The 142,916-nt window shown below is 40.5% G+C and overlaps 7 protein-coding genes across 11 annotated transcripts in view; 3 read left to right on the top strand and 4 right to left on the bottom strand.

Annotated features, from left to right (window-relative positions):
* m6pr (mannose-6-phosphate receptor (cation dependent)) overlaps window positions 1-4,691 on the bottom strand; it is a 4,962-nt gene extending 271 nt beyond the window's left edge. The window contains exons 1-8 of one of the 2 annotated variants that reach the window (XM_030750844.1): window positions 4,296-4,691; window positions 2,580-2,749; window positions 2,198-2,364; window positions 1,917-2,026; window positions 1,414-1,544; window positions 1,195-1,321; window positions 970-1,097; window positions 1-829 (exon numbers count right to left, since the gene is read on the bottom strand). The exon at window positions 1-829 is cut by the window's left edge and continues 43 nt beyond it. In XM_030750844.1, the coding sequence (XP_030606704.1) occupies window positions 975-1,097; window positions 1,195-1,321; window positions 1,414-1,544; window positions 1,917-2,026; window positions 2,198-2,364; window positions 2,580-2,749; window positions 4,296-4,301 (834 nt within the window). In that variant the 5' untranslated portion in view covers window positions 4,302-4,691 and the 3' untranslated portion in view covers window positions 1-829; window positions 970-974. The remainder of the gene's footprint in view (window positions 830-969; window positions 1,098-1,194; window positions 1,322-1,413; window positions 1,545-1,916; window positions 2,027-2,197; window positions 2,365-2,579; window positions 2,750-4,295) is intronic. The other variant, XM_030750845.1, reaches the window with a different exon arrangement.
* A 22,329-nt stretch (window positions 4,692-27,020) lies between these two features.
* arhgef5 (Rho guanine nucleotide exchange factor (GEF) 5) lies at window positions 27,021-40,670 on the top strand. Its single transcript, XM_030750941.1, has 15 exons — window positions 27,021-27,560; window positions 28,080-31,162; window positions 32,549-32,594; window positions 33,332-33,381; window positions 34,173-34,498; window positions 35,283-35,443; window positions 36,158-36,310; window positions 36,418-36,547; window positions 36,641-36,715; window positions 36,846-36,935; window positions 37,146-37,288; window positions 37,467-37,610; window positions 37,705-37,775; window positions 39,614-39,718; window positions 39,831-40,670. Exons 2-15 carry the CDS (start codon window positions 28,102-28,104, stop codon window positions 39,971-39,973), a joined length of 4,698 nt encoding a protein of 1,565 aa, XP_030606801.1. The 5' UTR covers window positions 27,021-27,560; window positions 28,080-28,101; the 3' UTR covers window positions 39,974-40,670.
* A 5,051-nt stretch (window positions 40,671-45,721) lies between these two features.
* Window positions 45,722-51,982, top strand: LOC115795032 (gamma-aminobutyric acid receptor-associated protein-like 1). The gene is made up of 5 exons (XM_030750792.1): window positions 45,722-45,917; window positions 47,173-47,262; window positions 48,866-48,944; window positions 49,443-49,561; window positions 51,525-51,982. The coding sequence occupies exons 2-5, from the start codon at window positions 47,173-47,175 to the stop codon at window positions 51,588-51,590; spliced, it is 354 nt and encodes a 117-aa protein (XP_030606652.1). The 5' UTR covers window positions 45,722-45,917; the 3' UTR covers window positions 51,591-51,982.
* Window positions 51,983-52,383: 401 nt separating this feature from the next.
* Window positions 52,384-57,546, top strand: LOC115794271 (C-type lectin domain family 4 member E). 2 transcript variants are annotated; one of them, XM_030749672.1, is made up of 7 exons: window positions 52,384-52,530; window positions 52,751-52,849; window positions 55,460-55,567; window positions 55,860-55,988; window positions 56,352-56,503; window positions 56,635-56,732; window positions 57,085-57,546. In XM_030749672.1, the coding sequence occupies exons 1-7, from the start codon at window positions 52,440-52,442 to the stop codon at window positions 57,209-57,211; spliced, it is 804 nt and encodes a 267-aa protein (XP_030605532.1). In that variant the 5' UTR covers window positions 52,384-52,439; the 3' UTR covers window positions 57,212-57,546. The 2 variants fall into 2 exon arrangements, with proteins under 2 accessions (XP_030605532.1, XP_030605533.1); XM_030749673.1 differs by lacking the exons at window positions 52,384-52,530; window positions 52,751-52,849 and adding an exon at window positions 55,201-55,379.
* Window positions 57,547-57,668: 122 nt separating this feature from the next.
* On the bottom strand, window positions 57,669-71,147 carry trpv6 (transient receptor potential cation channel, subfamily V, member 6). The gene is made up of 17 exons (XM_030749293.1): window positions 70,958-71,147; window positions 64,319-64,445; window positions 64,122-64,219; window positions 63,911-64,033; window positions 63,207-63,347; window positions 62,903-63,001; window positions 62,091-62,266; window positions 61,849-61,995; window positions 61,661-61,740; window positions 61,423-61,552; window positions 60,186-60,272; window positions 60,006-60,082; window positions 59,754-59,919; window positions 59,528-59,594; window positions 59,170-59,438; window positions 58,967-59,073; window positions 57,669-58,082 (listed from the first exon to the last, which is right to left on the bottom strand). The coding sequence occupies exons 1-17, from the start codon at window positions 71,145-71,147 to the stop codon at window positions 57,848-57,850; spliced, it is 2,319 nt and encodes a 772-aa protein (XP_030605153.1). The 3' UTR covers window positions 57,669-57,847.
* Window positions 71,148-71,910: 763 nt separating this feature from the next.
* On the bottom strand, window positions 71,911-127,222 carry ephb6 (eph receptor B6). The gene is made up of 18 exons (XM_030750641.1): window positions 127,112-127,222; window positions 116,122-116,186; window positions 109,806-110,078; window positions 106,609-106,778; window positions 106,212-106,507; window positions 93,670-93,825; window positions 93,001-93,272; window positions 92,517-92,598; window positions 91,717-91,841; window positions 90,200-90,337; window positions 86,901-86,913; window positions 86,503-86,619; window positions 86,166-86,413; window positions 85,847-86,065; window positions 85,614-85,763; window positions 75,900-76,084; window positions 75,632-75,790; window positions 71,911-73,368 (listed from the first exon to the last, which is right to left on the bottom strand). The coding sequence occupies exons 1-18, from the start codon at window positions 127,167-127,169 to the stop codon at window positions 73,263-73,265; spliced, it is 2,832 nt and encodes a 943-aa protein (XP_030606501.1). The 5' UTR covers window positions 127,170-127,222; the 3' UTR covers window positions 71,911-73,262.
* A 2,298-nt stretch (window positions 127,223-129,520) lies between these two features.
* Window positions 129,521-139,739, bottom strand: LOC115794097 (solute carrier family 2, facilitated glucose transporter member 3-like). Of its 3 annotated transcripts, none has more exons than XM_030749372.1 (12): window positions 139,533-139,675; window positions 138,414-138,479; window positions 138,128-138,258; window positions 135,234-135,338; window positions 134,630-134,790; window positions 134,017-134,257; window positions 133,430-133,592; window positions 133,052-133,239; window positions 132,208-132,312; window positions 132,012-132,113; window positions 131,711-131,914; window positions 129,521-131,615 (listed from the first exon to the last, which is right to left on the bottom strand). In XM_030749372.1, the coding sequence occupies exons 3-12, from the start codon at window positions 138,149-138,151 to the stop codon at window positions 131,364-131,366; spliced, it is 1,545 nt and encodes a 514-aa protein (XP_030605232.1). In that variant the 5' UTR covers window positions 138,152-138,258; window positions 138,414-138,479; window positions 139,533-139,675; the 3' UTR covers window positions 129,521-131,363. The 3 variants fall into 3 exon arrangements, with proteins under 3 accessions (XP_030605232.1, XP_030605230.1, XP_030605231.1); XM_030749370.1 differs by lacking the exon at window positions 139,533-139,675 and adding an exon at window positions 139,690-139,739 and having other exon boundaries at window positions 131,364-131,615; XM_030749371.1 differs by lacking the exon at window positions 139,533-139,675 and adding an exon at window positions 138,678-138,734 and having other exon boundaries at window positions 131,364-131,615.
* Window positions 139,740-142,916: the final 3,177 nt, after the last annotated feature.

Here is a 142,916-nt window from a genome sequence, read left to right as displayed (position 1 = left end):
TTTAGAATCACCAGTTAACCTAACATGCATGTCTTTGGACTGTGGGAGGAAGCTGCAGAGAGAACCCACATAGGGGAATATGCAAACTCTAGACAGAAAGGCCCCGGCCAGACCCAGGACCTTCTTGCTGTGAGGTAACAGTGCTACACAAGGTAATTTATTTATTTTACCAATTGGTGTACTTGTGATGATCATAACTTCACAAGATTAACGATTTTCTGCTGCATTACTCCCGTCTTATTTGCAGCTGTAGTGTTTCATTTCCCTGCTATATTTTTACATCCTTCATAGATCTGTATCACCTGCTCCTCTGGTAATGTCTCCAGTTAGAGTAGGCGACAATCAAATCATCAGTTTTGTACAGACTGATTTTGTGTGAGCGCGCACAGAGTACGAAGCAGAAAGCCTGAGATAACAAAGAAAGTTGATAAGCTGATACATGTTATCTCTGACTGGGTTTTAGGTTTTTCCAAGCCAGCTAATGCAAAGAACACTTAACTATACTGAACTTGCTTCGTAGTACACCCCCCTGCTTGTGGAAAAAACAAACAATCAAAACCCCAGAAAATAATGAATCATTACTTAAGCAGAAAAGAATTGTAAACAATGTGGCACTGAGCTCACATACAGAAATATGACTCTTCAAATTCTCCCCTTTCTGCCAGATTTCCACTGAAGAGTCTTTATTGTGAAATAGCAATCTTGGAGGAATCACTCATTTGTCTGACATCACACAGCTGTTTGAAATGGATGGGGTAGAAAGTGTAGACAGGATTGTCAGCCCTATGTGTAACAAGAAGATCAAAGGCCTTCTGCCCTAGGCACAAGTCTGAAATAAACAGAATCAACAGGTCACGAAAAAAAAAATAAAATAAAACAAACAAGAAAACAGACTTGTGTCTACAAGCATCCTGTAAGCTGTGATAGATTAGACTGCATCACACAGTGAAGACTTTAGTCCTGACATACTAAGGTCACATAGGCAGCAAGTGGTCATCTCTCTCTTCTGGCTCCTCCTGTACACTTTCTGTAGCCACTCCCCTGTTAGCTGGCGATTCCTCTCGATTGCGTGACCGGCACACAAAGTCACATCCATCCTGTAAGGACAGAGTAAAATTTGTCATTATCTTTATTTTAAATTTCACAGGAGTCTGATCTTTCACTGACATTATCCTTTAGTTCGATTTAGCTTACCGCTGCCAGGTTTCCAAACTCCACCCAAAAAGCATAATTGGGAAATTGCTCCATCCCTTTGGCTCCAACGATCAGCCGCTGGTAGAGGAAACCACCAACAAGGTAAACAGCCAGAAGAGAGAAACCACTGAAATGAGAGATTATGATTACTGATCATCTGTAATATTATACGCTCTCACTTTTAAGGCTTTTATTTCATTAACAAATGGCTTTACATACATGATGAGTATTATGGAGCCAGTGCTAAGCTTGGACTCAATAGCTGGACACACTGCACTGGAGTCCATCTCAAACAGGTAAAAACAGTCTTCCTGCCTTTCCCTGTCCTCCAGAACAACTTCCAGTTTACCCTGGGAGAGACAGAGTGAGACAGGTGAACACAAAGTGCCTTTTTTGTAAGTTGCTATACATGGAACAGGTGTATAATATGTTTTATTTAAATATTTATGCTGTTAATACAAAATGACTCTTTCTGTGTTCTAGTGTATTAAACTTTGGCAGTGTACTGCAAACATCCCATGGGGTTTCAGGTGTCTGAGAAGCCTTGAACCACATGGAAACATTACTCAGAGCCCTCATGACTCAGATTCCAGCGTCACACACCTGAAGCAGCATGCCCCACTGCTGTAGCTGACTGTTGTTTTTTTTTTTCTAAATGCTCAGCATTTTTTCCCCCTCAAATGCAAATCTGCTCAGATAGAAGCTATGTGCATTTCATTTACCGCTTCTATATTCCTGACGCATGAGATCATAACGATGGCTTTCCTCTTTTCCTTGTTGCAGTGTGAAGTGTATGATTCACCATCTCTGTAGATCAGCATCACCCAGTCACCTGAAAGGACAGATTTCATAAGCTTTAGACCTATAATGCTCATAGTTTGCCTAAAAATGTGATGTAATTCTGAAACCTAGAAATTGGACAAAAATACAGTTACAAGATTAATGTACACACCCATACTGTCATATCTGGGCAAATAAAAGATCCCCCCCCCATATTTCTTACTTCCTCCAATGGCCTGTGTTGAAGTGTATTTGCCAATCACTGTTGGGTTCTGTGCTTGTTTCGTGTCCACTTGAATAAGCCCAGCATTTTTAACACCGCCTGCATTCCCACACAACTGGAACACATATTTGTAACTCTCGTTTGCATTCTTGGTCTCAGCTGTAAAGCTGTTGAAATGAGAACAAAGTCCAGAAAACAATTACTTATATGCAAAACAGACAGATGTCATGTACAGAAAGATGACCAAGTGAAATTCTTCCTTTAAGATAAGGTTAGATTATTTAACCTTTACTGATTACTAGGATGATAAGAGGGATTCCAAAAACATCTAATGTCCTATCAGGCACTGACTATGTTGATACACAGTTGACTTATTCCTTACTTCTTTCCTACGAGTGGTGCTAGTTGCTCCAGTACTTTCCGTTCTGAAGGACTTTCAGGTGAAAGTTTACAGGCTTTGGTGCTCTCTCCATATACCCCAGTCACACAGAGGACCAGCTGAAATGCCACAGTCCACACAAGAAAGGACCCTCCTCTCCGGCTTTTGAACACCTGGAAGAGATGTTAGATGATAAAGAGTAAAATTTTGCTTAAAAAATATAAATTAAAACAGGCAGTTCTCAAATGTGATTACTTGTTATTCATTTCATATTAGCAGGATTATATTTAACGTGAGATTATGCAAACTGTCTAATATGAAACTGTTTCATACCATTTATATTACAGTAATATAAACAGCTGCACTGTTTAAATACCTGGGGTCAAAGCAAAGGACAGTGCACAAGAGAGATGAAGAAGAGAGTACAGGCAGGGCAGACACAAGTGTCAAGGGTAATTTGTGACAGAAGGATAGTCTCATTGTAATCTCATTCTAGCAGCAAGAGTAAAAGGGAAGGTTTACAAGATGGTAGTGAGATCTGCTATGATGTACAGTTTGGAGATGGTAGCGCTGACAAAAAGACAGGATGCCAAGCTGGAGTTGGCAGCGATGAGGATGCAAAAATTTTCACTGGGACTGACCAGAATGCACAGGATTAGAATAGTTCAGGATGAGCGTTTTGGAGACAAAGTTAGAGAACTAAGAATGAGATGGTTTGAACACGTGCTGAGAAGAGATAGCAACGATATCGGACAAAGGATGTTGAATATGGGGCTGCCAGGTAGGAGGAAAAGAGGAAAGATTCATGGATGTAGTAAAGGAGGGCGTGCAGAGGTCTGACAAAAGAGGTTGCAAGGGATAGGATGAGATGGTGGTAGATGATGTGTTGTGGCAACCCCTAAAGGGAGAAGCCGAAAGAGGAAGAAGCAGCAGATGTACTGTGGTAACTATCCCTTTAAGAGCTGAAATGAGTGGTTAAGTAATCTCATAGTCATATGACAGAAAACTAGAGAGTAATGGCTATCATAAGTTTGTTTTGTTTTTTTAAATCAAACATTTACTAATTTAATTTGAATATTCATCAATTATTATATTCAGCTGAATACCTTTTGGTTTTAGACTGCTAGTTGGGCAAAACAGATCTGAAAGTTTAGTTATAGTTTCTGACATTTCATAACAAAATGAACCGGTATAGTAGTTTAATGTATAATTAAAATATACATCTGTGTCAGTTCTCATCCTTTTGACACCTTCTGTTACAGGAGGTTTTTGACTGTCAGGTATATGTTTTTCAGTGTATGAATCTCACAGAGATCTTACATTTAATGCATCCACAAACCGTTTGCTTTTCCTCTTATGCCACGATTTATCAAAGTAAGTAAAATATGGGAAAACTACAGTGGTAAAATTTTGAATCTGAAGCTCCTTCCAGCTGCTTCCTGAACAAAGAGAGTAAAATAAGGAGAAACACTTTCCTATTTATTTAAAATAGAGGGAAATTTTTTAAAGACTTAAAGCAGCACATGAACCTAAAGGAAAATGAACCTAAAGCAAATTCAGTTGAGAAAGGAGACGTTTCCAAGTATTTCCTGAACAGAAAATATGCAGATCCAAAATGTCTGCTTCTATTTGCACGAGGCAATAAGTTTTACTGAGAAGGAAACTGTTTATAATTTCCCTCTGATAAAGATCCAATTTTGGCCTGGATTGCACACCTACCTTCATGATTTCCTTCACTGTAAGTCAGCTGGGAAATCTTCTTTGCGAGCAAAGTAACAGTTTATCATACGAGCTGACAGTCTGAACAGTAACCAGGGTTAAGTTGCACTGACTGAGCTTCCTCACGCTAACGGCGCTTCCTGGTTGGCTCAATTAGCAACCAGCCGACCGTTTTGTTATGCGCATCAAACAAAGTTCGTCTGCGCGAAGTCTGTGTTTTTTGCTTGTTTTTAATTAACGGTTTCCTTTAAAAAAAACAAACAAACAAAAACTATTGCCCTGTAGAAATAACGCGCTCTCTCTTCAAATGTGCCAAATGCCATGCAAAAGAAGCTAGCAGGCTACAGACAGCAGCGGAGGAGTGCGGAAGTGAAACCAAACAGAGAGACACGCGCACGTGACCGTCCAAACGAAGCGCAGCCAATGAGCGGAGGCTGAGGCCCCGGCGTGCCGCGTCAGCTGACCGGGGACTGTTGCAGGCGAGCTTCACGGAAAGCGCGCGCGCGAGAGAGAGAGTTAAAGGTTTCTGCAGTTACAGCATCACCTTCCGGACCGTGGTATTTCCATCTAAGACAAAAAATTAAATAAAATAAATACGCAAGTAAGTAAGTAAATAAATAATGTCAGTTAAACTGATAGTCAAGCTCTTGATGGTATAATATACAATTCTGTTTGTGCTGCCTAAAAAAAATTAAAGATGTTATTCAAAATTATGCAGAAGTATTACCCACTAAACTCTGCTAATTGTAAATATATCCCTGATATAAAATACAAATGCTCTTCTTGTAACTACATGGTGGAAACATTGTTTTGGAGTGATTTCCTGTTAAACCTTTGTTCCCCGAGTACTTCAGCTTATTCCTTCCACAGTCCAAAGACATGCAGTTAGTGGGATCAGGTTAATTGGTGATTCTAAAATGCTCACAGGTCTGTGAATGGTTGTCTATCTCTGTTAGCCCTCTGACACACTGGCAGCCTGTCCAGGGGGTACCTGCCTCTCTCCCTATGGCAGCTGGGATAGGCTCCAGGCCCTGAACTGGATAAGTGGAATAAGATGGATAGATGGATGGATGAATGAACGGATAAAACGATTACCTTCATATTCAGCATTTAAATGAATAGATATTTTAAAGTTTTAAATATTTCATATTTAAAAACACTGTCACTTCTGAAAAAATGGCAATAAAACTATTGATTTATGCTAAATAGATTTTATACCCAGTTGAGCATTCCTCTTGTATAAGATCATATTTATGTATTCGTGGTACTGTGAAAAAATGTCTTTAAAGCTGATAAGCTGGGATACCCTCCACCAAAAAACGTGTGCAGCTTCCATTTATTAATGTCTGACATTTATAACAGTAGTCAAAACTGTGGATTTTGCCACAGAAAGTACACTACTGGGCAATCCATTTATTCAGTGTTTTAACAAAATGCACTTCTAAAATCTGTGTAAAAATAAATAGAAAACTTGCATTCAAATGTTCTTATTTTCATAATAAAATATAAATGGACATAAATAAAATATAAGTTTCCCCCCAAATGTCTAACATTCACTCAAATGCAGTTTGATTTTGTCTGTTTTTATCATAATGATCATTTTATCATTATGATCATTTGGTAGTGGTCACCTCTTTCGTGGACATAGTGTGCAAGTACAACTCTGCACATAATTGCGAGTAATTCTGCATCCACCCAGTAGTGACATCACCTTCTGAAGAGGGTGGAGCATTTATGGGGATATTAATACTAGCCTACTCACTACTAGTGGAAGACAGAACAAAACATCTTTCATCACTCTAGTCTTCCTCTCACGCAGGGGCGGGGCCACAGGGGTATTGGCCCCATCTGAAATCTGATTGGCCCCTGAAGTGCCCCTGTCCTGTCACTCATCTGTCCTTTGTCCGAGGATCAATTTATAGGTGGATGCAATTGTACCAGTAGCGCTACTTAGGGAGAGCAACAACAGTTAATGCTGTAATGTATGAAATGTCTGATATTGTTATTTAATGAAATGGCACATAAGTTCACTGAATTCTTACACCTCATGGTGATAAGATTTACCATAACTTTAATGTAATGGCTTTAATTTTTATTGGTCCGTACATCTACCACAAATACATGGCACCTCTATGAATACTGTGGCCCCTTACTCAGAAAAATCCTACATCCGCCACTGCTCTCATGTCATGTTTTTCCTTTCTTAATTCTCACAATGAAACTTCTTGTTGCAATGACCCTTTTTTTGACTCTGTCCAAAGGTAAGAAGAGCTCATGATTCCTTTGTCTTGTCTGACAGGGCTTGATAGTTTTTCTGTGTTATACAGTGCTCCAGCCCCACCATGTTCTGTTATTGGACTTATGTGCAAACCACAGTTTGTCCATGGCGCACCCTCACTAAACTAAATGTTTAGTGAGGGTGTGCTGGGAATGCCTGGCAGAGGGCCCCAGTCAGTCAGTCAGAATACTTTATTGATCCCAAAGGGAAATTACTACTGTTACAGCTGCAACCGTTTCATTTAAACGAGTAAACCTAAAACACAATAACATACCCTAAAGGCATAAAAGTATAAAGACTAAAGAGATATTTTGACTATATACACATCTAAATCTATACACATATGAAAATTGTGAGTGCAAAAATTTTTAAATAGGTGTCATTATATATATATGCACAGTCCTTTTTTGTACAATGTATAAGTGTATGTACAATGTATATAGTGTATGTACAATGTATATGGAAATTTAAACAATTTTATGTACAATTGAATACTGATAAATGAATGACACTGATGAACCACAATGTCACCTATTAAGGGAGGAGTTATAGAGTCTGATGGCCACAGGTAGAAATGACCTCCTGTGGCGCTCTGTGGTGCATTTTGGTGGGATGAGTCTTGAACAACATTCTAAGGGAGGCTGAGGACACTGAGAATGCTTAGACTATTTCGAGGACCTCCATAATCCCGCTGACCCAACTTCTGTAGAGGAAGCAAAGTCTGCAGATGAGGCAGATGACTCGCCCATCACTGGGGGTGAAGTCATTGAGGTAGTTATAGAGCTCCTTGGAGGCAGGGCCCCTGGGGTTGCCTGAGTTCCTGAAGACTGAATGTTGTAGAGCTATCTTGGTTGACATGTCTCTGCAACTTCACATGGACATCTGGGATGGTGCCTCTGGATTGGGAGACTGGAGTGGTGGTTCCTATCTTCAAGAAGGAGGACTGGAGGGTGTGCTCAAACTACAGTGGGATCACACTCATCAGCCTCCCCAGGAAGGTCTATGTCAGGGTGCTGGAGAGGAGAATTTATCTGTTAGTTGAACCTCGTATTCTAGAGGAACAGAGCAATTTTTGTCCTGGTCTGGGATTCGACTGTGTCCCATGGGGTATCCAGTGGGGGGTGCTGTGTGAGTATGAGGTGTCTGGCCCGTTGTTACAGGCCATTAAATGCCTGTACAACTGCAGTGAGAGCTTGGTCCAGATTGCTGGAATTAAATTTCCTTGGGTGTTGGAGTCCACCGGGGATGCCCTTTGTCACATATTCTGTTCATAATGTAGGAGTCAAATATTGGCGTGTATGTCAAGAGCTTTAAAATGAGAGGGCTGTTTGTATATTTTTCCTCTCTCTCTTTTTATCTCCTCTGTTTTCTGTGAAAGTTAAAAATAACACAAAAGCAAGAAGAAAAGCGAGGAAAAGAAAACAATTAATAAATGATTTCAGTAGCTTGAAAAATTGTTCATTTGAGGAGGACTTGTTACAATAATAAAAGTAAACACAACTTCCTTTTTATAAAAGGAGAGTTACAGTGCATCCTGTCTCCTCCCACCTCTGAAATTCAAATGCATAAAAGTAAATAAGAGTTAATAACTTCATCAAAAACTCAAAAATCACAAAAAGAATCAGTGATCAGAGTTCTAATACAGTCATTGATTAAATGTGTGCTTAAAGAGCTTTAAAATGAGTATTTGATACCACGTTGTTTGTATATTTGACCTGTTTCTCGTTTTCTCTCCTCTGTTTTCTGTGACAGGTGAAAACAAGAAAAAAGGGAAGAAAACAATTAATAAATGATCTCAGCAGCTAGAAGAACTGTTCATCTGAGGAGGAATTGTTACAATAACAAAAGTAAACACAACTTCCTTTTGTAAAATGAGAGTTACAGTGCATCCTGTCTCCTCCCGTCTCTGAAATTAAATGCATAAAGGATAATAACAGTTAATAACTCCAGAAAAAACTCAAAAAAGAATCAGTGATCAGAGTTCTAATACAGTCATTGATTAAATGTGTGCTTAAAGAGCTTTAAAATGAGTGTTTGATACCACGTTGTTTGTATATTTGACCTGTTTCTCCTTTTCTCTCCTCTGTTTTCTGTGACAGGTGAAAACAAGAAAAAAGGGAAGAAAACAATTAATAAATGATCTCAGCAGCTAGAAGAACTGTTCATCTGAGGAGGAATTGTTACAATAACAAAAGTAAACACAACTTCCTTTTGTAAAATGAGAGTTACAGTGCATCCTGTCTCCTCCCGTCTCTGAAATTAAATGCATAAAGGATAATAACAGTTAATAACTTCATCAAAAACTTACAAAAAAGAATCAGTGATCAGAGTTCTAATACAGTCATTGATTAAATGTGTGCTTAAAGAGCTTTAAAATGAGTATTTGATACCACGTTGTTTGTATATTTGACCTGTTTCTCATTTTCTCTCCTCTGTTTTCTGTGAGACGTGAGAACGATAAAAAAAGGGAAGAAAACAATTAATAAATGATCTCAGCAGCTAGAAGAACTGTTCATCTGAGGAGGAATTGTTACAATAACAAAAGTAAACACAACTTCCTTTTGTAAAATGAGAGTTACAGTGCATCCTGTCTCCTCCCGTCTCTGAAATTAAAGGCATAAAGGATAATAACACTTAATAACTCCATCAAAACCTCAAAAACAAGAAAAAGAATCAGTGATCAGAGTTCTAATACAGTCATTGATTAAATGTGTGCTTAAAGAGCCTTAAAATGAGAGTATTTGATACCACGTTGTTTGTATATTTTACCTGTTTCTCCTTTTCTCTCCTCTGTTTTCTGTGACAGGTGAAAACAAGAAAAAAGGGAAGAAAACAATTAATAAATGATCTCAGCAGCTAGAAGAACTGTTCATCTGAGGAGGAATTGTTACAATAACAAAAGTAAACACAACTTCCTTTTGTAAAATGAGAGTTACAGTGCATCCTGTCTCCTCCCGTCTCTGAAATTAAATGCATAAAGGATAATAACAGTTAATAACTCCAGAAAAAACTCAAAAAAGAATCAGTGATCAGAGTTCTAATACAGTCATTGATTAAATGTGTGCTTAAAGAGCTTTAAAATGAGTGTTTGATACCACGTTGTTTGTATATTTGACCTGTTTCTCGTTTTCTCTCCTCTGTTTTCTGTGACAGGTGAGAACAAGAAAAAAGGGAAGAAAACAATTAATAAATGATCTCAGCAGCTAGAAGAACTGTTCATCTGAGGAGGAATTGTTACAATAACAAAAGTAAACACAACTTCCTTTTGTAAAATGAGAGTTACAGTGCATCCTGTCTCCTCCTGTCTCTGAAATTAAATGCATAAAGGATAATAACAGTTAATAACTTCATCAAAAACTTACAAAAAAGAATCAGTGATCAGAGTTCTAATACAGTCATTGATTAAATGTGTGCTTAAAGAGCTTTAAAATGAGTATTTGATACCACGTTGTTTGTATATTTGACCTGTTTCTCGTTTTCTCTCCTCTGTTTTCTGTGACAGGTGAGAACAAGAAAAAAGGGAAGAAAACAATTAATAAATGATCTCAGCAGCTAGAAGAACTGTTCATCTGAGGAGGAATTGTTACAATAACAAAAGTAAACACAACTTCCTTTTGTAAAATGAGAGTTACAGTGCATCCTGTCTCCTCCCGTCTCTGAAATTAAATGCATAAAGGATAATAACAGTTAATAACTTCATCAAAAACTTACAAAAAAGAATCAGTGATCAGAGTTCTAATACAGTCATTGATTAAATGTGTGCTTAAAGAGCTTTAAAATGAGTATTTGATACCACGTTGTTTGTATATTTGACCTGTTTCTCGTTTTCTCTCCTCTGTTTTCTGTGACAGGTGAAAACAAGAAAAAAGGGAAGAAAACAATTAATAAATGATCTCAGCAGCTAGAAGAACTGTTCATCTGAGGAGGAATTGTTACAATAACAAAAGTAAACACAACTTCCTTTTGTAAAATGAGAGTTACAGTGCATCCTGTCTCCTCCACGTCTCTGAAATTAAATGCATAAAGGATAATAACAGTTAATAACTCCAGAAAAAACTAAAAAATCAGAAAAAGAATCAGTGATCAGAGTTCTAATACAGTCATTGATTAAATGTGTGCTTAAAGAGCTTTAAAATGAGAGTGTTTGATACCACGTTGTTTGTATATTTTGCCTGTTTCTCGTTTTCTCTCCTCTGTTTTCTGTGACAGGTGAAAACAAGAAAAAAGGGAAGAAAACAATTAATAAATGATCTCAGCAGCTAGAAGAACTGTTCATCTGAGGAGGAATTGTTACAATAACAAAAGTAAACACAACTTCCTTTTGTAAAATGAGAGTTACAGTGCATCCTGTCTCCTCCTGTCTCTGAAATTAAATGCATAAAGGATAATAACAGTTAATAACTCCAGAAAAAACTTACAAAAAAGAATCAGTGATCAGAGTTCTAATACAGTCATTGGTTAAATGTGTGCTTAAAGAGCTTTAAAATGAGTATTTGATACCACGTTGTTTGTATATTTTACCTGTTTCTCTTTTTCTCTCCTCTGTTTTCTGTGACAGGTGAAAACAAGAAAACAATTAATAAATGATCTCAGCAGCTAGAAGAACTGTTCATCTGAGGAGGAATTGTTACAATAACAAAAGTAAACACAACTTCCTTTTACAAAATGAGAGTTACAGTGCATCCTGTCTCCTCCCGTCTCTGAAATTAAATGCATAAAGGATAATAACAGTTAATAACTTCATCAAAAACTTACAAAAAAGAATCAGTGATCAGAGTTCTAATACAGTCATTGATTAAATGTGTGCTTAAAGAGCTTTAAAATGAGTATTTGATACCACGTTGTTTGTATATTTGACCAGTTTCTCGTTTTCTCTCCTCTGTTTTCTGTGACAGGTGAAAACAAGAAAAAAGGGAAGAAAACAATTAATAAATGATCTCAGCAGCTAGAAGAACTGTTCATCTGAGGAGGAATTGTTACAATAACAAAAGTAAACACAACTTCCTTTTTCAAAATGAGAGTTACAGTGCATCCTGTCTCCTCCCGTCTCTGAAATTAAAGGCATAAAGGATAATAACAGTTAATAACTCCATCAAAAACCCAAAAAAGAATCAGTGATCAGAGTTCTAATACAGTCATTGATTAAATGTGTGCTTAAAGAGCTTTAAAATGAGTATTTGATACCACGTTGTTTGTATATTTGACCTGTTTCTCGTTTTCTCTCCTCTGTTTTCTGTGACAGGTGAAAACAAGAAAAAAGGGAAGAAAACAATTAATAAATGATCTCAGCAGCTAGAAGAACTGTTCATCTGAGGAGGAATTGTTACAATAACAAAAGTAAACACAACTTCCTTTTGTAAAATGAGAGTTACAGTGCATCCTGTCTCCTCCTGTCTCTGAAATTAAATGCATAAAGGATAATAACAGTTAATAACTCCAGAAAAAACTTACAAAAAAGAATCAGTGATCAGAGTTCTAATACAGTCATTGGTTAAATGTGTGCTTAAAGAGCTTTAAAATGAGTATTTGATACCACGTTGTTTGTATATTTTACCTGTTTCTCTTTTTCTCACCTCTGTTTTCTGTGACAGGTGAAAACAAGAAAACAATTAATAAATGATCTCAGCAGCTAGAAGAACTGTTCATCTGAGGAGGAATTGTTACAATAACAAAAGTAAACACAACTTCCTTTTGTAAAATGAGAGCTACAGTGCATCCTGTCTCCTCCTGTCTCTGAAATTAAATGCATAAAGGATAATAACAGTTAATAACTTCATCAAAAACTTACAAAAAAGAATCAGTGATCAGAGTTCTAATACAGTCATTGATTAAATGTGTGCTTAAAGAGCTTTAAAATGAGAGTGTTTGATACCACGTTGTTTGTATGTTTGACCTGTTTCTTGTTTTCTCTCCTCTGTTTTCTGTGAGAGGTGAGAACGATAAAAAAAAGGGAAGAAAACAATTAATAAATGATCTCAGCAGCTAGAAGAACTGTTCATCTGAGGAGGAATTGTTACAATAACAAAAGTAAACACAGCTTCCTTTTGTAAAATGAGAGATACAGTGCATCCTGTCTCCTCCTGTCTCTGAAATTAAAGGCATAAAGGATAATAACAGTTAATAACTCCAGAAAAAACTCAAAAATCAGAAAAAGAATCAGTGATCAGAGTTCTAATACAGTCATTGATTAAATGTGTGCTTAAAGAGCTTTAAAATGAGTATTTGATACCACATTGTTTGTATATTTTGCCTGTTTATTGTTTCCTCTCCTCTATTTGTTGTGAAAGTTACAAACAAGAAAAAAGCAATAAAAATGATTTCAGCAGTAAATGAAGGATGTGTTTCAAAATAAGCTGTCAATAACTCATTCATGATGATTTTATGGCCAACATATAAGCAAGTGTACACCAAAACTTGGAGTCAGACATCCAAATAACAAGAAGTGAACAGCTGAGAGCCACCTTTTTAACTTTATCTGCAGTCAGTTGTGGAGAGGGTCAATAAAATCAGCCCGGAGTAACATTAACTACCGGGACAGGAAACCAAATCACCTCATCTGCCCCACCGAAATAAATCCCAGGGGCTTTTTCAAGTTTTAACCTCAAGACTTCCCTCTATGTTAGCTAATATGCAGGTAGCTAATGTACTATAAGCTAACTCCACCGCCACAATCTCACATTTCTGAATAAAAACTACAAATAAAGCAATTAACTTCATTATATCCTACCAGAATCATTTTACTTAACTGGTAACGGCACGAATGAAGCATATTTAACAGAAACAAAAACAGGGCTTACCTTACAGAAGCAGTGCCCTCCAGCTGGACGAAAAAAAAAGTGGGGGGAAAAAGGCGTTTGCCGTGGTCGCTGTTTTTGCTATGTGGCTAACTTCATCACAAACTGTCTAAATTAAAAGAATTACCGATCTCTGCTCTCTATAAGGCAAAGAGCAGATGAAAAAAGATAAACATTAAACAGCTATTTAGACAGAAGAGGGGAGATAAACTGAATCCTTGTGTTTCGTTTTTTGTTTGCCATTATCATTCGTTGTCAGTGACACATGAAGAACAGACTAGAATGGAATGTAAAACTATAGACTCAAAGAATAACACACTATGACGCAGGTTTTTAAAGTAAACATCTTACTGGTCTGTCTTGCCTGAGACAGTAAACAGCCTTTTGGGGCTCCTAAAATTGTTTCTCAGGTATGGCATAAATATTTCACATGACATTTTCACACTCATTAAGTCCTAATCCCAATCCTAATCACTGTAAGCGATTAAAGGTCATTCTAATGTGCACTTGATTCTTTGTGACTTGAAATATATTTTATTGCTACAATTTACCTTAGCGGTCACCCACGGTTGAAGGTAATTGAGGGCTGATATCTCACCGAAAACCACCGGAGGTCGTTTTTCGATACTTGACCAGTTGTTTTTCTCAAATTTCAGAACCTCTTTTTTTTTTCTTTTTTTTTTTAGAAATCTCCACTCCTGAAAACGCTCCCCTGTCCACTGTTTCCGACCCCTCAGTAAGGAAAGCAGCTATTGGCTGTCCTAAAACTCGCTATTTGCATGTAGTTGCAATCGAGGCTGGAATAACATCTTTGAAGGAATAACATCTTTGAAGAGACAAAAAAAACACCCGAAATATGTTTAAAACTACTGGGGCTGGGGAATATGGACCAAAATAATATCTCGATATTTTTTTTTACCTTAATGGTGAAATACAAAATATATCTTGATATTTTTTTCTTCCCAAAAGGTATAAACAAAAAGGCACTTCTGAGTCAAAGTTACATGTCCCAAATGTCACACAGACACTTTTATTAACATTCAGCTGTAAATGTACATGAGAAATTGCTCAAAAATAAACCACTGGCATATTTAAATAATAATGCTCCTCAAATAAATTAATGCTTTTTTCCCTCCATAACAAAAGACTGGCAGCCATGCTATTAAAATGTAAACAGAAGAGATACAGAGCAAAAATAGCAAAAGGCTGACTGATTCTTTAAAAAGCCAGTCTGCAGTAAAGTAGACTTCACCAAAGAGGATTGGGTAGATTGTATCTTCGGGTACTTTGGTGTGGGCGGGTGTGTTTAGCCATGCATGCATGTGTCTGTGTATGCATGTGCATAGGCATGTTTGGGTAATAATATAACTAGTTTAATTATGAACTTGCAAAATGACATGGGGACAGGACTAGATAAGCTATTGTTTCTTCCTGGTCCCTTTTCGAACACCTGGAGATTTGTTTATAAAATACATTGCTGGTCATTATATTTATTGATGGTTGCTTTGTATCTGTTGTATATGTAAATATATGTACATATGCATATAGTCATTGATTAAATGTGTGCTTAAAGCGCTTTAAAATGAGTATTTGATACCACGTTGTTTGTATATTTGACCAGTTTCTCGTTTTCTCTCCTCTGTTTTCTGTGACAGGTGAGAACGATAAAAAAAGGGAAGAAAACAATTAATAAATGATCTCAGCAGCTAGAAGAACTGTTCATCTGAGGAGGAATTGTTACAATAACAAAAGTAAACACAACTTCCTTTTGTAAAATGAGAGTTACAGTGCATCCTGTCTCCTCCACGTCTCTGAAATTAAATGCATAAAGGATAATAACAGTTAATAACTCCAGAAAAAACTCAAAAATCAGAAAAAGAATCAGTGATCAGAGTTCTAATACAGTCATTGATTAAATGTGTGCTTAAAGAGCTTTAAAATGAGAGTGTTTGATACCACGTTGTTTGTATATTTGACCAGTTTCTTGTTTTCTCTCCTCCGTTTTCTGTGAGAGGTGAGAATGATAAAAAAAGGGAAGAAAACAATTAATAAATGATCTCAGCAGCTAGAAGAACTGTTCATCTGAGGAGGAATTGTTACAATAACAAAAGTAAACACAACTTCCTTTTGTAAAATGAGTTACAGTGCATCCTGTCTCCTCTCGTCTCTGAAATTAAATGCATAAAGGATAATAACAGTTAATAACTCCAGAAAAAACTCAAAAAAGAATCAGTGATCAGAGTTCTAATACAGACCTTGATTAAATGTGTGCTTAAAGAGCTTTAAAATGAGAGTGTTTGATACCACGTTGTTTGTATATTTTACCTGTTTCTCGTTTTCTCTCCTCTGTTTTCTGTGACAGGTGAAAACAAGAAAAAAGGGAAGAAAACAATTAATAAATGATCTCCGCAGCTAGAAGAACTGTTCATCTGAGGAGGAATTGTTACAATAACAAAAGTAAACACAACTTCCTTTTGTAAAATGAGAGTTACAGTGCATCCTGTCTCCTCCTGTCTCTGAAATTAAATGCATAAAGGATAATAACAGTTAATAACTCCATCAAAAACTCAAAAAAGAATCAGTGATCAGAGTTCTAATACAGTCATTGATTAAATGTGTGCTTAAAGAGCTTTAAAATGAGAGTATTTGATACCACGTTGTTTACATATTTGACCATTTTCTCGTTTTCTCTCCTCCGTTTTCTGTGAGAGGTGAGAACGATAAAAAAAGGGAAGAAAACAATTAATAAATGATCTCCGCAGCTAGAAGAACTGTTCATCTGAGGAGGAATTGTTACAATAACAAAAGTAAACACAACTTCCTTTTGTAAAATGAGAGTTACAGTGCATCCTGTCTCCTCCTGTCTCTGAAATTAAATGCATAAAGGATAAAAACAGTTAATAACTTCATCAAAAACTTACAAAAAAGAATCAGTGATCAGAGTTCTAATACAGTCATTGATTAAATGTGTGCTTAAAGAGCTTTAAAATGAGAGTATTTGATACCACGTTGTTTGTATATTTGACCTGTTTCTCGTTTTCTCTCCTCGGTTTTCTGTGACAGGTGAGAACAAGAAAAAAAGGGAAGAAAACAATTAATAAATGATCTCAGCAGCTAGAAGAACTGTTCATCTGAGGAGGAATTGTTACAATAACAAAAGTAAACACAACTTCCTTTTGTAAAATGAGAGTTACAGTGCATCCTGTCTCCTCCCGTCTCTGAAATTAAATGCATAAAGGATAATAACAGTTAATAACTCCATCAAAACCTCAAAAATCAGAAAAAGAATCAGTGATCAGAATTCTAATACAGTCATTGATTAAATGTGTGCTTAAAGAGCTTTAAAATGAGTATTTGATACCACGTTGTTTGTATATTTGACCTGTTTATTGTTTTCTCTCCTCCGTTTTCTGTGATAGGTGAGAACGATAAAAAAAAGGGAAGAAAACAATTAATAAATGATCTCAGCAGCTAGAAGAACTGTTCATCTGAGGAGGAATTGTTACAATAACAAAAGTAAACACAACTTCCTTTTGTAAAATGAGAGTTACAGTGCATCCTGTCTCCTCCTGTCTCTGAAATTAAATGCATAAAGGATAATAACAGTTAATAACTCCAGAAAAAACTCAAAAAAGAATCAGTGATCAGAGTTCTAATACAGTCATTGAGTAAATGTGTGCTTAAAGAGCTTTAAAATGAGAGTGTTTGATACCACGTTGTTTGTATATTTGACCTGTTTCTCGTTTTCTCTCCTCTGTTTTCTGTGACAGGTGAAAACAAGAAAAAAGGGAAGAAAACAATTAATAAATGATCTCCGCAGCTAGAAGAACTGTTCATCTGAGGAGGAATTGTTACAATAACAAAAGTAAACACAACTTCCTTTTGTAAAATGAGAGTTACAGTGCATCCTGTCTCCTCCCGTCTCTGAAATTAAATGCATAAAGGATAATAACAGTTAATAACTCCATCAAAAACTCAAAAAAGAATCAGTGATCAGAGTTCTAATACAGTCATTGATTAAATGTGTGCTTAAAGAGCTTTAAAATGAGAGTATTTGATACCACGTTGTTTACATATTTGACCATTTTCTCGTTTTCTCTCCTCCGTTTTCTGTGAGAGGTGAGAACGATAAAAAAAGGGAAGAAAACAATTAATAAATGATCTCAGCAGCTAGAAGAACTGTTCATCTGAGGAGGAATTGTTACAATAACAAAAGTAAACACAACTTCCTTTTGTAAAATGAGAGTTACAGTGCATCCTGTCTCCTCCTGTCTCTGAAATTAAATGCATAAAGGATAATAACAGTTAATAACTCCAGAAAAACTGCGGATATAAGCTTCTTCCAAAGGGTGGCTGGCCTCTCCCTTAGAGATAGATTGAGGTAGTGGCGTAAAAAGTGCGTATGCACTATATGCAATGCATAGGGGCGCCGCACAAGGGGGGGTCAAAGCGATGCCGGGAAATTTTTTCTGCAGTCAGCATTTTCTGTATTTAACAGCTGTGCATATGGCGCTGATTAGGCGCCCCTTAAACCCCCCCACACACACACACCCACACACAAAAACAAAAAACAAAAAGGCGTCTCTGTGTCTTTGCACATGGGGGTTGGGGGTCCACATACACCTCAGAAAGTATATAGCTGCACTCATGGGTTGAGGAAGTCGAGTGGGGCTCAGAGTAGAACTGCTAGGATGCCTCCTAGGGGCCTCTTGAGTGAGGTGTTCTGAGCATGTCCTACTAGCAGGACACCCCGGGGCAGACCCAGGACATGCTTGACAGATTATATCTCTCGGTTTCCCTGGAAATACCTCGACGTTCCCCTAGATAAGCTGGAGGAGGTGGCTGGCGAGAGGGAGAAATGGGTTTCTCTGCTTAGGCTGCTGTATTAGACCACCTGTCATAAAACAAAAATGTTTTTAGCAATCTGTCAAAGGATTTTTTTAAATTTAAAATGACTGAATTCACATTTTTATAATCAAATTTGAGCTGGCACACTGAAGTCAGAAATTAATTAAGTGTAACATTCAACCACTTTATTTTTGTCTTAATTGGTGCAGAACGCTGCATATCCTCAATTACACCTCTGCTTACATTTTGAGTATTTTTATCTGACTTTTTATTGTTTAAAGAAAAATACTGAAACATTCATATTAAAATCAATTTTATTATCACTAAGCAATAAACAAAATATATAAACTAGGTATAAACAATTATTTTAGTTAAATGGAAAAAAGGCAAGACTTTAGCAACAACAAAAAATGAGTGAAATCATTTTGTGTACTTACAAAGCCAACTAAAATAAAATTAAAACGTAGAGGAAATGCCCTCATAGTTTTAGTCTTTATTCAACCTGCCTGATGACTGAATGTTTTCACTGGGACTCAGACTCAAACTGCCCACATAAACTGTTTTATTTTGTATTAACTTCCCTATCATAACAATTCAAAAGCCTAAAACAAACACTGAAATGAATGAAAACTAAGCTAAAACTAAATGCTTCCAATCAATAAATTGAACTGAAATCTACTCTGGAAATAAACTGAAACTGAACTGGAAACAAAAAGTCAGAATGAAACAGAAAATAAAACTTATTTAGACGTTTATTATAAGAACTATGTTTAGAATCATACCTGTATGGACAAGTAGGAGAAACCCCATACAAGTCACCTCCTTGGTATTGATGTAACTTTTTTTTTAAGTAGTTTATAAAATCAAAGAGCCTTGTGTAAATACTGGTTGTCCTATACAGGCTATGAGTGTCAGCTATTTTGTAAAAAGGTATTCACCATTTCTGAATTAGGACATCCTGCTTCTGACATAAAACTGACAGACACAAAACTATAAATAATACTGAAATTAAACAAGCTGAAGCTTCCTGGGAGACATTGTGCTGATGTTGGATGAATTTTTATTTATTTGACCATATTCTGTGAAACCATTCACCTTAACTAATACTATGTGTCTTGTACATGAGAATCTGTAAATAATATATCAGAGACCAACCTGCTAAATTTTGGCTTCTGCAGGCCTCCAAATCTGCTGTTGGGTATTGGACATTCAAATATTTTCAGGACTTCAAGCATCCATTATTCTACCTACACTACCTTGAGCTACACTCCTGAGAGTCCATAGTCACAGAGCCATAGTGCCAGGAATTAAAACTAAAAAACTTAGTTCAAGCAGTTTTCCAGATAATGGAATTTTAAAATGGTCTCTTAAAAAAGGATGCTGGAAAACATCTGAAAAAGATCCCTACCTTCATCCCCTAAAAAATATTTTTTAAATAAACCTAATGACAGTAAGAAGATGATTTTTTTTCCATTATTCATAATCAGAATTCCTACTTAGTATCTTTTGCCTGGGTTTTTAAAATTTGATCAAGTGGGATGCAATTGATTAACTGACATGGAATGACCCAGTAGTGGATGAGTTAAAGGTTAACTAAGGATATTAAATCACCCTAAAGAAAACCTGAATATCCAAATGTCATGGTAGTCTGACCCCTATTTGTTTCTTGTTAGTCATTGTTATCTCCTATTCAGCCACAATTGGGCAACCTTGTTTTTATCCCAAATGCCTTGACTCTGAGCTTTTCTTTCTCTGTTTGATAAAGGGAGAAAAAAAGACCTATTGATAATGAGACAGTTTATCATGGTGTTTCCCATTCCCAAACCCATACTACCCTCTCACAAGCCATCTCCTCCAGCTCATCCAGGGGAACACAGAGGCCTCCTCCTGGTAAAACATGCCCAGAACACCTCACCCAGGAAGCATCCTAGTCAGATGGCAGAACCTCTTCAACTGGCACTTTTTGATGTAGAGGAGTGGTGGCACTATGACTCCTCACCCTATCGCTGAGACAGAGGCCAGCCACCCTTTGGAGAAAAATTGTATCCCCAGTCTCATTCTTTTGGCCATTACCCAGGGGTTATGACCATAGCTGAGGGCGGAGATGTAGAGTGACCAGAAAATCATCAGCTTCGCGTTTATGCTCAGCTCTCTCTTTGCCAAAACAAGCTGGTACTTTGTCCGTATCACTGTAGGCACAGCCCCAATCTGTCTGTGAAGTTCCTGCTCCCTTCTTCCTTCACTCATGAATAAAACCCTGAGATAATTAAAGCCCTCCACTTGGGGCAGCAACTTGTCCCTAACCTGGAGTGGGCCTTTTCTGACTCAGAACAACAGCCTCAGACTTGGAGGTGCTAATTCTCATTCCTGCTGCTTCACACTTTGCTGCAAACTACTCCAGTGTGAGTTGATGAAGCTAACAGAACCACATCATCTGCAAACAGCACAAAATTCTGAGACAATCAAAGTGGAAGCCTTTCCACCACTTGGCTATGCCTAGAAATTCTGTCTGTAAAAATTCTGAACGGAATCAGTGACAAAGAGCAGCCCTGGCAAAGTCCAATACCCATCGGGAAAGAGTCCACCTTGTTGTCTGTTACGTGGACCAAGCTCTCATTGCTGTTGTACAGGGACTGTGTGGCTCATAGCAGTGCGCCAGATACCCCATACTCCCAAATAATTTCCCAGAAGATTCCCTCAAGGGATGCTGTCCAAAAATAACATGTAGCTGGATAGGCAAACTCCTGCTCACCTTGACAGCTAAAGTTTGGCTGAAATTGGGTCAAACAACAGGACAATGATCCTAAGCACAGCAGCAAATCAATGAAAAAGAAAAGAATTGCAGTGCGGCAGTGGCCCAGTCAAAGTCCAGACCTTAACCTAACTGAAAAGCTTTGGCGTGACCTTAAGAGCTGTGTATAAATGAATGCCTACAAATCTCAATGAACTGAAGCAATGTTGTAAAGAAGAGTTGACCACAATTCCTCCACAATAATGTGAGAGACTGCTGCGGACTACGAGACTAATGAAGTCATCCAGGAAACAATAACTCCAAGTTAATGCGGCTAAAGGTGGTTCTACAAGCTACTGAATCCTGGGGTGCACTCATTTTTTTTTTTTTTGCATACTTCTTTTGCATATTGTCTTAGTTTTTGTTGAATAATGACACGGGGTGGGGGGGGTGGGGCATGTCATATGTAGTTTTTGATATGAGGCTGTATCCACATGATTTTTTCACTTATGTTCTGCTATGTAAAACCTTAGAACTGAGAAAGAGTGTACTTTGATTTTCACATGCTGAAATGTGTACTTCTGGATGACTGGTAGACCAACCAACACAGATTTCCATTTTAAGAGTCATGCTTCTGGTATGGCTGCACATTTAACAAGATCTCATAACTGAGGTTAGTGAAATGATAATCACTCAGTATTATGCAAGACAGCTTAACAGCACTTAATACCCCTACACACACACACACGTGCATCCGCACACACACACTTTTGATGTCATCTAGTGTGAACTAAACAATATCCTCTAAAATGACCATAATGTTGACTCAACATTTCTTTGAAACACTTTGTAATCCAAATGAAACATATCTGTCATGAGAGTAGGATTTATCACAGAGCTGTTTTGTCAGCAAGGATTAGCTTGTTATCTTCAAAGTGCATGCCAGTGGTGGAATATGCGTGTATTTTGATGTTGAAATTATGTGATTTAATGCAAACAGACATATGTACTGTCATGTTCCTTGCTAAAAGAAAGATCTGTATTACACAATCTCTGTGTTAAAAAACTACATTTATATTTAGGAGCAATGGATCCACTGTTTCAGCTTCCTCAGTATTTTTAAGTGTATGAGCAAATCTATACACAAAACTTGATCTCTTTGAACTTTGTGTGTCTGTTTTGTTGTGCTGTGCTTTGTTCTGCAGGAGTTCACTAGAAGATGATTAGCTGCACAGTCTACCCCTGAGCCCAGTGACGTTCTTTTCCTTCCTGCAGGATCTCCCATTCATTTCCCATTCATCCCATTTCACTTACATTACACATACTATGCAGCTCATTCACACATATATTAGACTACTGATGTACTGACAAACACACATTCTTTTAGTTGAACTAGCTTTTTAAAAATAAATTGTAATTTTTAGCTCATCCAGCTGTAGCATGTACAAGAAAATACAGGGACAACTGGTTAGTTAGCAGTTTTTTTGGGCTCAGGACTACTGTAGGTTCATAGGAGGGTTAAAGGCAAGGTGTGACATGCAACCACAGGTAGTGGATACATTGAATTGTATTGAGCAGCTGCAAAATAACAAAATGAAATGCAATATTAATTATGCACAATATCAGATGGAAATAAACAAAACAAAGATATAGCGTTCTTTAACCTTTGAGCTCAGAGTCTGTTTAGTTCAGCCAGCATAAGTCAGTTGTGTCAGCTAAGTAAAGTCAAATCCAAGTTGCTCCGTTTTCAGGAGATGGTGTTTATACTGTGATAGTACGGCAATTATCCTACTGCACAGTTAAGAGTTTGAAGTGGTGGAATAACAGCCTGTTCTCCGTGGGGCCAGCCATTCCCCTCGTCAGGGAGAAATTCAAAAGAACAAGTTCCAAGTTCCAATGGTCTCAGAAAAACAAACAAAAAAAAAAGCCTAGCCTGTATAAACACCAGGACTAGAAGAGTCCATTTTCTAGCTCGACATATGGCCATATTACAACTTCAGTACTTTTAACTCAATTTTCATTTATAACATTTTAACTGTACAGTTTTTAATCATGGAATATGTTTCAGATCCCATCTTATTTATTCCATTTACATACACTACTTTAACATTAAACATAGATTTATCACGAATTATGAACATGTATATTTTCATAGTGCTGCTTTAATTAATCTTAGTATCAGTAGCTTATGCTTATGCTTAAAGATTTCAGCTTTAAACTTAAAATGAATAACTATAAAATAAACAGAAATGCATACAAAAATGTTTCATATGGGTTTCCCTGGTGCAGTATTAGCTTATTTGCCCAATAAAGTCTCACAGTAGCACCATGTGTCATAGCAGCTTAGAATGAGTAAATGAAATAAAATAAAGGCTTAGCTTTAACTACGACTTGAGACGACTTCGATAAAATAAAGCATTACCAAAATACACAGTTTAACACAAGAACAAGACTTTAATAACATAAAATTATCCCAGGGCTGCTTAACATACAGCGCCCACCCCCCAAAGATAACAGAGTTGCACTACTTTAGCCTCTGAGCTAGCCCAGCTCAAATCAACTCAACAAGATGCTTCCAATGCTCAAAATCGCCAAATGAGGTCAGTCCGTCTCTCTCAGTTGTCTACGGGTTTCAACTTTCTTCAAACTTGTTTCCAACTTTTCTCCACTCAGATCAGGTAAGCAAGATGTTGTCTGCTCTGGCAGCCTCAGCAATACATATGTGCCCTCAGCAGAAGTGGGAGGGCTTAGCTAATTTGGCCAGTGAGGCTCAGACTAGTATAGATTGGCCAATTAAAGGCCTGAACAGGGGGAACTGACACATAAAAAATGCATGAAAATAAATGAAAGTCAGGAGAAGCAGCATTCTAAAACCCACTGGGTTACACAGCCAAAGGACTAATGAGTTTATACCATGGGCAGTTTTCTATTTTCATAGGAATTGCTACTTCTTTGAGAGTAGGGCTCAGATTTTAGTGAAGCTTGGATACTGATTATGAACCTCTTTGACTTTTCAATGGACTTTAATCCTAATTAGTTTGTGCAATACAGCCAACCAGTGACATCATAATTTTCCTTCCATAGTTCTCATATTACAGTAACCTTTCAACTGTGCTGATGAGAAGCGTATGATGACACATGGTTCTTATCAGCATGAATACCAATGTAGAACAGCCATTAAACTGTGAAGATTTTAATCAGACTGATGTGTCTTAAACAGTGTATTTTCAAATGCATGCTTATATACACTGAAGGAAATGAGTTTCATGAAGTTCATGGTATATGTGTCCCCTCACCTTATGTACATTTACTTGCCTGACAAATTTGTCTTAGACTGGAAAATAAACATAACTGATTAAAATACACAAGTACATAATGTTTGGTTTCAGTCAAGAACAGTTCGTTCAGGGTACGTCTCTAACTAACAGATTATCTATAACAGACACAAGTACTCTCTCTCGGCAGCCCCTGATGGAGGCTACACAATGATAGAAATGGAGACTTCGAGGTCATCTGAATACCCAGCTGTTGAAATTCTCTGTTTTCCACATTCTGTTTTGTATATGATGTAACCAAGATTGATAAGCTGTGACTATATGAAACTGTAAGCTGAATTAAAATGTGTCAGTACTTCATGTCATATCCAGTAACACACTGGGAATGGCGTGCGGTTCTGAACCAGATTAATCTGTAAACTGTATGAAAATGGCTTTATTAAATGTAATAATTGGACTCCTTATTCTGTTGTTTGTGTCATTCCTTGTTTGATAAATGAACACACAGAAATCTAAAGGCTTAAGCAGCACACAGTCATGTTATTTAAATTCCTTCAACACTTACTTATATACAAATGACAAGGTTATGGTTCACGTCTGTTTTGTGCCTTAAAGAACACTGTCTTAGTATTTTTTTAAACAGTTGTCCATCCAACCTTGTATCAACCAGCCTGAACTGTTGATACAAGGCAGTATAGATCCATGCCTTCATGTTGTTCATAGTAAATTTTGACCCTGCCATCTGAATGTTGCAGCAGAAATCAAGACCAGGCAACATTTCTCTAATCTTCTGTTGTACAATTTTGGTGATGATGTGTGAATTGTAGAGTCAGTTGCCTGTTCTTATCTGACAAGAGTGGCACCTGGTGTGGTCTTCTGCTACTGTAGCCCATCTGCTTCAAGGGTTGTACATTTCTGAGATGCTCTTCTGCTTTCCTTGGGTGTAACAAGTGTTTTAAGTTACTGCTGCCTTCCTAGGCAACAATCTAGCTGATCTGACCTCTGACATCAAAAAGGTGTTTTTCTCAGAGAACTGCTAATCACTTGATATATTTTTTTTACTACACAGTAAACCATTTTCCACAACACACCAGTTTGGTCTTAATTACATACATGTACATTCACCAGATACTTTATTAGCTACACCTTGCTAGTTCTGGGTTGGACCTCCTTTTGTCTTCAGAACTTCCTTAATGCTTTGTGGCATTGATTCAACAAGGTGCTTGAAACATTCCTCAGAGATTTTGTCCACATGATAGCATCACACAGTCAGCTGCATATCTATGATCTGCCACACATACCAAAGATGCTTAACTCGACCAATACTTGGTGACTGTGGAGGCGATCAGCAGAAATTGAGAATAATCAGACCAAGCAACACTTTTACACCATTCTTTTGTCCAGTTTTGGTAAGGCCGGTAAGCAATTTGTCACCTCAGTTTCCTATTCTTAACTGGCAGGAGTGGCACTCAGTGTGGTCTTCTGCTGCTTCGGTGTTCAACGTGTTGTGCATTTAGAGATGCTTGCGTACCTTGGTTGTAACGAGTGGTTCGTTGACATACTAACCACTAGCCAGCAGCCTGGCCATTTTCCTCTGACCTTTGGCATCAACAAAGGGAATTTCACCCAAAGAACTTACACTCACTGGATATCTTCACTTTTTCAGACCATTCTCTGTGAACCATAGTGATGGTTGTGTGGGACAATCCCAGCTGATCAGCATATTCTGAAATATTCAGACCAACTGGCACCAACAAACATGCCACGTTCACACCACTTAAATTGCCTGTCTTCCTCATTCTGATGCTCGGTTTGAATTTCAGCAGGATGTCAGCATATCTACATGCCTAAATGCATGAAAGAATTGCTGCTATGCAATTGGCTGATGAGCAGCTGAAGAGGCCGACTTAATATAGTAGGTGGTATTATTGTATAAATGTGAAAGTGATCTAAATCTTCTCAAGCAACTGAGTCTTGAGCAAATCATTTAAACAAGCAGTGGACATATATCCTCAGTTGACAGATTATTAGGTAAACTACAACCAATCCCCTGCCTGACAGTAAATGGGACAGGCAAAGTGTAAGAAACACCTTTCAGTGAAATTCAATAAAGTTGACTCATCAGGCGTTAAATAATCATTTGAACATTACAGCCTTCTTGGAATTTGGATGTATTGCAGCTAATTTAGCCAGATGTGTGTGTGTGGCAGAAAATATCCACCAAATTATATATCTTTTTGAAAAAAGGTGTGATTTAAAAAAAAAAAAAAAGGGTGTGCAAATGAAGTAAAGTCTGGGTGGTGCTGGAAGTGTAGCAAAGTTGGAAAACAAGTCAGTATGAAAAGGATCATGTGGGGTTTTATTCAACAATGCTAATGAGATCGACTCACAATATTCAAGAGCCTTCGTGTCAGACTTTCACAGTAGTTAATTAACATAGTAAAGTTGTCATTGTTATACAAATCATTCACCGGTCACCGCTCCCTTAGTTTCTTCCTCTGTGATTGCTTCATCACGTTATTTTTTTTTTTTTAATTCATAAGAAACACTTGGTGTTTCTCCCTCCTGTCCCTCCCTCTGTACAACCTCTCCAAGGGACGCAGGGACGGTTTCATATGCCTCTGTGAGCTTTCCTCCAAAAAAGTTAGTACTTTCAATCTCACTTTCTTTCTCCCTTCCCCCACTCTCCTTCACAGCCCTCACCTGGCTCTGTGTGTGTGTTGCGCAGACACACCCGACTGCTTCATATCAACCAATCACTGTTAAAAGAGAGACTCTCCAAGGAGGTGCGCTTCCTGTATTTTGTGTGAGAGAAATGAGGCAGGAGAGAGCAGGGAGTTGTATATTGTGGTTTGTTTGTTTTTTTTCTTAATTTTTTTCAGGGGGGGTTTACAGAAGCGATCGCATCGGCGAAACAGGGGAGTGAAGGAGCGAATCTGCGGATAGACTAGGCTCTAGTTTTATTTGATTTATTAGCGCACTCCCTGTTCAGCAACGGCGACTGAAAGGGCAAGACTGAGGGAAAGAGGAGGGCAAAGATAAGTGTCAATCTGTTGAGACTTGTTTGGGAATTTGAGCGAAGACGGGAGGTGGGGGAGAGAGGGACAGACAGAGGGAGCAAGGACGGGAAAGCAAAGCAAACTGAGGCGTAAACATTTCACTTTTTACCAAAGGTTAAGCCAGTGGAGATTTAAAGCTGAAGTGGAATGGAGAACAATCAGATAATGTGAACACGAGGGACTTTTTTTTTTTTTTCCCAAGTGTTGTGCAATCCCATGTTTCTGAGCTGAGCTAGACAGGGGAGGAGGAGACCAGACCTCTATCGGATACTACATTCAGGTGAGTTGTTTTTATTATTTTAGATGGATTAAAAACGCCATGCTGTAAAATGCTTCTATTTTGAAGACAGATTTAGATCTGGTTAAGCTGTGAGATGTGGTTTGCATGCTGCATGCCGTCCCTATGTGTCACAGGGCCTTGTTTTCTCAAAGGCTTCTTTCGGTATGCTGTGCTTTGCAGGTCTGTACTGCATTCTTAAGGACTGTAAAAGGGTGTCCCTTTTTTTCTCAGACCTGCCTCTCCCCTTTATGTTGTAAAAACAGAGTTTGTCATGGCTTTTTGTTCAAAGTGCAATAAGTTAAAAGTGTAGTTTGCAAAAACAATTTCAATACAGACAGAACACCGATTATTGTAGGTTGTGGTTCTCCAGATGATTGCTATTCCACTATTAATTAACGTTTAAGTAAGGTGTATTGCACCTTCAGAATTTGTTTAATTTGGTCAGTATGGCAAGGATTTATCCACATATCAGCTTGAATCTGAATGTAATTTCTGGACTGACGTGTTGTTCTTTCCCAGGTTCTCCAATAACTATGGTACTATGGGGACCAAAAGGCCCAGCTGGACCCTCTTTGACACTTTAATAAACATGAGCATGTCTGACCACAAGCTTCAGCCAGGTGGAAAAGTCTCCCGGGATCCAAGTCCAAGGCCGGCAATGACTGTTCGGTCAGAGCAAGAGCGCGATGGCCCCAGAGAGGAAAACTGGAGGAAAGAAAACGAAGCAGATAAAATGAGAGACAAAACAAGATACAGAGATATGGATGCACCGGATAGATGTGAAGGTGACAGATCTCCTGGGCCCAGGTCGAGAGAGGGAGAACGAGAGATGTGGGAGAGAGATAGGAGGAAAGAAGATGGCAGAAGCAGAAATGGGAAGCTGCTGTTAAATGTAGAGAAAGAGACTCAAGAGCTAGAAAGGAGGGCAAAGAAAGGTGGCACATTTCCCAGATTTAAAAATGCTGTTACAAGTCCAGATAGACGATTGATGTCTGTTACTGAGATAGGTGAAGAAAGAGGGAAAAGGAGGCAGAAAGATAGAACCAAAAGAGCAGAGACAGATGCCTGGGAGCAAGAAAGAGAGAGGGCATGGCAGAGAGAGAGGGAAAGAGATGAGGTTATAAGCAGGGTAAAGGAAGAGGGGAAAACCACTGGAAGAAGATACATGGAACATGAGAAAGTACAACCGAGGGAACGATATCAGGAGTCTGATATTAGGTTTCAGGACAGCAGAAGAGAAGTGGCTGATTCATGGGTTAGAAGAGAACAAATGAGAGAAAAGCCAATGCTTGACACGGGCGAGAGGGAGGTGAGAATGGCTTTCCTGCACAGAAGAAAGGACATCAAGAACTATGGAGATAGAAAGGAGAGTGAAAATGCACAAAGGAGAGAGAAAAGGAGAGATATCAGGAGTGAAGGTGATGATGAGAGAGAGCTGAGGAGGGAAAGAATGAGAGACAGAGATGGGGAGGAATTGATGTGTCAGTACAGCAGAAGTGAGGGGGACAACAAAATGGCAAGGGAGAGAGATCGAGAGAGGCAGAGATACAGAGCCAGGGACAGAGAAAGAGAAGTGGATAGATCCAGGGGGGAGAGAGCAGAGGAAGACCACGAACAATACAGAGACGGTGACAGGAGGGCAGCAAGACCGGCAGACAGGGAGGGGAAGGAAAGTTGGAGAGACTTAGACAACAGAGATGACAGAAAAGAGAATGAACAATATAGAGAGTACACGTATGGGAGAAATGGGAAAAGGAAGGAAAAACAGGCTGATACTCAGAGAGTTGACAGAACAGACAGAATCAGTCGATCACCAACTGAGCAGGCTCCCAGGGTGCCACCAAGAGCCCAGAGTAGTGGAGAGTGGAGCAGTAATCCGGACAGTGAGATGAGATATAGAAGAGACAGGGGCAGATATGAAGATCAGGAATCAAGGAGAGAGGGCATGTTCGAAAGGGAAAGAGAAAGAGAAAGAGAAATACCGAGAGATCCAGAACAAACTGCTGACAAAAGGCAAATAAGAAATGAGAGACAAGAGAGTGATAAAGGAGAGAAGACTGGCAGTATGCCGGAACAGAGAAGGATGTGGTTAGAGCCACAGAGGGGCAAGAATAGCAAAGGCAAATTTATAGACGGCGAGAGGCACACAGGGTGGAAAGAAGAAGAAGAGACGAGTATGGAGTTGCAGGCAGAGAGGGGAAGAGATGGGTGGCGAATAAAAAAGGAACCAGATGAAAGGTGCTTGGAGCAAAGCAGTTATAAGCAAAGTCAGGGGGGGAGGAATGAGTACAGGGAAGACACAGAGGGGGAGCGAGAGGGAGTGAGTGTAGATGAAGAGAAGGTGGGTGAAATCTGGAGGGATAAGGGAGAGAAAGAACATTTACCTGACAGTGATGGAGGGATAGAGGAAAGTTCGCAGAGGGATGAAGGGGAAGACGTCATAGATGACATAGAGAAGAATGACAGAGAGGAGGAGAGTGGGAGCGATTACTGGGCACGCTATGAGAGTGAAGGAGGAAGTGAGGCAGGGTGGAAGAAAGAGAGAGACAAAATGCTGGCCCCAGAGAATGGCATTGTGACTGTGTCAAGTGGAGGGGAGAATGAGAGAGAGGACACTGAAGAAGAGTTTAGGGACTGTCAGGAATTCCAGGAAGGTGGAGCCCAGTCACCTGCTGGCTTCAAGGGCTATGAGAGAGATCAGAAGAGGGAGGAAGAACGGACAACGGGAGACGAGGAAACAGCTGACGGGGAGGAGAAGCAGCCAAAGTACGTCTTTGTGGTTGGGAAAACTCTTCCTCAATCACAGAACAGCAAGATTTCACCATGGCAGGCTGATCAGATAGAAGAAGTGAAAAGAAATGACCCGAATTTAGAAACTGATCATCACTTGAGTTGTAACGCCACGCAGCAGCCTCAGGACGACTTGCATCAGACATTAAATAGAAATGATGAGCACCCAGTGATAAACAACCAGGACACAGAAAGTGAGCATAAAGTTCAGAGGGAGGAGAGGCTTTCTACAGGACAAGAAGCTGAAGGCAATATCCAGTCCACAGCACCTTCAGACATTCATGACACAGAGTCTAGTGAGGAAATGAGGAGCAAAGTAAGGAATCTATACTATGGATTGGGAATAGCGAAAAGAGACTCAAAAACAGAAAGACTCCTCAAGGAATGGAGAGAGAAAAATAAAGAACTAACAGGAAAAGGAGGAATTCAAGCTTCTTTTTCTCAATCGGACTTAGATCGCCTTCAGCCAATCTTGGATCAGATAAACACTGGAGCACTGAGTCCGGAGGAGGTGGAAGCTATTCGGATCAGACTGAGCGGGACGTGGAGCATGTCTGAGGAGCCCAAACGGCGCTCCCAAGCCCCCCACCTGAGGTGGGCTAAAGATGTGGTGCGTGAGATCCTGGGACATTCAGAGGAGGAACCAAGCACAGAGGCACTAGACAATCAACCAGTGGCCAACCAGTCTGAGATCAGCAACACCAAGGAACAAGAAGAGGTTGCAGAAGAAACAAGGGAGGTGCCTGTTATTAAGTTGAGTACGGACGAAGAGGACTTGGAGCCAGAGCTGGAAGAGCTGTTCGATGTGAGAGGTATGGGGCAGAGCCAAGCCTGCATGCATGCTGACCAGTTCACAGTTATGCATGTTGTAACTCATACACACACTCATGCTGACACAGCATTAAACTCAGAAAGGAAGGAAGATCACAGTGTGGACAAAAAGACTTTCGAGCCTTCTGGTCAAGTTCAGTTAGGAGAGACAGACATTAAGGTGACAGTCAGTGAAGCTGGAGATAATGAGGCTAATTTAACAGGAAGAGAAAAAGGAGAGGAGGAAGAAGAGATGTATTTAAATGCTGACAACACCCTCTACAAGCCAAACAGCTGCCCCATTCTTTATTATGACTCTGATTCTGAAGTCCTGTGTCCCTCTAGTGAGGGTGAGAGCCAGGGGGTGGAATATGGAAGGGATGAAAGTGAAGAGAGAAGGCAGGGAGAGGAACCTGAAGAGATGGGTACTGCTGTGGAGGTGACAAAGATGGTAGTAACTGAATCAACTGAGGAGGGGGGAGGGGTGGAGGCACAAAAGCAAGTAGAGAATCTGCCGAGCTCCTGCAGTTTGGGTTCCAAAGCTCCATCTCGAAGAAATGGACTCCGTAAAACTGCTCAAAGAAGAAGTTTAGGCGTGGAAGAAGAAGAAGAAGAAGAAGAAAAAGAAGGTGTTGGAAGGGATCGCAGAACCAGAATATTTTATGCAACAGGTAAAAGAAAGAAGATTGAGGATGGAAATACTGTGGCTGTCTACTCAGATCAGTCCTAATGTTATCAGAAAGGCTGCATAATTACCTCAGCTCACTCCTTTTTTACTTTTTCAAATCAGATGGCATTGCACGTGATTTTAATACTTTAATCAGGTGATAGTTCATGCTAGACTGAGCTCAGAGGAAATGATATTTAATTATCTCATAATTTAGTCATGCACCAAATAATGCTTCATGACTCTGTGCGTGTGTGTGTTTAATTAAGTTAAATTTTTTTTTTGCTCACGGTTATCTTGTCATTTTCTCTGTTTTGCAGTCTGTGTATTTTTGCTTCATTTTTTTTTTCTCATATCTTCTCACGGGGACCTCAAATTATAGGCAGACATCAGTGAACATTATCACTACCCTGATCTCACCACAGCACATCCTCTGCACTGGAAATTGCGTCACATGGTTGTATTAACAGGTAGTGGGAGGAGATAGGAGTAGGTGGAGAGTATATGGAAAAACCCAGAGCATGAGTTAAAAAGTTTGAGCTGATCGTATTCAGAAACATAACACAAAAGGAACATGCATTGGAGACACTAATCTCTTCACTAATTCTTAAAGCTTACTAACTTAAATATTTATTTAATTTATTGCCTATTTATTTCTTCATCGGTGTTGCAGATATGCTGCTTTACAATGTTTCAACAAATGGATACTTCTATATTTCAGATGATGAGGATGATCGGAGCAAAAGCTGGGGAGAAGTGGGGCTGAGGTGAGTGAAACTGTGACTTTGGATATCATACTGTGACAAGATGCCAGCTGTTACATTACAGCTGTGACTTTAACAGAACTGATTTTTGTGCATTAAAAAAAAAAAAAAGCAAAAAATCATACTGATTATGTAGAGGTCTCAAAAGCTCGTGTCAAATCTGTTAGATACCTTGTTACAGGGTTAAAAGTAAAAACTCTGTTATTTATTAGGTAAATAAACCAAATTCATGTTCTTATACCCAAATTTGAGCTGGCACACTGGAATTAATCCAACATAACATTCAACCACTAAAACTAATAGTTCTGTCCAGGAATGCAAGTAAGTAACTTAAATTTGGCATCTTAATCAAAATAATAATAATAATAATGTGCTTCACATTTTTTTCTGCTTTTGTAAAACAGTAAATTTGGAAATTCACAGATAACAACAATAAAACAATATTTCATTATTAATTAAAAATATCAATTTGTTTAACCACTGCAGAAACATAAAAAAAAAAATGCTTTGGGTAATTACCAGTAGGTCAGCAGTGGCATAAACCTTACACGAGGCAGTGGTCTTCTAAATTTATTAAGCACTGTAGGTCTCTCAAAATGTAAGTTAATTAAATTAAAAAGCCCTAAATTTGCTCATTAATGCGAGTATTAAACAGTAAAAGGCAGTTTCAGGCTGATTAATCAGTCCTTTTTAATACATGTCACATTTTTAACATTTATTTTTCTTTCTGGGCACTGCAGGATTCTTTTGGGCACAATTGAGAAACGGAGAAAGAATTCAAAGTTTTTCAGTGAGTATTTCTTCGCTCCCTTTACTTTCACTCCTTAAAATAAGCCCATTATGTGAACGCTTTACAGACAAATCAAGCGCATCAGCTCTATTTATTTTTTACCATTTCTTATTGCATATAGCTTCCTTTATGAGTTAATTTAGCTTTTAAACCAGTGAGTTTTGTTACAGATTGATTCTAAGAAGGCAAAAGTATGTCAGCAACAAAGTGACATGTCTTCAGGTCATAATCTGGTCTAATTACGGTCAGGAAAAGCGTGACGCAACTGAGTATTTCCCTTCAGCGTGATTCATCCCTGTGTTAGGAGGAAGTCAGCAGCTGTTCATTTCTAACACAATTCATGTTTGCTTACAAATGTAAATGCTATGAATGCCACACATTTCTCTGCGCTGTTTATTAGTGCCTCATGCCATGATCTAAAAAAATCTAAAATGGCAGTGGTCCTCTTGACTAATGATATGCATGTGGATATTGCGAAAAAAAAAAAAAAAAAAAAAAAAAACTGGGGCAGGAATGTGTCTGTGCCTGCTCTGTATATTAGTATTCTTGGAAGTCATGGGCATGTTTTTGCAAGCATTCATATTTTTTAACTTGAGGGAAAAACAGCTGCTACTGCAGTTTTGCCTTTACACCTATGTGTCGGAATCCAAAGGCAAATGCAAACAACTCCTCGTAGTTAACGCCGTTCCTGTCTGTCTTGTTTTCCTTTGCTTCTTGCAATTTCTTTTGCTACCTTCTTGTTCTCTCCTGCTATTATTATTTATTTGCCTCTCCTCCTGTCTTTGCCCCAGGTGCTGCACAGCTCTATCAGCAGTACAGCGAGGCAGCACAGAACTTTGAGATCCTACGTCAGGCTCGTTCTGAAACCCTCTCTGTGTGCGAGGACACTACTTCATCTCCTCTCCCCTCACCTCCTCCTGCCCGCAGACCTCTTCCTCCCGTACCTCCACCAATACATCCAAGCTTGCCTCTCCCTGAACGCCCCAGGGGTGAACGTAGAGCCTCTTCCCCACGTCTGTCTATCGCACAGTCTTCCTCGCTGTGGCGAGATCTGCCGGGGGTCAGGGACAATGCTGAGCTAGAGGAGCTCACAGATGACCAGAGGCGGCTGCAGGAGGTAACTTGTCTTACGTTGCCTATGAAATGATCAGCATTTGATTCCATACAATTCTTTGTATGTCATGTATTTTTCTTTGAATTTCACTGAGGCAGGAGTATTACGCAGGTTGCTTTCCATTAGATTACTAATACCACCAAGTAATATTTTTAATTTCTTCATAGATGGTCTATCTTCCTAGCAATTGTTTACATTAGTTTTCTCTGACTTTCACTGATTTACTCTTTTTTTTTTTTTTTTAAATGTTTTTAGGAAGCATCCTGGGCTTGATTTATTTGGAAATTGTTAAAATTATGTGCTGAAAATGTTAAGAATCTGTGTAATAGTCTGTGTTTACATTTTTGGAAAGAAACTGGCAAAACATTTACGTCAAACTGAAATTCAGGGGACTCCTCTGGCTACTTAAGTACTGGATTTCAGTTTTTCTAAGTTTACTGATTTTATCATTTCAGTTTTTCTTAAAGGTTTTAGTGAATTTCGCATGATCTGCATGAATCAGCTGTTCATCATTGTTACACCACACTTAAACCCACTCATATCATGCAAATAATTTCTCACCACATTCCAGTATAGCCCTCCCAATTACCTACTTTTTATTGGCAGATGTGTGTCTCTAGCCAGAATTGCATAAACATGTGCGTTTTTCCATTTAAACTTCCAAAGACCTCTTGTGAAATCACACTCCCCGGTAATTTCCCAGCTTCTAGCAGAATGACAGCAGTGTGCTTATTAGCTACAATGCTGGCATGTGCTTAACGTATTTACTTTTGTTTTTGCTTTCAAGGTGAGGTTTGAAGTTGTTACCTCAGAAGCCTCGTACTGCCGGAGTTTGGAAATTGTTGTTAACCACTTTGTCAAGTCTAAACAACTGGGGATGCTATTGACCACTCAGGAGAGGAACTGGCTCTTCTCACGGCTGGTTGATGTTCGTGCCATTAGCCACAGGTCAGAGCTGTAATTCAGTTATACATTTACCTGAGCTAGTTCTACCTTTACATTTAGATACAGTTATCAGACTAAAGTCTGCCATTTCGATTTAACATGAAACACCTGCTACGAAACCTTTCTGTCTTTACAGCAATACACCATCGATGCACTAGTGCCAGATATCAATATTATTATTAAAGTATGCATTTGCTCAAAATAGACTCCCTTCTAAAATTGACCAATAAAGAGTTGCTACACTATGAATCATCGCCGTGGACATGGAAGCCTCCCTCCCTAAAAAAAAGAAAATCATTCAATTAAAAAATTCTTCTTTATCAGTTACACGTTTACAGTTAGTGCACCATTATTATTGTGAGTAATGTATTGTGATAGTTTCCTGTCATGATTTAATCTTCTTACCCTAATTTAGGGGTGGGCAACTTCAGGCCTTGAGGGCCGGTGTCCTGCAGGTTTTAGATGTGTTCCTGATCCAGCACGCCTTAATCACATATAGAAGTCATTAGCAGGACTCTGGAGAACTTGACTGAATACTGAAGAGGTAATTCAGCCATTTGATTCAGGTTTGTTGGATCAGGGACACATCTAAAACCTGCAGGACACCGGACCTTGAGGTCTGGAGTTGCCCACCCCTGCCCTAATTTGTGCCTTGCAAGTACAAAATTACAAGTCTGTGGGTTTAAAAAAATACTACTTTATGATTTTTGGTTTTAGTTTTCTGTCAAAGCTGGAGGAGCGGGTGGAGTCAGACGTCATGCACTTTACAGTGTGTGACATCATCAGCACGCAGTGTCCACTCTTCAGGAAGGCTTACGTGCCCTACCTCACCAATCAGTCCTATCAGGATGCAACCTATCAGCGGCTCATGTAAGCCATTGAATCACTCTGTGTTTCCTCTGTTTGGTTAGCATTTTTTTTTTTTTTTTTGGTTTATATTCTTTTTACTTAGGATAAAATTTCTCTTTTCCTTTCAGGAACGAGAATCCGAGGTTTAAAATGATTGTGGAGAAAATAGAGAGGAGCTCTGTTTGTGAGAGACTTCCTCTTCGATCCTTCCTTGTGCTGCCCTTCCAAAGGATTACAAGACTTAAGTTGCTGGTCCAGGTGTGTATGAAGGCTCTCTGAAACAGCTAAAGTTAAGGTTTGGTCCTATTTGCCATTATCTGACTTGAACATGCACATGTTGCTTATATGCAGAATATTGTCAAGAGAACAACACCCGGCACTGAAGAGGCAACACAGGCCATCAAAGCTTTAAAACATCTGGAGAAGGTACAGTAACACTTTCTGTTCACCGTATATTTACAAATACTCGCAGGATCAGAGTTACTAAAAACAGTCTGAATATCTTGGACTTCTTGTTGTGAAATTCTTTTGTCTTTCATTTGTCTCTCTCTTCTAGATTATTCAAGAGGGTAATGACAGCATCACCCAAATGAAAAGCATCGAGTCTCTGGTCTCTCTCAACTCTAAGGTGGACTTTGAGTGCAGGGTAGGTAATGACTGCAAGGACTGTCCAAATCTGTCCAAAATGCCTCCCACAGAATATCGAACCAACAGATCCCCTCACTGTAGGAGTTTATGCTAGATTACTATTTAAATAGAGAAAAATGAACATTCACATGCTTAAATGGCAATAATACGGTATGCAAACATCTGCTTCATCATCATCTTTTTTTTTCCCCCTCTCTCTGTGTTACAGACTCTTCCTCTGATCAGTCAGTCTCGAAGATTGGTTCGAGAAGGTCCTGTCACTGAGCTGATGGATTTCTCTCTTAAGGACACAGAAAGAAGTGTTTACTTGCACCTCTTCACTGACTACTTGCTGCTTTCACTACCAAAGGAGTAAGAACAATCGTGTTGTTTTGTAAAGACATAATAATGCATGACCAGGAACTTAGCATCTCTCTCACTACCAATTGCTTCATCCTGTTATTTCTAGTCTTATGTCATCATCTTTTCAGTCTTATCACCCTCTGTCCTTCCGCTGTCTCATTTCTCTTGTGATTTTTCCTGTTTGCAGAGGGGGAAGATTTACAGTAATTGATCACTGTCTGGTATCAGAGCTGCGGGTAGAAAACTGTCGCGTCAAACTTCACTCCCTACAGAAGAACCTGTTCCGGCTGCATATGACGCAAAAATCCCTTCTTCTAAGGACTGATGCACAGTAAGAGACTTAAGACAGTGGCAGTGGTGTCTCTCGTAGTTACCACACTGTAAAGTTTTGCAGATCAAGACCCAGTTTTCTTTTATATTTCCAGGAGCGATAAGCTTCGTTGGATATCAGCCCTCTCCAGACCACATCCTGAAATAGATTTTTCTGCTGCACAAGGTAAAGTTTTTTTTGTTTTTTTTTTTCCTGGTTTAGATGTTGCCGTTTGTTTAGTTTGTTGTGACACTCATTCCCTTAACAGGAGTCAATTAACCCAATAAGAATTCTTCTCTAGTTTGCATTATCAGTAACAATATGCATTGGCACATGATAGTAATTTACACATCTGGCAAAAGCAAAGTATTTTATTTCAGGATTTTTAGCAACAACAGGTACCAAAAATATAACCTTAGCTTCAAGCTTAAATTTTGCACCTAATAAAAGATAGGTGCTTATGTACGGCACCACGCAAAACACAGTGACAAATCCCATGCCACAACTTGCACAGATCATAAATATGAGAAGCCGAGCAGCAGAAAACATTAGCCGCCGCTCACTAACTGTAATTATGGGAAAGAGGTGGCACGGCTTGCAAACATGCCTACACTGAACTGCCTGAAGCTTCATTCTCCGGATTGACGTTGGGAAATTCAACCGTCTCGTGCCCTCAAAAAATTCCACAATCCATAAAACAAAATTCTTCCATACCAAGTACACAACTCGCAATGCTATTTTTTATGTCTGATGATTGTGTAAGTTACAGTCATGCAATACGACTTCTGTTAATATTTTAAAGTGTCTAAAAGTGCATTTTGTTGCTCTTTAGTTTGACTGCTGCGTATTTGTCTTAAATTAGTCAACCATTTCAGACACAATACTGGAACTTTCTGTGGCAGCTGCGAGGATACTGTTTCTGTTATTAGTGAGCGACACGAACAGTTACTCGTGGCTGTTCATATTGCTACACTGTGAATTACTTTATATCACTGCATTCTAGTTACTACTACATAAAGGTCATAAAGCTGCAAATTTCTCCAAAGTAACTGATGCAAAAAGAAAAACTGAGGTGGCAGTTGAAAATGCTGAGGATGGCTGATCTTAGTATGATGTCAAATAGTAAGTTCTCACTCTACTATGTCTATTTTTGTATTTCTTTTTTTCCCCCCTGTCCAGCCAGTGGCACTGCAGTGGCATTTTGAGTAGATGTGAAAAATCTCTGCATTATGTTAGGGTGTCATATCCAAAATCTAACATTTAGAACCTAGTCAGCACCAGCTGCTCTGGTGGTGTGGACACAGGCTTCTGTGATACTATTTAGGACCAACCAATCAAATTTCTTTGAAAAGCTAAATTAAAACAACCCTCATGTTCACAATCAAATAATCCTTTTCTTTCACAGCAGTGGTGAAGCCGAAACCCAATTAAACCTGTTAGATTTCAGGAGTCTAGCAGTCAAGAGAGTTGCAAAATTGTAGAATTTATGGCTGTTATAACCAGGGCAGGACCACCAACCTCATAGAGTCTTAAAAAAATTAAATTATTTAGTTTGTCTTTCTACATATACCATATGGCTGTCTTGTTGACTGAAATGTGGCATCTCTGTCCCTGTAGTTTGCCTGGGTGTTCGGCTTTCTTCCCACAATCTAAAAACACACGTTCCAGCCAATGCCGAGGGTGTAACCACATCTCGCCCAGTGTCAGCTAAGATAGGCTCCTGCCCCTGTGTGACCCTCGTTGGATAAAAATGCATAGATGGATCCTACAAAGAAAAAATAAATTAAATTAGGCTCAAAATTTCTACTCATAACCTGACTGAGCGTTTTTTGTCACTCCATTCAGTAATGGGAACACCGTCACACAGCCCCATGCAAATAACTTAAATATGTATACAGTGATAAGAACACTGTGCTTTATATTTAAAGCACAAAGCTTTTTAAAGTTCCTAAACACCTCTTTAGTTTTTTTTTTCGATATTAACTTCCTTTAACTTTTACCCTTTCTACCTTTTCCTCATCCAGATTTCGAACAGATGCAGTGTATTCGAGCCTTTGTTGCCCAGCAGCCAGATGAGCTGTCCCTAGAAAAAGCTGAAGTAATCCTGGTTCATCAGGAAAGCAGCGACCGTAAGATCATCTCATTACTTACTCCATAATTCCCAAATAGAAATGCCTGCAAAAGTTTGGAGAAAAAAAACAAAAAAAAAAACATCTTCTTTATGTTTGATTCTTTTCCCAGATTGGGTAGAGGGGACCAGGCTCTCTGACCGGCAACGTGGATGGATACCTAAGTCCCATCTGGAAACCATAATGAGCTCCAGAGTCAAAACACGCAACCTGTTGGATGCTCTCAAACTGACAGCAGCCAAAGCTGCAGTCTGACCTCAGAGTGGGCCTAAAGAGAGAGATGATTTGAATGCACCGTAAAGGATCAAACTCAGTTATCTGCATCAGAAACTGCTGGATTACAGATAATGGACATCAAGTGACATTTCTAGAGGACAATGCAGCAGCTGAAAATGATGTAATGAAAATGCATCTCAGTGTAGCACTGGCTCTTGGTTGATTCATGCGTTGGAACAGTGTATTGCAGCAGTGTGAACTGCTGCAGCCTGCCTGAAAGTACGAAAGTAAAGACTTTTTTAACTGCTATGCACAGTACATTACAAATATTGTGTGTACATCAGTAGATTTTAAGAGAAGTATTTTCTAATGGAAATCATCTTTTCCCAAGAAATGTTTTTGGAAAATATATTTTTTTTGTGTGTATTATATGTTTTTGAAAAGTGGGCCCCTGCATGCATGAGAGTGGACTCATAGAAAATCTGCAGGACAATTCTAAGATGTACAGAGCTTCATAGGCTATATAGGACACATTTCAATGAATTCAGACTGGTGGAATTAAAACATATTTGAACATTGTGTGTGACTTGACTTTGAACTGTGGCTGTTTGTTTTTCAGCATTAAATCAATTTTGGTCCTTTATGAGCAGCAGACAGTGCCAGGATTCTGATTTTGGGTGGGCCAGAGTACTTTGGGTTGGGCCTTGTAATTGCATAAGTCAGTGGTTTTAATACTATGCCTTTTTTTTTTTTTATAATTACAAGTGGGTATACCCTAATGTACAAATTAAAAAGACAATACTCAATAATTATCTTTGTTGAGGGTTGTAAAGACCAGCAGGCTTTTCATTCAATTAAACACCGAAATCCTTATTAAATAAAAACCGTCGTATTCAAATGACTAGAGACGAGAGAAAAAGAGGTCATTGGGTGAGCTACACTAATGTGGATCACAACGGCGAGAGAGAGCGGCGCACAGCCCTGTAAATTCATAAACTCAGCTCAATATCAACCGCATATCCTTTATAGGACAAAAATATAAAAACAGGCAGAAATTTTCAGTTCCAGCTCCCGTCTAAACAATCGTTCTTAAGATTTTTCTACTTCCAATAGAAAATGTATCTACAGCTGAAATATGCTCATGAGGTTCACCACTTACCATTCTGCGCACACACAAACTGACACAATATTTCTACTGTAAGAAAACGGGAAAGCCTAAAAATGCAAGAAAAAAAACAAAAGACAGTCACGTGATATAATTGTTGGCAGTTCTTAGGACAAATGTGTCAGTCAGGATTGATTACGAGGAGACTTCTGGTGGTTGGTGGGCAAAAGGAGTGGAAAGAAGTGCTGTTGAAGATCCGTGGCATTGATTTATTCTTCAGATTATATTATTCGAGTTTGTTTTATGTCTTTTTGTCAGGGGTGTGTGCGTGCAGGGGACCACAGCACCTTCTACATTCAGTAAATCCATTACAACATTTTTCTTCCCCCGACTGACACCTCCGTTGTAAATATCTCAAATCAGATAGGAAAGCCGTGCAACTTCAGTGTAACTAAAAACCACAGACTCAGCCTGAGTAACTCGAAATACGTAACTCAAAATTTTGACTTCTGGACACCGAAAGGGGGAAAAAAGTGTTAAGGAAAGTTTCTTCATCCTTTGCTTAACAACCTTTGAATTGTATTAAATTTTAAATTTTAATATTACATTTTTATTTATTTATTATACAAAAGAAATACACATGTAGTATTTCGTTTATTTAAATATTATTTTGATAATTGGAAATAAAATCTGAGGGGCAGTCAGGTGACCTCGTTGTTGAAGTGGGAGTGCCCTAGCCCGTTAGGCCCATATATGTCTATGCTTAATGCCGCGGTAGCAGTTTTGCCATGGCATCTTAAAAATCTTGGAAAATAGATAGGCAGTTCAGTTACACAGACAAGTTGTATAGGCAGACCTAGTGGTGAGATGACGTTACTGAAGTGGCAGTTAAAAATGATGAGGGTGGCTGATTTTTGTATGTAGTCAGACGATAAGATCTCGCTCTGCTGTCTCTGGAGCTTGAAAAAGGCGACTGGACTTCTTTTTGTTTCTTGAAGACGTTTCACCTCTCATCCGAAAGGCTTCTTCAGTTCTCAACCAAATGGTGGAGAGACCCAGGTATTTAAACCCCTGTGGGCGTAGTCCCCTGGAGGTGGTTATGACCCTCTATTGATCATGTGCTGAACACATGTGCCCAGGTGTGAAGGGGGCGTGGGTCATATTTAATCAGTGGTTTCAGTTGAAACCAACTTAGGACTCCGCTCCATTGTTTCCTGTGGCCTATTGAGGTCACTGGAACAAAGGTGTGAATGGGGGTTGAGACGTCTGGGAAGGGAGCTCAGGACAGCACTGTAAGCGGGGGAAAGTTGGTGACGTAATCCACCTCCTCTGTTCAATGATGGTTGTTCACAGTGGACATAGATGGCTTCTTTCACTCCTCTTTCAAACCATCTGTTTTCCCTGTCCAAAATGTGAACATTGGCATCCTCAAAAGAGTGCCCTTTTTCCTTCAGATGCAGATGTACTGCTGAATCTTGTCCTGTCGAGGTGGCTCTTCTATGTTGTGCCATTCGTTTGTGAAGAGGCTGTTTGGTTTCACCAATGTAGAGGTCCGAGCACTCTTCACTGCACTGAACAGCATACACTACATCGCTGATCTTGTGTTTGGCGGGTTTGTCCTTGGGATGAACCAGTTTTTGTCTTAGGGTGTGACTTGGTTTGAAGTATACTGAGATGTCATGCTTGGAGAAAATTCTTCTGAGTTTCTCTGACAAGCCTGACACATATGGGATGACAATGTTCACACATTCACACCTTTGTTCCAGTGACCTCAATAGGCCACAGGAAACAATGGAGCGGAGTCCTAAGTTGGTTTCAACTGAAACCACTGATTAAATATGACCCACGCCCCCTTCACACCTGGGCACATGTGTTCAGCACATGATCAATAGAGGGTCATAACCACCTCCAGGGGACTACGCCCACAGGGGTTTAAATACCTGGGTCTCTCCACCATTTGGTTGAGAACTGAAGAAGCCTTTCGGATGAGAGGTGAAACGTCTTCAAGAAACAAAAAGAAGTCCAGTCGCCTTTTTCAAGCTCCAGAGACTACTATGACCTGGATAACTGAGAATCTACACAGACATCTCGCTCTGCTGTGTCTGTTTTTGTAATTTCTTTTCTCATCCAGCCAGTGGCACAGCAGTGGCATTTCGAGTGGATGTGAACGAGTCCCTAAATTACCTTTTCAGTGTGTTAGTGTGTCATATCCAGGGTGCATTTTGCGCAGGGTTGGGGGAATTTCACTGTCCTCTGATCTACATGTCCCTGCCTTTGCGAAATTATTTTTTATCTGCAGTGGGTTTAAGAATTTATCTCTCACCACAAAATCAGAAACTGAGCACAGTCTGATATTCTTACTGTGTATGTCTTACACATGCTTGATCATCAACATCAGAATCCTCTACAACAGTGGTTCCCAAAGTGTGGGCTGCGGCCACCTAGTGGGCCATGGAGGAACCGCAAGGCCGCAGTAATAACAGAAATTCAGTTTGAAATTACTCACAAGTATGCAGAGTTACATATTTATCTAAATGTATTTATTTATATAAAAAGTGAATTCAACTCAATTTTATTTATATAGTGCCAAATCACAGCAAACAGTCGCCTCGAGGCACTTTATTGTAAGATAAAGACCCTACAACGATTACAGAGAAAAACCCAGCAGTCAAAATGAGCCCCTATGAGCAAGCATTTGGCAAGAATGGGAAGGAAACTCCCCCTTTTGACAGGAAAGAGAGCCTGGGATTAATAATAACTTGTGATTAAATGCAGAGTGGAGTATAAACAGAGTAAAAAGAGGTGAATGAAAAGAAACACTGAGTGCATCATGGGAACCCCAGAGCAGCCTAAGCTTATTGAAGGATAACTAAGGGAGGGTTCAGGGTCACCTGATCCAGCCCTAACTATAAACTCGATCATAAAGGAAAGTTTCAAGCCTAATCTTAAAAATAGAGAGGGTGTCTGTCTCCCTAATCCAAGCTGGGAGCTGTTTCCACAGAAGAGGGGCCTGAAAGCTGAAGGCTCTGCCTCCCATTCTACTCTTTGGTATCCTAGGAACCACAAGTAAGCCAGCAGTCTGAGAGCGAAGTGGGGTGATACGGTACTTTTTGGTCTTTACGGTAAGATGGGGCCTGATTATTCAAGACCTTGTATTTGAGAAGAAGAATTTTAAATTCTGTTATGGATTCAACAGGGAGCCAATGAAGAGAAGCCAATACGGGAGAAATCTGCTCTCTCTTTCTATTCCCTGTCAGTACTCGAGCTGCAGCATTTTGGATCAGCTGTTAGCTTTTCAGGGAGCTTTTAGGACAGCCTGATAATAACGAATTACAATAATCCAGCCTAGAAGTAATAAATGCATGAATTAGCTTTTCAGCATCACTCTGCAGGATGTTTCTAATTTTAGAAATATTGCGCAAATGCGAAAAAGCAGTCCTACATATTTGTTTAATATGTACATTGAAGGACATATCCTGGTCAAAAATGACTCCAAGATTTCAGTGTGTTACTGGAGGCCAATGTAATGCCATCCAAAGTAGATATCTGGTTAGAGACTACGTTTCTAAGATTTGTGGGGCCAAGTACAAGAACTTCAGTTTTATCTGAATTTAGAAGCAGGAAATTAGAGGTCATCCAGGCCTTTATGTCTTTAAGACATTCTTGTTTAACTAACTGATGTGTGTCATCTGGCTTCATGGGTAGATAAAGCTGGGTATCATCTGAATAACAATGAAAATGTATGCAATGCTTTCTAATAATACTGCCTAAGGGAAGCAAGAAGGTCTGGGTCTGCTGTCTATAACATCCTGCAGTTGGAATGGCTTGTTATGAAGGGCATCTCGTGGAATTTCATTTTAATGGAGAAATATTATGAGCACAGTTTGTTTGCTTTGCAACGGATGATGTTGCTGCTGTGATGGGCCACTACAAATGAGCATCCAACTCCTGGTGTAACCACCTCTTATCCAGTGTCAGCTGGGATAGGCTCCTGCCCCTGTGTGATCCTAGATGGATAAATGTGAATGGATGCATAAAATGTGTACATCAGTAGACTAGTGTTTAAAGATAAAAAATTTCTAATAGAAGTGATCTTTTCCCAAAAAATATGACTGTTGAAAAAAAAATATATATTTTTTTGTGTATTACATGTTTTTGAAAAGTGGGCCCCTGCATGCAGGAGAATAGATATATCATGCAAAATCGGCAGGGGAATTCGAAAATGGACAGACCTTTACAATGTTCAAAATATAATTGAACATTGTGCACACCTTAATGTCTTTCACCATTAAATTCGTTTTGGCTGTTTGATAAACAAAAAGCATGCCAGCAGCGGCAGTTTGCACGTACACGGTAGGAGTTCACTTGCATAAAGTGCTGGCATGTGTCTGCAGGAGCTCTTTTCGGAACAAAGTGAACAGTTCAGATAAAGGGAAAAAAAAAAGGCACGCTGTGCACGTAGACAGGCTGTGTGAGACCATGGGCGTGGGGCCTGGCTCAAGTTCAACGGCACATACAGCCATATATTGGTTATATATGCTGTCACTCAAGCAAAATGAGGCGGTGACAACCGTTGATTGACAGCAGAATCCACCCAATGAATTCTGTGCTTTCCACAGTCAATCCACATCCTCGTCTCTGATTGGCCAGTTTTGCGGCGGGCGGGCTTTAAAGTGTTTGTTGTTTTCGAGGAGCAGAATAAGTAGAGCAGTCGACATCTTTGACAGCGATAGCGGTTTTATACGTAATGAGTGTTGTTTTGAGCTTTTAAAAAGTATTTCGGCTATTTTTGGGGGGAAATTTGAAAACCCAGGGGACCACTGGCATCTGTCTGTTTTTTGACCTGTTTTGACTAAAACTTGTTTTTGTCTTTTTAAGGTATGTGACCAGCAAGTGTTGCGTTATTAGTCATTGCTAGCATTACCTAGCATCATAAACATCTGACGTCTCCCACTTTTATCAACACCAGTCTGTGCATGCTCAGCTATAGACGCAGAGTATCTGGGACTCAGTAATTTCTGTCATTCTTAATGGTTTGGCTAGTTTATAGTTGCTAAGCAGACGGCAAGCGAGCTTGTCCCACTGCTGCTGTTGTGAGAAATGACGTGGCCTAACCTACGTGAACCCACAAACGGGTGTTTCCGTGACCACAGGTATATGTACACTGGATTAAAATCATTCGAGGAAATGTCACGTGCTGTCTTTGTCAGTACTGACCTGACTGAACCTAAAAATGATGTTTTGAAATGCGTTTTCATCGTAAACGTCTCCCTGCGCTGTTTGTTAGAGCTAAATCCACATGTAAGCATTATTTTGTATTCAGCTTTTAAGCGAATCCTGTAAACTTCTAATAAATTTGTTGTTTTTTTTTTTGTTTTTTTCCAAGCGCATTATTGTTTCCCATGAATGATTAAAAAAAGGCCCATCGCAACTTTGCAGAGCTCACTGTGAGGGCTGCATATGTCTTATTGTTTTTGACAGAAATCCCAAGTAAATTTGCATTTGCAAAGACGACTAGTGAGAGTGGCATTTCTGATGGCCGTGTGTTGTGTCAGATATATATATATACAACAAAAACAAATGTCAGATTTGGGTCAAATTATAAAGTTCACAATTTCTTTATTAGAGCATCTGTAATTACAGTTAAAAAGCATCACATCCCCTCATTTGAGAAGCAGGCGTCAGAAGGATGGCCTTTAAACTGTTATTGAAAATGACTGAAAAGAGTCGAAGCAGTTGCCTATAACTTTTGTACTGATGTACTAACTTATTAAAAGAGTCAAAGATCTCAAGAAGTTATTAATCCTTTTAGTGTTACAAACAAAAAAGGTAAAAATGAAGGTACTTCATCAGATTAGTGCAAAAAAACTGTGTAAATGCACCATAAAGGGATTTGCAACCCTGCCTACAGAATGCACACTACATATCTCCTAATACAGGTATGACCTATACAGAACACTTGATCTAAAGATGACCACGTCTTACATTAAACAATGATTCACTCTTCAAGCTGTCAATATCACTTGTTGACTGAATGCACTGGTTGCTGAAGTCAGCTAGTGCACTTTCTCCTTTGTCCGCTGTGTAAATAAAGCTGTTGTGAGAAATGTTGTTTGCTTGTGTATGGTTTCAGATGGGCAGTCAGTACCAGCGCTCAGTACCACTAGAAGTGAGGAGAGCAGAGGGAGAGAGAGTTCGGGCCAAGCATCCTGACAAGATACCAGTGAGTATGACAGCAGCTGATCCAATTTAGTTTATACTTCAGAATTATGTTCACCTGAATATTAATTTTAAAATGCGTTATCTATCACAAGGGGAAAAAAATTAGACTGACTAATCTAAACCTAAGCAACACTCGGATATCAAATTAAATTTTGAGACTGTTTAATGAACAATGTCAAAAACTGTCTAAACAAAGGCAATTCTTCATTAATGAATCTAACTTTAAATGCTGCTTAACTGTGTGGCCTCGTGCATTATAACCACTGCACGTTATACTCCAATCAGACAACAAAGGAAAAAACTTGATGTTAAATATGTGAAAACGCGTTACTGCAAACATTGTTTCTACATCATTAAAATATGAGGAAAATAACATCTGAAAACGAATAAATTGGGACTTAAAAGTGTGGCGCAATGTGCCGCCTATTGTGAACGATGCTCATTGTTCTAAAATTCATGACACGGCTCTCAATAAAAGTTAAATCTAAAATGATAATAAAACAATACAGTACAAACATCCATCCATTCATTTTCTTCCGCTCATCTGGGACCGGGTTGTGGGGCTGCAGCCTGAGCAGTGAAGCCCAGACCTCCCTCTCCACCAGAGTCCTCCAGCTTATGCCTGATTCAGACTTAAGCACTGGGTCTTTGTAGAGCTACGATGAAACCTACATAAGTGGCCGATGATGTTGCTGGGCTTTATGCTTTTGCAGGCGCATTGTGTGTGCTAATAACGTTTCGGTCATGACCCAGTGTTTTACATGTGATGCTGGCCAACAGAAACATAAAATACTGGGATTTTCTTCCCTCTAGTTTTTTTGCATCTTTGTACAAACTTGGTGGAAGTAGTCGGAAATGCATGCAAGGAAATGACAGTGTTTTTCTTGGAGGTGCACTTCAGGTTACATTGTAAAACTTGAAAAATAACTAACAATATTAGACCTAATAAAAATATCAGGCCAAGATTAACAGAGTTAAGGCATTTTCTATAACTATATCAGGGCTGCAGCTCCATCTGGTGACGGATCACTGCATAACATTTAGGACAACCATTTACGGCACTGGGCATCAATTAAAATCTTAACAATTAGGCTAACTAACATTCGGTACTGACCAGTGACCATAGGGAGCGATTAGTCGCCTAGTTGTGCACATTTTTTTTTTTTGGGGGGGGGGCATTCTTGAGCTGTAGCAGATAGATTTCAGAATAATCCTTGTTTATCTTTTACTGGGTCTCAGTTCATAAAGCAGCTGCTGTAGCTACCCTCCCTTTGAGCCAACTGTCTTCTGATTGGCTGCTGCCTTAAAGTGGGTTTTTTCCTGTCAAGGATTACTTGGACATCTGCTAACCTCAGTATTTGACACTTTGGCCATGTTTAATGTGAGCATCCACCATTGTAACTATATATGTGACAAAGTAAGTAAGGACATAATAGGTTCACCTTAAAATTAGTTTTGTAATAATAAATCTTCAATTTATGATTTCTTAAACTTATTTCATATATTTTATTAAGTAATGTGAAGTTATTTGTTCTTGTAGTTGTACTTTTGTGTCTGTCTTTGTGAATAACTACTTTTTTTTTCTTTTCTTTCTTTCACCCCAGATCATTGTGGAGAGGGCTCCGAGGTCACGAGCTCCTGAACTGGACAAGAAGAAATACCTAGTACCCTCTGATTTAACAGGTGAAATAATATTGCTGATACAGAAAAACTTAAAATGTACCATCAAAGAGTATTTGCATATATACTAAGCAGAACATGTTGCATTTTAACAGGGACTGACAAACTATGCAATGTCAAAGCTGTTTTTAAATAAATTTAAGGCAGTTTCAGCTTTACTCTGCTGCAATTTTTCGTTATCAGCCAACACAGGCTTATACAGCAAATATCTGCACTATCCTACAAGCCACCTGTAACTCTTAACTTCCCAAAGCTTTTGGATGTGTCAGTGACACTTCAAACAAAAAGGTCTAGAGAGAAGAGCTATTATTTTTAAAGCTAATGATAGTTCTCTTAGCTGTACATAAGTTTTGTTTTATAGTAACTGAGTCTTGAGACTGAACCATGACTTGTCTCCATCATTTCTTTTTATCACCTTTCTCATCTTAAACACAACGGCTGCGTGTGACACTCACGGACCATCCGGCTCTGTGTATTTCCTTCCTCTTTTTTTTTTTTTAGTCGGCCAGTTGTGCTTCCTAATCCGTCAGCGCGTGTCTTTGAGACCAGAGGAGGCACTCTTCTTCTTTGTCAACAACTCTCTTCCCCCATCCAGCTCCCCTCTTTCTGCAGTATATGAGGTAAATCTGTCTGCACACACACAATCACATGTGGACACACATATCCAACAGTAGAACAGTTACCAACTTTTAGAGATTACTGTCCTGTTCTAAAGCTATAGCACTGTCAAAAGGTATTGACCCAGTCCTCGATTTTTATAGTTTGATAGGAAATGGGTGCAGTGTTTTATTGAAACATGCAAACATACATAGAAATACAGCACATAAAGAAACTAGAAGCACTCAGAGAGCGCAAACCTCCGCCAAGGCCAACCCCCTATCCCGCAACAGTGAAGAATTCTTAAAAAAATTCCTGGATCCAGAACGTTATCCGGATCACCGCCAAAATTTAATCACTTCTTCCTCTTGTCATTTTCAACCACTCCACAAAATTTCATCGAAATCCGTTCATAACTTTTGGAGTAATCCTGCTGACAAACAGACAGACAAACAGACAAACAAACCAACGCTACCGAAAGCATAACCTCCTTGGCGGAGGTAAAAAACAGTTTGAAAGTCTTACCAAAGTTTGGTATGACCACCTTTATTCTTCAACACAGTCTGAGCTCTCTAAGGCAGCTTTCTTGTCATTTCTTGAAGACGTTCTCCAGGCTTCTTGAAGGACATTCAGAGATATTGGCTGCCTTTTTTCCATTCTGTGTCAAGGTATTGTTGTAGTATGCCTTCCTTTCATCAGACCTGTTGCCACTGATTTCCAGTCCCGTTCTTGTGTAATTTGTCATACCTCAGCCTTTCCTCCCTGTTTCTCTTCCTTCAGAATGGCTTCTTGACAGCCACCCCTCCACTGAGATCATTTCTCATGAGGTTTCAGTGAACAGTAGATAGATCAACTGAAGGTCCAGATGCATCTTTCAAGTGCTGTGTCAGGGCTTTGCTGGATTTTTCCCTATTTCTTAAGGACGTGACTTTCAGATACTGTTCATCTGCAGTAGATTTTTTTTTTAGGCCTACCAGTTCTTCTTTTGTCCTCCGCTTGTCCAGTTTTCAGGACACACTGCACACCATGCGGAGAGATGCTAAGCTTTCAGCCAATAGCCCTTTAGGAATCACCTTGTTAATGCAAAAATGTTATTTTATGCCTGTCAGACTGTTATCGTCATCATTTTTTTTGTACGGTTTGCTGGAGAGATGGGAACAAAGGGATTTTTTTAATGCAGCAGGGTGCCAGTAACAAAGTGCCTAAAGGTACAATTTCAATTTGTACCTTTGCCAAGTTGTCTGTTATGTGTAGCCACAACACTAGGTCGTCCCATGAGTCAGGTACCTTTTTATTATGTTTGAATAATTCTAAGGTCAGTGTTAAGTGGCTTAACAAATACAAAAATCATTCCTCTGAAAATGATCGCATACAAGGACTGGACTGAAAATAAGTGAAAAAGCAGCCAATGCCCAAGGAAAAAGTTTGAAAGACCTTCAGAAAGCCTGGAGAACTGTTACTCAGCATCACTTTAAAAAATCACAGTCTGGTACCTTGAAAGTAAAACAGAGAAAGAAATGACGCTCAACATTGCACAGTACTGTATGTCTGCTTCACACTACATAAATGCAAAGCTACCGCACGCACACAATCATTCCACTCTGACCCAGGCACAACACACTAAATATGTGTTCACAGCTTGAAACTGGTTAGACAGATCTGCTTATTCAGCAGTGTTACTTCACTTTTTGTAATCTTGCTAAGAGCATAACAGAAAGTAAACAGAAGAAACGGAAGTGTCATTTCTAAAAGTGATGCTAAAACCAGCACGCTCAGAAATAAGCAGCGAACATCTTGAGACAGTCGAGGGTTTGATTAAATACAAAGGTATTATATATAAAAATTGCTGACTTGCTTTATTTCATATCCATATAAAGGTTCTGTTTGTTTTGAGCAGTTTTAGCGTGGGTCTGTGTCTCCATATGTGCACCTGAGGCCACTTTTCATGCTCATTTATGGATTATTTCTTGCTTTGTTGTGTTTCAGGAGCACCATGAAGAGGACCTGTTTCTCTACATGACCTACAGTAATGAGAGCGTGTACGGCGCCTGAGGGAGAGCAAAAGACTGGAGCAAGAATGAGAGAAGAAAGAGCTGTTTTAAAATGCTTCACATCCACTTTTATTTTCTATAATAGTAGTTTTGATAAGTAACTACCTGCATTGTGGAAGATAAAAACTTTGTACAAAGCAGAATTTGGTGGTTTTAACTTTGAACAGTATTTTAAGGTGATGATGGGTTTACCACACTTAAAGTCACATTGATTTCCTTACTTGTAAACAGAGAAAGGCTTAAAACAAGGAATGTTTTGTAAAAAAGAGGAAGTTACTGCAATTGCGTTGAGAGAGCTCTTTCTTTCTCACTTACCTGTATTTAATGCAAATAGTATTTTTTGTTTTTGTAAATTATCGTGAACTTTTGTGGAAGATAAAGAAAATGCCAACAGTTGTGTGGATCTTTTCTTGTTTGTGTGTCTCCATTTGCCAACAATGTATTGGATGCAAATAGAGAGGAAAAAAAAAAAAGCATTTTCAAATCCATCATATATATTTTTATACAATTTATTTGGTTCATTTTAGAGTTTCACGTTGCTTCTTTAAGTCAAAACCATAAACATTACACATAATACCTGAAAGACGCGTCCACACATCATCAACCTAGGTTAATAATCTGTGGGCACACCTGTAAAATAGAAGCGTTTAAGCAAGAGGTGTCTGGTTAATCTTTACTGGTTAGGTGAGTCATATTTTGTGTTCATTTAAATCAGGCATGAGCTTAATTTCAACTTTGATCTGTGTGACTGCAAGACAAGTTACGTAACCCCATTGTCAGTTGACCAGGGAGGTCTGAAAGACTCGCCTGCAAAATCGAAACTTTGAGAAAACAGAACAAGAGAGGAGCCATGGAGATGCAAGAGATTCCCAAAGAGAAGGAAAAAAGCAAAGAAGATGATAAAGGAGCAGGTGAACCGATGCTGGAAGTCGAAATCAAAGGTAATCGATGTTTACATTCTACCACTGTTTAACTGAAAGTTATGTGTGCAACTCAGGGGAATTTTACATAAAGTGTGCACACTGCAAAACATTCAGAATCTATTTAATAAAAGTTCTGAAAAGTTAGATTTTACTTCGGAAAGTGTTGATTATTTGAAAGCAAACCGCAGATGATTTATTTCTCTTGCTAAAATGTGTCTGTCTGTATTTTTATCTTTAGAGGAAGCAGAACCAGACCCCTATGCTAAACTGCAGGCTCCATCTGAGAATATCTATTCAGAAGCTTTATCTAGTGGTGCTCCGGAAAAAACAACACCAGGTACAGTTTTACAATAAATGTGCGTGTCTTCAGTATGTGTGTGAAAACCTTGGGAGTTGACCAGTTTGGCAACCACCAATCAATGTGTCCAAACTTTTGACTAGTGCTGTATGTTTAAGTAAAACATAGAATTTAGCATCATTATTTTACAGAATAATCACAGCATGTAGTTTTCATTTTTATAGTTTCTACCATCCTGCAGATAAATAACAATTTCCAAGGAATATGTTGGTTTATCACAAAAAATGATTCATCCAGAGGAAAGAGAAAAAAAAAGCAGAAGTGTTTTTATTTTTTTTGTGATCTTCAAATTGCATTACATTACTGTAAAATGTGTTTGATAGTGACGTACGCAGTGATGTTGCACATGTTTGAATCTTTGAAGCACTTACTGTCTGTTTGTTAAATATTTTCTATCTCTGTCCTGATTTTCAATGTATTTTTATGTTTTTGCAGTTTTATCTAATTTAAATAATACTGCAACTGTCTTTTTTTTTTTTAGTTTTTTAAGTTTAGTTGGTTGTTTTCTTGTCTTGCCTTTACTGTTCAAGTATTCATGTTGTAGGGCTGAAAACTTAAAAAAAAGAAACACTCTGCTTCAGATGTGACTAATTAATTAATGGAGTTTGCAGCAAATTAATTGACTGACCACCTCATCTCAAATTAAGTAATCATTATTTTCATAATATTTCTGCATAAAAATCATTCTTTGTGGTCACCATGACCAGAATTTTATCTGCACTATAATTAATTATGAGGCCATTGATTTCATTGTGAATGGGGTACAATTGTACTATCTTATACCAAATATTTACACATATTTATAATGCTAATGATATGCATCAAGAAAATATGTTTATACCAATATTTATGCATTATAATGCAATATTTTTAAAAAAATTATTTGTTGTGACAGAAGTTAAATAATGTCAGTGATACTGCTCTCTCATAATTAGAAGTACTACTAATACTACTACCACTGCTATTAAAACAGTTTTTTTTTTTTGACAGAATCTATAATCCTGACATAAAAGAGTAATATATAGACAAACAGAACAAGATATATTGGTAATACTTCATAATACAGAATCATTGAAAATAGAATAATTGTTTCACTTTATTCTCTGTAGTTGTAAAGCTAAAAACAATGAACAAAATGTCCCGAATAACTAAAAAACCAAATGAAACAACATGATCAGGAAACAATGTGTTTCCTTTAACTTATAAAGAAAAGACAACAACAATGATAATAATCTGACAAATGTCACTCCTTTCCTCTGTTTCAAGTATTTTTTAGGTACTGAAAGTTACACACTAACTCTAGAAGAATTCCATGGTAATATTTTTAAATTACCCTGTATCTTCTGGGCTGTATCATCAAATGCTACAGCTACAATTTATGCTGATGCTTTCATTTGCACCACTCATTAATATAAGCGTGAGGATATTTCTGAATTATGCTGAGTTCACGGGTTTTTCTTCATGCACCATTACACCATTTCAATCCAGTTTGTCGGCAGCAAAAATCCCCCAAAAAACACAGATTTCCACCAGATGTAGTTTGAAATAGTGCTGTTAATGATGTTCAGTGAGAGCAAATTCACCATCAGCCTGAAGTAAAGATAGTCTGACAGGAAGTCATATGTCTTCTGTTGTGTTACTTTAAAAAGAACCAACACAATTTGAACTCAACTTCTTGCTAACCACATTATTCAGTGTGTGAATGCAGTTAGGTTTTTCATGTCTAACTCCCATTGTTCTCGATTGGGTGTTGTGTGCAGTGAGCCAATTTAGCTGTTGGAACAACATTAATAAATAAATAAGATGGCATGATGAAATGACACCACAGTGTGTGTAACTTTTTATGATCACCAACCCACAAAAAAGTCAACAAAGCACATTAGAACTTTTTTTTAAAATTATTTTCATTGCACTGTTGAGGTTCAGTCTTGCTCTCTAGAGTTGCTTCATTAAGTTGTCACCTACTTCCCTCTTTCTACACAAATCCTGCACTATAATCTGATATTTACAGACTAATATTTTAAATCTGCATCAGTGACGTGCGTGTGCTCTGTATCTGCAGAGCATTGGACATAAATACTGATCTGAAATGACCTCAAAAAGAGGTTTTATCTGCTGTTTTGGAGGAGAAAGTCTTCTGTATCTGTCTGTGTTTTTCTCTGAACTCTCACACACACACTCATTCTCAAAGAGAGACACAGAGAGAGATTAAATTTGGGGGCATTCAAGGACAAACCAGGGACTGTGTTCCATGAATAGTTTAGGAATCAGTGAAGGTCATGTTGCTATGGTGATGAGACAAAGGGGGGGGGGGGGTGTCCTATAACTGCACTGCTGCAGCCAGTCTAGAGTCAACAGAGAGGAAGACGGAGCAGGACAGAGGAAACAAGCTTTCTCCCAAGTACCAGAATGTACATTAAATTCTGCCGCAGTTATGCTGAGGATAAGAAAGATGAGGCTGGTGAAAACTTGTCATCCAAATTATCGGTTGAACTGGGGGCAAAGAAAGGTGGGAAGAAGCAGCTTTTGAAGGCTTCATGGCTGTCTTTGTTGTGCTCATTAACATCTGTTTGATGTCTTCCTCCTCAGACAAAGAACAGACTGAAGGAAATGCACGTCTGTACCGTGCCGCGTGTTTATTCCTCACATTAATCTGCATCGTCCTTCTGGTGGTTGTCATTATCCTCGGCCTGAAACGTGAGTATCCGCAGCCATGGATCTGAATTCATGCCAGCACTATGATAACAAACGACTGCTGGCGCCATTATGCTTCTAACACCGAAGCAGATTATGGAAGACTGTAGATCCTTGTAGAGTAGAGCAGGATCAAAAAGACTACAGGTATACAGTTTATTTATACATTACTTTTATTCTACTTTTTCGCATAACAATAGATAACACAAGAGTAACATGTTACATGTTGTTTTGCTGCAGCCTCAGGGCACAATTCTTTCTCTCAAATCTCCTCCCACTGTGCTCTGATTTCTAGTGCAAACAGGATCAACAGCCTGCCCAGTGACAGAGGAAACTATACCAGCAGACCAGAGAGGTTGTGCATTGGCTCCAGCATGCACCTTCGAGCGCTGCCAGGCTCGCTTCCCAGCCATTCACATTAAACGTGAGTGTGCAATTAAAACAAGAGGTGGTGGTGGGGGGGGGGGATTATTTCTCAATCATAATGTTTTTAGTGATAGTTCTGCTTTCACAGTGATTCAAATTACATTTTTAAATGGGTCTCAAAGAATTTACTTCCTGTTCTTTTTTTCTTTTTTCTTTTTTTTATTAGAACAGGAAAACATTTTGTGACCATTTTAGATTTCTGTGCAATTGGAAAAATACCTGCATGACGATTAAAGTTTGACAAACAAAGCCCCGTACAAAAGAAAAGCTTAAGGTTTGAATTCTGCATCTGACCAAAAAAGCTTTCTACTTTTAACTAACTTTTCACAATATATATTTTTTTCATTCTCTCTGCTTCCAGACATTGGCTGCAAGCAGTGTGCTGAAGGGTGGCTGACCTTTGGCCGATCTTGTTTTTTCCTGTCGACTTTTAGACTGAGGTGGTCCGAGAGCCAGCAGAACTGCACCTCCAGAGGGGGCTCTCTGGCTGTTATTACCAGCAAAGATGTTCAGGTGGATATGATACCACTTATGCCACTCTCTTCCTTCCTTACTTGATTTATTAACTGTGTCCTTTCAGTTGCCGTTTATGAAGTGTTAATAATTAACTAGTAATTACATGTGAACGGTGCTTTCTCCTTTAGGATTTTCTGACAAAGAAAGGGAATCTCCAATACTGGATTGGCACCAGTCAAAAAGGCACTGAATGGACCTGGGTTGACAACACTGAGCTGCAAGAGAGGTTCTTATTCTGTCCTTGATAAATCTTGAGACAGATGACTGAATAATAGACTAGTCTAGACATAGTTATTTGTGGTTTATAATTGTGAAACTTGCCACTATTGCACTGTGCAGTGCAATCCTTTTTTCCTTTTCAGCATAGTAGGAAAGTCACAGCACCAATTCAGTAATAAATTATGTGTACATTTACATGTGTTAGGAAGCTTGCCAAAAACAATAAATAAATACATTTTAAAAAAGGGTACAGCTGCCACATTAGATTACAAGTGTACCTAATAAAGTGGACACTGCCCAAATTAATGAAGAATCCGAATATTGCAGTATCATACTCAATGACTTTCTTTTGTTTGCAGCTACTGGGCAGAAAATCCATGGAATGGGAACTGCGGGATCCTCGACAGCACAGCCCCAGCAGACAAAAACTGGTTCAGAGCTCCCTGCCACTCCGCCACTTACTTCATCTGTCAGCTGCAGTTCTGATGGCGTCTTTCTACAAGAACAATCTGTTCTGTCAACAAGCATCAAATTCTCCAATAAAACGTCTAATCATGTATGTTTCTATTATCCAGAAAAGAAATACAAACAAGCCTCTTAGCTAACAGTTGCTAATAGTTTAACACTTGAAGAGTTGTTTAATTACTCTAGGTTGTCATAAGTCATATTTGCTTGCAGCGTTGTGTGGAATAATTTCTGTTCTAATATTTGATACATTATTAATGGTGCTTTTAAGCTCGAATCAGATCTCACTCTTTTGCACTGTATGACTTTATTTTCTGCTGTCTGACTATTTTACAAATAAAGGCCAGTAAAACTTTCTCAAGAAAGTTTTATTCTACTATAACGGTATTCATGCAGCTACATGATAAGCTGAATGTCTATGTTTTGCTTTCTTAGCATATGTTACTGCTAAATATTCTTTTATATTTCTATAAAATAACAGTCTATGGCATAACACTGAGGAAACAATTGCACTATTGACTATATAGAAAAACCAAGATAGTTTGGTCCTTTTTTCCCAAGTTCACTGAAAGTCATCAATGCTTCACATCTGCTTAGTACATACAGGGCTCAAAGTTAATGAAAGGAAGGATCTTCAGGGTTAGGTAGCATGTCTTTCTAAACATATTTAATGTTCTGGTCCTCCTCTGGCTCCTCCTTCTCCATGTCCAAACCTAAAGCGCTGTGGCGAATCACCTCCCACATTTCCCCAGCTTTTTTATTTCTCAGCTTCAAGCTCCCCTTTGCTGTGTCTGAATTCTCCAGTCCCTCCTTCTCCTTCTCATCCTCTTTGGAGAAGGCCTTTATGTAACGTCGCATCTTTTGCATCATGGGGTCATTTCTGTCTTCAACCCTGAAAAGAGGATGTATAAAGAAGTAGTCACACATGTTTCCTAATTTACTTCTGTTACACGGTCGTTTCCAGTTTTTTTTGGAAACCCCCCTCCACCTGTTCTCATCAAGTGAAATAGTTAGTGGAAGGAAGTGCTTATTCACTTACAGTAAGATACAAATTTAATGCACTGCAGCCCCAAGTGATGCTGGTCTTGACTTGTGGCTACAGTGAGAAGCACCATTCTCACTTACTTACCACCAGTCCCCTCTACCTACACATGTATAACATATTGTTACATTAACTGGGACCTATTATGCACATTTCCAGCTCAATATTTTAATTTTTCCACTCTTCTAGAAACGTTTTCTATGACTCCCAGTTCAATCTTTATTAGTCTTTTACCAGGCAGGCCTTAAGTGTCTGACCCCCTTTATACAAAGTTTCTTCTGACTGGCTGGCCTCCAAAAATGGGTGGGGCTTCTGTGCTCCTAACCAGAGCCATATGTCCTGAGTAGAAAGCATTTAGAGTAGTTTGAAGTCCACGCTTTTGGCTTACAGGGCTTATTTTCACATACACGGATCTAATTATTTAAAACCATTCTTCATATGAGCATCCGCCAGTTAGCCTAAAACTAAATAAAAAAGGAATATTTGGCATTTTAAATATAGCCAGGCTATTTGTTTCTCCACGCTAACCTTGATAATACAAAAAAAAGTGAAATTAATCTGACTTTAAGAAAGAAAACAAATATCCATAAACTGTGGCTGCAGTGCAGTTATGTTCCCAGCTCAGCTAAAATCTTTCTCATGAATAATTCTGCTATGTTAGGCAGTTTCTGTGTTTTTTTTTTTCTTCTTTTCTTTCCTTTGTTTCTGTTCATGGTACCACAGTTGTATCTTACCTCAGATACCAGCGCTCATTCAGGCCATAGTTCAGCCCACATACCCCAAGCCGAGGGCAGAGGCGGCGAGGGAGCCTCCTCTCCAGCATCAGCGTTGTGGCCACCACCTGAATAACAATGTTACATCTGTAAGCATGACACAGCAATTCTTAATGCTTGCTTAAGAGGTAACCATGTCTGTGTGTGTAACAACTGTGTGTTACCTGAGTCCTCCAGAGCTCGTCTCTCTCCTGGGCCACCCTCCACTGTGTGTCGCTCATCATGGCGATGAGCAGATTTAGCAGAAGCGTGCAAGAGAAAACAGTGTAGGCGAAGTGCAGCACATGGACGATCGGAGGTACAGGGATGGTTTGGTCAACAGGTAAATCGATGGAGCCCATACTGAGTTCTAATTGGGAAAACAGGGTGACTGGGAAGGAGCGATATGAAGGAAGGGAATCTACTTCCTGAGTCATATACACCATCCACAGGGCTGGGAAGAAGAGAGCAGGAATTTCTCATTTAAAGATTTTCTTATCTCACAAGATTTGTGTTTATTCACATTGCCAAGAATATACTCACAGGTGGAAAAACCCATGATCACAATGAAAGTCAGCCACATAAACTTTGTCAGGTCTCCAAATATAATCTAGGGGGAAATGAGACACACGCTAGCTCAGTCTGAAAACATAAAACCTCAAAAACCAAAACAACAAATGAAAACATATTTGCACAGGTGTGCAAATGGAGCCAACTCGATCAGTCACGAGCTTGTAAAGCAACCAATTCACACCGAGCTGTCCCTTACCTTCTGTATCATGATGACAAAAGGGCCAAGCATTTCGAAACCACGGGCGAAGAACATGACATTACACCAGCCGAGAACCAAACACACCGCCATCACCTCGGCCTCCCTGTACACTCCACACACTCTGAACGCGCACAGCAGAATCACCAAGCAGGCATAGGTGATACTGGTCAAAACAACAGCAGCGACAAGGTTAGACAGAGTTTCCAAACATTATGCTTTGCTTGGGTGCTCAGAAGTCTGTGTACTGACAGGATCACATGGAAAGGGCCTCCCAGTGCTGTCTGGCCAAAGTAGCGCTTTGCTCCAACTCTCAGTATGTCAGGGATCTGTTGGAGTACAGGGTATACATGAGGATGTGTCAGAACAGTTCTGTTAAATATTAAATGTAATGTTAAATATGTGTGAATAAAGCATGATTTATATGTACACCTCCAGCAAAAGTATGGCAACAGCTCCCACAATGCTGATGATCTCTCCTACCAGCCGCAGATTATCACTGTGTGTCACATAACTCTCCTGAGATGGACAAAAGGGAAATAATGTTCATGATTGCTTATGTGGGTGTAAAATTCAAAATTTACACATGCATTCAATTCAGTATGAGCAAATAAGACAAAATAAGTGTCTCCTCCTTCTTGACTTATTTACTTGAAAGCAAACTCTTACATCAAGAACCTAAAAAACACTTCTATGTCACTGAAATCATTTTAAGAAAGAAAACCTCCTGCGGTGTGATGATTGAGGAAGTACTAACTACCAAAGTAGAAGTGACACGCTATAAAAATATTGCCTTCTCAAATTGTGTGGTGGACCCCACTGCAGGTGAGGAGTGAGCCACCAGGGGGAAAAACTAATGGATTACATTTATTTTTTTAAAAATTCTTTTAGTGGCAATTTCCAGCCTTTATTTGAAAGGGCAGTAGGCAAATGGCAAAGAAGGAAAAGAGCAATGGGGAACAACACCCAGGAAAAAAAGTCTGGGGGCAAAGATTAACCCAGGTTCCTGCAGCCTCTCAGCATTTGGGTTACCTTTACAACCAATTGAGCTACAGTGGCACTCATGAACATTTTCTCAAACATCTATTTTAGCTCCGCTGCCACAGGGGCAGAGAAAATCTTTACCACGTCGTACCACGAAACCGATTTATTGATTTAAATAACTTTCCCCCATCCCCCACTGTTTTGGTTACTGTAATGCACTAATTTCCCATCTAAAATATATTTTTTCTTCTTATTTACTGTTAATAATAGATAAAATTAGTGGGGCGTGAATGGTTTTTGGCTTTGAGAAGGGGTCTTTCCAGAACTAAACACCTAATACATACTCATACTTCAGTTATTTGGATCATAATTATGAGTATTAACATCTAAGAGGTGCTTTAATGTTGAGTTGAATCCAAGTTTTGATGCGTGTTGGTTGTTTAATTGATGACTAATTTAATTTTTAATTTTTAAAAAAATATTTGTATTTGCTTTGCAAAATGCTAATCTGAAATATAAATGTGGCTTTAAAATAAATGTGTTGGTGTAAATTTATTTATTTATTTTACTGTAACTGAGCAGCAATATACAGTACATTAAATATTAAATAATCACTCAAAGAACCTGATCAACACAGTATAGTATAAATTGTTAAGATCTATTTATGGTTATAGTTCAAACCCACCGCAAATGTCTTCTGGATCCAGACAGTGCTGCCTGGCAGCGTGTAATTCTCTGGAGGACCCTTTAGGGGGCGAAACACACAACACAGTGTGAATGTCACGATGTACAGGAGATACACCAACAGCAGGAACCTGACAAAAGAAAGGGAGGACAAATACACAGTGTTAAACCACACTAGACATGTGTACACTTCAGATATTTTTACCTCAGATTCAACAAAACAAAACAAAAAACTTTACCTGAAGTAATGTTTCCCATAGAGGTTCCACTTCAGACTCACCAGCTGCTTCACAGGAGTGACCTCCAGTATTCTCCTTGCCTGGAGACCATAAATACATACATAAAAAATGAAAAGATCTCAGAACCTGAACATTTCCGATAACTCTGTGCATTTTCTCTGAGATGCTATCTGTATCTTGTTCTGTACCTCTTTCTGCTGGCTGCTTACAATCACCTCCAGCACTGACATGTTGTCGGCCCATGAGTCGATCTCGGTCAGGTCGTACAGATGAGAGGTCAAAGGGCCCAGACTCCACTGGACAAAACGTCTTTTGTTAACCAGGTGCTGAAATGCCTGAGAGAGACAGAGGGGAGGATAGGATTAGGAATAATCTGTTCCACCTTTCATGTTGGGTTCTCACCATCTGAGTCCTCTAAAGCGCTGCTCACCACCATGTTTCCCTCTTTGGCAGCCAGCTTAAAAGGTGTAAGACCTCGGGAGTTGGGAACCATGTCAAGGGGCACTTGGTGGTCCAGCTCTGCATCACGTGCCATGATCAGGTCAATGGCGTGGCATGCGATGGTCTTGTTGGGCTGCAGAACCAAAATGTGAAGCAATGTGTTGCCTGGATGAGGGTCGTGTAGGCAGGAGGCACACGAAGGGAAGAGAAAGCCATTAATTTTTAATAAAAGGCACATGCTCAGAGTTGCACAGCTGGAATAACCTCCCGAAGAGCCCTGTAAGCCCTCTGTATTGCCCACATGCATTTCCTGGCCACAATTATTAGCAATTAATAATTAGTTTTAAGTTATATTGCCCCAATTCATTGCAACAGTGTCTCCAGTGTAAATTTTACAGTTTTATGCGATTGTAAAATCAATATTATTTAGTTTTTGCCCCCCCCCAAAAAAAACAAACAAACAAAAAAACCCCAAACAGTGTAAATGTTAGTATGTAATTTATACACTGAATAATCAGCTGTTGGTTAGATAAAATAAATGCTGATTTCAGCCTTTCAGTAAATCTTGAGGCTTTTTGTGTTTAGATTACATGACCAATGTCAGAAAGCCGTAATTAGTGGCAGACCCATCAGAGTTGATTTTGCACTTTAGTGGTGAGAATTTCAGACACTGCTGTGATAAACCGAATTAAAATTAAGACCCAAATAATATATATCATATATACTTTGTGGCCTAAGAGGTTACACGCAGTCTCACATTTCCTTGTTATGTAAAATTTTCTCTCACTCAAGGGATCATACCTTTGTAATCCTGGACCCTGGTGCTGGCGCCTGCGTCGATTATGGTGGAGATGATGCTCTCATTGCCAGTACATGCAGCAAAAGACAGGATGTGCTCGCCTGTTGCGTATTTAAAAAAACAAAAACAAAAAGCCATCTGTTTTCACAAAACCATACATTATAATTAATTGGCTATTGCTTTCCTACAAAACAACTTGCTTTAAACATTTATGTTGGGAGGCATTTGGGGTTTTATTGTCTTGTCACCAGCCTTGTAATTGAGGACTGATACATTTTTGACGTAAGCTCACTCATGCTGACTTACCACAGTACAAAAGTCCTTCTCTCCTTTTCCTGAAATACAGACCAGTGACCCGAGGTGTGGCCACATCACCACCACGACTAATCAGATGATGAACCAGGTCGCTGTGCTGATTCATCACAGCGATGTGGAGCGGAGTAACACCTGAGGCGGAGCACAGAGAGAACGTATACATCAGATCACTGTAAACGAACTGATTGTCATTTCATCAGTTTTACATTTGGTGTAAGTGAAGCTTAGATCTAAACTGTGTAGATCTACACTTCATGTACTGCGTTGCTTTATCCACCTCTGTAACTCCTGGCCTCTTAACCCTTTTACTACCACAGGGGTCAAGCCCACCAGTGACCCCTGTGGTAGTAGAAGGGTTAAAGTGGTGGATAAGGCTGTAAATAGGTTATTGTTTGATTGCTGCATGAATGAAATAAATGAAGTAAAAAAAAAAAAAAAAAGTTCAGTGACGGGATTTGACTGAGTAAAAGTAAAAAAAAGTGCTGCTTAATTTGTTGTGTAAAGCTTCTACAAACCAATTTTTTTTTATCCTTTACATCAAAAATCTCAAACTTTGGTAATAAGATGAATTAATTGAGTTGCAAACCAAAAAGCTGACAACCTGAGATCTTTACGCTTACACATAGAATAGGATTCAGCCTGCATGATGCAGGCAACTGTATATAGTTTGTGACTATGTGTTTCTGCATGTCAACCTTGGAAAATTTCAGAGGTCATGGGCTCGTTGATGAGCTCCGGGGCTCCGTCCATCAAAGCCACGGCAGCATCGAGATTATCGTTCATCACAGCGATGTGAAGGGCTGTCTCTCCTAGCGCACCTGAATGAGAAGATTACACCGTCACAGGCCACGGCAAACACACCACAAAGACAACAATGTAAGGTTTAAACTCCTCATTCAGGCGTACCTCTCTCAAAGATATTTGTGGATGCACAGCTTAGTAGCTTCTTGATGCAACCGACGCTGTTGTTTTTAGCCGCATAGAAGAGAGGAATGTCATTTGTGCTGAGGAACAGAAGGAGAGGAATGAGACACCACATATACAGCAATAATTTTAACAAAACTGAATGTACTGGAATGCGGTGTCAGACATGAGGTTATTACTTCTTTGTGTAGAGCAGAAATCTCTCATCCAGCATTTCGTTCCATCCTTTTTTATTCTGAAGGCGAAACTTCAGCTGGCTCCACCAATGGTTGAGCTCCCTCGGAGCAGATCTGGCCATAGTGGAGTCTAAATAGAAAGGTGGGATTTGCTTAATTATTTAGGCCTTGATATTTGTTCATTTTGGTAGTTTTTTTTTTTAATGACCCCCCCCCCCCCCCCCCCCCCAACAAACAAACACACACACACACACACACACACACACACTTTTTTCAGTCTTACCTTTAAGGAATGAAACTGCTGCTCCTCAACCTCTAGTGATACTCAGAGAGACCACTCAGAACTGAGAACAGCACCTTTTTAATGTCCCCGAGGAGAGATGAAATCCGTCTGGCATCCCCATTATATACACATATGTATATCCAGTCATGAGGGAGGAGACATGTGGAGGGACTGCGAATGAATGGGTGGAGTGGGAGGATGTGTGAAGAGCAGACAGGTAAGACAGAGACTGTGACGCAGTAATGAGCAGGTAGACTTTCACCTACTGGTCAGAAGTCCCACAGAAAAAGTTGTACTTTAAGCTTCAGCTCACTGTTGACCTCACTGCACTCTTTTGTCATGCCAAACTGAAATTATGGGCTTGATTCTGTCTCCTTAAAATGAAAGTGACAATGGTCCAGTCCCCAGTTCATGTATATTTCTGCAATCACCAGGCCTGTCTGCATTCCTCTGAATACCACCAGAACCTGCATGACCACTATGAAAATTCAGCAACATCATGACAGACAACCACTTGAACTGTTAAAAGAACCTGTTTAGAACTTGCAAGCATGCTTTTCTATATCTCACTTTAAAGCATGGTGGTTAGGGTTGCATCTTTTTTTCTTTTTTTTTGTTGTTCCATAAATGAACAGATTTCTATGAAAATATGGAGATGATAAAGGATTTTACAGCACACTGCTTCTTGTGCACACAAACACTACACATCTAGCTTGATTCACAGTGATATAACATGTTGAGCACCATCCATGTGTCAACAGGAATGATCACAAATGTGGTAATTACTGGACTACAAAGACTGTAATGATCAGCTGGCATCATGTTCGATGAGGGAATGTCACTTTCCTCTGAAGGCGGAAAACAAAGCTAATGGTGCACGCTGTCCTGTGAAACTGCAATTAATTTAAGAGTTGAAGCATTCAACCAGTAAAAAGCCACAAATTTAATTTACACAGAGCTGATTAATTTACAAACTGCTGAATCAGCAAACCTTTAAATTTCTGGGCACCTTGGTCGTAGTGGACACATATTTTTCTGCACTATTTTTAGGTCGTGACTAAGAGGCTGGTTAGCCGCTGGATAAACTGGATTTAGGAAGACTGTATAGGAGGCCCTGATAATGGTTGCAGATGTGGCCATCATTTAGTATTGTGGAGATAATAGCTGTTTACCAGATGGAGAGCACCATCTTTAAGTGGTGTCATAAAGACTAGTAGTTTTCACACTGTTAACGTCTTTACAAGGAAACAATAATACCATAAAAAAACATGATTTTGTGGTTTGGGTGTGCACTGTTTCTGGACATATATAACAACACTGAGTTAATTTGAGGTGAGACACCAGCAAAACAATTATTACAGACATCTTGTGACAGCTGGCAGATGCTCCTCTTCAGAGTGACTTAATAGCGCTCGATGACCATTATTTAAGTGGCAAACTAAAACAAAACTTAAGTGGGGGGGTGACAAAAACAGTTTAATAATAGAAATTTCCAAATGACCCTTTGGAAATAAGAAAGCGTGCATTTTCAAACTAAAAATATCCAGGAAATATCTTTAGTTTTTGTGAATTTGGCCAAATCTGTCTGCACAACAAGCATCAGAGGAAAATATTTATTGAGACTGATTCTACATAACTGTGGATCAGTTCCCTTCACAAAATTGTTTTGCCTTGAAATACCTATTCTGAATTTCTTTAAATAAATAACCAGAATCTTATAATGATAAAAAATAAACCAAAACAAAAAAGTTATAGCCTTCGTCCTATCAACATATTTAACATGGGGGTCTCTGAGGTCTGCAGGGACCACAGTTGGGAGGATGAGTTACACACCCTCACTCTGAAACATTGGTCCATTTTCCTAACCACTTGTCCAGCTTAGGGTCACAGGGGAGCTGGAGTCTATCCCAGCTGTCATAGGATGAGAGGCTGGGTACACCCTGGACAGGTCTCCAGACCATCACAGAGCTAACTAACACAAACTCACTCATTCTCACCTACAGCCAAGTTAGAACCACTAATTAACCTAACCTTTTTTTTTTTTTTTGGATAACTAAAAAAATTTAAGAATGAAATAAAAATAAAAACAAGAAGAAAAATCTTCACCTCATCTGCCTCACCTGCTTGTTAATCTCTGAACTGAGCCGCATCAAATGCTCATGCAGTGCTTTAAATTAGGATTAAACTGGAATCTGTCATGGATAGGCTGTGTCACTGGCAGGGGTGGACCCAAATGCAGGACGCGTGAGACAGAACTAAACTAAACTAAAGGCAGCTTTAATGCTGAATCTCTTTAACAATGTCCAAAATACAAAACACAAAATCCCAGAATCCAAGGTCAGACATTAAGCCATAATGTGACACACTTGGAAATCAAGAGGTAAGGCGCACACAGTGGACAGGGGAACATAGACGATGACACAACAAGGAACTAGGGAACACCCAGCTGGGGAGGACGACTCACAGGTGGACAGAATTACACAAATGAGACAAAGGGAAGCAAAGCAGGACACAGGAACACAGAGACGTGGGGAAGACAAGAAAAAAGGGAGACCCGAGTGATATACAATAACTATAATTAAAAGCAGAATTCAAAAAACTATAACAAACTAAGAATCTAACTGTAAGGAAAGTGAAAAACACAGCAGAGATACAAACAAAACCAGAACATCACAGAGAAAACACAACACTGGGCAAACGGCCCAGGACCATGACAGTCTCTGTACAGCGGCTTCATTCCCTGCGATATCATCTGGAAAATTCCAGGTCTTGAGGTCATTCTCATATTTCTCTTTGGCACAGCATCAAATATTTTATTTCCATTGTTTACAAAAATATTTTGAGTCTTTATTTATAATACAAAAACTGTAGCGGGGAAGTAGCTGTTCACTCTGCACTTTACAGAAAAATATTTTTGATTTCACTTGCTGGTTGATTTTATACAAAATATAAGATGATCTTTTAAAACATCTGCACAGTAAATTAATTTGTTTTAGCTTAGCTGAGTATAATTTTATTGTAAAATGAATAAAAATGTCCATTAGAGAAGTAAGGTTTGTTTTTAATTATAGTGAATTACTATATTCTTCCTTAAAGTTTTAGAGCATTAAAAACAGGATGAGGGTTTCAATTTTAAAAAATGGGTTTTAACTTTCTTCATTTCTCACTTTCTTTCTCCTCTTTCACTCTTTCATCCATAGTCTAAAAATATTCCAGACTAAGAGTGGGCCAAACAGTACTCAGACCTCCAGTGTGTTCATTAGACCCTGTATGTTCAACTTAATATCAGTCAAAGTTGGTTTATATGAGTTAAATTCAAGATAACTTTAAACACATGAAATTATATTTGGTCAATAGTTCAAATTACTTGCGATGGAAAAGAAAACAGTCCTATATGAATTCTATTATAATGCATTATAAATGTTTTTTGTTTAAAAACAGATCTGTTTTGTTTTATTGGTATAAACAATTAAAATTGCCCTACTTTTTCACCTTGGGTTACAATGCACTGCAGTATGATATACAGTAAAATACAGCACAGTGCCAGCCAATTCACCCTGGCAGACTGACTTGGGGGTTTTTGTGTGCAATTATCATATCAGTTCACATCTCCTCTGATATCAGCAGGACTGGGCCATGTGGGATACCTGCATCTGTTCTCAGAATGCTGCTGAACCCAGCAGATCTGGAACTCTGATTTTACACAAACCTGCTGATCTGTGGAACGTGAAGTACGAGAAGTTCACTTTTAGACACTGTGAAGGTGATATTAGCAGATCAAGGTGAGCCTTCTGCTCAGTGTCGGCGTTACGGACAGGCTGCTTCTGCAGCCATCAGTGAGCAGCACGACTGAGGAGGACACTGAGCGGGTGGGAACCTGGGAAGCACCCCTCACATCTCTGAAGTTTTTCATCAGCATGTGCAGCCACCCACTCGAAAATTGTAAAACAAATGTGTTGATATTTTGCATTCACAGTCAGCTGTTCTAGTGTGTGGAGTTCATTGATGCACTTCTGCAGCAAGAGAAAATGTCTCTCCTGTTTGTCTCTGCAATCTAACAGATATTTTTGCATTTTCATAACTGTGGCCACAGTTCTGTGAGTGTACTCTGTGTGCATGATCGTAATCATGCATAGGATTTGTGGTTTCTTGAATAACAAAATGACTTGATCTTCCCTGTCCAAGTCCCACCAAACAGGGGAACACAAAGCTAAGGGAAACATAGACTATGACACAACAAGGAACAGAGAGGAACTGAGGGTTTAAATACACACAAGGTAATCAGGGAGAGTGGAGACAGCAGGGAACAACAGGTGAACCAAAGGAAACTAATGACACAAAGGAAGCAAAGCTGAACACAAAGGACAGGGAACAAGGGACTGTCAACATTAATCAGGAAGTGACCAAACAAGACACAAACGCAGACTTGACACAACATGAGGACTGGCATACACAAGAGACACAAGGGACATCTATATCAACCTACTGCGTACTTTTTTCTTTCAGTCTAAAATAGGACAAATCTACTGAGCACACAACTGCATCATACCGCTCAGATTTATTGGCAGATACACTCAGTGGCCACTTTATTAGATATAGGCTAGTAGAGAGAATGGACTAACAAGCTAGAGAAAATCCAAAATAAATTCAAACTTAACCAGTTCTTTTTTAAAGTCACTAAAGATGTATGCTGTAAAATCATAATCAGTTCAAAGAAATCATTAAATGACAAAAACTGGGCGCCTGGGTGGCTTAGTGGTGAAACCAGCGACCACATACACATGCCGCAATGCAACGTGACAGATAACTTGTCTCTATAAATGATTCTATGCTTTTTTTTTTCTTGGTCAAAAAGCATGCAAAGTTCTCTCATGCTGTCTGTACTGTTGTTTGACCCCTTTGCAAATGTTAATAAAACTTGTGAAGTCAACCCGGTTGTTTGCAACAAATTTTATTCCAAAGGTGGCAATGCCAGTCCATTAAATCTTGACTAATTTGCCATTACCTTTTTAACATAGTGTAACTTTCTCTCTTAATGTCTTTTCATCCCTTGAAAGGGACCCAAACATGATGTGTTCAACAAGAAAATCTATTTTCATTCATTTCTGTGATATGGGCTGCTTGTTCCACTCTTTGTCACTTCTGTTTTCCTGCTGTGCCAAATTCATTTCAGTCAAAATTTCAAAATCATTATTGTTGTTCAGTAATCTGTTGGTCAGTATTCTCTGTGCCAGTCAGCCCAGAGTCTGTGGTACATCCCTTCTCTCCCCTGTCTCCACCTCAAACAGGTTGTCCATCTCAGCCAGTCTCCTGTCACGACGTGTGGGAGCAGACTGTGTGGAGGTGAGGACTCAAAGAAAAGGTGAGCCTTTATTCCAGCTAAAAGCAAGAGTGAACTAAACAAGGCTGATTACAAAACTAGGGGAAACTAAATAGGAACACTAGGAGCATGAAGAGCATGGAGGCAACAACAGGAATCCGACAACAATAAATGCACAGAGGGACCATGATAGGACCATGACAGTCTCCATTATTACATGTTTCCTCTGCTGCCTCACCAAACCAGAGACTCCAGGACTCCAGCCACTGTCTCCTACCTTGAGCTGAGATTCTGCTCTGTGATGTTGTTTATCTTCAGAATCTAATAGCCAAAAAAAAAAAGCCCAAATACTGAAGTTTTGCATTTTCATAATTTGCAATACATTCAGCACTTTTCTTCCAAATTATCGATACGTTAATTAGATCACTTGTGTATGACTTATGACTTCAGCTTGGAAAGCATGAATGTCATGGCAATTTTGGGCTTTTGTTGATTTTTTTGAACTGTTCTTTTCCCAGTGTGGAATGATGGCACAACATATATTGTTAATGACTTCAAAATACAAGAATTAGAATTAGGCGCACAAGTTTGAATTTATGTTAGATTTTCTATAATGGGGTCAAAAGTATACATACAGGCTCACGTACATACACCCCGACTAATATTTGGTTAAATGTCCCTTGGCCAAATGCATTTGGTAGCCATCAGCAAGCTTCTGATATAATTCTATTGGAATATTTGACTACTCTTTCTGGCAGAATTGGTAGACTTAATTTAAATGGGTTTCCTGGCGCAGACCTGGCTTTTAAGTGTAGTCCACAAATTTTCAATAGGGTTGAAGTCAGGGCTTTGGGAAGGCCTTTCCAGGAGCCTAATGTTAGCTTTGTTAACTTTATCTAGTCCAAAACCAGCTCTGATGTGCGTTGGGGATCATTACCCTGTTGGAACACCCAGTTGTGTCCAAATTTCAACTTGGTGGTTTGAGCTGAAGTTGAAGAATTGAAGGTGGTCCTTCTTCCATCCACTCTGTGCAATGTACCTGTTCCACTGACAGCAAAACAGCCCTCGAGCATGATGCCACCACCATCATGCTTGACAGCTGGTACAGTGTTCTTAAATTTGAAAGCCACACCTTTATTCCTCCAAACATACCTCTTGTCATTGTGACCAACAATCTTTGACTCATTTGACCATAAAACCTTTCTCCAGAAGGCATTTGGCTTGTCCATGTGGCCAACTTCAAATTAGAGTCAAATTTGAAAGTGTCAAGTTTGGAGCAGAGGTTTCTTTCCTAGTCGGCACCTTCTCAGTCCACAGGAATGTAAAACTCGCTTCATCACGGACAGTGATGCTGGTCTTCCAGCAGTTTATAGTTCATTGGAGTCTTGAGCCTTGCTGGTTCCTGGGTTGTTCCTGAACATCCTAACCAATATCTTCTCATCTGAGAGTAACGTTTTGGGTCTTCTTCGAGACCCTGTCAAAGTGGTGACACATTTGAGTAACTTGTACTTATGTACAATTGCTTGAACGGATGATCTCAGAATCTGCGAGAAGTTAATAGTGCTTGGCCTTGTCAAGTTAAAAGACATCGGATGACCTTCAGCACCACTTATTAAAAGATTTAAGTGAATGTATGTATATATTTGAACCTGTATGTACACTTTTGACCCTGTGTAGACTGGAGAAAATCCTAAATAAATTCAAAATTCTGCACACAATTGTTTTAAATTTGACTGTTTCAAAGAAAAAGTTGAGCTATTGTCGTAAACTTGGTGTTGACAGTGGCGGCAGTGGCTGTTCCACAAAAACTTTAATGTTGGCCATAACTCAAAAATGATGTAACCCAGGATGTTCAGTGATAGAAACTGTTATTCAATATAAAAGCAAGTAAAGCACACTTATAAGGACTCATTATGAGAGCTACACCAGCAAAAGAAAATGGAGATTTTTTTTTTTTAAATAAAATCATATTTATTTTACAAATTTGCACAAATACAGAACAGTGGTGAACATTCATACAAGTAGACAACTATAAATGTGTGTAGCCCGACACACTTGTCTCACACTCGCACACACACACACACACACACACACACACACACACACACACACACACACACACACACACACACACACACACACACACACACACTCACACATCATGTACAGCATGTACACAATAATGCAGCTTCATATACAGCACACAGACATACGGGTATGTACCTACAAAGCATTTTGCTTCCTTCCTTCAAGTTTAAATCAGATCAGATTTTGTCCATCTTGCCCATTTCACACATTCACAATGCTTCAGTGACTCAGTGTCTTTACTCTAGCAATCAAACAAAAGAGGTGAAGTGTGAAATGTACACATAAAGGTGGGTGCTGATAGCTTCTGTTTCCATCGCAGACAGATGCTTGTGTTTGCAGCTGAGGTGAAGTTTGTAAAGTGTTTTCGAGTAAGTGAGCTCTGCTGTCACTGACAGGCCCTACAGTGAGAGTGAGTTGCACAAACTGGGCAGCTCTTGGACCCTAAAGGGGGGATGGGTAAAAGAAAAAAGATGGCTTACATTTATTAAAAGCCTGTTTTTGTTTAAGTTTGATTTTTTCAAATTTTATGGCAGTGATTGGTATTTAACCTTAGGACTTGCAGTACTGCCTTTGGATTGGTGGTTTATATATAACACTGAACAAACTATACATTTTTTGGACAGCTAACGGTAACACCTCATTAGGTGATTCATTGGCTGCTAGGTAACACAGTTTTTTAAGCATTTGGCATTTAAAGGAGAGAGGAAGTGATACAGCTTTACAAATAACTAAAAAGAAAAAAAAAGGCTTTGATTGTCTTCACGCAATTCTTTGTGAGGAGAGATCTCCCGCAATACTTTAACAAAAAATACTTGCATGGTTTTATTGAGCATAGGGGAAATGGAAGTATTTCAGGTATTTCAGGAAGGGTGAGTAGTGAAGGAGAGAGCGAGAGATTGGACTGCAAACAGGTAGGAGAGAAGAAGGCAGACAACAATAAAGTGAAATCTAGTGAAAAACATGGAGGAATCTTGAAAATCCTCCTCGTCAGCAATTTTCTGGCCTCACTTGTGTTGGACTGCAGCTCCCGTACTGTATCTCTCTTCTGTTAGTCTTCTCAAGTGACTGGCTGAGAAAGTCCAAGCCTTTTCTCACTTCTTCTGGTTGTAGTGTCAGGTTTATCAGACTAGACACAGTGGCACTATTAGCTAAAATGTGCGTCCATCAAAATAAAGTGTTGTGGGAACCGGATGCAACAAGCAGAGGAATGTGAAAAACATAAAAATCCACGGCACAGCTAGTATTGCTGGTAGATTTCAGACCTCCACCTGCCCCTGTGTTAGATGAGCCCTGAGCTGCTGGGCTGCGTTGACAATCTTCCTCTGGTGTCCCAACAGGTTCACACCAAGATTCTGGACGTCTCTGAAGAAGAGTTCACGTAACAACGATATTAATTTCTTAACAAAATGATGCTATGTTGTGGCAGTTGCTGCTTTGATGCATGAGTAAAAGCAACACAAAATTAACTTGGTCATTTTCTTATATATAAACCAGTGTGGTTTGTGACAACAGAGTCTAACTCATCACATACTGATCCCTCTGGAATCTCATCTTGTTGCATTTTAATGCAAAGGGTCCCCCCTTTGTGTTGTCTTCCAATGTGAGGAAGAACAACCCACAAAGGTGTGCATTAGGAAGTAGGTGCTTTAACAGACAGGAGTTCGAGTCCTGCTTTTACACTTTTCCCTTGGTGTTTGGTTAGAGTTAGGCACTGAAACGACATAATTAGGTTTAGCTTTTTCTCTTCAGCTCTCAGCGGAGACGGTCACACTTTTCTTCTCTCCCCAGCCCTTCCTTTTTCCCCTGCTTTGCTGCTTGCTGCTTTAGAGCCTCTCTTCACACAACTTCTGAACTGGAATTTATAATTATGGATCTGGTCAGCTGGTCTCTCAACGCCATTGTTTTGATCAAATTTTCACCATGAGGAGATTGGGGGAAGGAGAACCCTATTCCCTCTTATCAATTGACATTCCAGCTGGCTACATTATGGATTCCTGTGTGGTGTGGAAGATGACGTGCCTGGCCGTATTGTCAATGGAATACACACACATTTGGCTTATTGACACTGGGGTTTCTCCGAATTGGACCGGGAGATACCTGGTTTGTCGTTGCAATTCAGGAAGTCTAGGCAGCTGTCTGGCCTTGGTAAGGCTGCTTATGACGGGAACGCGGGAAGGGTACAGACTCAAACTCAGACTCTATATATCTGGAGCTGATTCTGAGGGGTAAGATCTTGGAGATGTACGTATCTGTTTCTGCAAAGGAACGAACCAAGAAGATTCGGATGAATTGGATTTTTCGCCACAGAGAGGTGCCAGTAAGACTGAAGGCTGTCAACAATTTAATCAGTACAGTCTGTACCAAAACAAGTCATAGAATCAGGAATTTGACTCCCTGGTGGCCTTGGACTGCTGCTTATCAAATTGTCTCCAGGATGTTTGTAAACAGATGCTCTACGCCCCCGCCGTCCTGTCTTCTTCTGACCTGTGTTGGACTGATCTACATCAGTGAACTCTACATCTTATCAGAACTGTTAGCTGAGGAGGGAGTTTGAGTCAGCCCCACAGAAGCCCGACCACCCCCCCACCCCCTCACCTCCGCTGGCTCCCCTGTCCATCCCTCCCCACCCTAGTGCTCCCATGCTATATGTTTCTGCTCTGTCGCAGAGGTTTTTGTAACCTTATACTGTGTATGTGAGTATGTATACAAAGTATGAGATGATTTTTTTCCTCACTCATCCCTATATGTTTTCACTATTGTTTCTGTCTTTTTAATGGCAGCGCCTCCAGAAGGGGGGCAGCATGGCCACAGTTCACCTATCTCCCCATGTTTGTTCTGTTTGTCTTCTTGGATGGGTGTTCTGTTAACTGTAATTTCCCCATTGTGGGATCAATAAAGTATCATCAGTACAAGCAATTTGGCTCCAATTCAGTTCTTAAAACATTCATGCAAAGGTAACATTCCAATCCACAGGATCCTCTTGAGGGTTAATGGCACTTTATTCAACTTTTATTTAACCATGTTAGGATGGCCCACACCTTTTTTTTTTTTTAAGTATCCCATAAAACTCATTTATATTCAGTGGCTTTCAACCCAGAGTGAGACTTACTGTATAGGTATTTTGGCTATTGGTGTGTGTGGGCATTTGTGTATTTCATTATGTAACCCTGCTTTTTGATGCACAGCAGTTTTGTCAGATTTGTTGTTTTAAATAAACTTTATGAATGAGATTGCATTGGATTGAAACCAGGAAGTGAAAATTTTGAGGTTAATAAGATGCCTGGTCCAAGACATACAAGCGTAATCTAGCATGTTTTAAGATGATGGGAGAAATGAGAAAGGAATACTCAGTGAGTTACAATGTGACACCTACAGGTCCAGACAGAGTACCAGTATGTGACAGCTTGACTTGAGGTTTCATGCATTAAAGGTGGTTTTAAAGCCACTGGCCTGCACATCCTGGATATCTGGTGAGCATACTAGATGATATTCATAATATAACTAAAATGTAGTTATCATCTTAAAGTAAAAATGCCTGTTTCAAAATGCTTTATATACTTCTGAAAACAAAACAAAACAAAACACAAAAATCCAGTGAATTAAGTTTGTGACCATCCATACTCACTCCATTGTAAGTTTGCTGACTCTGTCTAACGTGTCTAGTTGCGCTCGATCAAACTCATCCTGATACCTGTCCATCCTCAGTGCTTTCAGCCAATCACTCACTGTCGTCACTGACGATAAGTCTGTGGGAGTGGGGCTGAGCAGCGGCTGGGAGCAGCTTCTGTAAATGTCAAAACGAGAGCACGAGAATCCATAACTGAGCAGATTGCGCATCACCTGCTGCCTTGGATATGCTTTGCAGGAGTGCATGCCAGAAACTGCCATCTCACCGAGTTGGCTCAGCCTTGAGGGACGCAGGGTGCCTGATGAGCCGATCCAGAGAGGACAGAACTGAGTCGAAACCTGGCCGATCAGCTCGATCGGCCTGCCAGCACTGAAGCATTAGAGAGTGAAGAGCAGGGGGGCAGTTGTGGGGGGCCGGGAGACGGTACTGATCTGCTACTGCCTTCATCACCTGCAGACATAGAGGGGAGGGCATCAGACAGAAGTAGGCCAGATGGAGTCTTGTATTATTAGCCTCCATAAAAGGTCACTGATAACTCAGAGCTTGCAAGAATGACTAAGAGAAAATTATGCAAATTTCAGTGGTTTGGCATTTTGTCACCATTTAAATATGCCTGTTGTGTAACACGAGGAGGGGGAGGGAAGTGCATGTAAGCACTGGTGGTCCACATTTATGTAATAATACCTTCATTATTTTAAAGTACACAAATATTGTACATTTAACATGTAATATGAAGGCTGTTTTAATAGTATGGTAATAGAATATGTAGCACCCCACCGCTTTATATTGTGTTCTGACCGGGAACCCCAGGATTGACCAAACTAGGTGGGGTGTGGGTCCGATGCAAAGTGGATACCACGAAGGTTCACTTGTGGACAATGATGTGATGACTATTAAGAAACTTAAATCACACACTATTTAAAATAACACTGACTCAGATGACTCTTTAACTCCAAAACTGAACATTTACATTTAAAACCACACTTTTAAATGCAAAATGTAAGACACAAATGAAACACTAAAACACTTGTATTCTTATAATACCAGTAAAAATATTGAACTCAACCTTAGCTTTTCCCAATCAGTCCGAATGGATTAGGCTTATAAGGGTTAATTCTGACTACTCCGTCATTCAAATATACACAGTCACTTAACAGTACTCATACATGGGCCCCACACACACGCTCGCATTCACACAAACGTTGCAGGCCTGATTGATGCGTGCTGCAGCACAGTGGCGAAACTCCTCTTCACTCACCGATAGCTGCACCAGAAACGTCTGACTTACAGTTCCGCGTTGCGAACCAGCTCACCCTCTCGTCCCCTCCGGACGACAGTCAACCAGTTCTCGTCTGCAGTCTGTTTCCGCTCACCACTCGCCACCGACAGGGCAAAGAAGATGGCGCTCGTCACCGCGACGAGCTCCTGCTAGCCGTTAGCTGCTAGCCGCCGATGCTGATGCCTCGCTCTGAATCACCGTCGTCTGCGGCTGCACAGCTGTCGGGCAGGCGGTTTCCCAACGCCTCCTACTAACAGTCACTGGATAGTATTTACTAGTCAGTTCTCTTTTGTTAGTTTATCGTGTGCTAGCGCGCTCCGAGCCAACACTGCTGCGTCCGTTCTCCGTTTCTCTCTCTTCTCCTCTCCTTCCTCTCTCACACACCCAGCCAAATACAACAGGTAGACATGCACAGACCACCTTCACTGACCACTCAGAAAATACGAACTAAGAGTGTTAGCTCTGTTACATTCAGCAACTTTGTAAGAAAACATTATATTTACATAACATTATTCCTCTTCCATTACACAATACACATTATATGCAAAGTACATTACACTCCTGTTAACTTTGCTTTTATGACCAAAGGAATTAAGCTTATTTAATCCCCATTTTTCCATCCGGGCTACACCCTCCCCCTTCTAGAATGTTTTGATGTCCCCATCAAACCAACAGCTTAGCTAATTTGAATCTCCATGCACTGTCTAGTGAGATTCAATTTAACGCAGGAAGGGCATAAGGCCATAGGGTGACACCAGAGGGTCTGGCAGGGGTGGCATCGTGAATCTCTGTACGTGCCGCTTCCAACCAGCACTCCCTGGCTCAATACAGTTAAGGGCTGATCAGATGGTCTTCCCAGTTCATCATAACTCAGTCTGACAACTGGCTTCTTGACTCTCTTTGTGCGTTCCGTTGGAGGGTCCCTGTCTTCCAGTAGCACCTCCCTCTCCACTGCTACTGCCTCTAAGTCAGTAACTGTACCTTCCTCAGAGTTGTGAAGCAGATTTGGGGAGTCGAGAGCTTCTGGAGTTGAGTCACCCTCCTCCAGTTCAGGGGATGAAACTTCTAGAGGAACTACGCTTGGGGCTTGACCTTGGCCTCGGTCTCTCAACAACGGACCTGGTCGTGTCAGAAGTTTCTCACAGTCCATATGTAATGATCGTGATGGGCCTGCATATTCACATTCAGACTCTGATGAGAACATGGCATCTTCCTGATCTACAGTTTGTTTGGTCGCTGCGAGTCTCCTTTGGGATCTTGTGACCGGTGTCTGAAATGATTCGGGCTCAGTGTCGTTTGGCAGTCTCACTAGATAGCCAATCGGTAGTAAGTGGTTGCGGTGTACTGTCTTTTCTACCCCCAGTCCCTTCTCAGGTTTTACTCTGTAGACTGGTAGGTTGGGAAATTTCTCCACCACGACATATGGTGTAGGTCGCCACTTACTTTTCAACTTGTGTTTGCCGGTAACACCCAAGTTTCTCAGTAGTACTCGGTCTCCTTTTCCCAGAGTCTGCTCTTTCACATGTTTATCATGAGCTTTCTTGTTTCTCTGATGACTCTTGTCAGATGCTTGTGTTGCGAGGTGGTATGCTTGACGCAGATCAGCTTTCAGCTTAGCCACGTACTTGTGATGTGACAAACTCTTTTGATCCTCATCCAGTGCATCAAAACAGATGTCCACAGGTAGACGCGCCTCCCTGCCAAACATGAGCAGGTAGGGCGAGTACCCTGTTGCTTCGTTTTGAGTGCAATTGTAAGCATGCACCAAATGACTGAGACTCTGACTCCATTTCTGCTTTTGCTTCGGATCTAGGGTTCCGAGCATAGACAGCAGCGTACGGTTAAATCTCTCTGGTTGTGGATCTCCTTGAGGATGGTAGGGCGTTGTCCTAGACTTCCGAATCCCGAACATTTTGAGAAGATCTTGGATGAGTTTGCTCTCAAAATCCCGACCTTGATCAGAATGTATCCGTGCCGGAAGTCCATAGTGCACAAAGTATTTCTCACAGAGAATCTTGGCAACTGTGGACGCCCGTTGATCTTTGGCCGGAAAAGCTTGGGCATATCTGGTAAAATGATCGGTTACTACAAGGATGTTGGCATACCCCTGGGAATCTGGTTCCAAGGACAGAAAGTCTATGCATACCAGATCAAGTGGTCCGCTACTGGTAATCTGGTTTAATGGTGCAGCTCTTTGGGGCTGAGCTTTACGCGTGATACATCTACCACAGTTTCTTATGTACTGCTCTACTTCTGCACACATTTTGGGCCAGTAGAATCGATCCCGTATGAGTTTAACAGTCTTGTCCACTCCTAGATGACCGGACTCATCGTGCAGCGACTTCAGAACCATGGCAACCAGCTCCCTTGGTAACACTAGCTGATATACCTCATTACCAGATTGCCTCTGCACCTTTCTGTAAAGCAGATCATCTCGGATCACCAACTTATTGGCTTCTCTCTGAAGCAGTACGGCTTCTGAGTTGGCCTCCTTGTCTGGTGCAAACAGGAATTCTCCATTCACAGATTTCTTGACTGGAGCAATCACTGGATCATTATCTTGCGCTTTAATAAGTTCTGCCTTACTTATCTGGGTCAAAGCACTGTGGTCCAATCGAGTGGGGAAAACAAAACACTCTGGGAGTGCCTCAGGGGAAACCCCTAATGACTCGGCATATCCCATGTTCCCTCCTGCCGACTTTCTGCAGGAGATTTGCTTGCAGAGGGCTTTGACACTGTCGAGGGGCATTGTTTTCCACTCGGGGCTCTCCGATGGCAGAGGATTGCGTGACAGTGAGTCAGCATCAATATTAGTGCTTCCAGGTCGGTACTGTAAAGTGAAATCGTAAGTTGAGAGGGCAGCCAGCCAACGATGACCAGTGGCATTGAGCTTGGCTGTGGTCAGAATATACGTGAGGGGATTATTATCGGTCCTCACTGTGAACTGAGCACCATACAAGTAATCGTGAAACTTGTCCACTACTGCCCATTTCAACGCCAGGAATTCAAGTTGGTGCACCGGGTAGTTCTTTTCCGAGGAACTGAGCTTTCGGCTAGCAAACGCCACAGGTCGCAAACCTTCAGGATGTTCTTGATTGAGTACTGCGCCCAAACCATGAAGGCTGGCATCTATGTGTAACACATAGGGCTTGGATGGATCGGCGAAAGCCAGAACGGGTGCATTTGTGAGGCAGTGTTTAATCTTTTGAAAAGCCTCTGTGCAAGCAGGACCCCACCTATCTCCAAAGGGTTGATTTACACTGTAATAGGTCTTTTCTGGGACTTTAGCAGTTTTCTTCTTTCTCTGAGTGGGTGGGTAACCTTTGCAGAGCTCGGTGAGTGGTCTGACTTGAATAGAGTAGTTTTTTATAAAGCGACGGTAGTACCCACAAAACCCCAAGAATGACTGCAGTGATGGAAGGTCAGTGGGTTGCTTCCAGCGAGTTACTGCTTCCACTTTGCTTGGGTCGGTGGCAATACCATTTTCAGACACTATGTGTCCCACATATGTCACTTGAGGTCTGCAGAACTGACATTTGTCTATTGCCAACTTCAGTCCAGTCTCTTCCAGTCTGTCAAGGACCTTGAACAGTCTTTGTTCATGTTCTTCTAAGGTTTTTCCAAACACTATTAAATCATCCAAATACACTATGACCTCAAGCATGTGCATGTCCCCAACCGCTTTTTCCATTACTCTCTGGAAGGTTGCTGGGGCTCCTGTTATCCCTTGGGGCATCCTTTCGAATTGGTAAAATCCCAAAGGGCATATGAAAGCGGTTTTTTCCTTGTCGTCTTCTGCCATTGGGATTTGATAATACCCGCTGCGCAGATCCAGGACTGAAAACCATCTGCTTCCAGACAAACAGTCCAAGGCCTCGTCAATTCGAGGAATGGTGTACTGATCAGGAATAGTTCTGCGGTTCAGTGTTCGATAGTCCACGCACATCCGCAACTTCCCCGTTTTCTTTCGTGCCAATACGATGGGTGAAGCATAGGAACTCCTTGATTCCTTTATTACTCCTGCAGCCAGTAGTCCTTGAAGGTGACGGCGCAAATCATCCAGATCAGCAGGGGCCACACGGCGAGACCGTTCTCTGAAGGGGGTGTCGTCATTTAGTCGTATATGATGGTGCACTCCTTTAGCCAATCCAACGTCCCACTCGTCGGTTGAAAACACATTACTTCTCTCTGCAAGTTTCTGTTTCAGCCTCTCTTTCCATTCAGCTGGTATAGGGGAATCCCCAAAGTCGAACAGTGATGGGTCCAGCTGAGATGAAGCTCTTGTGTGTGTGCCAGGGATGTCAGTCACTATATCCACCACATGCAAGTGTGCAACCACAGTACCCATTGGAATGGCAGTGGCTTTGAGGGACTCATTGCGCATAAGAACCAAGAACTTGTCTTTGTCAAGGGTCTTGGAGAACAACACCGTTGGCTGCACTAACACACTTGGGGGAAGAGCATGTGAAGGTGCACGTTCTGTGATCAGGATACTGTCTCCGATCGTGTGTGTTTCTTTGACTTTACAGATGGCTATATGGTTTTTCCCAGCCGGAATAACCAGTGGTCCAGGACCCGTCCACTTTACTTCGGCTACAGGAAAGTCATCATCTGTAGGCAACTCGGACTTAATGGTAGGTAAGGGCTGAGACTGCGAAACGCTCACCTTGCTGGTGCGAACAGTTTTTGGGCTCCCCTCTTTCTGACTTGAAGACAGAGGTCTAATTTTGTGAACATTGGTGCCAACTAGAACAGGTATGGTATCTGAGCAACGAGGATCTGGGCACACTAAAGCAAGAACTGGGACAGCCTTCACGTTCCCTTGGGTCTTTCCAGGCAACTCCAACTCAATTTGGATGTAGCCTCGGTAGGGGTAGCTGGTCTCTGACTCACTTAGGCCCCAAATATCTAAACCAGTGACAGGTTGGAGAGGCACATGAGGCAAGTACCTTGAATACCAACTGTCGAAAACTATCGTTACCTGAGACCCGCTGTCTAATAGGGCAGTGCAGGTTATGCCATCCACCTTCACACAGGCAGTGGAGGGTGGCCCTACGAGTCCTTCTGGGACACCAGCTGTGTGTACACTCACAGCGCTCCGGTTGACCCCTACATTTGTGGTAGTTTGTTCTTTTGCACTACCAGGAGCTTTCTGGCTTGCTTTCAGTTTCCGTTGGACATGAAGGAGTTTCTGTATCACTTTTGGGTAGTTCTCTGGGGATTTACATTTGGTGGAAATGTGCCCATCTTCGCCACAGCGATAACAGAAAAAGTCACTGGGATCTCTGAGTGCCGTAGCTCTTTGATGCATGCGCACGGGAGAAGTCTGGTTACGGAGTGGTGATACTACAGGCTCTTTGCTGGGTTTAACAGACATAACTGAGATCTGCTTTCTTAGTTTCACCACTTCTTTCTTTAAAGCTTGAATGTTGTTGTTCTCTTCCAAGCTGTTGGGCTCTGCCTCATCCGTGGGTGGAAACTCAAGGGAAAGGACACCTGGAGCCCCTGACGCAGCCGTGAGCCCACTGACTTGGGTTTTGAGGTCTTGGAGCTCAGCTCTAAGATCCTGGACATATGCCCCTGTGGGTACAGTAGCACTTTTGACATGCACATCTTTTGTGGGGTTAAGTCTACGGCGGGAGGCTTCATACTCTTCTTCAATGCGCACCTCATTCAGCAGCTGCAAGAAAGTAGGTGGATTATCTCTTCGCTCCCTCAAACGCAAACTTAATAACATCATGTCAGACCTTGTGGCTCCTTTAATGAGTTGATCAAGGCGGGCTTTGTCTATGGAAGTCGGGGACAGACCTCCTTTTTTCACTACTTTGTTCAGGGATCTTTCCATCCTTCGCAGAAACTCAGAAAGTTTTTCACCGGGATGCTGGCATAGCATTCTGAATGAGAAGTACAGTTCTTCTCCTGTCTCTGGTGTGTCAAATGTGTTCTCAATCACATCCACGTACCCTTGGGGTGTGGCCTCTGGGTTATTAAAGCGGACAGCCTGCAATATCTCCAAAGCAGGACCTTTTACACTTTCCATTATTCTCATTTTCTTTTCTTTGTCAGGCCGATCATATTCCTCTATCATCAAACGAGCTTGCAATATCCAGTTCTCCAATGGCTCCTCTCCTGGGGGAGTAGGGACAATCCCTGAGAAGGTTCGTAGCCTCCTGTAGTTGCTGTTATCACTTACCGGCTTGGCTGTGCTTTGCAGAAGGTCTCCCACAGCTCTGATGATAGCTTCCGGAGTAGAGGCCTGAAGTGGTGGAACAGGGCCTAACTCTGTTGGTGGCACCTGCAAGTCCTCTGCGAGCACTTGGTCAGCTGACCCTTCCTCCTCCTCTGAATATCCAACAATTCTCCATGGTGCATTACTACCTTCCGGCAGGATGTCTAAGGGAATAGCTTTGGGATTTACTTTCTCTCTGCATTCACACAGTACAGTCAAACATTGACTCTGAGGATCGTACATGCGTCCTCTGACTTTAACACGTCCAAGAACTTTAATGGATTGCAGAGTTCCTTCTATGCGTTCAATCTCGGTGTCTTCGGGAACATCTTTGAGCAGAATGGCATGGGTAGGGTTAATGCCCTCTCCTTTACACCAATGCCGTAACTGTGCCATCCCTCTGGTGTACCAATTTCCCTTCTATTACACAGAGTCTGCTTACTGGTTTCCTCTGAGTTTACCTATAGCTTATTTTCATTTCAGATTATCTCTACTTAAAGAGTTGTCTGAGCCAGTAACAAGGGTAGACTAATATTAGCATTTATCCCAGCGGTGCCTCCATTTTATGTAGCACCCCACCGCTTTATATTGTGTTCTGACCGGGAACCCCAGGATTGACCAAACTAGGTGGGGTGTGGGTCCGATGCAAAGTGGATACCACGAAGGTTCACTTGTGGACAATGATGTGATGACTATTAAGAAACTTAAATCACACACTATTTAAAATAACACTGACTCAGATGACTCTTTAACTCCAAAACTGAACATTTACATTTAAAACCACACTTTTAAATGCAAAATGTAAGACACAAATGAAACACTAAAACACTTGTATTCTTATAATACCAGTAAAAATATTGAACTCAACCTTAGCTTTTCCCAATCAGTCCGAATGGATTAGGCTTATAAGGGTTAATTCTGACTACTCCGTCATTCAAATATACACAGTCACTTAACAGTACTCATACATGGGCCCCACACACACGCTCGCATTCACACAAACGTTGCAGGCCTGATTGATGCGTGCTGCAGCACAGTGGCGAAACTCCTCTTCACTCACCGATAGCTGCACCAGAAACGTCTGACTTACAGTTCCGCGTTGCGAACCAGCTCACCCTCTCGTCCCCTCCGGACGACAGTCAACCAGTTCTCGTCTGCAGTCTGTTTCCGCTCACCACTCGCCACCGACAGGGCAAAGAAGATGGCGCTCGTCACCGCGACGAGCTCCTGCTAGCCGTTAGCTGCTAGCCGCCGATGCTGATGCCTCGCTCTGAATCACCGTCGTCTGCGGCTGCACAGCTGTCGGGCAGGCGGTTTCCCAACGCCTCCTACTAACAGTCACTGGATAGTATTTACTAGTCAGTTCTCTTTTGTTAGTTTATCGTGTGCTAGCGCGCTCCGAGCCAACACTGCTGCGTCCGTTCTCCGTTTCTCTCTCTTCTCCTCTCCTTCCTCTCTCACACACCCAGCCAAATACAACAGGTAGACATGCACAGACCACCTTCACTGACCACTCAGAAAATACGAACTAAGAGTGTTAGCTCTGTTACATTCAGCAACTTTGTAAGAAAACATTATATTTACATAACATTATTCCTCTTCCATTACACAATACACATTATATGCAAAGTACATTACACTCCTGTTAACTTTGCTTTTATGACCAAAGGAATTAAGCTTATTTAATCCCCATTTTTCCATCCGGGCTACAAATATAATATACCCTAACAGAAATATTACTGCAGAAAAGTAATGCCTTTGTTGCACATTCAGTATTTTCTGCATGTGTGCCTTGCCAGTATCAATTTTATTTCATTGTTACTTGACTGTTATTTGACTCATTTTCCTATTTCAGACTTCAATATTTACACAATTCAACAATAAAATAACATATTTTTACGTTTTCAGTGTTAAAATGTAATTATTTTTTTTTATCTCTTAACATTTGCAGTTAAAGTGACACTAAATGCAAAATTTAGTTTTTTTTTGTTTTTTTTAATAACACTGGCTAAAGGAAGATCCTTAACCCCCCAATCCACAGGCTTGGCAAAATGCTCATCTGGACTAAAAGATGACCTGATTAGGTCACTGTGATCCCATTTCCTGATTTCATGAGCATCTCATTCTTGTGAGCGTGACATCTCAGTAAGAACCGTAAGGAATTTTATTACATGTGGCCCAAATGTTCACTTGGACTCAAAGATGAACTGACAAGAAGTCGATGACAGCCATTCACATTCACACCTACACACTGATGTATCTGTCTATTAGATTTATTTAATTATGTATTATAAGAGTTTTTAAAAAGTCAGATCTGAGTTGCAACCTGACAGGTTAGCGGAGGCATACAGCAAGGCAGTAATTCTAGTTAATTGTATATTATTACACTGCATTAAAGATACTTGCACTTTAGAAAAGGACTGTGCATTTGCTTCTTAAAAAATTCAGGCAACATTTTTTGTCATACTCACTTCTTGATTGCTCATATCCCAGTACGGACGCTCTCCATAGGACATAACTTCCCACATCAGTATGCCAAAGCTCCAGACATCACTGGCTGAGCTGAACTTGCGATGCTGAAATGCTTCAGGTGCCGTCCATCTCACAGGAATCTTACTGCCCTGATAGATGAAAACACAAGGACATAAAATGAATGAGTGATGACAGAAACCAAACTAAAGGAGCTCCATACCCTGGAACCTACCAGTGAGGCAGTATAGGTTGGTATGTTGTGGTCCAGGCCCCTCATGAGTCTGGAGAGGCCAAAGTCAGACACTTTACAGACCAGGTTGGAGTTGACCAATACATTCCTAGCTGCCAGGTCTCTGTGAACAAAGTTTCTCTCTGAGAGGTAACGCATCCCTGCTCCAACTCCCCTGAGCATCCCAACAAGCTGGAGGACACTGAACTGGCCTTCGTTCTCCTGAAGGAATTAAGAGGCAGGATGGAGGAAACAAAATGCATTTTTTAGTTTCTAATGTGGTGTAACGTGCAGGAATTCTGACAGTTTGTAGTTTTCTGACCCTGAGGAAGGCATCCAGGGGCCCATTCTCCATGAACTCAGTGATAATCCTCTCTGGAGGGGTACGGGTAATGACGCCCTCTAGTTTCAGCACATTGGGATGGTCAAACTGTCCCAGGACCCCTGCTTCACTGAGGAACATCCCCCTTTCTCTTTCTGATGCCCCCCAGCGCAGAGTCTTCACTGCTACCAGCACTTCCCTGCGACCCAGAGGACGGTAACGGCCACGGGAAACCTCACCAAACTGGGCTGTAGTGGAGAAGACATGGAATAGATTACACTAACAGTCAGCGCGTAATGTCAGCAAGATTTAAAAGAAAGGAGACCATCAGATATACCTGCACCAATCACCTCCTCAATCTTGAGGTGAGTGGGATCGATCTCACGGGCAAATTCTTTCACTGCCTCGCTGGGGTCCTCATAAGTGGATGGGTCAACATAATACTTGACTCCACCTGGAATCAGAAAACAAATTCTGAATTTTAAGTCCTTTACTTTTGACAAGTGATCCCAAATTCAAGGTAAGAATGATCTTTTATAATGCAAAGCTGAGGAACTTTATTCTGTACATCGATGGGAATAAATATTAGCATTACTCATTTAATCAGAAAATTTCTGAGCCATTTTCTCTTTTTCATTAAAATAACAATGAAAATATCTCACCATAAAATAAACCTTTAATTTTATAATAGTTACCATTAATAAATAACAGTAAAATAAATTTAACCATGCTCACCTCTGTTACTGATGTACCTCTGGAGTCTGTCACTGTACGGGCTCTCCCTCCTCTTACTGCCGTGTAAAAGCAGACAATGTAAATTCACCCTAGATTAAAACATATTTGCATACATCTGTGATTGCATTTAAAGCAACAACCAACCTGCGAAATACCACCACAACCACAATGGCTGCCACAACAAGGAGAAATGCTGCCCCACCCATCACCGAGCCCACCAGCAGAGGAAGGCGTGTCTGGATTTGTTGTGAATGCTCCTCTGTGGGAGAGAAAATGAAGCACCTTCAGCTGTCATGCATCATCAGCCGCATAATCTCAGTCTTCAGCTGTTTTTGGATCTGAAAAAACTAATTATGTAACTAAAACCTTTTGTAGCTGCAGCTAAAACCTTTTAATTTAAACGTACTTTTATTGGATACACAGATCATTTTATCTTCAGTTACAGCAGCATCTGTTCTGTATGAAAGTTGCAAGATAATCTCTGAATGAAGCAGTATTGATATTGTACACTGAGACAGAAACCTTTTTTTTTTTTTTTTAATTATTAATAAAAATGCCCAAATAACTATAGAGATGTGTTTACTGTCTTCATTCCGAGGTGTTTAACATAAACTATACTGACAAATGTATTGGACCCCACCTGTTAATCTTTTTTTTAATCTTCAGGTGTTTTGTCTTCAGAAACATCTGTGAAAGAGCTCACTAAATTCTTAGCTTGGTGCTGTAAAAGACCTCTTAATTACTCTTGACATGTTCAAAGAGGCCAGAGCTGCCTGTTTTATAAAGCTGGCTTTTAACAGTAGGTGCAATCCCAAATTTGATACTGTAAGCAAAATTGCCTCACTCAACCAGTTGATGATGATCATGATTGTGAAACATTTCTCAAGTTTTTTATAAAAAATGCTGCAGATGTATGAAATAATATTTTATCGTCAGGCTCCACCCATTCTGCCTCAGACTGAGCACAAAATTCTCAGTAGCTTCACACCAGCATCGCTTAGTCATCTTTCTGGTTGATAGCATGAATTCTACTTCATGGTCCTTGGTTGTCATGCCACCACCACTTTTTAAGGCTGCCTTTCATGCTGTTGGCTCATCTGTACTATCGATCATTAACTCCTCATTGATTTCATGGCAGTTCCAAGATAATACTGCTATTCACTCTCTGCTGAAAAAACATAATCTAGATCCATCAGCTTTTAGCAGTTCTAGCCCATCTCAAAACTCTGTTTAGTGGTGAAAGTCTTAGAAAAAGTGGTTGCACAGCAGCTGTTAGACTCTCCTGAGGAATTTAACCTCCTCGATATGTTTCAGTCTGGCTTCCGTAGAGGCCACTCTACTGAATTTCTCCTCAGAGTCTCAAATGATTTGCTGATGTTCAGGGATTCAGGAGAGTCTGCAGTTCTAGTGGTGCTGTATTTAAGCTCAGCCTATGACAATCACCAAGTATCGATCCAGATACTGAAGCATTAGGTAGGCATATGAGCAATTGAATTGGATTTGCATGTTAAGGCTCTGGTTTGTACTTGTTATCATCAAATGAGAAATATTTGTAAACTTTGTCCTATTATTTCTCAGTTTGAGAAGAAGATTGTTATTCATGTTTTAATTTAATCTCGCCTGGATTATTGTAATTCACTCTTTACCTGCCTCTGTACAGTTCTGTCTACAGCTTGTACAGAATGCCACTGCTAGGCTCCATACCAGATCCTCCGAACATTCTCATGTCACACCTCTACTGATCTCACTGCGCTAATCGAATTCAATTCAAAGTTCTGTTTTTCACCTTTGGGGCTTTGCATGGCAAAGTACCTACTGACATCAGTAAATGTTTGCAGCCATATATCACCAGTAGGACTCTCAGGTCTTCTCGTCAGGGTTTCCATCCCTAAATCTAGACTAAAAACTAAAGGTAACAGAGCCTTTGCAACTGGGGGCCCCCTCTCTTTGGAACTCACTGCCCACCCAGTCTGTGAGCTCAGTGGACTCATTCAAAGAGCAGCCGAAGATTCATCTTTTTAATCTGACATTTGCGTAGCAATTCATTTTATATTATTTTGTCTTAATGTCTAGTTTTTAGTTTTTATTTGATGTGGAGCGCCTTGTGATTTTATCTTTAAATGTGCTATATAAATAAACTTACTCGCTGTAATAGGATGCAAACGTTGCAATAAATCAGTTTGTAAAATTTCTTCCTTCGAGCTATTCCACGAACAACTGTAAGTGGTATTACTGCAAAGTGGAAGCATTCAGAAACTGCAGCCAGCCAGGAAGTGGCTGACCATGTAAAGTTACAGAGTGAGTGGTGTGACACATCTCTCTGCTGACTCAATAACTGCTGAGTTTCAGATCTCGTCTGACATTAACATCAGCACAAAAACTGGTTCACGGCATGTGTTTCCATAGCTGAGCAGCTCCTGTAGGTGTAATGTGCAGGTGGCCCAGTACTTTTGTCCACATAGTGTAACTTTAGTCTTCTAGTGTCATGATCCCAGTTCTGGTTGTGGGTTTTTTAACTGTTGAGGATAAATCTTTGGTTTGTTAGGCGTTCAGAGTTTTGTTTAGTGATCTTTATTTATTCTTAAGCATTTTTGGAGCCTTCAGTTCTTGTTATTATTCAGTCTTAGTTTTAGAGTTTACTTTGTTTCCTCAGTGTTTTCTTTCTCATCCTCCTGTGTCAGTTCTCCTATGTTTAGTTTATTTCCCCTCCTGTCTCATTGTCTCTGATTATTATCAGCTGCATCTTGTTACCCTGCTGTGTCCACTTCTCCTAATTACCCTCATTTGTAGACACAGTCCCATCCTCCCCCCAGTCTTCATTTCAGTGCCCACCAGTCTACCCTCATGTGGTCCATGGCTGTTGAGATGTTTATTGGCCTCTTTGTATTTCTGCACCTCTTTTCAACCCACTTTTAGGTCATAAAAATTCACAATTTATTCCTTGTTCCCTAGTTTATCACTCTTACTCATTTTTTCTTAAGTGATAAGGCCATTAATGCCACTAATTAAGTTTTGTATTACTTACAGTAATGCACTTTTACTGGGATGAATGTAACTGCAATTACAGTAAATGAAAGCTGTGCCAGCTTTTTTTTTTTTTTTCCTGTGTAAGTGCTTGCTTCTGTACCAAGTAGTTATGCACACCCACACAACACTACCTCTCAACCAACAGCAAGTACACCTGTTTTAATGTTTATGCCAAGTCCTTTTGTACATTTTCTGTTATTTAAAATAAAATAAAAATTATAAAGAAATAAGCGAGTGAGTCCTTTACCCAGAGGCAGCGTCGTAAAGTAGATGGTGTTGCTGTAGGGGCCGTAGCCTCGCTCATTTCGAGCTCTGATCTGGAAGGCGTAGATGGAACCGGGAATCAGAGACTTGACAGTCACTGTGTTAGTCTCGCTGTACACAGTCAATGCACTGTCCACATCTGAACCCTGAGGAACAGAGAAGGATGACATTAAGGGACTGTTGTTTTGAATCTGTTCATTTTGTGTACAGTTGTGACTCAGTAAAGTGTACTTTTGTGTATCTCTAAACCCAGTGAGCCTTTTAATGGTAGTAATTGTTGTCTGAACACCCGTTTTACATGTTGTATTATGTTTGAAAAATAATTCCATAATGTAAGTTGAACTTAGTTGAGTTTAGATATTCATGTTCTTTCTAGTAAATGTTTGTATATTTTATTTTTTATCAATTAAAACAAAACAAACAGGGAAGGGAACGCACAGTGAAAGTCCAGAGGCCCGTGTAAGCTCACCATGCAGTACAAGATGAGACAGGAATTTACTTAATATCTATACTCACTGGCCATTTTATTGGGTACACCTTGCTGGTACCAGGTTGGACTCCCTTTTGCCTCCAGAACTGTGTTAATTCTTCATGGAATAGATTCAACAAGGTGCTGGAAACATTCCTCTGAGATTTTGGTCCATATTGACATGATAACGTCACACAGTTGCTGCAGATTTGTCAGCTTCACATAATTTAAATCACCTGTTACACCACATCCCAAAGGTGTGAATTATAGGCTTTTCTGTTCTTAGCTGATGGTCCAGCTCGCACCCATTGTGGTCTTCTGCTGCTGTAGCCCATCAGCTTCAAGGTTTGACATGCAGTCAGAGATGCTCTTCTTTTTGGTTGTAATGAGTGGTTATTTGAGTTAATGTTGCCTTCCCAACAGCTCCAAGCAGTCTGACCAGCTTCCTCTGACCTCGGGCATCAACGGGGCATTTTCACCCAGCTCACTGGATATTTTCTCTTTTTCGGATCATTCTCTGTAAACTCTAGCGATGGTAGTGTAGGAAAATTCTCAGTATATCATCAGTTTCGAAATATTCGGACCAGCCCATCTGTCACCAACAGCCATGTCACGTTCAAAGTCACTGAAATCACCTTTCTTCTCTATTCAGATGCTCACTTTGAACTTCAGCAGATCATCTTGGCTATATCTGCATACCTAAATGCTTTGAACTGGTGCCATGTGATTGGCTAATTAGGTGTACCTAGTAAAATATTTGTTGAGTGTAAATATACATAATAATTTTAAAAAACTAGTTGGTGTACATAGCGTTGATGCTGTGCCTGTCTCATCACAACCATCTCATGACCAATTAAGTTGTGTTAAAATTAAATACATAGACATTTTCATATTTTTAGCCACAGTGATCAGTATTTCTTGGTTTCTGAAAGAGGATCTGACTGGGCCACTATTAAAAAACAACAGCCCCTCATAATCACAGTACAGTTTTCGCATCAAATTGAAATGATGATGTCAAAACTTTTTGCCGAGTATGTGTGGCTTCACTGAACATACCTTGTCATAGTATCTGAGCTGATACTCCAGGATGTCTCCATTAGGCCTGTCTGGCTGAGGCCATGACAGAGTAATGGAGTCTGGGGCCCGGCTCAGCTGGTGCATCATAGGAACTGTACTGGGTACTGTGGGTGACAAGAGATGACGCATCAGCACATTAAAACAGAAGAGCTGCGCTTAAGTGACAGTGCCCACACGAGGGCAGTGTTACAAAACATGTAGAGGGAATTCAGTCAAGTGTAAAAGTGAAGTAGGAGTTTTTATGGAGCACCATGCAGGATCTAGTTGCAGTCACTGAGCTGCGAACGGTTAAAGGGAATTTTCTGGCTTTCCATTCATTTGATCAATAAACTCTGAGAGCACACACAAGAAGATTTTAGATAATGTAGGCTCATTGAACTTTCTGGTCAATCTTGATCGGTTCCGTAGAAAATTGTATAATGGTGTACTTGGTGTGCACAATGCCCCATTCTCCTCTCCTCTGCCCACTCATCTGCTTTCATCTTTCTTTCTGTCTGTCTCTTTGTCTCCCCATCTCTCATTTGTCCCTTTCTTCTTCCACAGTGACCATAATGGGATCTGACAAGGTTTTGTAACCTCGAGCAAACCTCCCGTTCAGAGAGCAGGAGCAGAAAACATGGAGCAGAGAGAGACCAAAAGAGAGAGAGAGAGAGAGCGAAACCCCATCCATGCACGCACGCACGCACACACACACACAGTATCTACACAAACATCATCATCATCAGAGCATCTCTTCCTCTTTCATCTCATCTTTTTCATCCTCACTGTCCTGTTCTCACCTGACTGGCTCGTAGTGAAATTGATGCTTGAGTATCGAGCTGGAAAAGGACTCAAAGCCAACACTTCATTCATGGCTTGCACCTGTCAATACCAAGAACACACGGATGTGAATTTCAAAGCCTTTTTTCCTATTTATATTTATGACATGCTTCAACGTTTGAGATGCAAAGACGGACACGTGCAGCGTCCGCTGTGACGGGTCAGCAAACACTAGAAAATGGGAAATATTTGTCCATTATGAATAAGGAATAAGCAATGCTTTAGTCAAGCTATGCCAAGCTAAATAATAAATGTTAGTGTGTATTTGCTGATGCAGCACTTATAATAATAATACAGCATAGCAGAGCCGTCTCATCTGTGGGTCCAGGAAATGCTTCAACAATCCGTGAAGAATCCCAGGAGAGCACTTCAAAACAGTTAATAGTATAAATCCAACTCTCAGTGACACTTTTAGAGAATTTTTTTTGCTTTTGTCCACAGCACCTGTATGAGATATGTGACTCTGGTCAGCAGGTTGTTGAGAGTGACCTTGGTTTGTTTCAGGTTGGTCTGGGAGGGGCTGAAGGTGACGCCCTCCCCACACCAAGAGCATGAGGACGGGTTGGTGAAAGTTGGTGACGGACAGATGCGACACACCACCCCGTACCACACCTCACCGCGGCCCCCCATATCCACTGGAGGGCGCCACCTTAAGGAAACTCCACCGTCGCCACTTTCGTACTCCCAGGTCAGAGAGATTGGAGCAGATGGAGGAGCTGAGGAGAAAACAGACATGGAAAGAATGGGAGGAGTTTGACATACATAATGTAAATGGTAGAAACTTAGATGGAAGCATCTGCTGAAAAATTTAATATATGAAAGAAGCTGCAGGCTGGCAAAGACATTTATCCAAGAAAAAGTAATGGAAAGAACTTTATAAAATAGTTTTGGGGTGAGGCAATTTAAGATAAACGAGCAAAGAAACCTAATGCTTAACAGGTTTTTCTGTTGGTGCAATTTAAAGATTAAATTATCCCTTAAAGAAAAAGGATTTTGGTCACTGAATGTGTATCTCGGTTCTCACAGTCCGAGCAAATGACAAATGACTCCAGTGAGGCCCCTTGAACACCTCACAGAGAGCCAGGCGTAAACAAACAAACAGACAAAGCTCACTTGTGCAGGCAGAAGAGTTGGCATCGCTGCCTGCCCGGTAAAAGCCGCTGCGGCATTCACACACACTCGATCCCTCCTGGCTGGTTCTGCTGTTGGATGGACACACAGTGCAGGGAATAGAGCCCGAAATGGACTTGAAGTAGCCCACAGGACAGGCTGCAGGGAGACAAGAAGACACAAGGGTGGCTGATTTTTATTAACAATCTGCAATCATATAAATAAAATGATCACTGTTCCATTAGTCACGCTCAGATCTACGAGTTTTCAGGCTCAAGCTGCAAAATGCTGCAGCTGCTGTTAAAGAAACAGGCTTAGATTTGTCAGCACATACGTGAAGATAACAATAACAAAAAAAAATCATATTAATACACTGTTTCTTTAATATGGTCAGAAAAACTTTAGCCCAAAATAAAATGCTTAAGGTAAAATTGTTGAAACTTTATAAAAGTGTTAAAATGAGTTGACCAAATACTTTCTGCAATATCATACCACCACCATCAAAGCTGTCAGGGAACTGCAGATGTAGATAATGGAAAGTAATCTCCATGAAATTCAAGTCGAAAGCTTAAGAAGAGCTGAGCAAGTGAACTTTTGGGTCATTGTTTTGTCAGCTCTGAATGCAAAGTGCAGCTTATGATTACAGGTTCACTGAAAGGGGGTGTGTACACAACGTGTGATGTGGTATAAATTAAGAGTATGAACATCTGGCACTTATCAGGCTGTTGGGGCCACATCAGAGTTCGTTTTATGGAGAGACAGTCATTGTGATCTCTATTATTTTTAGCTTAGAAGTCACCAATATTAAAAAAGAAAGAAAACCTCAACTCAATCCTTTTTTATTGTTCTGCTCATTTTGTCCAGAACAAAGTCAAAGAGCAGTAACTGGTTTGGGGTTAAGCATCAATTTCAGCTTGGTATGTGGTTCCCTTTGGTTCAAAAGTTCATCTGAAAGGCAGCGGTCTCTTGTTTGTTGTTGGCTTAACCCAGCACTATCATTTACTTTTGTTTATAGAGGAAGTGGCCAGCAAAACCGGCAGTCTCACACACGCGCGCGCACACACACACACACACACACACACACACACACACACACACACACACACACACACACACACACACACACACAGACAGAAAGGTCATCTACACTACTCTCGTGCTTGGACAATAGCAATATGAGGATATAGCTAGAAGCCGGTATGTTTAGTTTAGCATAAAGACTAAACAGGAGGAAACAGTACAGCCATAGTCACCTGTGACAGAAACAATTAAGGATAAATATTTGTACACACTGTAATAAGGAGTTCAAGTGTGTTGATTTGTGGGCTTTAGGGGTGCTGATGGGCAGATTTGTCTCACTTTGGACAGATTTAGGTTGTTTTTTTTTTTGTTTTTTTTTCTCTCTTTCCCAGTATTTATCCTAACCTGGCCTTACATAGCTTCTTATGGGGTTTTTATTTATCTTACAAAGAGCAGCAGGGAGAGTGGTATCAATCCTCCTGGCAAGTAAGAGTAGAAAATATTTTCTCCAAATGTGAAACCACTCGTTGAAAGATTTTTCTACTGTGTCTGAGTTTTATGGCAATTATGGCAACTCAAGCATGGAAGTTCATTCTTGACCTACCTAACAATAATCTCAGTAATCCCTTCATGGCAGCAGTTTTTGTCTGATGACGATGGCCTCATTCAGCAGGATAATGCACCCTGCATCTCTACAAAAAATTCTTAACAAAGTATTTGAGGAATATGTGAAAGAGCTCAAGGTGCTGCATAGCCTCCATCAGTGTGATGTGCTGGAAGAACAAATCAGATTTGTTTTGCATTGTACAGAACTTAAAGGATCTGCTGCTAACATTTGGTGCCTGATACCACAGGACACCTTCAGAAGTCTCATGGAGCCCACGCCTCAGTGGGTCAGAGCTATTTTCGTGGCACGAGGGAATCCCACACAATATTAGGATTGTGATTCTAAAGTTGTGTCTGTTCCACATTTATTATAAACACATTTATTAAATATTTATTAATAAAGAACACCATTCAACTCTTATTTATATTTTGCTTCCAAGGAGCCAGACTTTCTTTGAATTTTTTAAAAAGGGGTCTTGAGCAGTAGTTCTCCAGGCTCTCTGAAGGTCTTTCAGAGTTTTTCTTTGGACATTGCCACTTAACACTGACCTATGACTCATTCAGGCATAAAAACCTACCTAACTCAACTCAAGGGATTAACCAGTGCTGTGTCTACACATAAAAGACAACTCAGCAAAGAACTCATTTTAAATTGCACCTCTAGGCACTTTGTTATTATGTCATTATTATGTTGAATCTTCAAAACATGCCAAAAATAACAGTTTGACAGCATAAAATAGTATTTTTGTACCAAGGTGATTCCCTAAAATTGGATGTAACTCAGCATGGTGTGCAGTGTGTCCTTAAAACATTGAGGAAACTGGAAAAATAGAGGACAAAAGAAGATGAACAGTATCTGACAGTCATGTTCTTAAGTCCAGCAAAGACCTGACACGGGACCTGAGAGATGCATCTGGCACCATTTGCTGTTCTTTGAAACCTCATCAGAAATGGTCTCAGTGGGAAGTAGCTGTCAAGATGCCATTCTTAAGTAAGGGAAACACAAAGAAAGGCTGAGGTATGCCAGATTACACAACTGGACTGATAATCAGCAGCATCAGGGCTTATGTAGTGATGCATCTAAATTTGTCGCTGTCAGCATGTACAAAGAAATTCAGGAGAGAGGTACAACAGTGAGTGTCTACAGCCATCTGTAACACGCGGTGGAGGTTAAAACTGATGGAATTATGACCACAGAAAAGCACCATGCAATACCACCCGGAAAGCCTCTCATTGGCAATGGCTTCATCTTTCAGCATGACCATGATCCCAAACACACAGCCAGTACAGTAAAAGCATACCTGGATAGAAAAACACACAATGGAAAGCTATCAGTTATGGACTGACCTCCACAGAGCCCGGACCTCAATATTATTGAAGCAGTGTCGGACCATCTTTACAGAGAACGGAACAAAAGGCAGCCAACATCCAAATAAGGGCTTTGATTTTCCTTCAAGAAACCTGGAGAACTGTTCCTGCAGACTGCTTAAAGAACTGACAAGAAAGCTGCCTAAGAGAGTTCAGGCTGTGCTAAAGAATAAAGGTGGTCATACTAAATATTGAGTTTCAAGTTTGCTCAAATTTCAATAAATCACTTCATCTATTTTCCTGGCAAAATATGAAGAAATGAGGGATGGCTCAAGATTTTTGCACAGTACTGTACCATATCTTCTGTTTTCATACTTACAGGAGTTTAAGTTGACCGCTGCATTAATATGCACATATCTCCCTAATAAAACAATGAATAAGAAAGCATTAAAGGCCTTTTCTAATAATAGATTTTCTTTATAAGATGTGTTGAAATTTATAATCCACTGGAACTGTCGAATCAGTTCACACTCAAGCATAAATTGATTATTTCCCTCACTCTTGTACACACATAAAAAATACCATTTGAACCTGTAAGCTGTGTTTTATGATGGAAAACTCTGTGAAATGTGCCAGTTGTTAATGTCAACAGCACAACAGCTGACTGCGGAGGTCAAGGTGACTGACACTCGACTTCATGCTGCTGCCAGCCAGAGCCTCGAGTGCTCGTACTTATGAGGATTTTGAGTCCACAGCCTCCAGTTTGATCTGCTGCCATTTTGACACTGAGTGTGTGTGGGCATGTGAGTACTTAAAGCAGTGTTAGCTAAAGGTTGCATCGTTCAAAATGGGATCCCTTTGTCTGAAAGCTAAATGTAGCGTGTGTGTGTGTGTATTCTCAGACAGGCATGCTCTTGTATCTTTGAGTGCAAATGGCCCACCTAAAAACACACAACACACAGCTTCATGTGTTTTTGAAGTGTTAAAGTACACTTAGAGTTGGAGAATGAGCGAGGGTGTCAGTGGGAGCAAACCCTTGGCCTGGTTTATATAACCTTGTCAAGAATGCGTAGAATGTCTTAAACTTGACGTGCTGAATGAGCGCACGGATGCATTTATGCATGCTTGGCACTGGTGAAGCAGTGTGGGAGGAGAAGATAAGAAGGCACAAAGTGAAAAAAGTGGAGAATAAACAGATAAAAGGCTTCCCGTGTTCTCACTTGTCTCTGAGAGCACACCTTGCTTTCAAACAGGTGTGAAGAGAGAAAAAGGAAAGAGGACTAAAATAATGCAAAGACAACACAGAGAGAGACCAAACTAGAGGAGAAGTGAGCGTGGAGACGGGTGGCCTGAGACAGCTGTAGGATGAACAGCAGGATTATGTATATAAGCCCTAGATGATGGGTGACAATGAGGAAATTGAAAGTGGAAAACAGCAGGAGGGCAACAACAGAGGAAGAGAGAGGAATATAACTTCCTCCATCTTTTATGTCCCAGATGCACATTACCAGACGTGTTCTCCTACGGCTCTGACATGAAACATGACTTTGCTACAAAGCCGCTCATCACCAGCGTTATGAGCACCCTCATCCCCCTCCTCTCCTTCATCCGCCTGATTACAGCAGCCAATGACTGTGCAAGCCCTCTGCCCTCTTGCTTGATCTGCACCCCCCCCCCATCTCCCTCGCCAGCTTCATCCATCCCTCTCTCCTTCACCCTCCCGGCAATAAAGCAGACAGCCTACCACCATTACAAGCACAGACACACATGCCTTTACATTACATGTATGCAAAAGTGCACATAGAGAAGTCACAGCAAGACCTGGCAACAAAACAAGCAAGCAATTTTGGCTATGACAGATATAAATATTGCATGTTTACTGAGGTGATTCAAATTCAAGCTGAAAAGATTACACAATTAGGTGTCAGAAAATTAATCTCCTACTAGACATACTTTGAAAATTGATTTGTTTTTCATCTTTTCAAACAAAAGGTAAGGCTTTTTATTTTGCTTTAGTGGACTCAAAGCTTTGTGCTTTTGATAGACAAAATTAAGCAATTAGTATTTTCACAAACTCGCTGATGGATTGATTGAAAACAAATGATAGATGAACTAAAAATGTAAATACTGATTCACTTATGGCTTTGCTCTAACTTCACAAAGAAAAACTGAGAGGTCTTCTTTTTCTTTTTTTAAAAAATATATAATGCCATTAAGTTTTTGCTTAATGCTTCTCGGATGCTAACCTGCATTTTTCTTTCATAATCCAGTGGTCTGATAAATTAAGGGCAATGAAATGAAAAGGAGTGATGGCGAGAGAGCAATGTGTTAAGGTACTGCATATAAAATGGACTTTCATGCATCATATTTATGCATTTTTTAACTTTTTTGCAAGTCATTTTTAAGCAGTGAAAGACTCTTAAAAAGGTCAGGGACAGGATTAAGGTGGGAAATTACAACAAACACCACGTGGTGTCTTATTCATGTGCTATTTCATGATGCCGCAGTGTATGAATGTTTGGATGCACGCATGTGCGTATTTAATGATACATGGATGGATGGATGGGGATAGGGATTAATTTGACAAAGGCTACATGGGAAAACAATGGGATTAGGAAAAAGGGACAACAGAAAACTACATTTTATCTAAAGAGATAAAGAGATAAACATGAGCAGAAATAAGAAAACCACGAGGTGAGTAAGTTGATGTTAACATTGTACGTTGGTATGTAGATCACTGACCCAATTTCTTTTTTCTCTCCCTCTCCCTCTTTCGTGCGCTCATTCCCTCTTTTGGCTCCCAGCATAATCTCCCTCTGTTTCTCTCTCTCTCAGACACACAACACACAAACACACACGCACGCACAACAGTCACAGATGAGACCACACAACAGTCTACATTCAGTAATTTAATGCAGCCTCAAAACAGACACACACTGACTCATGTGCTCTAATATTGTCTCTTTTCCTTATAAGCTGCAGCAGCACACCGCCACAAGTGAAAGCAAATAATCCTTTGTTGGATTTTCCACAGCTGATGCAGCAACAAAGGAAACGATTTGAACATTCCCTCTTACATGCTTTGACAAATTACTGCATTAGACAAACCCTACATGTTCACAGTAATCGTGAAGGATAACATTGTTTTGCTGTAGCCCCGCAGTGAATACTGTGCAATTTAATGAGGCAGCCTTTTGACCTGCAAACTCTTTGTCAAGCTAATATAAACTACTGCAAAAAAAACTGCACACACTAAAAATGGACATTACATAATGCGATTTATCCTAATTGTAGGTGGAGCTGTTGGAGCTGCGATATTTACCTAAGACTTTCACACATTAAATTTTCAGTGTTCTGACATGTTTTCCCTTCCCTGGTCCTGCATCTGCCTCTGTGAGGTTTGGTTAGCACGCTTTCAGCCTAATAATCACAGTACCTCAGCACTGTGCTCAATTTTCAAAGTGTAAGACAAATACATGGTCAGCGATAACAGGAATAATTCAAATTCTTTCAAAAACAAAGTTGTTCTAACATTTGTGAGTAAACTTTTTTCATTATTATCATACTTATTTATCAATTTGCCATCATTTTTTTGTCAGTCCTCGCCCTCTTCAGTTCTGTTTTTGCTTTTTTCTACCAACTCCCAAGAGCAGTTTTCTGGGCTTTTTAGCTGCTAAATGCTCCAATAGGTTTGCCAGACTGCCCCTAAGTGTGTCTGTTGCCTACTTGGTGCCAAGCAGAAAGTGTACAGTGGCTTTTTACTGCTGCAGCTGAAAAGGAGAGGTGTCAACGAACTGAAAAAGTAGAGCTGCAGGCCGGGAAGTGAAAACAATGAGCTGAAATTTGCTATAACGAAGTCTGATAAAGGCGGAGGACCTGCAGATTCATGTGACAGTTCTTTGAGGGCTCAGCAACCCCTTTCCTGTGAATGTCAAAAAAAAAAAATTAGTGTGATAACACTAATTTTCTGTGAAACATAATGAATATCATGGTACTAAAATGCAGCGTTTGGACTCATGTAGTGGTTGATTTGATGTGGTATGTGTGTTCAAGCTGATTTATCACCACTGCACGGCAACACCCCACAGCCAGGTCAATACAGTATGTCACTGAACATTTCACTCAACTGTGTTTCACTCAGTACTTGACCTTTACTAATAGACTGGAAAATTCATTGAATGCCAACACCGCTGATCAGTAGGCTTACTGAAGGGTTGATGAAGAAAGGCACAGAACTGTAACTGAGGTGAAAATCTGGACAAATTCTGTATATTCTTTGAGAAGAATATCTGCTTCTTACATTTGGTCAAGAGCATCTGTTCGGGACTAAAGTAGGGTTACGCATCACACTCAAAATAACATCACACTTGTACTTATATGTCCTCCCCTGGCCAAATGTTCTTGTTTCCCACCACAGCGTGCCTCAGGGTAGTCAGTGGAAGTGTCTGTGCTGAGAGTGAAGGCTCTGGGCAAAAAATCAGGACAAACTGACATGCTGAATATTTCAGGACACAGTCTCACGCCACATGAAATGAATCAACATGGCTTCAGGTAAACTCAAAGCTCCATCTGAGCATCCAGCACAATAATCTTTGTCCCAAATCTTCAACAGTTGCTTAAGGGGAATTAAACAGAAGGCATCTGTCTGGGGATGATGTACATCCAGCCAGGACCAACTCAGGCAGCCTCAAACTGCAGAACTGTTTCATGTTTGGCTGAACAGGTGTAACTGTGGCTTATGCTCAATCATGTTGTTGCCTCTCCTCTTTGCCTTGTCACCCTTGTGGGATGCAAATGTCAAAGGAGAAAAACATCCTTGTGCTGTCTGGCAGAAAAATAAAATAAGAGCAGACAGCTGCTGTGTGACGTCTGCCTGTGTCCTTTTGGTTTTTATAAAAGACTCAGGATGAGTTTTTATCCCAGATTGACATCTGAATATTTTAGTGATCATATGGAACTTGGGTGTTCTTGTAGACTTACTTCTGATAAACACGGTTATAAATAATTAAGGAATGATATTTTAATGTCTGTCTGCCAAAGGGCTGACTGTGTTTTTCTAAGTGTCTGATTTTTCAGTTGGACTCTCAATTTATCATCGGTCCAAATGTCGGAGTGTTGTTTTGGTGAGTCTGAAATAACAGAAAAATCGAGCATCATGTCTGCAGTGAACCCAATAAACTGGAAGGCTGCAGAGTGTTTCTCACCAGGGATTCATTTTAAACCCCTAAAATTGAGGACTGCTTTTACTGTACAACAGGTCTGACTTACAGAAAACCTACTTTTAAAATCAGTTTCTCACTAAGAGGTGTGATCACAAATGTATGTGGCTGCCACTATAACAAAGAGAAAACCATCTTAAAGATCATCACCTTGTGCAAGTGGGCTGCAAGTCTCCTGGCCCACTAAAATTTATGAGTTTGTGACTTTGCCACAGATCTCAGATTTCATCATCAACTTCATTGTCAGACTGACCTGACCTTCTTTGAAAGGATCATCAATAAGGACGAGAGATTCAGATATAGACAGAGACTGTCATGGACCCCGCTGGCCTCCCCCATTCTTGTCATGTGGTTAACCTTTCCTGTGTTTTAGAGGCGGTCCTCCACCAACCTTCAGTTGCTATGACACCTGGGCCAGGTTTAGCAGCTGATTATGATTTGGGGAAATCATCTGGCTGATTGTTGCTTACCGCCCAGTCAGCAGCCGTAAGAGTCAAGTGTCTTGTTGTTATTTCCCTGTGGACGTCTGTTGACATTCTGTTTCCTCTCTGCCTAGTACCTGGAACCTTGAAGTGCATACCTGAGAGTGGATGAGCAGAAGAGGAGAGTCCAGCCAGCCACCCTTTTCCCACCAGCACCCTTGTTGATTTGAGCACTGTAAATAAATCACTGAAAACGAGTAAAACAGTCTGCCTCTTTGAGTCCGCACCTTCCCTTCAGCATTCACGGAGACCAAACAACAGTCTTTAGGAAATGCCTACAGGCGGCAGCCCAAAGAAGGCACATCAAGACTGAGCTCAACCAAAACCATTACTCGTCATCTGCCCTATTCAAAGGGTGTGGCTCCCTACAACCTCTTCCCCTTTTTCCACAATGAAAGCTTGAAGTGCTTTTTTGACACGGTGGCAGAGATCTAGTGTGTGTTGCAATGGCACATCTGCAAGTGGTCAGAACAGGTCTTCAAATCAAAACATGTTTTGTTCCACAAAGAAATGTCCTTGAAAGGGAAAGCAGCGAAATTGTTGTATTGTTTTTGTTTGTAGACCCAGCCTCTAAACTTTTTGATCACACTTCATATGAGTGATCAGTTACACTGCATCTGTACAAAATATTTCTTTACAAACTATTCTTTTTGCTTTCTTTTGTCCCTATTTTCTGGTTGTGTTTCTTAGTTTTCTTACAGTTTAGACTCTCAGTTTGTTGTTTTGTATTCTGTTTTCGGTTAAAATTATTTGTACTTTATTCTGGTTTCCCTTCGTTCTCATCTTCCCCGTGTTTTGTGTTCCTGTGTCTGTTTTGTCCCTGTGTCTTGGCCCGTTTGTATTTAGTTTCCCTTCCCGTTGTTTCCTTGTGTGGTGTTTAGGTTTCCCTTCCCATAGCCTTAGAGTTTAGTTGTCCCTGTGTTTTCCCTTAGTGTCCCTCCCTTGTGTTGTGGCGTCAATTGTGTCTGTTTCCCCAGTATGTATATTATTCCTCGTGTTCTGTTAAGTCTGTGTGTGCGTCATGGTTGGTCACTTCCTGTTTTATTTTGACAGTCTCGTGTTCCCTGTGCTTGTGTTTGGTTTTGCTTCCTTTGTGTTATTAGTTTCATTTGATTCACCTGTTGCTGCCTGCTGTGTCCACTCTCCCTGATTACCTTGTGTATATTTAAGCCATCAGTTTTTCTCTGTTCCTTGTTGCGTCATCGTCTGAGTCCCCACCCCCAGCTGTGTGTTCCCCAGTTTAGTGTTTTGTTTTCCCCTTTTCTCCTAGGCTTGCTGTTTTGCCTTGGTTGAGATTTTGTTATTGTATTTTGAATTTTGTATCTTTGAGCCTCCAGCGAATAAAGCGATGTGAGTCTAGCTCTGTTTCACGTCCTGCGTTTGGGTCCAACCTTGCCTACCGCACAGCCGATCCGTGACATAGCCTTAGAGTTGAGAAAAAATGTACACATTTTAGTCAGGTATGCACAAATTTTAAAGCAATCCATTGAAAAGTTTGATCAAGTTGCTCAAAACACAGACATTTCCTTCCGTAAAGCCATGTACTGGAAATGTATAGGCACCACACTTAAGAATCTCAGGTCCACACCTTATTAATCTAGTTTTGCAAATAAAGAAATGCATAATCTTGTCTCGGGTCTAAAAATAAAAATCTATTAGTGCTGTGTAGTTAAAGGCAATCATTTAACACTGATATTAATTTTCACATGAGATTGAGAGGCAGAATCTGAAATCTCCTATGTGCCCGTAAAAATGATGTCTTGCTTGAGGCAGCAAATGTTGAGCTGAGTGTGACTCTGTCGTGTGGATATTCAACAACATTCATCTGCATTGTAGGAGTATAAGTAGCAATAGTCTAATGTAAATCATGTAAATCATTGTAATAGTGAAAATTTTAAATAAAAAAAGGTGCTTGATGAAATGCATGGGCATACTGGTTAAGACTGGGCATTTGAAGGCAGTGGAAATTAATGTCAGTCAAGTTCTTAAGTGCCTTTTTCCTGTATTTTAAGTGCTATCAGCATTAAAAAAAAACATTTTGTCTGACTACAGTTTCAAACCAATGAGTCAGTGCAAAACAGCCTATTATTTGCTCACTTTGAGACATCATTAAATATCCTTGATGCTTGATTCAAACGAGAACAAAAAGTGCAAATTGTTAGAGCTGAGAAAGTTCATTGCTTCACTTTCTAGAGAGAACAAAGATTGGCTACTGTTAATAATCTTTGACGGCTGCGTTGCCAGTTAACCATCTGCCTCTTTTCTCGACATTCCCAGGGAGCCAGAGAGGAAAACAATGCAGTGATGCCAATCCACATCATTAGTCAGGGAAGTGACCAACAAAACATAATCCAAAAAATAAATAAATAAATAAGTCAATGTGTTTGATCAGTCATAGACAGTCAGTGGAAAAGTCTTTGCTCAAGCAGCGAAGCAGCTTTGAGGGGTGATTTGTCAGTAGATATCAATCAAATACAGACAAATACAAGCGGTGGGACGGGGGCAGATGTAAAGCAAATGAGCATGAACACATTTCACAGCTGACTTCGCAGCATTGGAGGATTAATTGTGCTGTCATTAGTTAGACTCGGGGAATTATAGCCGTTAAAATTCTTGTGAGAATGTAGTTTTTTGACTGTAATCCTCAGACGTATGCGGACAGAGTGAGTAGCAGCATCCCGCCAAGATACACTTGTGCATACTCACACATTTGCACAAAGAGACTCACATGGACTTCCCATCACGCCCTCAGAAATTTTTGCCTGCTCAGTTCTTTAAAATCATTAACTTGCATCCTCCTATCTTTCATTCTCTCTCTATGTCTCCCTATTTTCCCTCCACTCTCTCTCTCCCCCTGTGGTTTCTGTCACTTGTTCACAGACGACTGGCCATTACATCGCTATGACCTAAATGTGTCACAGCCCTCTCACTATGACTCTCTCCCTCTCTTCCTCTCTCCCTCCTCTTGCTCTCTCCCTATATCCCTTCCTGTCCGTCTGGACATCTATCAAATTTTTTCCCACTTCTTCCCCCTACCATTTACACCCACTTTGAAAAAGCACAATGCTTTTTGACCAGTTTTGCAAATGCTGACCTCAATATTATCTGTCTGGCTCTCATCTGTCTCTCTGATATCCTCTCCTATCCCCGCATTTAATGTCACTGGAACAGTATATATTCAATGCAGCACCTCCGATTTAACAATTTCTCTATATTTGTCTTTAAAACTCTTGATGTAACTGTTACATCCCTCCAGATGCATTGCAAGGACGGTTTTCTCCCTCTTCATCTCATCTTATCCTGACCTGACCTGTCTGCCCTCATCTCCTTCTGGTCTCCACATCAAGCATAGGTGAGTATCAGAGTGACAGCAGCTCCATTAGTATTGATCCAGATGCTTAATATCTCAAGAAATACAAAAAAGGAGAACTGGCAGGAAGTCAAGACTGGAGCAAAAAGTTTACCGTAGTAACCATCTTTGCCATTTACATCTGTCTATCATTACCTCTGAAGTTCACTAAATAAGGCGCTGTTTGCTTAGTCTGTAAAGCGAAGCAAAGCTTTGAAACGGCAGTTTGTGGATTAATCAGAAGTTTTGGACAGTTTTTTTTTCTTCTTTGCTAGATGCAGTGACCTCTTGCAGTCCTGACAGACAGCTAGCTTTGAATAAGAGCATTACTCAAAATGCCAAACTATTGCTTTAATAGATCTGTGCTTGACCCATTCAAGCAACTAAAAGTATATAATATAAAAGAATATCAGCTATTTTAACCATTCCTTTTTTTTGATATGTCCCTCACAGCTCCCCACATTTATGAAAGCACGGGACTAAGCTGTGCATCAGTGAAGCGTTGATTTCTTTAGTCTCCATCAACCTGATCAAGGCACTGTGAGTGTCCACTGGACTCACCCAGACAGGCGGATCCATTGAGGTTCGGCTCATAGCCTTCGTCACAGATGCATCCTCCGACAGGCACCATCCACTCTCCTTCAGCATTGCAGTGCATGCGAGGTGGCGTGTCTCCTTGTGCCTTACTGTGAGGGACACACGTCCCAGTCACAGGCACTAAAGCGGTTGGCTCAGCACCTGAGGGAGTCGGCGGATATGAAGCTAGATAGAGGCTGGTGGCTGGACAGCGGCGGTAGAAGATAGACACCCCCATGAGGGAAAGGCAAGCTCCGCTGTCGACGATGGCCAGGACAAATCTTTTTAAAAGAAGGTGTCAGATACGAAGATCAAAAGCATTCATGAGGTGTAATGATGCTTGCAAATATTGAGAAACAAAGTGTAGTAGAGAAATGATTACCCTTTGCGTGTGAGGGGGGCAAAGCTGCGTGTCTTAACGTTGATACGGCTGTATCTGTTGGGCTGATACTGGTGAGGTGAACTGGGCTCCACCTTGGAAAAACTCTTATCTGCTGCGATGGTGTCAATCTTTACCCAGCCCTCCCTGGTCTCCCTCTCCCCGCTAGATGGCTAAAGAAAACACAAATTAGACAGGAGCCAAAGGAAAAAAGATAATTAGTGGTCAAGAGGAAACAAAATAGCTTAAGGAGAGTGTGGCTGACAGGAAGTAAACAAGAGGAAAATTATGGATGTTAAAATGTGCTGGTTTACTTATAAATATGGTCTGGAAACACATGCCAAGATTAAAGATAAGCTCAGAGTTGTGCTTTTTTAGTCTCAGGCTTATACTATGAAGTAGTTTATGCAGTGTAAACGCTGACTTAAGATCCGTGCAGGTCCCAGTGGGGATTCGAGCTGAATTCCCTGCAAACACTTTCATCTCTGCACTGCTTCCTGCTCTTCTAAAGCCCTCCTCTGATTCCTCATCAGGCTTTGATTTGCATTTTTAAAAAGCATCTGACTTCCCCAAGGAGAAACACATTCATCTATACAAACAGCGAATCGGTTCCACTGATGTCTGCTGATGTAGCTCAGGCAATTCAGACGCAGTAGCTCCAAAAGCAGCAGAGAAAAACCACTAAATTAAATAATAGCAACAAAGCTAAGTGCTCAAATAAATAAATAAATCATATGGGAAGTGTCAGTCTTCACTGACAACACATGGGGCTGAGAGATTTTTCCGCTCTCAGTGGAAAATGGTCATTTTATGTGTTAAGGATGTAATTAGTGGGACTGAAGTGACATTTATGGAGACCGCAGTGAGACTAGATTGTGCTTCACACCAGTGTGGCCTGAGGATGGTGTCAGCTTTTCTTCACTAATCAGCGGCTATACAGTACCATGGGACGATGAGAGGATTTTGCTGTTTTGATGTAGCATTAGCAGAATAGCAATCAATCACTAATGCAGCTTGAGCTTAATGCTAAAAGTTAGGATGTCAAACATATGAACCTCAATTAGAGATTAGTCACTCAACATTTTAGATTTCCAATTCATGTGTTTGTATAGTCTTGGAGGATGCTGAGCAGCAAAACCAAACCAAAACAAACAACAGGATGTCTCAGTGCAGTCTGGAGCCCAGCATCTTAGAATTAGTGCACACAAACTGTGACGTGACTGCCTTGCAACAAGCTTTGTAAATCCATTACTATGTTTGCATGTTACTGCAAAGTGCTACAGGTAGAACTAGACAGAGGTTAAAGTGGTGAAAAAGTTCCTCCATCTTCAAGTGTCTGATTAGGCAAACCTAACAGGGTGTTTGGTAACTTAATCTAACATTATTAGTATATTATTTGTGATTTACTTATTTAGTGCTATTTTTTGTTGAATGTGGTTTAAAAGTCTTGATAGTTGCTATTTATCTAATATATTATTAGCTGGGGTCAAAACAGTTCTAACATGTGGAAGCAAATGTTGGTTTTAAGTTAGCTCAGATTTTTAGCAACATCTGGACATGTGGAACTGGAAGGTATTTGCATAATACTTGAAACTTTTCTGGATTTAAATAAGTGCAAAATAAAGATAAGATAAATAACTCTGAAGAAATCTTGTGAAAAGCTAAGTGCACCCCATGATTCAGTAGCTGGTAGAACCACATTAGCAGCAATAACTTGGAGTAATTTTTTTTTTTTTTTTCTGTATGACTTCATCAGTCTCTCACATCATTATGGAGGAATTTTGGCTCACTTTTCTTTCCTTTTTCTTTTCTTTGCCACAGTTCATTGAGGTTTGTGGGTATTCATTTATGCACAGCTCTTTTTAAGGTCCCAACACAGCATTTCAATCAGTTTAAGGTCTGGACTTTGACTGGGTCATTGCAGCACCTTGATTCTTTTCTTCTTCAGTCATTCTGTTGTAGATTTGCTGCTTTTGTCCTGTCGCACGACCCAATTTGGGCCAAGCGTTAGCTGTCAGACAGATGGCCTCACATTTGACTCTAGAATGCTTGGTTGACTCAAGGACTGCAAGGTGCCCAGGTCCTGTGGCTGCAAAACAAGGCCAAATCATCACCCCTCCACCACTGTCCTTGACAGTTGGTATCCAGAAGTCTTGTGGTTTGCTCAGATGTAACTTTGTAAACCTAAGCTGTGCTGCCATCATCTTTTTAGAAAGAAGAAGCTTTCTCCTGGCAACCCTTCCAAGCCATACTTGTTCATACTTACCCTCTGGTTGCATTTAGTTTTTCACAGGACTACACCAAGTCATAAGACCCCAAACTGAAATATTTAACTACTGCTCTTTTTCATCAGCTGTCATATAAAACACAAGGGCCTCAGTAAATGCAGCTGTTAGGTAGAAGAGAAAAACCTTGGGTTTGAGTTGCTTTCATGTCTTCCACATTCAATAAGCACAGTTTGGGAGCTGCTATTAATTTTTATTTTGTTTCTTTTCATAACTCAGATGGGTTTGTTTCGTATCCAGATGTCAGAAGAGTCTTTGAGGATTCTGGAAATGCTGCCAGAAGTGGGGTAAGTGTGTTGCCAAATTAATTGTTGGGCTTGTGAGGATGTTAAGCTCTGTGACCTGAATTTAACCTAATGCAAGTGTGGCACAAGATGAGGCAACAGTTTTTGAAACCTTGCTTCTTCTTTTTTGCCATTTTTTAAAATTTTAACAGTGTGCAATAGAGATAGACAAGAAAACACTTTAAGGGCTCTTTTCCAACTCCATATTATTATACTTGGACTCTACTAATGTGGCTTTACATTGCTCACACTGCAATACTTTTTTTTATCTTATACTGTGTCTTGGTGTAGCCCCCCAATTCATCCTCTGTCTGAAACAAGCTGTTTTAGCTCTCCTGCTTTTAAGGCCAGCCTCAGTTTAAGCCAACTTTCTTCTGATTGACTAGCCGTCACAATCAATCTAACAATGGCATCACCCACAGCCAAGAGCAAAACCTGCCTGAAACAGAGCAGTCAGAGCTGTCTGAAGCTGAGCTCAGATGTGCTTGAAACTGTCCATGTTTAACATGAGTAGCCACCACTGTAATACTATGTGACAGATAATAAGGAAAAGTATAATACATCATCTTTAAAATTAATTACCACTTTAATACAATATTGAAATTACAGCTCATCCAGTGTGTCACCTTACTTCAGCTACCCAAGTCCTCTCCAGCTCTCTCTGGGAGTCAGCCTGCTTGTAGTACAGCGTGAGTGTCTCTCTGCAGGTGGGCGACGGTGAACGCAGGCTCGCACAGTCTCGCACTGAGAAACGCAACGTGACAAACACCCTTGGGGCCGAGTGGCGGTACAAGAAAGGTGTAGCCAACCAGTTGTCCTGCTGACGGGGATTTTGGTTGACATTGCAGACCTCAAAGGTTCGTATGAGCTTGCCTCGGTCATCCAAGACACTGACCTCATCCCACTGAAAGAGAGCAACAACGTTATGAGCTTGTGTAAACTGAACTCAGCAAAACAGAAAAAAAGATTATAAGCAGAGGGCTCCAGAATAGGCCTGTATAAACTGTTAAAATGCTGATATGTTTATGGCTTTTCCACAATCATAAATCTTACTCATGTCTTAGAAGACAGTTTACATTTTACAAGGTAAATATTGAACGTATTGCTGCTGTTGCTGACATCAGCCTCGTCCTTCACGGCTCTTCTCTGACATCTCTGTAGGCTACTTGAGGTAAGTCTGACTGAAGCTGTTTTTGCTGTAATATCACAGTAAAAGCTTTTGTTCACTGTCCTCACTGGTCTAGGTCATCTCTATAGTGCTTCAGAGTAGACCCTCTAATTAGTTAATCAATGATTAGAAGAACGGTATTTAATTAAACATCTCCAGCCTTTCATTTAGAGCAACACATTTCAGTTCAGTTCAGTTCAGTTCTCGCCGGTGGTAAAGGCTTTGAAGTAGTTTTTGTTTTAACTGCTCAGGTTTTTGGTGATTTTTGCCTGTTCGAGGTGCTTAAAAGTGACTTTTAACAAGACTAAGAGGAGGCCGTACTGAAGCACAGCAACACTTTGAACAAAATGCTTACCTCGGCATGCTAGCTAGCTATTTATTTGGTACTTATTTTAGCACGGTAGCATGATGTCGTTACACTTAGAGCTATCATTATCTCACATATTCACTGTTACACATTCCTTGAGGGTCATATGCATACAGAAAGTCAGCAAAAGCCAATAATTCAGGCAAAAAGGCAACAAAACAAAACAAAAAACAGAAGACAAGGAAAGCTGGACAGCTTGAGTGTAAGGAAAAAAAACAACCTGCCAACTGGGGAGTGCTAGGAAGGAGGTATATATATACTGACGTAGGTGTTTAAACAATTGGGCACAGGTATGGCACAAAGAAGGCTGGAAACAAAATAAATTGTTATATAACAACTACAGATTTCAAAATAGAATAGGAAGCTGCTTAACAGAAATGCACCATCATGACTGTTTCCCCCCCACCCAGTCATTGGGGGAGGAGGGGAGCCTTGAATTTTTACATAAAATGTCACAACAATCCATCCAGTACTGACTAGGACAAGCTCAGAATGGAAAATATTAATCTCATGGTGGCCCCAGATGAAAAGCTAAGTATTCAGCATGTATGATGAAGTCTCTAGTAATCAGACTTTTGTGTAAAATTAGCTCAGTAAAAATAGGACAGCAACAGCTAGGAAAAAAAAGTGGTTGCCCAATTTTTTTTGCATTTGCCAACTGATTGCAGGTAGTTTGGGGGACCAGCTGTTGACCATTTACAGTCACGAGGGTCATCGTCTCCAATCACTGTTTCCCCTTATGTGACTGTAGCATTAACCATCAATTTCACTGGTGAAGTTCTGAGGAGTATAGGTTTCTGTACTTTAATTCACCCAAACTTTGTTGAGACATCTGTCATCCTACATGCTGGGGGAAAAAAAACGCAAAAAAAAACAATCAATATATCTTTTCAAAAATTCTGCACTGATTTTATTGGTTAATCAAGAGACGATAATGTCAGTGAACTATTTCCTCTGTGCAAAGTACAAAATACAGAGCAACAAGGACAGCTCTGAAAAGATACATTGATGCTAGAATTTTTTCAAAGTTCTGAACATGATGAAAAAAATAAATTCTATTCATGGCTGTTGCACTGAGATGGAGGCCAAATTATCAGAGACACATTTCAAAGTGTTGAACTCAAAACTTTTTTCATGGCTCGGTATAACTTAAGGAAAGAATGAAAGAGGTTCATGGGTGATGCTGGCATTTTGTAGTTTAATATGTTACAGTAGTATAATACTGTATCATAATAACAATTGATGCATATTCTGTGGTGACACGTGCTTGTTTTTTTTCTCTTGGACTGATTTGGCATTTGCATGTGCAGCATTGTTCACATGTGACAGGTGGCAGACACTTGTGTGCCTGACTTAGGGCAGCTGTTATGCAATAAAATCTGCAGATTTTTAAGGAAGATGGCACATGATACATGTGCAAATGGATCTGAGTAAAAGTGAAAGGAGTTGTACATGGAGAAAACTGAGCAGCCCGGAGACACGGCTCTGGATGAGACTTCGTAAGATGAGACAAAATGTTAATGTAGCCGCAGGGTTTAGTTTCATCGATTATACAGTACGATGCATTGAAGGATGAAAAGGCTCTGCTTTAAGCCTGTGTAGCCCTGAGTGACAAGCAGGGCCTTTTCTGTTGTAACACAGAGGAATTATGTATTAGGCCTCATCATCATTATTCTCCCGATGACAATGGTAAGAGGACAAAAGGTCCTGACACCCTATCAGGGTGTATTTAAAGTGTGTGAATCACTGTTTGTGCATGTTAGTGCATCTCTGCACGCTTACGTCTCTTTCTCTGTGTGGTTCTGACAGCCAGTGTGAACAGAAATCTACAGAGCATCACACCATGAGAGAGTGCATTCATATTTGGTCCAGCTGAAATAATGATAAGATCAGTGAGCACATAGAAAGAGTCGGAGGCGCTGTCAGTCTAGTGGAGTGAAAGGACAGTTTTCTCTCTCCCAGGCTGTGGTTCACTCTGTCAGACCAGAGTATGAAGGAAATCGGATAGACTGGACAACAGAGAGCTCATGGTGGGATGGAGGGATGCAGATGGTGGAGGGAGAAATGTGGGAAAATAGCAAACAGAGTGTATGAGCTTTTTTTTTTTTGTGACACAGGGAGGTGGGTGCGGTAAAAGCTATGCTGAATATGTGGCCAGGCAGGGACTTTTAGGTGGAAAGAGTAGTCGCCGTTGTTCATGTGTGGCATTGCGTGCAGCTCGCTTCTGTACCTTTGTGAAAAGCACACAGCTTTCATTTGTTTTCTGACCCTAAACCCCCACCTCATTCCCCCCTCTCCCCTCCTGCTCCCTTCCCTATTTTTCCTTGTCTTGTTTTCCTCCCTTATGAAGGAAGAAAGAAAGAGGATAAAAAAAAAAACGGGCCAGATTGGGGAGGAGGGGGTGGATGAATTGTTATATGGACGGCTCATCTTCGTGATTTAATTTGAACTGAAATGCCAGAGAGCCACGCAACCTCTACAGTGACAGAGGACGGGGAGGGGCAGGGCCTCGGACACAACCATGGACACACAAATACATACGAGCAGAGAAAGGCGCATGTGTATATTTATACACATAAAGAAGAGCAGAGAGTGAAAATAATGGGAGTGAGAGGAAAAAAAAAGAAGAAAAGTCTGCAATGAGACTGGAAGTCTCTGCTGGTTTGACACTGAAGAAAAATAAGGAGCAGAGTGGAGACTGACTTGGGGGATAAAAAGAAAAAAAAGGCAGAGACCCGGTGGCTCTGTGGCTGTGAAGGGCAAAGGGAGAAAAGATTAAAAGAGGGAGAAAAAACAGGCAGAGACAAAGATGCTTGTCAGTACATTGTAAGAATGGAAAGCCGGTAAGAAAGAAAGAAAACACAGGAAGAGAAAAAACACATTAAAGTATATCCACAGACCCTAAAGCAAAAGAAGAGATGGGCTGAGTGGAAAGGGTTAAAAAAAGAGAACACACACACACACACACACACACACACACACACACGCACACACACAACCTCTCTCGCTCTCGCCCCCTTTCTTGGTCTGTCTTTCTACTTCTCTCAGCTTGATGCCTCGGGTCAAATAACCATATCTCCATCTCAGAAGCACTTCTCATCCAGGGACTATAAAGGAAAAAAAAAAGAAACTCACGCAAATGCTTCACTTGCTCGTGCACACACACACGGACTCCATCACACACACACACACACACACACACACACACACACACACACACACACACACACACACACACACACACACACATACACACACACACACTGACACACTCGCACGCATACACTCAAACACAATTGGATGATCTCCTATTAGCAGCTGCCATCATGGTTCACAAGTTCTTAACACACATGAGGCCCTAATTATTCAAACATCACGTACAATTATGATCTGACACTGGAGGCCAGATGAGGGTGGTAATGTATTCCTGCCAGATGTTGGTTAGTGGCTGTTGCACTGTATTGTGGACTCAACAGTCAACTCAGTTTGCTGTCAAAAGTAACATATATAAATGTACCATTCAGCTCGTTGTGACTTGTTTTCATGTAATTCACAGTGTAATGCTCGATTGATTGATTGATCGATAGATAGATAGAGTATGGTGAAAAGTATTTGCCATTTTAGAACTGAGATGCAATCACTCACAGATGAATGAATTTAACAATTGTATTGCCCCCAGGAGTTGACCCTAGCACAATCATGCAAGTGACCTCCCCCCCCCCACACCTTTACACACATGCACACTCATGTCTTTACACAGCTCAAGGCAATGCAACAACCTTGAATACAAATCAGCTCAAAAATAGAAGATCTATTGCTCAATCTGAGAAATTCCATTATGAACGATGGCACACACACACACACACACACACACACACACACACACACACACACACACACACACACACACACACACACACACACACACACACACACACACACACACACACAAGAACAACAGATAAAAAAAATAACTGGGGGCATTTTAGACCTTCAAGGTTATCTTAAAAGAAAGGTGAGGTCTTGCTCTGTATAATAGATAATAATCCTTACCTCAAACTATAACTAAACATTAAGTATTTATAACCTTATCCTCAGTCTTTAATCTGTGACTTCTGTATGCTGTGAGTGCAGTTGTAGAGGCCTGCTGTACATTCCAATCACTGTAAAACTCTGCACTACTCAAAAATGTGCCAGAACACAAAATTAACACGGCAGCACGATGCATGATTTTTATGTGTGAAAGTGGTGAGAAGTGTATTACATTCACTGAGCCTAAAGAGATGTTGATAACCAAGTGAAACGGCAAACTGATCATTGAATCTATGAGCAGTGTTAAGAAATCTAAAGACTTTTTGTTTGCAATCTAGCAGATTCAATGAAAAGTCTTTGGAGTCTTTAGATTTGGAGTGATATGAATTGTATTAAGAAGTGAATACAAACAGACTGTAACAGCTGATCATTAAAGTCAAATATGATTAGTTGAGAAATTCAGAAATAGCTATGCTTCATCTAAAAAGTTTTTTTTTTTTTTAACTGAATGTACGGTACCTCAAACCTAATTGGAGATAGATTGAATAACAAGACACAGATGGTAGGAGGGGACAGGTGGAAACAATCCACAATGGACAAATGAAGGTGGGGCAGAAAATCCCAAAGGCATGAAAGGAAGAGGAAGTGAAACTAGAACAAGACACAGGAGGAAACTAACTTTCAAGGGACAACCAAACATAATAAATGACAAATGACTAACACTGAGGTATGAAAGGTAACATTTGTATATGATGACAAAGGCCAGAGAAACTGGAAGAACAACAAAACCAACCAAGCAAGTCAAACCAAAACACAGCACAGACAAAACAAAAACCCAGGACAGTGACATGCCTACAGATCTGACATATTCATAAGCAGAATTATAGAGAATAACATTTTTAATCTTATACTAAAACTCCACCCAAAAGACTTTGATGTAAGTTTAGTGACTGGCATCTACTGCATTTTGAAAATCAATTAAGGTTTTCTTAGTCTTAAATTAACATCTTTGGGTTTCCGTTATTTTTTAACCTTCCTCTACCAAGCTGTGAATCCAGAGCATAAGCAGCAAATCAATCAATAATAAAAATGAACATCAGTCACAGACCTGTACCATTTATCACCATTATTGACTTAATGTCTAAACATTACCATCAGCTGTTCGATAGCATCAGGAAAGCCGTTATAAAACATGACACATTATTTCATACCATCATGTTTAAGCGCTCAGCTGAGTTACAACACAAAGGCCGACTAACAATGTGATTATAACCCGACGCTTAAAACGTCAGCGTGTGTGACACGTGTGCAACACATTCTAAAGGCAGCTTTAAAGCTGCAACAGCTGGAAAGCACATTGACACTCAGTTCCCCGCTTACCCCTGTATCTGGATAGGTGATCCAGCCCAGCTCTGAGGTAGACTCTGTTGTGTCCAGCAGCATCACTGTGAGACAAAGAAGCAGAGACAAGGAAAAGGTAAGAAAAAAAATGAAAACAGCCAGAAAGCGCGTGCGAGGGCTTTCATTTTAACGAGGAGAAAACAGACGTGTTCTCAAGCTTTCAGTTTAATGCTATTGATTGCTGCTCAAGAGTTTAACTGAGAAACGCAGTCAGTGCTATAAAAGCGAAGGGACAGTTAAACAGAATTTATAATCATGAGATATTCTCTGAAGGACCGAAAAACCAAAGACTGCACGAGTCTGTGAGGCCATGAAGCCATAAAACATGGATTTGCTTCAGTGAAACTGAAGCAGAAATGCATTTGCAGAGTATCCTTTTTGAAGCAGGTTTTATAATTAATCTTCTTTTTCTTTCCATTAGTAAAATACCAGAAGTAGTTGGAACCATCAGTCCCATTTTTCTTTGATTTTTTTTTTCCCTCCATCCAATAAAATCCAGGAGAGCTCCAGCTGTGTGCATCTGTCAAATCTAGTAACTGCTTTAAAGTGATGATGCACTCTGGCAGACTATTCTGGTGTTTGAAAAATTAAACTGATTGACCTGATGGGGCACTGTTATTAAAGGTCAAATTTTCCAACTTTAAAAGGCCATAACAGTTACTGTCACGTTTGGTTGAAACTTGGTGAGCTGATGCTTTTCATAGCTTCTCCCAAAGGGAACCTTCATCATGTATGATATGTTCTGTGTTCCTCTTTTGTTGCAGATTTTGCTCATTAACCCTGATCAAGAGTGAAAGCACAAGAATAGCGTGTGACTTTTATGTTGGAGTGTATTTTTCCCATAATTTGCTTTTAGGTTTAAGTGCCTCAAAAAACCAAGCTGGCAAAGAAATTACACACACAGACACACACACACGCAAAGTGATTTTAATGCTGAGTGCTGCGTGCTGACACATGGCAGCTTCCCACACAAAACTGAAGCCCTTGAATTTTCCATTAGCATTCCAAAACTGTGGTGGCTGCCGCTCCTTCAGTCTGGCACGGTCTGCGCTCGGTTCTGTTGAAGAGCCACCGACTGAACGCGGGCCAAAGTTTGTCGTGCACACAGAGGTACTGAAAAACATCAGACTTCAGATCTGGATGCTTGCACAGATGGAGGTAATGGAGGAAAACGCAGAGTGCCTGATTTCATCAAGCACAACGCTAATCACCTAAAGGGCTGCAGACACGTATACACACACACAAGGCATTGTGGGAGTCTACAGGCATCCGCCTCTGTTTACAGATAAATAATTCCTCTCATTGTCGTTATACAATTTTTATGCTTTTGCTTCCATTTCATGGCACACAGTGATTCACCAGAGAAAAAGAGGCTCTCTTTTTCTCTCGTTCTCTCTGACAACCAGACAAAGGGCAGCGGCAAAATATTATCTACATAATCAGTACACACATAGGGATTTGAAAAGGTTCCCTGGTCCACCAAAACACCAATGACCCACTGAGATAGATGCATTATGTCTCTCTTCTTCTGCCTGTCAAACACAGAAGTACACAATAACACTGTGAGCACACTGAATCCTGCTGCATCTCCCATTAAATAAGAAAACTATATCATTTGTGGCTCGTGACATCAATCGACCCTACCCCTCTGTTCTCTGACTGCTCTGTAAACAGATTTTTCCGGATTATAGTCACAGATGGACACCCCGCAAATCTGTGCTTCAAGCCTTCATTTCCCTCCTTTTTTTTTTTTTTCCCTTTCCAAACCCCTCTTTCTCTCCAGCCTGTCTATCTGTTTTCACCCACTTTGTGTCTTTATGTCACTCTTACTAAATTCACACATTTTTCCATGGAAGTCCTCCAGGATTTAGAGTGATACGAATTGTATCAAGACAAGAATACAAATAGACTGTGACAGCTCAGGATTATATGCAGCCACAGGCATCAGAATAAACAGTTTTTAGTGCCGCGTACGTCTGGACAGCTTGGCGACTGGAATCGTGGAGGCAATCAGCTAAAGGGAGAAGACTAAACTCACCAAACTAGGATATTTAAAGCTCTGAAGAACGGCAATATCCATTAGTGAGACAACTTTCATGCTTTGTTTAACTCCAGCTGGAAACGTTGTGCTGTTCCAGCTGTTTGTGATGGCACGCAAACTCATCACTGACTACTTTCTTGAGTTCTGTGTCTGTGTGAAAAATTATCTTCCATTTGACAGAATGACTAACATGTTATGTGTGACCTCATTAAGCACCATTTGATTTATATCAGATAAGCAACAGACGCAAATACTGCAAAAAGTGTCATTCCATATTCAATTAACCTTCTGCTTCAGGGCACAGTCATGCATAAATAACATGGAGCAAACTATTTTTTAAATTAATATTTATGCCTCTACTGTTTAGTTTCTTGTCACTGGGCCTTTGGGGACAGAGAGCCTTACATTGCCTCCGCTCTTTCTTCCCGGGGTAAACCTGTACATGAAGATTACATGGAGGAGTGTTCGAAGTGCTTCATGCATGTCTCATTGCGTGACATTAGCATGTTGAATAATTCACCATGACATCCTAAGATTAGCATTGAGTGGTGCGTTACACACACCTTTCAAGGATTAGCTGGAACTGTGACATGGCTCTTGTGTGTGTGTGTGTGTGTGTCTGTCTGTGTGTGCGAGACAACCATGAACAAAAGAGAGGGACATTTACTGGCAGGTCCACTTGGCAGTAAAAGCCCCTTTATTTAACTCTCAGACAGCCCCTCCATGTGCACAGAGCACTACAGCATCTCCGTTATTGGTCCATCCGAGGGCTGAGATGCTCAAAGTTTGTCCCTGACAGTTTGACGAAGTGCTGAGTCTGCAATCCGAGCCTGAGTGCTGCGTTAATGCACGGTGGCCTCTTGCATCCTCCTGTTCCACTCTGATTTTTTACTCACTCTGCTTGATAACTCTACCTCCATTTTGTCCCTTGTCCTTCGTATTCTCCTCCTCTCTGCATGTGTGTATTATTCATCTAAAAAGTGACAGCGGGGTATGTCAAATAAAGAGGCACGCTCTTCTCCATTACTGATGGCAGCTCTGCTGTTTGTTTCAAGAGTGGTTTGATACTCAGAGGGAGAAAAGGGGGAGACACTATAGTAGACAAAGCGTCATTATAACACAAGAGGCTGGTGAGATTGTGTTTGCACATATGAATGTGCTTCTTTTGCTCTTTCCCCCTCTCTTTCTGTCCACACTGTGGGTGTAAATGCTCTTCTGCCTTGTTATAGAGGTGACCTGCATTAGTTCATGAATGTCGCCTCTGCCACTGGAGTGTTCACTTCAGCTGAGTGACCCTCTCTGCTCTCTCCATCCATTTCTGCGAGTCCAACACTTTTCCTCTCTGTGCAGCCATGCATACACCGACACTCTCCAGTGCTAAGTGTAGTGCTGTTGTTCGTGTCACGCCTCTTTGACAGCAGATGTATGCTGCTTTACAACACATTTTGCAGGCAGTAGAGCCCCTCCTGACTCACTCTGCAAAAAATATTTGGTGTAAATATTAATGTGTACTAGAGGGATGTGAGTGTAAATGATGCCTTAACACCAAAGTAAATGCACCAGCAGAGAAGACGTAACCAGCGAGTTTACAGGTAACAACATGTTACAGAAACACACTCATGCACACACGCACACACTTCTTACAAAAAAGAAAAATTCACACAGTGCCTGCAAGCGTTTTGAGAAGCGGTCAACTTGTGTTTTGTCTTTTGTCCACTCATCCACCCATCTCCACCCTTTCTTTATACACTCCAGATGCTCCCACCCACAGACAGTCAGTCAAGGACAAGGCCCTTACCAAACCCTCATTACAAACAACCACAGCGAGAGAGTGATACGCCAAGTCAGAAAAGAGAGCAGGAGGAGGCTGGAAGAGTGAGGAAGGAAGGGGATTAACGTGACTCCAGAAATAAGCATGCACATGTCAAAGGGAGTTATCAAAAAATGAATGAAAGTGCAGCTGCACCAAAGAGCACAAACAGCCAGGTTAGATGATAGAGCACTGCCTACATGCAGGCACAGGTAAGAGGGCATATCAAAACAAATGATCCTCTTTCTTGATTACAACATGTTCTTTAAAGCAGAACTGGCTAGGCTATAAACTTCAAGTATTTTAAATTATAGTCTAACTTCTTGGGAGAAACACCTATTTGCTTTCTGTCAATCTTGTTGGAATAAAAACCTGTTTTAGTTGTTCAAGCAAGCTCAAAGTCAGATTAAAATAACAGGCATCAGTGGAGTGGTGGCAAGCAGCAACCACTGGAGCTGAAAAAAATGGAGCCAACACAAAGTAGCAAAAACTGCAGTTCAAATGGCCACTTGAGGCTGATTCCAAAAGTGACTGAATTCTCACAGACTCCCCTGTTCAAATGTCTAAATTTAGAGCTGAAATAAACACGTATTACAGGCCGGTGCAAAACATAACAGCTGTATATGGGTGGACTTTTTTTTTTTTAAATAACTCACTAGTTTAAATTGTATGTGCTTACATTTTCTTTGTTTACAGTTATGTAGCCACTGTGTGACAGGTGGTTGCATGGCACAGGTGCTACCTATTTGAAGGTGTCACCTCCACTAACTGGACTCACTAAGCTGAACTTTGATTGTGTTTGTGCTTTTAGAACAATTGTCTGACAAACAGTGCGACTTGCTGTGCAGTCCATCCAGAACGTTTGCGCTCCAGTTTTGATGAGTGACATTCTAGTATGTTACTTAGCACTAATCAGGTATCTGTAAAGTATCCCCTACAATCTATAGCTAGCGATACTTGATAACCTAGCGCTCTAAATATAGTCAGTTCTGGCTCCAAAAACCAAGATGGTGACGTTAATGGGTCACCAACATTCTCAGACAATCTTTCCTGGAAGGGATTCATAGTTGTTTCACTTTGTTCTTCACACTTAAAGTGCCACAAAGAGCTGTAACAAATGAAAAAAGTAAGCTTGGGAGAGAAGTTCAAACCCAGCTTACTTTCACACTTCTCCATAGCTGGCCAATCACAGTGTGAAGTGGGTGAGGATATTGTATTGTCACTTTCAGAAAGTCACAGAAACGGTTCGACAAAGGCCCCCAAATCTGAACGTGGTAAGGAATACATGACAAAATATAATGTAGACAAAATACATTCAGATGAGGAGACTGATCGTCTATAAGCTCTTAAGGCTGGTGTTAAATCGGAGAAAACTACAAACTGACGCTTAGCTTAATTTAGCAATGAAGACAGCAAAGTGGGTAAAATCTGCCTACCAATCCTCTAAAGCTGATAGGCAGATAAAAAGGTTAAGTTAAAATATATTAGCTGGCTAGGTCTTGGGGCTGATATATTATGGGCCTGGCATATTGTATTATAAGGCCAGGGTAACAATTTCCCCTTGTTTTCAGTCTATGTGGAGCTAAGGCAACTATCTACAGGTTCTGTTTTAATGCCTGCTGTGCAGACGGGGGTGGGGGGCATCAATTTTCTCATCTCACTCTTATGAAGAGAGCAGATAAAGGTATATCACAAAACATTTAAAGTACTGACTTTTCCTATATAGGTATTCTGCATCTTACAGTGGATTTATATTTCTGTGCTCAGTCTATGTTCACATTCACTCCTACAGTTAATTTAGAGTCAACAGTTAACTTAACTCCATGTATGTCGTTGGATTGTGGGTGGAAGCCAGAGTCCCTGGAGAGAACATGCAAACTCCACACAGAAAAGCCCGATCTGGATTCAAACCTATCACTGGTCCACCCTGCCTCTCACCCTATAACAGTTGGAATAGATAGACACTCTTCACTCATTTATTTATCATCCGCCAGGTCAACAATATCCAACACTGGTGTTACAGCTAGGGTTGGTTGGTCTTTGTTTTAGACATGTTAAATAGGCAAATGTCACCTTTCAAATAATGCTTCATATAATTATTTTGGAGCTTTGGAGATTGTATTTTTAATGTTTTTCATTTGGGAGAAACAAATCGGCAAAAGTACTACAAAAAGGGGTGGCTGTTAACCCAACCTAAACCCTACCCCTACCCCTGAACCCTAAATAGGTTGCTAGTGACATGGCGATTGTTAAGAGGTTAACAATTCACTGAAGTAGAGTAATATGTACACAGACAAAAGTGTGAAAGTTTCTTCTAAATGTCCCTGACTTCTCCGTGAAAAGATATCCAGTGACCACCAAAGACAGAAGCCGCAAACATCACCTTCTCCACTCTCAACCCTCACCACTGCCAGATGAAGGAATGCAAATCTGAGAGGAGATCAGTTTAATTCAAACCCACTGTGTCGTTCCACATTAGTGAAACCTTCAACAGTGTAACTCAGCTCTCAGTCCGTTTGGTTGGTGCCAATACACAAACTGCCAGGCAGCCGTTTTAATGTGAAATTCAAAACTAAAAACTGCATTCCGGTGTAACAGCAGCCCATGCCACGTGTTCGACTTTCAGTCATTTTTTTTGGCTCTAGATGATTGCCTGTCCACGCAGGCATATTATCTGTGACGCTATCTGCCACGACACTGTCTGGCTCAAAGCGGAGAATCTTGGCTTGCAGCCTCCTGAGGGCTTGAACCTCTTATATCACAAATGGCAGATGTGTCATTCATTTTAATAAAAGTGGCCTAATGTCATTACAGAGCTCTCAGCATGCTGGGACTAAAAATAAAGCTGGGTCACAGTTAAGTGTTGTAGTGCCAATGATGGGTATGTGGTGAGTCCTCCACTTCCCACTAGCATGTGATTTCTTGGTTACTGCAGTCCAGCGGACATGCAGGCCGGAAGGATGAGCGCAAGAAGCTGGCTTTTAGCAGCATCTGTTCTGCAGCACACCTACTGTGACGAGCATGCCATTTATTTTCTTATCGCACTTTCTCTAGTTGATCGTGTCCTGAAAGAGCGGCTTATTACGCCTGGGATAGGGAGGGTACTCTGTCTAATTAATACCCAGTTAAAACCAGAGACAGCAGGAAAGATGGCCTAGATGACCTTAAAGTGAGAATGTCAACATGGCTTTAAATTTATGCAGTCTGGTGCTTCAAGCAGGCTTCATATCCTTTATTTAATTTAAAGTAGCAGTAAAGCAGTGCGTACTAAGTGGATAGATGGACTTATTATCAGTAGTATGCACTTAAAATATCAGAGTAAAAGCATCTTACGTGCAGGAAAATGGCCTCTTAGATCATTACATCTGTAATATTGATGCATCAGTCTGTAAGCAGCATTGTAATCATGTAGCTGTTACAGTGCTTGACTACAGGACCAAAATGCAGGGCAGAAAATGACAAAAAGCAAACCTTTATTTAGGTGGCAGTTCAATTCCAAAAGACAAAGTCCAAAATGAAAAAAACAGATATGCAAAAGGCCATCGAAGGGAGCCAGGCAAAACAGAGAGGACATGAGGGAAGGTTCACAGACACTATTATAAAAAATAAGGGGAAAGACAGGACTGTTTATACACATAGGGTAATAAGGGAAGTGAAGACAAGGCTGGTGGAAACAAGAAATAGGTACAGATGATAAAGACAGTCATGAGGAAGGAGGTAGGAATCAGCCACAGGAGACAACTCACAGTGAACATAAAACAGGACCGCTGGGGAGCCAAGAATAATAAGGAAATCAAACATTCAAAAAATGCAATAATCCAAAATTCTGAAGACTGGAATTACAGGAAAAAAGAAATTCAAACGGATATATTAACTAATAATGCCAAACTCAACCCGGCTACTGGGGCAGGTGGGTGGGTGGGGATGGAACCACAAACCAGTGTACAACTAGTGCCTGTCCCAAGCCTGGGCAAATTGGGAGGGTTACATCAGAAAGAACATCCGATATAAAATCAAACATCAAGAATGAGATTTCCATACCCGATTGATCAGCTAACAGGCTAACTGGTGCTTTTGACCTGATGGGTGTCTGTAGATATACTGGACAAAGGATGCTGAAGATGGAGCTGCCAGGCAGGAATAAAAGGTTCATGGATATAGTGAAGTAGGACATGCAGAGGGTTGGTGTGACAGAAGAGGATGCAAGGGATGGGGATAGGGTGAGATGAAGGCAGATGATCCACTGTGGTGACCCGTAAAAGGGACTAGTCAAAAAGAAGGAGGAGGAGGAGACCAAACGCAAAACAGAACCAGTCCCAGGGATCATGACAGTAGCTTTTCATATTTTTACACTGCCAGTGTAGGTTAGTGGCTCCCAAGCAGATTTACAGCACATTTGAAGGGTAGTGAGATGGGGTGTGCAAGAAGAAAAAACAAATTTAAACAAATTTATATTAGCTTTTGGCCTCTAACTGTTTCAAATGTGATATTTAAGAGTGTTATTTGGTAGAAGTGATAACAGCTGACTGAAATAACAAGAGACCCCACTACTTACATGCTTTTTTTTGTAAACGGTCATGCAAAAAGTTTGGTGGTATTTTATAACATCATCATGTAGTTTTTTTCTGTAAAATCTTTATCTGAAGCCCTGCGATAGACTGGCAACCTGTCCACGATTTAGCCGGCCCCTCACCCTGTGACAGCTGGGATAGGATCCTGCCGTCCCAGAATTGGAAAAGCAGTTAAGGAAATGGATTGCTGGATCTTCATCTGGGAAGTAAGTGCAGCCCTCAGCTAAATATAGGGAATAAAAAAGAATTGTATTTTCTTTTGAAATGTATTTAGGTAGAATTATAGAAGAAACTGTTTACTTTATGCTGAGCAAAATGAATGAATGAATGAATAATTAATGTTGTTACGGGTAAAAAAACAAATTTTTTTCTACATTTTGCACAGCCTGCTGCCATCTGGTCATGATCAGAAGAGATTACCTTTTCAAGGTATGACATAAGTTTCACCAACAGTACAAAGTAAACTTGTGGAAATGCATAGTTCGGCGAGCATCGCTGCATCTCCGCTCAGACGTGATGGAAAAAAGCTGGAGGGGCATCAGGTGTGCCTCCTGTGCAGGCCTTCCCTTCAGTGTGTGGTGTTAATCCAGTGTGAACACGCAATCCTTGACACAGATCCGTACAATTCAGAGGCTCCACATCAACAATTCATGTGAGCGAATGGAGCAACACTTACACATGGCTGCATTTGAAAGAGATAAATGTGGTTTGTCTTCATGAGAAGGACCAGACATTTAGCTTCATTAACCTGGCAATGAGGAAATTATTGCAAAAATGACACTTCCATATGTTTTGTGGTGTGAAAAGAGACAAGAATAGGGATTATTAGTGGGGATGATCATACTGTACTTGAAAATTAGAAGGTTTCATTTCACAATAGAAAGTAGATTTCATTTCACAATTCACAATGGAAAGAGCGACTGTAAAAATATCAGTTAACATGAAGCTATAGCCGGTGAGTCCAGACGTCATTTACTGTCATCAAAACTGAGGCAGATGCCAAATCGTCCATTCATGACATAACTGGATGTTTTGGTTTATGTAGCTTTATAGGGACACCCATGCTATTGGGTTAATACAGTATTATGTCGAGCTCTGTTTCAATTACATGAAGTCAGTATGGGCTAGTTACACTGTGCGGCCTCTCTCCTCTCTGTCATTCTGTCTCATCTTAGTCCAAGCCATCTGTTACAAGCGCAGCTCAAATCGACAGCGTGAGGCTGACATATAAGTTACCACTGTAACAGACTATTACTGACACACACCTCCCAGTAAACTAAAGCCGATGGAAGAGGAGCGTGAACAGGTGCAGCTCTTTGCAACATGCAGCCCTATCCTTTGAAAGTAATTGCCTTCTGACTGCTGACACCCTCTCTAGTGTTGGGGACAGGATGTAGGAGCAGGAACTATGTATAGGCAGAATCTAAAGGCATGTATGCATCTATAGCCACACACAATCAAACATACACACACACACACACACACACACACATATATATATATATATATATATATATATATATATATATATATATATATGCAGTTTGAGTCATCACGTTTTTGCAGGTTTCTCAAGTCAGCCCTCTCTGATCTGACAGAACACTTCATGGATGGAATCTCACTTAACTATCCATCATTTGCAGACTGTCACTTGCTCTCTTCTTTTACACACACACACACACACACACACAGATGTGCAGAAATGTTCACTTAGCTTTGCACTTTTTAAAACATGCATTGTTTCCATTCATGTAAGCAAAGCATTATAAGTTACCAGCAGGGAACAGGAAAAATAGGAGAAATTCTTTGAGAACACCGGTGCAAAAAAGGGGGGCATTGATAAGAAGTGGGGGTCTGCGGCTGTCACAACCATGAGATCATGAATGACACAGGAGGGGGGTGGGAGGTCGCCGAGTGCATAGCAAAGAGAAAGGGTTATGCGGCTTATTATTCATTTGTCTTCTGCCTTATTTCCATATCCTTTTGTTGCCGGAGCTTGATAGGTCCTGGCACGCACCTGGCTCTTCCATGCCAACAAAGTACTGTCTGATGTGCTGCTACAGTGGTACACAGAAGCAATTGCATGCATATTCACATGCACAGATGCTTTGTATAGAGCCCACAAACTAAAGCCTGTCTACGCAGGGGGAAAGGTGGTAATTATTCAGCGGGTCCCAAGCTGCAGGTGGAGGACTGAAAATCTTGGATGGCTTGAACTGTCTCATAGTGTGGCGGCCTAACGTGCCACAGTTTCACACAGTGTCAAAGTCCCATTAATTCCAACAGAACCTTGTTCGTAGAGAGCTATAACAGTTGCATACCAAGTGCCCATCCTTCACTTGTGGATTCGTTTCAAGAACATGATGAGAGTGCTGTGCAAACTCTCCATCAAGCTCCATAACCACACAAGTACACACACACACACACACACACACACACACACACACACACACACACACACACACACACACACACACACACACACACACACACACACAAAGTCACGAGTTTAACGTGAATAAATGAAAGCAAAAGTTTGGTTCTTACCTTCCTCAGCTGAGTTAGGCTGGAAAAACAGACAGAGAGACAGAAAGACACTCCACATCTCCACTACAGAATGACACTGACAGAGAGAGAGGGAGGGAGAGAGTATGAAAGAGAAAGAGGGAGATAGAGTGTGTGTGACAGAGCAAGAGGTGGGGGGGGGGGGGGGGGGGGGGTGAGAGGGGGTGGAGTCTATTTGCTCCCTTTATCTGAGAGAAAGCGAGTGAGAGAGCGAGGATGGGGGGGTGGATGGCTGAATGGATGAGGGAAGGAGAAAAATATTTACAGAGCAGCAGATACAATAAGTACACTGCCAAGTGAGGAAGTAAACAAAACACTGTTGTCACAGAGACAGGAGGAGTGAAAGAGTGAGAGGAGGAAAGTGGGGGAGAGGTTTTTTTTTTTTTTTTTTAATTTAAGCGAAACAAAGACAGAGAGAAGAAGCAAAGGACAGCTGACAAGAGAGTGACAGAAAAAGACAGAGAGAGAGCGAAGGGGGAAATTTAATAAACAAGTTTTCCTGGTCTTTAAAACAACTGTCTAGACATGTCTAATAGCATCCGTTACAGCACCGCCTGGTAGACTGTGTCTCAAACCGTGGCATCCCTCTCATGTCTGGACACTGTGCTAACTCGCATTTTTCAAGCTGTGGCATGCGAGAGTGCCCAACTTCTTTTTTTTTTTGCTGTTTTTCTTGATCTCACTCAGTTCAGCCTTTATGGAAAATGAGTATAATTTAGACACGTTTTTGGATGCTCTCCATCCTTCATGTGGCTCCACCACCCTCTCACTCTCGCACTCGCTCTCGCTTTCTCTCTCTCTTTTTGGTCTCTCAGACACACTCCTTGCCTCGCAGGACAGCTCATCCAGACAGTATGTAGACATGCACTCACATGCAGATACACACACACGCACGCACGCACACAGCTGAGCAGCCCTTCTGGTCTGTGCGCGCCACTAGCTGGCCAGCTTGCAGTACTGCAGCTTGTTGATGGGCTTTCATGCTCCAGTTCACTGCTGTGAGTAACTGCCGTTAGACTCGCAGGGAGATGTGCTGTGTTGTTTTGACACAGTTAGATGGCCCCATTCCCAGCCAGCCGGGGGGGCCCTTACCAAAGGTTGCGTGCTTCAAGAGACTGATGTACAGGAAATGGAAGATTATATACTGTAGACCTAAAGTGATCAATGAGACTTAACCAAAAGAGAAAAAGAAGAAGCTACTTTCAGCTTCTTCCTTATTCAAAATGGTTTTTATGGCCTTCCTAACACAACCACCCAGGGATTTGTGTCTCCTTCTAGACTTGAACTGGGGATCTTTTGCTTGCACAGATGTGTAAACTACCACAGTATGGAGCCAATGATAAGAGTATATTTGTGCTCCCCACCAGGGCAGAAAGTTCTGGTTGTCCCACCAGTGCTTAGCCAAAAGCCCACCTTTTGCAGCACAGACATGTGGTTTATCCAGTTGAATCTGGACATACAGATCTGATACACGTATTTTTATATTCAGTGTGACCCGGCTCATTGTAAATAAATGATGAATCTGCTTAGAAATCATGGAAAACAGGAACTGGTAACAGCTTCTAATGATGGCAGCGTGGTGCAGGCACGCAAACAAATAGTGGGGTGCAAAAAGCTGTAGCCCTCAGGTACTCGGCTGACTCCTCATCTCTCAAAGCATTATGGAAATTTGAGCATGATGGCTGCTTAAACTGAAGAAGGCTAATGTATCATAATACTAATGGCAAAAACCTTTAATATCACCCTTTGCGTCAGTTTTGTCTGTGACCAAAATCTAAATGATTTCATTGAAAAAAAAATGATAAAGAAGAATAACATCACTGACTTTTTTGCTATTCTTCTTTTAAACAAGCCTCTGAAAATCAGGTCTCTTTGGATGTGACCCTCACAGCACAACCAAACACCAGTGATTAAAAATCACAGGAATTTCTTTCAGTGTTTTGATTTGATTGTTGAGATCCTAATAAAATGTCAACACAACACACAAATGTATTATTTAAACGCGATTCATCAGCTGCGGCACTCCTGACTTTATTTCAGTGCGTGAGCGGCAGTTAACTCCACATTGTGTTACTGCACCCCACAGCTTACTGAGGTTTTTCCACAGCAAAAATAAATAAAATAAGGAAATGGAGTTACTGCAGTGCAGAAGTGGGTACCAGACAGATTACCACAGAGCAGCAGTTAACATTAAACATTCATGAGAACAAACTTGCTTTGACTTCTGATCGTATAAACTCAAAAAAAAACTTGTGATGTTTAAGCTCATTAGTCAAGTCATGCATTCCCTTGAAAGATGTAAAACTTTTTCTTCGTAGCTTCTCAAACCCAAGTGTCACGCATGAAAAGTTGAGCAGCAAAGGTCATCTCTAACTCTCATCCACACTCAACTTGGCTAATTGCTTCTGTTTATTTACACACACACAAAAAGATAACAAAAGAGCAAAACATACATATTAAAAATGTGAAAACTGCAAAGCAACATTATTGCATTCGATACATTAACACTAGGTTCAGAGTGCAAGAAAAATCAAAGTGGAAGTAACACATGTTTAGTACCTTCTTAAAACACATACAGCATATTTACATGTAACAGGCACAAACGGCATGAACACTCATTATTCAGTAGTCAGACTGCCAAAGTGCTAACAAAACCCTGTTAAGCTCATCGGTGTGAGCACACCCAGAAGAAGACTCTGCTCTACAAACACTGACACATCATATTGTGCTACTGCAGGCGATCAGCGTGTAGTAACTGGAGCCTTTACAATCGATACACATCATCTCAAATAGAAACAAATGCATACAATGACACTTCGGTTCTAAAATTAATACAATTGGCGTAGTGTTTTTTTTGTTATTTTTAATTCAACATCATCTAGCGTGTGTAATGACTTGTTGTGACTGAGATGTGTGTTTAGTTAACAGTAGATCGTGATGTGTTTCTATCCATCCCTTAAAATCAGGTAATAGTATCACACTAGCAAGTACTTCAAAACACTGCTGCAGAAAATGTAACTGTATTTTATTTTATAACCTACGTTGTAATAGCTGCGTCTCGCAAATATACTATAGATGTTGAAAGAATTTCAAGTACAGTGATGGATCAATATATTTTCTGTGCTATAACAGTTAGGAGCTGTATAAACTTACACGTTTAGCCACCTGAGTTTCAGAAATCCAATCCATGCTGTAAATTCCAGCATTATGACGACTTTTTTTTTTGTTTTGTTTTTTTTGTCATTCTGGTTGTACCCTGCAGTGAAATCTGCAACCTAAAGAGGTAAGCTTTTGTTTTTGAGAAAGCCTTAAAGAGGCTTTTGTTCAGGCTTGGCAGTGCTAGACTACATTGCTCTCATCCTTATACAAATATTACATTTGATGCAGATGGCTCTAGCTTACAGAACTCTCCTTGTTTTACTTGTTTCTCAAACGCTGCTGCATCCAAACAACACACAAGCAAAGACATCATCTGTTGTCAGGGGATATGGTGCTGCTGCTGGATGAGAAGAAGTCTTTGCCTTCTACATGCATAAATATATTTATTTCATATCTATATGGACCTGAAGGGGAGAGGGACTGCTGCTAAACCCTCCTCAGTGTTGTTTTTTTTTTCTGCCTAGTCAAGACATCACGAGTCCCTCCCCCTGACAACAAGGCATTTCAGACAGGACATCAAGTCAATCTTGTCTTTTTTTTTTTTGGGTCAAACAGCTGAGTTCCAAAAACCAGCTTTTCAAGCTTGACCTCAATACATAAACCCCTAAATCCTGCAACCTTTTAACACTGAGAGTAGCTGAAGACCTCACACAGAGCATATGCTGATCCTCTTATGAGGTAAAAAAGGACGGGGGCTGGCACCGGAAATGTCAACAAACCTTAAGTACTGGTAATTCAGTTAAGTGTGCCCCCTCTTTAAAGGGAATTAAATTAAAGGAAATTCTGTAATTAATAAAGCATTTCTAACTTGGGGGGGTGTCTTTAAAAACACTATTTCATTTTTAAAAAGGCACTTTAAAAGCATACATTTAAAATACTAAAATTATTTTGCATTTAGTACACTGAAATGGCTTCTTTAAAACACACCCCTTTCATTGTTTCTGAGGTATGGAATATAACTCTTAATATATAAATATAATATATAATAATAGAACTCTTACAGTAGCTATGTGCAAGAAACATGTTTGCCTGCGTTGCTGCACCCAAAGTCTTCCTTCGTATCTTCTACAGGTATTCATTTTGTTTCTGAAGGCAGACTGACCATGGGAAACTTTTCTGTGGGGGACATAGGTGGAGGTTCTTTGTTTTCAACGACAATTGCCTCGGGCACCGAGGAATGGGGGGGTTTCCCTGTACTGGCAGCGAATCCTTGTGCAATGTCATCAAAGGTCCTTCCTTTTGTCTCAGGAACTCGCAGGTAGGTGAAGATGAAGAACAGGATGAGGAGGACCATGAAGATGAGAAAGACATAAGGACCACAGATTTCCTGAGAAAAGGAGAAGGAGGTTTGTTATGAGACAAACTTGAATAATATTTGTACATGTGAACATTTTTTGCAGGGGTAATAAATGTGAAAAATACCTCCAGTTTAGGGAAGCCCAGCCCCACCAAGAAGTTCGCAGTCCAGTTCGAGCAACCAGCAACGGCCATGGCAGCAGGTCGAGGCCCCTGGGAGAAGAGCTCAGCCACGATGAACCAGGGGATGGGACCTGGACCCATCTCAAAACTGGCAACAAAGCCGAACACAGCCACTATTGCCAGATAACTCAGAGATGGGGTGGTCTTCTGCTCAGAGAAAGAAATAAAGAAAATGAGGAAAAAATGTCATTCAGCCACAACAGGATGGGTTTTAATTTTAAGCAGTACAACAACAGGCACTCACCACTAACGACAGAGAGATGGTCATGATGAGGGCGCAGATGGCCATTCCACCCAGTCCAATAAGGTGCAGTGTCCTGCGTCCCGCCCGTTCAACCAGGAAGAGCTAGAGTTCAAAGAGACATAATGATCGACTGTCATTCATTAAAATATTAAACCTGCACTGGATTAAGAAAGCACCTGTGCTGTAAGGCACTTACAGAGACAACAGTAAACACTGTGTTGACAGCTCCGGCTCCTATGGTGGCGTAGATGGGCTGAGTTACACCAGCGTTACTAAAGATGCCCGTAGAGTAGTAAAAGACCTGAAAGAAGGAATGAAGGAACAAATGAACAAAAAGTGTTTGCAATATGATTTCACTGCACATGCATTAGTTTGGTCATCTCTAACCCCTGAGATATTATCTGATTCTCTTGTAACCAAATTCTCTTTTATGCTCAGTCAACAATGGCTTTAATAGTTTCTTCCTCCTGCTGTGGCTGGAAACAAGGTTGCTGAGAGTGCAAGGATGCAGCAGAGTTGAGTGGTAATTCTCCATGTGTAGTCATTTGACTATAAAACTACTGGTAAATGCACTCACTGGAACAGTTACAGAAGGAAAATGATTCACGCCGCACCATGTAAAACTGCACTGGTTGTTTCCTGGTGAGTGATATGGGTCATGAGTGTTAATGCTGAATGTTGCAGCCTTTAGCCCCAGGCTGCAGCTTCATGGTGCCTGTCAGATCAGACAGCAGCTGCTAATGAATTTAGTCAGCCTGGGTACGTGACCTTATTAACAAAATAGCTATTAAATACCACTGTGCTTATCTTGTTTCAATCACCCTTAAAGACTTACATTATTCCACTCAATCTAGCACTGCCTGAAGCCAAGAAGCACCTCTTCTCGTGTGCTTGTCAAAAACATTTGTACAGTTTTAGTGAACGCTCCTTTAAACATTCCTGGTTGAATTTAAAGATTGCTCTCTCACTTCATGTGGACTGACATGTGATAATTATATCCCTATCATGGCACTGTATTATGGGATGTGACGTCTACTCACAGCGTTGATGCCAGACAGCTGCTGTGAGAGCTGGAGGATAATAGCGATAATGATTGGCTGTCGATAGTTTGGAGAGCGGAACAGTTCTAAGATGGTCACTTTCTTTTCCATGGACATCTTCATCCCTTCTTCCTTCATCTCTTGAATGTCATCCTCCACGTCTTCAGTGCCACGCAGACGCACCAGAGCTACAAGAAGAGAAACAGATAAGAGAAAATACAGGGGAGGTAAGTACAAGTATAATCTGCAGTAAAAGGCGGCTTGGAGCAGTGAACTTTTCTGCACATCATTAAAAATAAGTCATATTAGATTCAGCCTCATTAATCCGATGTTGCCAGCTCGATTTAGAAGTATGCAAACGTAAGACTTAAGACTGACCTTTTCTTGCCTCTTCCTCCTGGTTGAGAACAATGAGCAGGTAGCGAGGGCTTTCAGTGCAGAAGGGCAGCATGATTGTCTGCAGTACGGCAGGGATGATGGTCAGAGCGAGCAGCAGAGGCCACAGAGCGTCTGAACCCAGGAGAAACTCCAGACCAAAGATCTGAAGAACACACAGGCAAAATATAGAAAATGAGGTGCATAAAATAGACCTATTTGAGTCAATTTACTCCTGGTATATAAAATTCTTCTCTTTCAGCTTTCAGCACACACACACACACACACACACACACACACACACACACACACACACACACACACACACACACACACACACACAGGTATGTGCAGATGAGTGCTCATTTCATTTCATGAAGGATGCTATTTTGATTAAATGAGGTGGAAAAAGCAAAAAAAAATGTGTTGCTTTAAAATTAAAAATAAAAACAGGTTAGAAAACATCACATATTTTGTTTATTTATGCTCATCTAAATTTATGTATCTGCTGAGAGCAAATGTGTTATTCTGTAAAAAGGAAAATATTATCATGTTGGTTTGCATATTTAGTATTCATCACGATAGTGTACCTGTGCCACCAGGATGCCAATAACTACACCCAGCTGGTGCAGTGTACCGAAGGCTCCTCGGACCGCAGTGGGACTGATCTCGCCCACATACATGGGTGTCAGTCCTGTGCACAGACCGCAGAACACACCGATGATCAACCGGCCGATGATGACCATCTCATAAGACTGACTCAGGGTCGACAGTCCCATCAGACCACCGCCCAGAAGAGCCAGGACGTTGTTTATCAGCATGGACTTCCGCCTGATGGTAAGGGACAAAAACAGAAGTGAAACAGGCACCCAGAGAAACCAGAGTGTGTACAGTATTCTCAGTAGTAGTGCGGTTTGGTCCAAATATGAGTCCAAAGCAAATATAGTGAAATTACATGACATAGAAAGATTTTATTATATGAGAAACCAAAACCAAAACACGTTGCTGCTTTTTGTTTACTAAAAGGCTGAAATGATTAGCCTGTTGTTTCAGCTGCAAAGGAAACAAATCATAATAGATATATTTGTTTTGTTTTTACCAATGTGAGTTACATTCAGAAAAATGGGAATTCATATTTTACTGCCTGATACGCTGAATGAAACTCTTCATCCAATCTCAGTGTTTAATCCTTCATTTTCTCACCTGCCAAATTTGTTGACCATTGCTCCAACAGAGAAGGACCCGATCATGCCTCCCACACTGAAGATGGCCACGGCAAAACTCCACACCAGGGTAACTGTCCCCGAGCTAAAGGGCTCCCCGTATCGGTCCTGGGACACATTAGTGAAAAACGTGCGCAGTTTCTGCCACGCCAAAGGAAAAAAAAAGGGTGACAAGGTCAGGAGTGGCTTATTTTATGAAACATTAGTTAAAGTCTACCAGAAGTAGTGGTGCTTAGGAGGAGTTTCTGCTTCTACCACATGGTGGCAGTATTGCTTTTTGCATTGTAATAATAGAAATGAGAACAGACACATTTAGGTCAGAACTGCCTAAACTAAGGAAGCACAAAAGATAACAGACATAGAGTAAGATTGATTAATGTTAATGCTGAACCTAAAAAGTGTTAGGATACTTTGGGTATTCAGTACTGTGCAGTTTCCATCATCACTGCAATATTAATACGAGGAAGTGAGAGGGATGCATATATTATTAATCTAGGAATGGTGCAGACTCCTTTATAGGCTTGTGCTGCTGTCCTAAAACATGGAAAAACTCTGCATGAATTCAATCGGCTGCAAACACGCACCTGCTCGGGTGCATTGATGACACCGGTGTTGTAGCCAAACTGTAGAGAGCCGATGACTGCCGTGGACACACAGTAGAGCAGGTAAGGTGTCACCTTCTTCTTGGGCTGTTGAGAGAGAAGAAGACACTCAGTTATGATGCACTGTCACAATAAATTGCAGATGACACTTCTGTCCAATCATTCCCACAGTCTGAATGGCCTGTTCCTGGCTCTACAAAGCTTTCGTTGTTTACAGTCACACTGGTAATTACAAACAATGAGCCTTTCTCCATCTGCTCTCGCTTCTGGTTTTAAGATTGCTGCATTAGTAACTGTGGGCTGGCTGCAGTGCAGTGAATCTCCATGATTTGTAGCTCTAAATTACTTCCCAGATAAGTAGGTAAAGACACTGTGAGACAGTAAGTCTGAATCCTGTTGTGAATGTTTCCTACTGGAGGTTTCAGAATTAAACTGGGCTTAGCTCATACTAACAAGCTAATACACCTCACATGAATCCCTCACACTGGCATGCAAAAGCATTCAGTGAAGCAGACCTGCACACTGGTATAAATGACATTGTAACTTTACTCATGCAATGTGTGGGCAGCATATGGATAATATGGAAATTTCAATCCAAGTTTCACTTTGACTTTAAAACTAGTCCAACGACTACATCCCTTTACATAACAGTCTCTAAGAACTGTTGCAAATGCTTCCCTTCATGTCTCCGATCCAGCGAACAAAGGCTAATGTCCAAACAGGCTCATTAATTAAAGGAAATCCATGTTAATCAAGTTCAATCCGTTTCGAAATCTGCTGCTGCTGCTGCAACATTAACTCCACTAAGCAGCATCAGTGAAACATTCATTAGATGGATTAGTAGACTGTTTTGTACAGTTTGTCAAGTCAAAAACAGACACTTTTAGAAATAGAAAAAGAAAAAATATATAAGCACACAGAGATTTGTCCATGATATCACTGTCTGCATGGATTCAACATATTGAATGCTTTTTAGAACAGACTTCCACAATATTAGCAACAGTCTGACTTCAAAACAAGCAGCACACAGACTCCCCCAAACAAACTGCCCAGTTTTTCATGTGGTCATCCCATTTTTTTTTTTTTTCATGCACTACATTTTAACAGAGCACCAAATGTCTGTACTATCAATAAACCAAGAAAAGTTAGCGCTCATATCTGGTGCATTGTAGTTATCAAAAACCACCACATGGTTCAGAATGAAAAATGTATTTTTAGTGCTCATATCCGGTGCATTATAGCTATCACAAAATATTACATGGCTCAGAATGAAACAGCATATAAGAGGAACTGACAAACTGCCTGAAATAAAGACAGAGGGCTGATAAGAGAAAATATTTCACAAGGACTGCAGCTGATAGATGGAATCAAGCTACACTCGGAGGGATATCATTGTTTAAAAGAAGCTGAATGCACAGGTGAGTAAAATGAGCAATTTGTGACATTCAGGGAGGTTTCAGGTCTGCATGGCTGCAGGCAGTCCTACTTTCACAATACTGTGGCAGTAAAGAGGACATCTGAGCTGTGAATGAAAGTTGAGATGAAGAAAGATAAAATGTTGAAAGTCACCTCATGTTTGAGAAGAATAATGAGATTAGCACTGAGTTATCTAAAGAGCAAATTAGAGTTATATGTCTAATTATGGAGGAGATAAGCTGAGGGCGCTCCTGGGCGTATGGGTACATGTGTGCACATGCGTGCTACCGAAGATTTAGACGTGACTTTTAAATAAAAAAAAATCCCCCACCTCTTATAAAGGCGTGTTCAGCTGAGTTAGAACCATTACATATCTTAGGATCATCTGACTCGGGGTTGTATCGACCTGTCCTGAGGCATGCGGTTGCACAGGCACACATTCATATGTTTGTTTATACATGTGCCATTTGTAGCATTTGTAACATCAGCAGCCAAGCCCACAAGATTACTCAATATCTGCGGGTGAATTGAAAAAAAAAAATGACTGAAGAGTAGAATACACACGCTGGCCCAAATTTGTGTCTGCAACTAAGGATGTTGTAAACTTTACAACATCCTTAGTTACAATGTAAAGTATTCACCTAAAAAAAAAAACCTATCATCTTCTAAACTTCACTCTTTTAAATTCCTGTATTTATTGCTGATTGATTTTTCCTCTTGCAATGTATAATTAAATAGAAAAATAAATAATAAGCACATGCAGTTAAACTGATACCAGCCTTTAAAAAAAAAAAAGAAACACGGCACAACTTCCACATTCATGTCATCTCGCAATTGTCTACGATTATGCAGAAAAAAATAAGTTTGGAAACAACCGTGAAAATGAAGTAACTGTAAGAAACTGATTACAAAAGACAAAGGTTTGCAAAAAAGGCCGGAGGTCAGAGGTAGCGGCGAAATGGATGCATTTAGTTGATTTTATGGTTATCAAGAGTACTTGAGTAATAACACTGACTCTCCTGTGCTGCACACAACATTGTGCTATTGTTGTATATGAGTTTTCATGCCCCTTCTTCTCTGTCAGACTGCTATTCCCTCATCCCACCTCTCCAGGCAGGACGCAATAAAGACGAGGAACTGTAGCACACTCAAGTCTAGACTTGCCAGTCCTGACTCCCAGTCGCGCTCTCTTAGTCACGTCCTAAAGCGCTCAACTCTCACCAGATGGAAAAATACAGAAAACCTGCAGGTCTGTTGTATAACCCTCTGTCTGGTGTACTTTACATAAACTCATCATTTGGCAGTTACAGTATTGCTGTGAAATTCAGCATCCGTTTCAGGATAAAAACGTGGCTTATTGTTTAAAGGGTGAAATTAACTTCTGATCATTAAATTGAATAAACATCAAAACAATATGAGCAACCCTTGCAACAGCATAAGTAAGAAACTGCTCTCTTTACCTTGTCATCATCCAGATGCTGCATCCTGATCTCTGCTGTTTGATGTTCACAGAAAGGATACTGAAGCTCGTCAAACTCAAGAGTCTAATTCCTTATGAAGAGGCCCCTGTGCAAGCAGTCAGCAGAAACACCTGAAAACAAACAAAAGAATCATATTTTGCAATTTTAATGTAGATTTAAGATTAAAATCCATGATCAGAACATTCAAATAAACCCAGAGGGTTACAAAGGAAATCATTACCCTCTTGAAGCCTCTTAGAGCTTTTATGAGCTATAAACTGCATACCTCTAATGGAGTCTGGTAGTGGAGCTCACTCAGGCAGCTTAGGCACTTCTCAGCACTGTCTGAAATCTGTCAGTGGATGGAGAATTTGTTAGTGCTAGTAATGACAGTAAGCACCGCCCTCTACTTCCCTGTTCACCCCCCACTTGTTCGCTCCCCAGTTTGAAAGCTATAAAGAGAGAAAAAAGTGATGTAACTTCATCTTTTCAAATTAAATTACTGCCGCACTGCTTCTTTCCCATCAACACAAAGCACATTATAACATACCAGTGGCGTTCAGAGAGCATAATAACCCACGTGGTGCGATGGAGCCGCAGATAATACTGTACTGATGACAGCAGGGCTGTAACGATTCCTCCAGTAACTCTAATAATGCCATTACAAAAACCGATGCTTCATTTAAACTCTGGTCAGGTGTCACCAGGTAGGCGGAGCCTTTCACCTGCATTAGCAGCGTTAAAGTTCTCCGGCCCTCTGATGGATTTCCTTCATTTGGAAAAAGGACCCTTTGACACTGAGAGTATCGTCACCGTAACAGAAACCACTGGTCACCCTGAGGTCTATTTTTTATGTTTTAATCCCTGATTAGTGACTAAAAATAGACCTGCAATAGAAACGTATTTGGGAGGGCGCTTGTGAATACAAAGTATTACAACTTTAAGCATGTGCAGCCCTGAGTTTTTCAACAAAAACACTGATAACACCACAGCAGCACACACACAGGAAAGCACAAAGAGGCGGAAGCCTTATCGAGGTGGAGCAAAGGAAACGTTTTTCTAGCATCCAAAGCAGCAGCCTTGTTCCTGTAACCACCATTAAAACCTTTACTGATAAACAGCTGGAGGCCCTTCATCAACCACCTGATCAGCAAGTGTCAACATGAAGAAAAGAGAACTTTGTAGCTGCTCCATCCACTGCTGTTTGTTTCACACAGTGAAAAATCTGCAGTAAATCTAACTCATTACTAAAACAATCGATAGTTGCAGTTTTTAAAAGTTTTATATATAACAAGCTATTTTAACTCTTTTGTATTGGCAGCATCACTATAAGAATTAAGTTCACATTAAACTCTTTAACTACATCAATGAATAAGGATAGTAAATTTAAAGGTAAACGTTTTACCGTTATGTTGGGTAAGCCTTCAAGTATCCAGTAGAAAAAAAAACAAGTCGTGTCTACATCACCCTCTGTATCTTCAAAATTAAGTCCGCCTTTCTATCGGGGTGTGTTTTATAGAAAGCTGTACATGATCAGAGGCACGTTGCCTTCTGTTACTCACTCTTGACGAAAGCGTTTCCCGACCGGCCCACGCGTTTCAGAAGAAACAGCGCTTCCGCTCAGCTGGAGAAGGAGGGGGGTCAGCGAGCGCGTTGGGAGAGACGGGTGAACAAACGGCGCCGGTGAAAAGAGGCTCTGTGCTGGTGCCGGCCCCGTCGCCGGCCCACCGGGGGCGCGAGAACAAAAGGCAGTGTGCCCAGAATTCAGACACAAAGCCTGGTCATGCAGAAATCATGAGACCGGCTCAGTGGGTGGTAAACAAACGGGGACCCCCGCCCTCCTAATTCTTCATCAGCTATAAACTTCACAAACCATCAAAATCTCAGTCTGGAATTTGGTAAATTCTCTAGAAATCGTGAGATCGTTTTTAAAGCCACTTAGTTGGTTTACTATTTTATCTTTGCCTTGTTTATTAGGATCTTATTAACAGTAGCAAGTGCTTTCACTGGTCTACCCTGAATGTGGTGACATTTTTCTATTTTATGTCTATAATTAGTGGTATAGGTTAAAAAGACATTCTGTAATCCAAATGTAGCTCCAGGAAAAGTATTTAACAGGGAAAACAATGTCAGAAAAAACGGTGGGGCGTTTCCAGGCTTTTCTCTCTCTTTTTTTTTTTTTTTTTTTTTTTGTGGTTTTACTAAAATTACAAGTACCTAAATTAAAAGGGCATATTAGGTTATATTATCAACTGATCAATTATGTAGCATCACTTAGTAAATTTATATTTTAAATTTCCAAAATAAAACAAGTAAAGGACAATCTTTGCATCTAAATACAGTGGTGCAGAAGCAGAAAAGCCGCGTGTCGGGCCACCTGGGTGGCTTAGTGGTGAAGCCGGCGACAACATACATTTGCCGCCTTGCGGCGCGGGCGGCGCGGGCTCGCGTCCCGGCCTGTCCCCAATTTGCCCGCGTCTTCCCTTGTATCTTTCCCCCATTTCCTGTCCCTCTCCACTGCTAACAAAAGCCGCTGTGGGGAAAAAAACCACGTGTCATGAAAACTCAAATATTTTAGAAATCTGTTAAAAACATGTTTAAAACTAAAAACTAATTATTTTGCTGAAACAAATTAACGTTTTAAATCCAAATTTGAGCCGCCATTAGACTTCTCTGAGAAGTCCGAAATTAATCAAGCATAACATGCAACTACTTAATTAAAAAATAATAATGTGCTCTGCAGGTTTTTTTTTCTGCTTTTTTGTAAAAGGACAAATTTGAAAATTCAAGAATAACAACAATAATTATATTTTAGCATTAAAAATGTCATTTTGATCAAACAGCTTGTGTATACTGGTGGGTTAAACGTTGCAGAAAGATCAAAATGATCTCAATAATTAGAAATACTGTTAATTTAGGACACCTGTGGCACAAACCTTACACTGGGTGGTGGTCTAATAAATTTGTTACGCACTATATATTAACACTGTAGTTCAATAAAATCTGCATTACACCACTGGTTTTATCCACGCTCTCATCCAAATGTCACGGGCACTGTCAGATTAACAGTACTTAGTAGTAACATGGCACTGGTTGATTGGAGACACCAGAAGAGGCCAGTGCCACACTATACCCCAACAATAGACACAACCCTGGACAAGTCGGACCCTGTTGTTGGCTTCATATGTTAAAAAAAAATACTTGAATAACCAGTTTTATGTACACCTAATTAAAGAGAAACGTAAATAAATGATTATATTAGTCCAATCAAATGAACCGGTAAAAAGGTGATGATCAGTGCTGAGATCTGAGGTAGTTCCAGTTAAATGTAACATTTGATCATGTTAAAAGTCGAGAGTGAACAATGTTAGAAATAAATATACTTCCCACCTGCAGCCTTATCTGGAAATAATAAAAATATGTGACGTTTATTTTTGTCCCTGTTTTGATAATAACTAGAACAAACAAAGAGGTAAGTTTCAGAGAATGACTCTGTGACTTCCTGACAGGGAGATTATTTTAAGATTATGAACTCATGTCTGTGGTTCTTATGAAGCTGCTATTACACGCTGTATGGAAATTTAGGAGATCTTGCACTGCAGGAGAAGAGTGACTGTGATTCACACAGGCCAGAGCTGAACAAAGAAAAATACATGTGTTTTTTATTTATTTAAGAAAATACAGTCAAACCACCAAGTTTGATGAGCCTTGTACACATCAATTTAAATTAGCGTTTAGTGTCTTGGAGTTGCTGTCCTCATATTTCTACAGCAAGGTTACGCCATAAGTTTTCTTATTTGCAGCATCACTCAGTTGTGACAGCAGCTGTATGTGAGGTTCCTTTAAACGTGGGTGGCTTCTTCCCTTTTAGCCTTCCGAGGAATCACAACTATTTTATTTGGTTTCGATGTGCTGATGTTCAGGTTCTGGGCTTTCAGTGCCTTAAGGGCTTGTTAAAAATATTCTTTGTGCTTCTAACACCCCACTTCTCTGTGCCAGCATCTCAACTTTGCTGCTGAAAAAGAAAAGAAAATCTGCAGCATCTCCTCTGGAGATTTGACCTGAGTGAGAAAATCATACGACATCTCAGAAATCACACGTACACAGGGGCACCGAGATAGAGGAAAAGGAAGTGATGAAAGCTCTGACTATTGTTGCGAGATGTTTCTGTCATTTCAGAGCTCTTAATGCAGACTTACATTAATTTCCTGCACACTTGCGCTAACCACTTCTTCCCTAATCCGTACCCCGAACTGAAATCAAGTCTTCACCATAAAACTTAATGATTTATGTTATCAGAACTTGCTTTTCTTCCCCTAAAGGATGTTGACTCCACCACAAATGTGTGTGTGCTTCCTCAGTATTGCTAATGGTTTAAAAGCATCAACTTGTGTTTTTAAATTTGTCTTCTATCAGACTATTTATTTCAGTTTTGTTTAAACAGTGTTATCCTGTAATACGGTTCATATGAAAAGTAGAAGTAATGAAACACTATCATCATTTCTCATTTCTGTAAAGTAGCCTACAGCACCTCTTAGAAAATTTGCTTTCAGAGTTACAGCATATAATGTAATATATACACTCACTGGCTACTTCATTAGGTACACTTTGTTCATACAAATATCAAATCAGCCAATCACATGGCAGCAACTCAATTCATTTAGTCATGTAGACATGATCAAGACGACCTGCTGAAGTTCAAACTGAGCATCAAAATGGGAAAGAAAGGTGATTTAAATGACTTTGAACATGTTGGTGATAGGCAGACTGCTCTGAGTATTTTAGAAAC

The sequence above is a fragment of the Archocentrus centrarchus genome, chromosome 16 (genome assembly GCF_007364275.1).
Source record: "Archocentrus centrarchus isolate MPI-CPG fArcCen1 chromosome 16, fArcCen1, whole genome shotgun sequence".
Taxonomy (NCBI): domain Eukaryota; kingdom Metazoa; phylum Chordata; class Actinopteri; order Cichliformes; family Cichlidae; genus Archocentrus; species Archocentrus centrarchus.
Note: the sequence above shows the minus strand (reverse complement) of the source record. Positions and strands in the feature narration are given on the sequence as shown.

What these genes read in the sequence shown, in the direction of transcription:
- LOC115794271 (XM_030749672.1), top strand. Translation starts at nt 52,440, where the DNA reads ATGGAGATGCAAGAGATTCCCAAAGAGAAGGAAAAAAGCAAAGAAGAT. An exon ending in GCTGGAAGTCGAAATCAAAG is followed by an intron (nt 52,531 to 52,750) that starts GTAATCGATGTT and finishes TTTTATCTTTAG; the next exon opens with AGGAAGCAGAACCAGACCCC. An exon ending in TTACCAGCAAAGATGTTCAG is followed by an intron (nt 56,504 to 56,634) that starts GTGGATATGATA and finishes TTTCTCCTTTAG; the next exon opens with GATTTTCTGACAAAGAAAGG.
- trpv6 (XM_030749293.1), bottom strand. Translation starts at nt 71,147, where the DNA reads ATGGACAAGCCAAATGCCTTCTGGAGAAAGGTTTTATGGTCAAATGAG. An exon ending in GGCCCTTTCCATGTGATCCT is followed by an intron (nt 59,920 to 60,005) that starts GTCAGTACACAG and finishes TGTTTTGACCAG; the next exon opens with TATCACCTATGCCTGCTTGG. An exon ending in GATCATGGGTTTTTCCACCT is followed by an intron (nt 59,439 to 59,527) that starts GTGAGTATATTC and finishes TCTTCTTCCCAG; the next exon opens with CCCTGTGGATGGTGTATATG.
- LOC115795032 (XM_030750792.1), top strand. Translation starts at nt 47,173, where the DNA reads ATGGGCAGTCAGTACCAGCGCTCAGTACCACTAGAAGTGAGGAGAGCA. An exon ending in AGCATCCTGACAAGATACCA is followed by an intron (nt 47,263 to 48,865) that starts GTGAGTATGACA and finishes CTTTCACCCCAG; the next exon opens with ATCATTGTGGAGAGGGCTCC. An exon ending in AGTACCCTCTGATTTAACAG is followed by an intron (nt 48,945 to 49,442) that starts GTGAAATAATAT and finishes TTTTTTTTTTAG; the next exon opens with TCGGCCAGTTGTGCTTCCTA.
- LOC115794097 (XM_030749370.1), bottom strand. Translation starts at nt 138,151, where the DNA reads ATGCAGCATCTGGATGATGACAAG. An exon ending in CCATCTCTCTGTCGTTAGTG is followed by an intron (nt 131,915 to 132,011) that starts GTGAGTGCCTGT and finishes TTCTCTGAGCAG; the next exon opens with AAGACCACCCCATCTCTGAG. An exon ending in TGGGCTTCCCTAAACTGGAG is followed by an intron (nt 131,616 to 131,710) that starts GTATTTTTCACA and finishes TCCTTTTCTCAG; the next exon opens with GAAATCTGTGGTCCTTATGT.
- arhgef5 (XM_030750941.1), top strand. Translation starts at nt 28,102, where the DNA reads ATGGGGACCAAAAGGCCCAGCTGGACCCTCTTTGACACTTTAATAAAC. An exon ending in CTTTAAAACATCTGGAGAAG is followed by an intron (nt 36,716 to 36,845) that starts GTACAGTAACAC and finishes TCTCTCTTCTAG; the next exon opens with ATTATTCAAGAGGGTAATGA. An exon ending in TCATCAGGAAAGCAGCGACC is followed by an intron (nt 39,719 to 39,830) that starts GTAAGATCATCT and finishes TTCTTTTCCCAG; the next exon opens with ATTGGGTAGAGGGGACCAGG.
- ephb6 (XM_030750641.1), bottom strand. Translation starts at nt 127,169, where the DNA reads ATGTGGAGTGTCTTTCTGTCTCTCTGTCTGTTTTTCCAGCCTAACTCA. An exon ending in AGAGGACTTGGGTAGCTGAA is followed by an intron (nt 106,779 to 109,805) that starts GTAAGGTGACAC and finishes TGTTTTCTTTAG; the next exon opens with CCATCTAGCGGGGAGAGGGA. An exon ending in AGCTCAGATACTATGACAAG is followed by an intron (nt 90,338 to 91,716) that starts GTATGTTCAGTG and finishes TCTGTTCCTCAG; the next exon opens with GGTTCAGATGTGGACAGTGC.